The sequence below is a fragment of the Euleptes europaea genome, chromosome 4 (assembly GCF_029931775.1).
Source record: "Euleptes europaea isolate rEulEur1 chromosome 4, rEulEur1.hap1, whole genome shotgun sequence".
In the NCBI taxonomy this organism is placed as follows: Eukaryota; Metazoa; Chordata; class Lepidosauria; order Squamata; family Sphaerodactylidae; genus Euleptes; species Euleptes europaea.
In genome coordinates this window covers 76,317,021-76,461,199 of record NC_079315.1, presented here as the reverse complement: position 1 = coordinate 76,461,199, position 144,179 = coordinate 76,317,021, and the positions used below count along the sequence as shown (strand labels likewise).

The 144,179-nt window shown below is 42.5% G+C and overlaps 1 protein-coding gene across 1 annotated transcript; it reads right to left on the bottom strand.

Moving 5' to 3' along the window:
• Positions 1-62,334: 62,334 nt before the first annotated feature.
• Positions 62,335-109,339, bottom strand: SLCO4C1 (solute carrier organic anion transporter family member 4C1). Its single transcript, XM_056848816.1, has 13 exons — positions 109,102-109,339; positions 102,484-102,747; positions 89,721-89,915; positions 85,620-85,716; positions 83,975-84,096; positions 82,934-83,037; positions 76,589-76,733; positions 69,514-69,709; positions 67,059-67,203; positions 65,514-65,695; positions 64,823-64,887; positions 63,699-63,836; positions 62,335-62,456 (listed from the first exon to the last, which is right to left on the bottom strand). Exons 1-13 carry the CDS (start codon positions 109,337-109,339, stop codon positions 62,335-62,337), a joined length of 2,013 nt encoding a protein of 670 aa, XP_056704794.1.
• Between the last annotated feature and the right edge of the window lie 34,840 nt (positions 109,340-144,179).

Here is a 144,179-nt window from a genome sequence, read left to right as displayed (position 1 = left end):
AACATTCTAGCATTCATTCACAACTCTATGGTTAAGTATTGGGCGAATGCTGGAGCATCACCTCTATGCAATGACATCACTTCTGCATTACATCAGAAGTGACTTCATGACTTCATCAGAAAGTGCCCCCCACAAATACTGGAAAGTCCCCAGCTGGTTGCTAGCCTTGGGCTGGCAGCCCTAGGTAGGAATAATTTTGAATTTTCCATGCCTATTCTTTTGACCCAAAATTCTGTTTCCATTTCACTTCTCCTTTGTACAAATGAAATGATGATTCTTTATTTGTACACCATTTTCTCTTTGCTCCCATGGAATTTTACTGTGAAGTATACTTTAATGTTATTTGCATGTCAACAAATCATCATTATACATTGCACACACAGTTACTCCAATATAAATCCATTGATTTCAATGGAAGCACACAGGAGTAACTCTGCATTGAATTGCACAGCAAATAAAGCACATTATCTGTATAAATACTGCATAAGATGAATATAAAAACCTTACAGCATACAAAAAACAGTACGTACTAAACAACTAAAATCAAAGGATAAAATTATTAACAAAAATTATAAAATAATGTAGAAAGAAATTAAATGGGGGGACATATTTTTTTTCTCTACATGAGAAGTTAAACTGGCCTTGCCACAAAGCCTCACAAGAAAGGAAGACTTATAAAGGCTTAAATAACTCAGATTTTCCATACCGATCTTTAGAAGGCTTCCATATCTGTATCTTCCATATGCCATCACTACAAGGGCATGTAGAAAGATTTCCTGATGATTGCCCCATAAATGTCTAACTTTCCTCACAGCCCCAACCCAACCACTTTGTGCATATAGTAAATGGGCTTGTTTGCACTCAGTTTTTGGAGTGTGTTAGGTGCTGGCCTTTTTGAATTTTTTTTTGGGGGGGCTACATAGTAGTGGGCCTCATAACTATACAGCAAAAAAAAAAAAAAGAGACCCATGGCGCAGAGTGGTAAGCTGAAGTACTGCAGCCCAAGCTCTGCTCACAACCTGAGTTCAGTCCTGACGGAAGTTGGTTTCAGTTAGCCGGCTCAAGCCTTCCATCCTTCCGAGGTCGGTCAAATGAGTACCCAGCCTGCTGGGGGTAAAGGGAAGATGACTGGGGAAGGCACTGGCAAACCACCCCGTAAAACAAAGTCTGCCTAGTAAACGTCGGGATGGGACGTCACCCCATGGGTCAGGAATGACCCGGTGCTTGCACAGGGGACCTTTACCTTTACCTTTAGTGTGCCTCATAAGTGGATGTTTTATCACATTGGCTGATATCCTACCACTCCAACATACAAAGTCTGAAGCCTTCTTCCAGCCTAAGGAGCCTTCTTCCAGTTCTCCATAGGCTGCCACCCATTCTTGCTACCTATTGTGATTCGTTGCATCTGTTTGTCTTCTTTTGTGATAGCATCTATTTCTTTGAGATAGGGGTGCTAACCTCCAGGTACTAGCTGGAGATCTCCTGCTATTACAACTGATCTTCAGCCAATAGAGATCAGTTCACCTGGAGAGAATGACCGCTTTGGCAATTGGACTCTATGGCATTGAAGTCCTTCCCCTCCCCCAAACCCCGCCCTCCTCAGACTCCGCCCCAAAATCCTCCTGCCAGTGGCGAAGAGGGACCTGCTGGCAATTCTACTTTGAGACCTAGGAGTTAAGCAGGATAGCAGTCAAAGTTTATAAAAATAGACGAATAAATAAAATTGAAATAGCCATATATGTCTGCCTTTCTGTGTTCTGAGACTGTAAATAGGCATCCTAATCTGTAGGGATGAGATTGTGCTTGAAAGGGCAGGAGTTCCTTCCTGTAATGGAGCAACTAAGCATCTAACATAAGATGTTATTATTTGTGATAACAGTCGCATCCAATAGGAGACTAAAGAGCTCTTCGAAGACATGACTTCAGACACTGCTGTAAGAATTAACTGATGTACTATAACAGCCAAGACAGTTTTGGAGCCACGAAAAGAGATGGCATCTGTCCAAAAGAGGGTCAGCAAATGAAGCGGGCCCTGTTCCTCCAGGACTGAAGGAAAGCTTGCTCCATCTTGGCTTCCTCCCAAACAGTCATTTAGCCTGCAGGCGTCTTTCTGATAGCTTTTGCCAAAAAGTGGGCCTAATTTACAATACATTAAGTCGGAGGACCAGAGGCAGCCTGCAAAGGGAAGGCTGCCATTGTGCATGGTGTCAAAGTTGGAAGGGAGGTTTGGTTGTTTGTTTTCCTGATGTGACAGTTTCAGCAGCAAAGCGATCAACATGCTGCCTTAGAACCAGCAGGAGGCAACAGCCTCGTGCTTCTGATGCTGTGTGTTTGCCAATCAAGTGGTGAGTAGCCAAGACAATGCTACAGACACGATGGTCCCATGGTGCCACACAGTCAAACCATAAATTCTTCTTCTGTTTTGCAAAACACTGAGCTGTCAGACCATCCGAAAGACATATTACAGATGCTTCTGTTGCTCCTGCTATTGCCCTGTGTTAGCTTTTAGGTAGCGTTCCTCTGGAGTACAGCATTCTGTTCAGAGTACTACCATTCTAGAAGGAAGTTGACAAGCTGGAAAGGAAGTCAGAGGGGCTTAAGAGGGCAAAAAAAGGCCTGGAAGACAAATGAAGAAAAGCCAAAGGGAGTTACTGTGTTTACCCTGTAGAAAAGACAATTAAAAGGGAATGTTGGCTGTTTTCAGTGTTTTAAAGAAGGGAGACAATTTTTCATCATGTCTATGAAGTGGATTTAAAATGCAGATGTGATTATTAGAGTATAGGCTTGCCAACTAGGGTTGCCAACGTCAGGGTACTAGCTGGAGATCTCCTGCAATTACAACTGATCTTCAGCCAATAGAGATCAGTTCACCTAGAGAAAATGGCTGCTTTGGTAATTGGATTCTATGGCATTGAAGTTCCCCCCCAACCCCACCCTCCTCAGGCTCCACCCCAAAAACCTCCTGTCGGTAGTGAAGAGGGACCTGGCAACCCTATTGCCAACATCCAAGTGAGTCCTAGAGTTCTTCCAGAATTACAATTGAATTACAGACTACAAAAATCAGTTTCCCTGAAGGAAATGGCAGCTTTAGAATGTGGACTGCATGGTACCACATCCTAGCTGAGCTCCCTCCCATGCTCAAACTCTGTCTTTCCCAGGCACTGCCCCCAAATCTCCAGGTATCTCCCAATCCAGAGTTGGCAACCATAAGTAAATAGACTAGACCTTTCTAATCAAGCCATATTAAAAAAGGAATGGGTATAGATGTCGTATACATCCCCTAACCCAATCTTCACCAAACTTCAGGGTTCATGCAACGAGAGTTCCTTCAAGCTACCCTGAAAATTTGGGGACTCCACCTCCAAAAACGCCCCCACAGGAGGTTCGAAATTTTCCCCATAGACTATGGTCTTTTATGCATGGGTTGGATCTCCCTGCTTGGACCTGGGTTCATCGCACATTAAAGTTACCCTGGTTGGGGAAAACTATATGCATTGGCTTGAATGATCAGGGACGAAACAGTGTGCTAATCGAGCCATGAATACAGAAAAGCAGTCTCCCAAGCTCAAATCAAGTCCCACCCCTTTAAATGCTGCTCTGTAATTGGCTTACTTCGCAGTGCTCCCCATGAGAGAAGATTTCCTTCCCCCCAAAACCCAACTGCCGCATAAAAAAGCATTTTAAGAACAAAAACAAAAAACGGAGCTACCTGAAAGAAGGGGGGGAGAAACCCAAGCCCCATTTTTAAAAAGCCTTTCTTTTGCTCAGAAAGAGCTCTGAAGTAGCAGGAAGCATTTGAATCCCCACCTCTCGACACACAGCTTTGTGATTAGCTGTGAGAGAAGCCAATCTATTGTTTTCCCCTGTTTAACCATTGGCATGCTGCTTTGAAGAGGGGGTTGGAAAATGCTTACATCATAGGATTGCTCTGAAGATGTCTAGAAGTGGATTTGCATATCTGAAATGGTGTAGAAATTATAGCCTGATATAAAGACCCTAAGCCAAAGTAAGCCAGCTGAGTTCCTGGTGAGTCTAATTAACAGTACAGCTCAAAATATTTATGCTTTACAAAAAAAGGAAGAACTGAAACTTGATGAGTTCCCTAGCATATAACAACATGCAAAAATATCTAGTGAGATGGCCATTTTAGATTTTATGTGTATTCCCATTTCACCGAAGCACAATCATCAAAAATTGAAATGAAAATGTTGTGAAAAGACTCCCCCCCCCACCCTTTATGAACTCATTCTTGCCTATCGGGTCCCACTGCCAAGAACGAATTTACACACTTCTTCCCAGTATGTACTCATTACTCTTCTGTCTCTCTTCATGCTATGTAGGTCTCTAACTACCTTTTCTCCTCCTCTCCTCCTTTTCACCCATCTAATAATATTTGACTTCCCTGCCAAGGCTGTTAAATGAAACTAAAGTCAGCACCAGTGCACTGAGATTGCTTTGAAGTCACTGCTGAGCTCTGTAATATTCTGCTCAAAACCAGATGGAAAATTTCAGTAACAGAAGGTTGTTTTCTTTGTCACTATGCACAAATCAAGTTGAGGTTAGTAGCTTCGTATAAATGCGCCCCCCCCATTCCATTTACATACTTAAATTAAAAAGAAGGCTCATAAGGGCAAATTCAATTTTCACAGCTATACAAGACACCTGTAGAGATAAGGAAGAAATATGCAAGATGTCTTTGTGATGGCCAGGTGTGCCGTCCCAACATACATAGCTGTCAAGCTCATTGAAGCACATCTGTTGCCTGTGTTAAGTCCAATGCCTGTGACCATTTTGTTGCGATTATGCCTCCATTTTGGCTTGTGTTTCTTTTTTCCTCCATCTTGATGCAATGCCAGCTCCTTTCTGCAAGTCCTCCTTTTCAGCTAAACAGTTGACATACCTGAATATCCACCTCCCTTCCTCCCAGTCCTGGTTTTTAAACCATCCTCTTGCCCTATACCTGGCTCTTGCCCTACACCTTGTCTCCAAAGGGTGCGCTGTCTTGCCATATAACCTGAAGTGTGTACTCTGTGTGGCCTCTTTTGAAATGGGCAGCCTCATTTGGAATACTGTGTACAGTTCTGGTCACCTTATCTCAAAAACAACATCACAGAGCTGGAAAAAAAACAGGAGAGCACAACCAAGATGATTAGGGTGTTGGAGCATCTTCCCGATAAGGAAAGGCTGAAGAGACTGCAACTTTTCAATTTAGAAAAGAGACAACTAAGTGGGGGTGGGGAGAGAAGGCAGAGGTTTATAAAATTATGCACAGGGTAGAGAGAGTTGACAAAGAGAACTTTTTCTTTCTTTCCCAAAATATTAGAACTCAAGGGCATCCAATGACATTTTTGGGCACTAGATTCAAGATGGACAAAAGGAAATACTTTTTTAAACAGAGAGTGATTAAAGTGTGGAATTTGCTGCCAAAGGATGTAGTGATGGCCATAGGCACAGACCGCTTTAAAAGGGGATTAGACAGATTCAGGGAGGATAGGTGTATCAGTGGCTACTAGCCATGTTGACTAAAGGGAAATGCCACATTCAGAGGTAATCAACCTCTGAATCCCAGTGTCAGGAGGCAACATCGGGGAAGGATGCTCAGCTTCTATGCTCTGTTGTTGGACCTCCAGAGGTCCAAATCACCCATGTTTGTGTGACTGTAGAGTACCTGGACTGACGTACGTTGCATGTCTTCACTGCTCTTTCCCTACTTTTAGATTATTTACTGCCAGGATGCTCAGACACTGCCTTGCTAGATCTGCATGGCTACTTAGTCATAGCTCCCATTCTCACTGTACGCCTCTTGCCTCCCTCGCTTGCATTGCATTGCACAGTCTATGGATCCTTGGAATATTTGGCTCCTTTTAGTGGGCTTTCCAGTGTTAGGAGGAGGAGGAGGAGGAGGAAGAAGAAGAAGAATCAAACTGACTTACAGTCACCTTCCCTTCCCCTGCCCACAACAGACACCCTGTGAGGTAGGCGAGGCTGAGAGAGTGTGACTCACCCAAGGTCACCCAGCTGGCTTCATGTGTAGGAGTGGGGAAACAAATCCAGTTCACCAGATTAGCATCCGCCGCTCATGTGGAGGAGTGGGGAATCAAACCCGGTTCTCCAGATCAGACTCCACTGCTCCAAACCACCGTTCTTAACCACTAAACCACGCTGGCTTAATAGTATTTTGACTGCTCAAGTTTGCTAATTTTCCTGTCCAAACCGCTGTGTGATTCCCTTCAATACATGCTATTTGTGTTTTCTATCCAGATTTTAGTATTTCTTTCAAGCTTTTAAAGGTACCTTGTCACAGTGTCAAAGACCCCTTTGTGTAGGTCACTGACCAGACTGGGAATGTTCCTTGAAGCCCCTTGTAAAACCTAAGCCAGCACCTTCTAGGAGGGAAAGTTGGTGGCAAGGTTTCTTTCTTATGCTCAAGCTATTTTTAGTGCAGACATGGGCAAAACTGTAAAGTGGGCCGCTGTCAAACTGACATGTGTTTAGTATACATAACGCAGCTGTCCCTGTCAGTTTTGTCAGGGAAATAATTATGTCTCCCCTTGGTGAGGGTTGTTTAAATCCTGTATTTCAAACCCACCCCATCAGTAAAGGTTTGTGACAGTGAAGAAATAAAGAGCAGAACTCTATGATCTCACTGAAAGCCAACTCTGAATTGGAGTTAGGGAGCCCCTCTCCAGAATCAACAACATGTATGTGATGCGTATAAATGAAAGCAGATTGCTCATGTCATCTACAAAAGAGCTATCCTGTGTGATCCTGCTACTTGTTCTTAATTTGAAAAATTTTGAACATCAATTCAGATGTTCTATGGATTATGGCAGAAAAATGCATGAACCTAGAAAATGAATTTTGCCATTAGAATGCCCTTCTAACAGATGGCAGGATATATTTGACCCATAACCTTCTGTAGTGTTTGGGAGTGGCTGCTTCAGGGCATAGTCAGCTAAAGGATCAGCCACATGTCTGAGCGGAGATACACATGCACATGAAGCTGCCTTCTACTGAATCAGACCCTCGGTCCATCAAAGTCAGTATTGTCTACTCAGACCAGCAGCGGCTCTCCAGGATCTCAGGCTGAGGTCTTTCACATCACCTCCTTGCCTAGTCCATTGAACTGGAGATGCCTGGGACCTTCTGCATGCAAAGCAGATGCTCTACCACTGAGCCACGGCCCCTCCCCTAATCTCTACCTGTCCATTCCTTTCTAAGATCACTGTTTTAGAGCCATTGCCCCAGGCACAATCAAAATGGAATAAATGAAGAACTATAGAAGAATACAACACAATAATAACTACCCAAGATCCAGATCGATACTTGGCCATGACTTAATTATAAACACCTATAAAGGTTATTTTCTTTTTGACTGAGCCTGGAGCAATGCTTTCCTCAAGCAATGATTATTCAAACCTTCTTCACTCCATAGGCATGTGAACCTGTGATTCGCCAAAAGTCAACAGACTTGTAACCTGCAGTCCTGCACACACTTAGGTCCCTTCAACTCCTCTAACTTAAGTGGGATTTAAGCATCTTAGCTGTGGGCAGAATGCCTTCTTTTCCTTTTTTCTTTTTTTTTTGAAAATTTTATTGGTTTTTATATTATAAATTTTCCATGTTAACAAACAACAATATACGTAGTATTAAAAAATAAATCATAGATAATGTTGTTATAATTGTTTAAGTGCTAAATAAAAATAAAAAAATAAAGGAAAATTTATTGACTTCCCCATCACCTCCGTCCGCCTCTTAATAAAGTATTCTGTCCCATCGTGATATGGTCTGATCTTAATTATTCTTATATCTCAATTAGGTTTCAATCACATTATACTATCAATATAATTGATTACGTTTCTTTATGTTAACAATGTCATCTAGATCAGATTAAAAGGTATTCTTCCATTTTCCCCAGTCCTAGTTCATATTCACAATATTTCATCCACGCCTCCCTTTCCCCCATAAATTGAACATTGTCTTTTCGATTTAAAATAGCTGTAAGTTTTGCCATTTCCACCAGTTCAAACATTTTCATAGTCCAGTCTTTTTCCCCAGGAGTGTCTGCCCCTTTCCATTTTGCTGCATAAAGCAGTCTTGCAGCTGTGGTCGCGTAAATCAAAAAAGTCCTGTGTTTTAACAAATCATCAGGTATCATACTTAATAGCATCATTTCTGGTGTTTTGGGTATGTTTTTTTGTACTATTAGTCTTAATTCGTTATAAATCATATCCCAAAAATCCTTAGCTTTGTCATAAGTCCACCACATATGATAAAAAGAACCAACTTCTTTATTACATTTCCAACATTTAGGGGATGTCACTTTGTAGATCTTTGCAATCTTCTTAGGTGTTAAATGCCATCTATACATCATTTTATAGATATTTTCTCGAATTGACTGCGCATTTATTCCTTTCAGGTCTTTCACCCATAGTCTTTCCCATTTGTTTAGGGCAATATCGTGTCCCACAGTTTGAGCCCAATTAATCATTGTTGGTTTGATTATTTCCTGCTCACAATAAATTGTTAAAAGAAGATTATACATTTTAGAAATCAGTTGAGTATTATTATCTAATAGCATCCTGTGAAAAGATGATTTTAAAATCCATTCTTCATATCTTGTGTAAATACTGATTTAATTTGATGATATTGAAGCCATTGTAAATCGTCTTTAAGTAACTGAAAGTCTTTTAGTGAGCTTTTCTTTCCTTCCCAGTTGATTAACTCTTGGTAGGTGATAAATTTATCCAATCTAAGTGGGCGTAATGTCAGCATTTCTTGAGGTGATATCCACATCGATGTTACTGGTTCAAGAATATGTTTATATCTCATCCAAATATGAAATAAGGAGGGATTATATGGTTACGAAATGATGCTTGTATCTTAATTTTACCATACCATAAATAGCCATGCCATCCACTTATATTGTTAAAACCTTCAAGATCTAACAAACGCGAATTAGATAAGTTCATCCAGTCCTTTAGCCATACTAAAGCGGCCGCTTCAGCATAAAGTTGAAAGTTAGGTAGTGCTAAACCTCCTCTAACTTTAGAGTCCACCAGATGTTTATAAGCAATCCTCGGTTTTTTCCCTTGCCAGATGAAATTTAATACGTCTTTCCTCCAAGTATCAAAGTATTTAACATGTGATATTATAGGCAAATTTTGGAATAAGAAAAGCATCCTTGGTAAAATGTTCATTTGGATTGTTGATATACGTCCCAAAAGTGACAATTTTTTATTTGACCAAATGATCATATCAGTTTTTATTTTGTCCCATAGTTTAAGATAGTTATTGGTTATCAAGTCTTTATTCTTTGCAGAGATCCAGATTCCCAAATATTTGATCTTATTTGCCTTCTCCCAACCTGTGTATGATATAAATTCCTGTTGTTCTGTTTCTGATAAATTCTTGAATATTGTCTTTGTTTTTTCTTGGTTAACTTTAAATCCCGATACATTTCCAAAATCGTCCAAAGTTTCCAACAATATCTTCATTGATTGTGTTGGATTTTCCAAGATTAACAGAAGATCATCCCGAATGCTCTCAGTTTGAATTCATGTTTTTTAATTTTTAATCCGCGAATGTCCTCCATACTCCTTAGCTTACAGCATAGTGATTCCAACACCAACAAAAATAATAATGGAGACAGAGGACATCCTTGTCTGGTTCCTTTCTTGATTGCGCAGTTGTCAGACATCGATTCATTCACCAGAATTTTTGCCTGTTGGGATGTATATATGGCCGATATACCTCTCAAGAAACGGTCTCCAAAATTTAATTTTTCCAATATCTTTTTCATAAAGTTCCATGAGACCACATCAAAGGCTTTCTCTGCATCCAAAAATACAAAGGCCGCCGTTTGTTGAATATTCTGGTCATAATATTCCAATGAATCTAATAAAACTCTTATATTATCTTTAATTTGCCTTCCTGGAACGAAACCTGCTTGGTCTTCATGTACAAGGTCCTTAATAAAATGCTTTATCCTATTCGATAAGACCGAAGCATAAATCTTATAATCCACATTTAACAGTGAGATAGGTCTATAATTTGAAGTTTTTTCTGGATCTCTTCCTTCCTTAGGTATCAACGATATAAATGCATGTGACCAAGTCTCTGGGGATGCTCCCTTATCCAAAATTGTATTACAAAGTAATACAAAAAAGTTCACTAAATTGTCACTAAATGTTTTATAAAATAGTGCAGTAATTCCATCTGGTCCAGGTGTTTTGTCCGTTTTTTGTTTCATTATTGCTTCTTGTATTTCATCCTTTGTAATTGGTGCATCTATCCATTCTTGTTGGGGCTTTGAAAGGACATTCATCTGTATTGAATTTAAAAACTTGTCTATTTTCTTTTTTGAGATATTTTCTTTCTGATATAACTTAGTATAGAATGAAACAAATTCTTTTTGTATATCCGTAGTTGTATAAACTGGTCCTTTAGCGGATTGAATTTTTGTTATAATCTTCTTTTGAAATGAGTCTTTCAGTTGGGTCACCAAAACTTTTCCAGGTTTATTAGCATGTTCAAAGTATTTTTGTTTAGCGGATTTTAAATTTTTGTTCATTTCCTCCATTATTATCAAATTTAATTGGTGTTTAGATACAGAAATCTTCATTTGTATGTCATTTTTCTCTTCTTCATGTAAGGCCATAACCAGTTTTTGCTCCAAATTTTGTAGATCCCAAAGTATATTATTGGTAAATTGTAGTTGAGTTTTCTTCCAGGCCGTGTGTTTCTGTATCATAAATCCTCTTAGAACAGCTTTAAATGCATCCCAAACTGTATTCAGCGAGGTTTCCCCATTAAGGTTAATTTCAAAGAAATCTTTAATTAAGTCCTGTAGTTCTTTTTGAATCTTATTATCCTTTAAAAGTTTATCATTTAGTCGCCATCTAAATGCTTGTTTACTGTTCCATTCAAATGTAACTGGATTATGATCAGAAAAAGTTCTTGGTACAATTTGGATTTTACGTAGTTGCGTGAAAATAGATTTACTAGCCCATATCATGTCTATTCTGGAGTGTGATTCGTGTCTTGCTGAATAAAAAGTATATTCTTTAGCCGTTGTATTCATTGTTCTCCAGATGTCTTGTATTTCCAAGCAGAATGCCTTCTTTTTCAAGTGGTTTAAGCATGCTTATGTGTGTTCCGTGGCCTTTGGCTTTAAATAGCTTCAGGCTAGCTACAAAGCATTGTAATAATAACAATAAAGAGAAAATGTTGAAAAGATCATTTGGATGTTCATTGAATTTTAATGTAATTTTGAAGCTAATGAGTTGCTCTTTGTAGAGCCTCATTGCCATTCTTCTCATACATCTGCTATGAGAGAACTAGGAATAGTCCATTAGGAAGAGTAAAGTGTTTATGCTAAGAGAACAATTCAGCTTCTGTGCTATCACTCTTCTCAAACCCATCAGGTCCTCAGAACTTTGCGTCAAGCAGATCTCTTCCACCAAGGTCCAACATTTCACACATAATGCACATTTCACATATGAACAGAATGTTATCATCAAAACCTCAACAGTATCGCCATAGTTTCCGACTGAAGAATCACCCCCCCCCCCAAAAAAAAGGAATTTGAAACTGTATATCACAAAATTATGAATCTGGGATGTTCATGTAAATTCTATGTCAGGGGATTTTAGAATTTCAGATTTATTCCAGCTGTTCCTGAAATGAGAGATCACCCACGTCAATTCAGTTAATGGGCTCAGAAACTGAGTTCCCTGCCTTTGCCGATATCAATTAAATAAAGCGCAGAATCAAGTTGCATGTGGAGTGAAGTTCAGAAGCATTTACAAGCCAGGCGCAGGTAGAAGAACACCCAGGTAGTATGCTGATTTTTTTAAATGGATTCCTGAGTATTAAGTGGAGGTAAACAAAAAAGGGGGCAGAGAGCTGGCATGTTAGGAAAATCTTTGAATAAAGAGCAGAACAAAATCAAGGCAAAGCAAGAAATTGAATAGGAATAAAGGTGGGCTTTTTAAGTAATGCAGGAAAACGTTGGGTGTATACCCATGGCAATACACTCATGGGCAGCCCATTCCTGAGGGGGGGGTGTATCCACAGTGGCTGGGAGCAACGCAGCCATGCAGCCTCCTTAGAGGCTTTTCGGCTGCTGAGGAGGGGAAAAGGGAGTTTTTAAAATAGAAAAATGGAGGCAATGGGGGAAATCCCCCATTGCCTCCAGCAGGGCTCAAGGAAGCATTCCCGGGGTGAAAGGGCTGTAGAAGCTGCCTAAAAACAGCTCCACACCGGCGTGATTGCCCCTGCGCCAGAGTAGTTGCCACCTTATTCTGTGATAAGGTGGCACCTACACTGGCACGGGGTCACGCTGGTCCTTCAGGTGGCCCCTTCAGGAATGGGCACATAGGCTCCATGTATGCATTACAAAAATTTTTGTTTACTGGGGAACAACACAAGGACTTCATATCACACATGGAATGGGAGTTCTGTGCTTCTCATTCACACACTGGATGTTTTCTGTTTGTGGCCACAGCGAGCAAGGAGAAGCGGCTATAGCCTCCGCTCTCCCACCCACACTGTTTTCATGTCCTCAGCCCATTTAATGTTGTAAAAATCATGCTACTTATATGGCTATATGTAAGTTTCACTGTGGAGCCAATGGTATAGTTGCACTATGATGCGGTTTGAGGAATTGTAAAGAGCCACAGGAGATGGAGGCTATAGCCACTTCTCCCTGTGTTTTGTGTTCACAAACAGAAAAGAGACAGTATGCATCTGGAAGGCACAAGACTCCCATAGCAAGTGCAATACAAAGCCCATATGATGTTTCCCAACAAACATGGGAACCTTGTAATGTGCAGATGGACCCATAAGGATCAACATGGTCTATAAGTCACAAGGTCTTCTTCTGATGCAGATGGTAAGTTAACCTCATGGATAAAACTCAAGCTGAAGCCGCTGATAAGATACCATGGGACCAGTATGCTACAAATAATGGATTTCAATAGTATGAAGTGCTAGTAGCGAGCAAGGTTCAGAAACCATTTATTTAGCAGGCCAGAAACTCAGAGGTTTTAGCATGTAATCCTGTGGACAGGATCTGAATTTCATTTTATGCATCCGCAGCTCTAAGCACGATGTAGCCATCCTTGGTTAAGAGTGGTGGTTTGGAGAAGTGGAATGTGATCTGGAGAACCGGATTTGATTCCCCGCTCCTCCACATGAACTGCAGACTATAATCTGTGAACCTGGTGGGTTTCCCCCCTTTTCCACATGAAGCCTGCTGGGTGACCCTGGGCTAGTCACAGTTCTCTCCGAACTCTCTCAGCCCTCTCCACCTCACAAAGTGTCTGTCGTGGGAAAGGGAAGGTGATTGTGTAAACCACTTTGAGACTCATTAAAGGTAGAGAAAATCAAGGTATAAAAACCAACTCTTCTACTTCTGAGCCATGGCCCCTCCCTACTGGTAGAATACCTGCCTTGCACACAAAGGTCTAGGGCTCAATTCCTGGCATCTCTAGTTCAAAGGATGAGTTAGGGTATGATGTAAAAGACCTCTGTCTGAGACCCTGAAGTGCTGCTATAGAATACTGACCTTGATGGATATGGGTCTTTGTAAAGGCAGCTTCAGTCACTGGAAAAGACAGTCATGCTAGGAAAAGTTGAGGGCAGCAGGAAAAGAGGAAGACCCAACAAGAGATGGACTCAATAAAGAAGCCACAGCCCTCAATTTGCAAGATCTGAGCAAGGCTGTCAAAGATAGGACATTTGGAGGACTTTCATTCATAGGGTCGCCATGAGTCAGAAGCGGCTTGATGGCACTTAACACACACACATAAAGGCAGCTTCATGTTCTCAGTTTTTTGACTGAATTGTTTTCATCTGTGTTGTGCAAGGCAATGCAATGCAACTTGCAATGTTGAGCCTCCTGGCCTCACTTTTTCATAACACACACTTACCTGTTCTTCTGATTGTACCCATGGGTAACAACGTTTCTGCCTACCGAGAGTAACACTTCACACATTTGACAAAGTGGACTCTGGTTTCTGGAATCTGATGGCATAACTGATTTTTTAATGTCAAAAGACTCTTTGTAATTTGGGCTGCAGCAGACTAACATGTCTACCCCACTGGAATGTGTTAAACGTACAATGTAGTTAAACAGCTTTCTTTGAATGATCTTTCCCAAGTGCTCTGGAAAATAAAGAATAGAAATCTTTCTGTAAGATCATACTGTAATACTTGTCTCCAAAGTATGTCACTGCTGTACCGATTTTATTCTGAAAGGCCTTGTAGGGATTCAGATTGATGTCAGGAAACCTATTCTCCTATAAAAGCCTAAGAGTAGAGAGCAGTCACAAGATAAATATTAACAAATGCTTCAGAAGCCTGGATTTTAAAATGCACCAAAGCACTGCAGACAAAGTGGAGGACTGTGCACAATGTACAGACATATTTGATATTTCCCTGAAAATGTCTTCTTGCCTTAATATTGACTTTATAGCCCAGCTAAATCGTACCGTTTTAAATGGCAATATTTGAATTTAATTCAGCAAGGATGAGTTGTCATAGGATCTATAAAGATGAAATACATTGTGGCACTAAGAGTGCATAATGGGCTTCAAAATCAATAAAAAATATTATTTTCTCATGAGGTTCATTTGCTGCTACCTCTACTCCTAGTTGTTCTTGATCACTGTCCTGTCACTCGTAAAATGTACTAAATGAGCAGCAGCTTAGGAGTAAGCCAAACGGTTGGTCACACATGCAAATTTCAATAGCCAACAGTAAAAATATTGCATGAGCAAGTAGTGTCATGAATCTAAAAAACAAAAACAAAATTGATCAGAAAAATTAATGTGATTAAACAGTGAAATCTTTCCAGTTATTGATTTTCAAAGTCATAAGGGTCAACAATCTAGTCCCTGACATCTCGAACTGAAGGATCTCACATAGAAGGTATTTGGGGGACATTTCTGGTTGCCAGATGAGGGAGGAAGTCTTTCTCCCATGGACCAAGGTCCTTCTGTGCATGGATGTGTTTAATGAGATCCGAACTATTGCTCTGACATTTAGATGTAGAGACATTTTCCATTTATGCATGGGACATTTTGCCTTGGATTTGCCACTTTCTAGATGCACATTTTCCTCATCCTAATTCTCAAAACTCTGCATGGGGACTTGTTTTTGAGTTTTGAGAATTTGGATGGGGAAAGTGTGCATCTACAAAGGGGCAAATCCAAGGCAAAACCTCTCAAGCATAAACGGCCTTCATTGCCGCTCCCAACTGCAGTAGCCAAAACTTTACCAAAACAATCAAATGAACGCATAAATAATGCTAATGATGATCTCAATCTTTTGCAACAGACAAAAAAGACACTGTATTGAGGGAATAAGCAAGTCTACAAAAACACAAGAGAACTGGAATTCTGGATGACTGAATCTTGAGCACATTAATTTTGTATGCGGATTTTGGGATTGCATGCTATTTGTTATCCTGAATTTTCAGGACTCTCCTTACAGTTTAGGGTTTTTTTTAATGAGTTTTTTTTCAGGTTCTCAAAATCTGGGACCACTTTAGCAATTGTCCCCCATTCCCCCACACCCAGCGGCAGTGGCAGCAGGAGCAGGAAAGCAGGAAGAGAGACTGGGGGGAACCGGTCTCACCAAAGAGCTGCTTGGCTGTTTGAAATCAGAGGGCAGGTTTACCACATAGAAAACAGCGGTCCTTTTCGATTCAAAGGGACTGGAGATACTGGCTAACAGCTGGTTGGAGAGACCTGGCCTCAGAAGCTAGGTTTACCACCCCTAAGAAGTAATGGAGCTGTTTTTTTCTTATGAATGGTAGAGAGGCCAGATCTACCACCCACAGGAAAGAATGGGCCCATTGTCTCCTATGTGCAGTAGAGAGTCCAGGCCTACACATAGAAAAGAATGTCAGGGCCAGTTGAAAGTTTGTGGGGCATGGGCAAAAATGCATTCCAGAGGTCATCCACTAAGCATTTTATTCATTCATTCATTCATTGATTCACTCATTCATTAGATTTTTTACAATCCTGCCCTATCCCTGCCAAGGCAGGGCTCAGGGCGGCTCACAACATACAGACAATACCATCCAATAATATAAAGCACTCAATGCAATAATAAAATGTATATAAATATGTAAAAACCTTTGCTCTATAAAGTAAAATCCTATCTAATCCTATCTAATCTAAGGATTAGATTACTAATATAATTTCAGAAACAGCGGGGGAGCCATAAAACCGATCTAAGCAGTAGTAGTGGAGCAACTCATGTGTAGACCAGAAAGACAGTGTGAGAGAATAAGATGGTGGGTTCAAGATTTGGCCAACCATAGTACAGAAACCATCGCTGTCATCAACCACAGGCCTCTGTCTTACAAGCCCTGCAAAGCTGAGCCAAGTTTACTGATGATGGCCATCCAAATACCCCACCCAACAGCAAAAACAAACATGCCAAAGTCACCTGCCACCCCCTTCCCATCAAAAGCAAAGGAATCAAAGATTGTATTAAAGCAATCTGTGTTTAGTTCTCCAATTTGAAACTCCTACCCAGATTTTACTTTGCATTTTGAAACTTAAGTAGCAACTCCATTCAGACCTTCCAGCAGTACCCTTCATCCTAGGGTTGCCAACCTCCAATTACTAGCTGAAGATCTCCTGCTATTACAACTGATCTCCAGCCAATAGAGATCAGTTCACCTGGAGAAAATGGCTGCTTTGGCAATTGGAGTCTATGACATTGAAGTCCTTTTCCCCCAACCCCGCCCTCCTCAGTCTCCACCCCAAAAACCTCCTGCCGGTGGCAAAGAGGGACCTGGCAACCCTACTTCTTCCTTATTCAATATTTGAAGGTAACTTATATGAAGTCAGATCAGGTCCATCTACCTCAATGTTGTCTGTTCAACTGATAGAAGTTCTCCAGGGCCTTAGGTGGAGATCTTTCCCTATCCAGCTGTCCATTAACTTTTTAAAACTGGAGGTGCTAGACCTTCAGTCTTAGACCTTCAACATGCAAGCACAGATTATACTACTGAGCTATGGCCCCTCTTCCTCCAGCCTTGAGTTGCTAAGGAAGATTTACTATACTGTCGGAGATAATTTAAAGAAAAGGTCAGAACCATTCCTCACCTTCTACCTAATCTGAGACCGTTTGAGCCAATAATGTATATTCAGTAGAAACATGTGATTCAGTTATAATCAAATGGAGAAAGTGCTTCAGAGTTGTCTTCACAGATTCATGATGCCTAGCGGCAAAATCAGTAGGGATTCTTCATTCAGACTTATTAACTATATATATGAAGAGAATTCTGAAAATTATGCATCATAACATTATTCAAAAGCGGTTACATTAAGCATGCGTCAATATTACACCCTTTCTTCAGCATTCCTAATGAGATGAGAATATGCAGCTATTCACCATTAGTCCTACTTACAAATTTGTTGCCTAGGGGCCATGGTAGAGCAGAACACAGAATGAAGCATTAACGCAGATTTATAGTCACTCCTATAACCTTTAACTCAGTATTTTATTACTAAAAGCTCTGTGGGAAGTGCTTGTGGAATATGCAAAAAGCATTTTAGGTACTTTTTATAGCTGGAAAACCTTGCAAGTCGCTTTGACATAAACAATAGTCAAAACAACCCAAATTTACATGGAAGTGTGCCCATGCATAACAGAGAAAAGGAAATATATCATAAAACAAAATCTGTGGGACAATGAGAGTTATTATATTTTCTAATATTCCTGCACTTAATGCTCACGGTTTCCTTAGATCACAGCATTTTTAGCACAAAATGTGTCCATCAGTGTGTTTACTGCCTTGATAATCCTGCTTAGAAATTGTAAAATAAAAAAAAAGTGGGGGAAGGTTTCCTGGAAACTTTTAACTTTAAAAAGGCATTAAGCTTGCAAAGCTACAAAATAAGTGGATGCTATCGATGAAAAACACCTCTTTGTGTTTCATGGGGAAACATGCATCATTTCATGTACACAAACAGATGCAATTGTATTCTGTTTTGTGTAATTACTTAACCATATTGGTCACAATCATGTGGGCATGTTGGAACCCCAGAGAACAGCTCTGCTGCTGGAGTGAAACTTTCCCACCTCACCCATGCCACTGCATACCAAGGCACATCCAGAAATGCTACCCTCGGGGGTTCAAGGACTTCAAAAAAATGTGCTGAGTGCAATACGCGGTCTGGAAGAGGACAGATAATATGGAGGAAATTCTCTTTCCTCCTCCTACAATGGCAGCGCCTTCTGCTGGCTGAAAATGACCACTGGATCCAACCCATAATTCTTGTCGAATCCATATTACTTTCTCTTGCTCTGGGTTAAACAGTTGCAGCTAGGGTTGCCAGCCTCCAGATGAGTCCTGGAGTTCTCCTGGGATTACAATTGATCTCCAGACCCCATAGATCAGGGGTGCCAAATATAAGGACCAAGGGCCAGATACGGCCCCTTAAGAGCTCTTATATGGCCCAAACCCAGCCAAGCCCAATCCCCCTCCCCCAATCTGGGCTGGCGAGGCACAGCACAGCCTGACCAAGTGACGTTTATGTCATCTCCAGCCCTCGTAACAATTGAATTTCACACCCCTGCCGTAGATCATTTCCTCTGGAGAAAAGGGCAGTTGCAGAGGGTGGACTCCAAGACATCACATCCCCACTAAGCTTCCCCCTGTCCAGGCTCCTCCCTTCCTGGACTCCACCTAGGGTGGCCAACCTCCAGGTACTAGCTGGAGATCTCCTGCTATTATAACTGATCTCCAGCCAATAGAGGTCAGTTTACCTAGAGAAAATGGCCGCTTTGGCAATTGGACTCTATGGCATTGAAGTCCCTCCCCTCCCTAAACCCCACCTTCCTCAGGCTCCACCCAAAAAACCTCCTGCCGGTGGTGAAGAGGGACCTGGAAACCCTAACTCCACCCCCAAATCTCCAGCAATTTCCCAACTCAGAGTTGGAAATCCTAGTTGCAGCAAAAGCAAAAGTTGTTTTGTATCATTGTAAAGAATAATGACTGTATTATGGTAGAACCTTTCATGATCTACAGTCCACTTTGCCAGATGACAAAGACTAGAAATTCACAGCAACAGTAAAAGGGGATAACAAGTCTTCCTAGTCTTGCTTAACCAAACTAACTTTTGTTAAACCATTGCTTTTACTGAAGTCTAATGAGAAAGTCTTGTCAAGCTTCCCAAATGATTTCTAATTCTTAGTAATTTCCTTTGTTGATTCTAATCATTTCTTTTGTCGAAGAACAGTGACTTTTAGGTCAGGAATACAATGTCTTCATAGAACAAAATAAAACAGAAGCCCAGTGGCTCCTTAAAGACTAATAAGATTTACTCTAGCATGAGCTTTCTTTAGTCCGAACACTTCAAAAACCAGAGAAAAGCATATTTCAGCTTTTTACAGGGAAAACACATAACATTCTCCTACTGGTTACATAATAAATTCCAGAGGCATATATTGCAGTGCAAGCTGTGCAATTCTAAACAGAGGTATGCCCTTCTAGGCCCATAGGCTTCAATGAACTCCGAAGCATGTGCAGCTGCTTAGGACTGCACTGTTAGACAGTTGCAACAAAACCCACCAGTAACATTGTGGAACCTTAAAGACTAACACATTTATTTGGGTCATAAGCTTTTGTGATCCAGAGCCTGCTTCATTTGAGGTATGAAATTGGTAGCTCTCTCTCTCTCCCACCCCACACACACACATCTGCCAGCTAAGGGAAATACTTTATGCCTCAGATGATGAAGTGGAATCTGGCTCACAAAAGCTTATGCCACAATAAATGTGTTAGTTTCTAAGGTGCCACAGGACTCTTACTGCCCATTCTTGACCATTCGGCAGCCGAGGCACCGCCGCAGCACCTCCAAAGCCTTTTCCCGGCTGCTGAAAGTCTTCTAAAAACTTTCGGCGGCTTTTTCTTTTTTAAATGGGGAACAGCTGCACCTGCTGCACGTCCAGGGCCCAATGGGGTCAGGAAGCTGCCTATCGGGGAACATTAAATGGGGAACAGCTGCACGTGCCAGGCCCAAAGGGGACAGGAAGCTGCCTATCGGCAGCTCCACACACACCCCCGGCATGCACCAGGAACCCCTGGGACGCCGGCATGGGGCTTTGCGCCTGTGGGATGCCGGTGGAAGGCCCAGCTGGAGTCCCTGGCCAGCGAACGCCAGGAGACTGGCATCAAGGTCCCCCTGCCAGGGTCCAAAACCCACATGGATGGCATAAGTGGGACAGCTGCCGGCAGCCATCCCACTTACACCAGCACAGCCCCTTTTTAGCCTCCAAAGGACTTTCGTCCTTGAAGGTCAGGAATGAGCTGTTAGTTGCTGCCCTTTTATATCACATTTGTGGTAGTTATTCTTTTTCATATAAATTAATCTGTTTATCTTATATAGACAGCAGAGGGACTTGGCTGATATATGATGGCATGTATCATTAGGGTTGCCAGCCTCGAAAGGGTGGCTGGAGCTCTCCCACTATTACAATTGATCTCCAGCCGATAGAGATCAGTTCACCTGGAGAAAATGGACTCTATGGCATTGGAGTCCCTCCACTCTCCAAACCCCGCCCTCCTCAGGCTCCACCCCCAAAATCTCCAGGTATTTCCCAACTCAGAGCTGGCAACCCTATATATCATGTCAGAGGAAGACCTGGTAAAGGAGCCTCAAATGTATCATATAACACAATATGTAAAGTTTTCACTATAACACCAAAGCAATTTATGTAATCAGATAGATGAATTTATAAAGAAGTACAAGCAAACTACCCAAGAGGGTTTGAAAGAGTGTGACCTTTTAAGCTTATTCCAGGATCCGCTCATAAATGTTCATGATTTTTACACGTAATTTGCTAACTTTTGGGGGGTACAAGGAAAAGTATGCAGTATAAAAATATGTCCAATGTTCTGACCCAAGAGTTCCTCACCGAGATGACTGGCAAGCATAAAGGCTCTAGGCTCTTAATTTTTAAAAAAATATTAAAACTTTTATTTAGATAGATCATACCACTTGCATTTAGAATCTTGCCATTTCATATTATCTTAAAATACCCTGACACATCACCTCCCCTGACCAAAATTTCTGCCTACAAGCCCGAGGCAGAGCTTGCAAAAGAACCCTGAGATGATACCATATTAAGTAAATGCCCTTTACAGGGGATGGAATCATCAGACACCTCTGTTTTCTTTATTTCTCATTGTACTGTGGAAAGGAATAATTTGCTGTTTGATTAATTTCAAGTCACTAAACACAAGAGCTGAAACAATGACCTGCACCTCAAATTTTACACAACAAAACCCAGACTGCCTATCAAGACCTTAGGGGTTCTTTTCTCCAACCACTTCACCATTTTCTTACCTAGGAATGATTCCTTTGTTAACAGCGCTGCATTAAGCACAATTTGCATGTTGCATGTGTTATGTTGCATGTTGCATGCAAGCAACATGGTAATCATCCTTGTATATTTTTTTCTCTACCTTGTAAAAGGTAAAGGTCCCCTGTGCAAGCACCGGGTCATTCCTGACCCATGGGGTGATGTCACATCCCAACGTTTACTAGGCAGACTTTGGGCGAAAACGCATGGTCGCTTTATCCTCTTTTAATCCCTGTTTTAACCAGGATAGAACGCACATTAAGCGAAACGCATGCGTTCGATCCTGGATGAATCCTGGCTGAAACAGGGATTAAAGGATGATAAAGTGACCATGCGTTTTCACCCTTTGTTTATGGGGTGGTTTGCCAGTGCCTTCCCCAGTCATCTTCCCTTTACCCCCAGCAAGCTGGATACTCATTTTACCAACCTCGGAAGGATGGAAGGCTGAGTCAACCATGAGCCGGCTACCTGAACCCAGCTTCCATCAGGATTGAACTCAGGTCGTGAGCAGAGCTTGGACTGCAGTACTGCAGCTTACCACTCTGTGTCATGGGGCTCTTAACCTTGAGTGTGACATGAAAAGAGGCCATTGCTATACAGATGATTGTTAAGATGATATTGGAGCAGTTGTCATGTTGCTGGGGTTGTTGGCTGACCACTTCTTTGTGTGGGTAAAGGCCCCAAATGTTTCTCAATGATCTCTGATTGTTAGGAGCTGTTCCCCCAATGGCTCTTTTGAAGACCTCCTCTTGGAATTAGGAGGAGGTACCTCTAAGCAAGCCAATTTACTGTTTTCCATATTCTGCCAAAGGAGCATGGTGATTTCCTAACTTCCTCTTATAAACTGTTGTAAGAGAGGTGGGAGAGGCTGTTACGTAGATTCTTGGGAGGGGGGGTCCCAAGCCAGGAAGGGCTTTATAAAAAATAAACAACATCTTGATTTTCCTTGCTATATTTGGAAACAAAAAGCTGAGATCATGCGAGTATGGAAGCCAGTTTATGTGCACACATGGGGGGCTATGGGGGGCAACCTCCCACCATCAGGATCCAGGGTGCCGCTGCTACTCAGTGGAGCAATGAGAACAAAATTGGGGGGGGGGAGCATAATGCTGTGTCATGATGCATTTTCCTGTCTCATACCAAGAAGTAAAATCATGTAATTTAAATTCCTAGAGCGTTGTGTGATGCTGCAACATCACTTCCAGATCTGCAACCAGAATCAATGTCACAGCATCATGTTACACCATTTTTCTGGAGTCTCCAGCCCTCTCAAGTCCCTGGTGGTTCAACCTTAGCATGTATACTTTGTTGGATAGGATGCAGGGGCTATGAATATTATTCCTGGTCTGATCTAGCAGCTGGGGAACATGACTTCAATTACTGTTGGACTGGGTCCTTTATCTGATTCCAGCCTTTGCTACAAATAACTTTTGACTGAAACATTTGGTTCTGACAGTTTATTACTTATCATTCTTATTGCACTTCTAGTGAAATCTTTTTTCTCGTTCAAACTCACAAGAACCATGCTTAGCAGTTCATTATAAAAATTCTGATTCTCAAATAGAAAGATGTGGCCAAGAGATTTGCCCTAGGCCATTGACTGAGTTCAGGACAGAAGCGGAGTTTGAACTTATGCTTCCTAGCTCCAAGCCCAAGTTACTATTCAGTGGGCCTTCCAACCCTGCTTCATGGTATAATTTCAGAAAGGGATACGTACCCTTGAATAATACTTTTGACTCTATTGTATTGCAAGTTTTGCAGTTATTTAGAAATCACATGAATTAGAGTCTATTACATGATGGAGTCCAATGAGATTTGTTTTCATATATAAATGGTTTGATTGTGTGAAAGATGAAATATATCGGACAGTCTGTTGTGGCTACTGGTTACCCTGGATTAAGAAGAAGAGTTGGTTTTTATACCCCACTTTTCTCTGCCTTTAAAGAGTCTCAAAGTAGTTTACAATCACAATCCCTTCCCCTTCCTACAACAGACACCTTGTGAGGTAGGTGAGGCTGAGAGAGCTCAAAGAGAACTGTGACTAGCCCAAGGGCACCCAGCTGGCTTCATGTGTAGGAGTGGGAAAACCAACCCAGTTCACCAGATCACTGCGGGTGTTTGGTGCGGGGAGTAGTTGTGAGTTTCCTGCATTGTGCAGGGGGTTGGACTAGATGACCCTGGTGGTCCCATCCAATTTTATGATTCTATGATTAGAGTCCGCCGTTCATGTGGAGGAGTGGGGAATCAAACCCGGTTCTCCAGATTAGAGTCCATCTCTCTTAACTACTACACCACGCTGGCTCTCTAACTGCTGAATTCCAGTAACTGCTAATGGTGAGTGTGGTATCAAGTCTTGTGCTCATTGTGTTCCATAACATGTGAATCAGAAACTACTTATATATGAAAACAGTGTAGGAAACTTTCCCTTCAATTGTGATTGGCTAGTGCCACCGAGGTAGCATCCAAACAGCTGGTGACCTCCTCCTCTATGATGTAAAAGTTGGGCAAGCAAACTTTTGAATGGGCACCATCCTTTCAAGATGCCATAAGAATGATCAAATGCCTCCAGAAGGTCAGCTTAGCCAGTGGAAACAATTTCTAGAAGACTTAATAGGTACTTTGGCTTGCATTGTAGTTACCTATCTTAAGAAATTAGTTTCATTAGTCTACTAGTATGCAGTTGCACGTGAATGGTTAATTACTAGTCTTGGTAGGGTATGTCATATCCCTTGACAGCTCTCTTAAGGCTGTAAAATATAATGTATAATTGGAAGAAATGGTTCTCTGGATTCTCTCCATGAATGTCAGGGCTAGATGAAACAAAACAAAAATTATGGGAGAAATAAAATTCCTATTCCACATGACCATTTGAAGTGGCATCTCATGAAATATTTTTTCTCTTAGTAGCACCAAAGTGTGAGTTCAATTATTTTTAAACCCTGTAACTATTTTTTTACATTAAAAGAAACTAAAAAATATGTCTGAGTGCTAATAATTGGATTTTAATATCAATACAGGATTATCATTCTCCTGGCACATTTTCACCTTTAAACTTTAACAAGGTTGAACAAGTGCCTTTCTGAAGAAAATGTTCACTTGATATGGAAAGAGGAAACTTCACTTTCATAGACACAGCCAATATTTAGCAAGAGGGTTCAAAATATTTCTCCAGGGTAGTGAAAGATTCTGAACCACCAACTCTAGGAGCTAATTCACACCATTACGTATTAATGGAAGTTCAGCGAAGTTCAGTGACATTCGGTGGAAGATCCAGACTTTGTGTTAAGAGTTAAGAGACTAAAAAATATAAGGAGGAGTGAGGCTAGGGAGGGGGATGGGAGGGATGGGAGGGAATGAGAAAAGTACGTTATACAAACAATGTATGTAGAATAAGAAATATATATTTGAAATTTGTATAAAAAGAAACAATAAAAAAATAACGCAAGGTGCAAAAAAAAAGGAAGTTCAGCATTTAAATATACTATTTATTCACACAATGCCAATAAACACAATGTCCTGTCATTGAACTACATCTCCTCCCTTTCTAATAAACCAGTCCTGAGAAGGAAACCAAAAGTACGTATTACTGTCAGAAACAACATACAAAACGTAGCTAAATGGAACCTCAGTGTTCAGATGCATGATCGGGATGCAACAGTTGATGGGATGAAACAAAAGGGGTGGTGGTTTTGGCCTTCTAAGGTATAATAATAAGAAACACCCCCCCCCACACACACACACACACACATACACTGTATCAATCCAGCATCTTATTCCTGAGGTGCCATGAGGTTGGCCACTCTTGGAGAATGGATGCTGAGCTTGCTAAACGATTGGTCTGATCCAACAGTGTTCCTCTTATCTTACGTTCACGGTCACAAACCTAACACTTAAACTATTTCTAATATTTGCTGTCCTTTTTATTGAAGTTAGTTTGACCAACAGGATGGTTACCAACCTCCAGGTGGGACCTGGAGATCTTCCAGAATTACAGCTGATCTCCAGACTACAGAGATGGGTTCCCCTGGACAAAATGGTTGCTTTACAGAGTAGACTCTATGGCATTCTACCCCTCTGAGATCCTTCCCCACCCCAAACTCTGTCCCCCCAGGCTCCACCCCCAAATCTCCAAAAAAATTCCCAGCCCAGAATTAGCAATCCTATCTAAAACGATGGCTTAGTTTTATTTTATTTTTTTATTTGCATTTATTTACATTATTTGTAGTCCATCTTTTTCACAGGGACTCAAGGTGGAACAGGCTTCCTCGGGAGGTGGTAAGCTCTCCTTCCCTGGAGGTTTTTAAGCAGAGGTTAGATGGCCATCCGTCAGCAATGCTGATTCTGTGACCTTAGGCAGATGATGAGAGGGAAGACATCTTGGCCATCTTCTGGGCACTGGGGTGTGTGGGGAGGTAGTTGTGAATTTCCTGCATTGTGCAGGGGGTTGGACTAGATGACCCTGGTGGTCCCTTCCAACTGTATGATTCTATGAAAGGGGGATTACGCATAGTGGGTCAGTACAATAAAAAATGGGATATTCAATAACAATGCATTAGGATTTTAGAATCTAAAACCACCAGAAAAAACTGAAGCATAGCATAAATATTAACATGATACCTTAAGCAGTACAGAAATTACATAAAATGATCCAACTTACAATAAGCTATACACAGTGGTATAGACCACAGTCCCAGTCATTTATTCACGTAAGTTTGTGAACCATTTTGTACAACGCAACCCATTTACCTGAGCAGAAAAGCCCTCCTGAATAGTTCAGTTTTGCATAGTTTGTGGAAAGCCAGGAAAGTGGAAGCTTTCCTGACCTCCTCTGGCAGGCCATTCCACAAGGCAGGAGCCACAACGGAGAAAGTATGTGTACAGGCAGTTGTTGATCTTGTCCATTTGCAGGTTGGTACTTGCAGAAGTTACTGCGGACATGAGAGAAGTTGTCATGGTGGAACACAGGGAGAGAGGAGGTCTTGCAAATATGATGGGGCAAGGCCATGAAGGACTTTGTATGTGATGGCCAACACCTTAAACTGAGCCTGGTAACAAATGGGCAGCCAATGGAGCATTTGCAGAATGGGTGTAATATGCATGCTCCGTCGAGCTCCTGTTAATCACCAACCATGGCGTTCTGAACCAGTTGGAGTTTCCAAGTTAATTTTGAGGGGAGATCAGTGCATTACAGTAGTCTAGCCTCTATGTTACTGTAGTATGGACCCAGGTGGCCAGGTCAGCTATATCAAGGTAAGGGATTATTTTACAAGTTATACTGAGTTGGTAGAAAGCCTTTTTTGCAGCTGCATTAACTTGCTTCTCTAGTAATAGAGCTGGATCCAGTATGACCCCAAGGCTTTTAACTGAGTCAGCAAGGGTCAATTGAACTCCATCAGAAGTGGGGAGAACAATGTCCTTTAGGATCTCCTCCTTCCCAGCTAGCATTACTTCAGGGTTTAGTTTTAATTTGTTCACTTTTAGCCAGTTAACCACCATGGTCAGGCAGTGATTCAGGACCTCTACTGCATCACCAGGAGATTTGGATAAGGATATATAGAGCTGAGTATCGACAGCATATTGATGACAACCAACCCCCAAACTACCAATGATTTGTCCTAAGGGCTTTACACAGGGATTGAAAAACATGGGGGATAGAACTGAAGAAGACGAAGAAGAGTTGGTTTTTATATGCCGACTTTCTCTACCACTTAAGGAGGAATAAAACCAGCTTACAATCACCTTCTCTTCCCCTCCCCACAACAGACACCCTGTGAGGTAGGTGGGGCTGAGACTGTGTGACTAGCCCAAGGTCACCCAGTTGGCTTCATGTGTCAGAGCAGGGAAACAAATCCAGTTCACCAGATTAGCGTACACCACTCATGTGGAGAAGTGGGGAATCAAAACCGGCTCTCCAGATCTGAGTCCACCTCTCCAAACCACCACTCTTAACCACTACACCATGCTGAACCCCGTGGAGCACTGCAAGATAGGTTCCACACTGATGACAACTGGTTTCCAAAGCAACCCTTTCAGTCCAGTCCATGAGGAATGATTTGAACCAGTTAAACACGCATCCGCTGATACCTACTTCTGCCTCCAGGCGCCTCAATAAAATGGCATGTACTCCTGTATCAAGGGCTGCAGATAAATCCAATAAGAGCAGCAGAAAGCCTTTCTCTACACACAGATAGACGTCATCAACTAAAGCTAACCAAGCCGCCTCTGTCCCATAGCCTGCATTGGTACGCTTCCAGCTGGTTCACTAGTGCGCGGGGGAGAATTTCCATTTTAAAAATTAAAATCTGACATATATTGGAATGAAAAAAAACTGATTAATGAAGCAGCAGGATACCAAAACCTCTTGCTAGGATTAATAACGTTGAGGCTTCTGTAGCCAACCTTACCCAAAGAGACACACTGATCATACGTTGTCATCTTGCGAACACTTTAATATAAACTCTACATTCATTAAATTTTTATGGAAATGTTGAACAGCCCTGAGTGCGGACCTTCTTCCATAATAAAGCATGAAAATGCAAATGGCCTTTGATTATGACTAGATATTAGAGGCAGAGGCGAGGAGGAAAGGGACAGATTAGTAATAACAGGACTGAGTGTTAATGTTGGGTTCTTTTAGCAATGCAGCCCAGTGAGTTCTTAAAACACAAAGTAGTGATGGTCTGTTATAGAGGGGGGAGCAAGCAATTTACCAACTAATTAGAAACATTTATTTACATTTAATTTGCAATTCATTTCTTCTATGTTAGGTCTCCCGGGTTCCTTAAGAACGGGATTATGAAATTAATTTTGACTAGCTGCCAGTTGTCAATGTGTCTGTACCACTGTAAATAAGAAAGCTGCTCCTCTCAGCTATCTCTTGAAATCTGCAATGAACCTCAATCACTATTCAAGGATCTCTGAATTTATTACCATCTCATTAGGGCATCTCTGGTGAGGGCTGCATGGTGATAAACTATAAATCAGGAAAGCTCACGTGATTACCAAGAGACACTGCAGATAAAACAAATTTCACATAATGCATGAATGATGCAACCGCTCAGCAATACTATTGGCGCATTCCACAGGGACAGCCCAGGGGCCAAAATCAGCACTGGATACAAAAGACACCTAAGCACCCTGAGGAACGTTAAGGAAGTTACAATGGCAGATTAAAAGAAACCAACTTATTCCACATATTTAAGCCTTTGGAAAGCCTCCTGTGAAGGCACAACACATTATAAATTAATTGTTTAAGTTAAACTGTGGAACTCTCTGCCCCAGGATGTGGTGATGGCTGCCAACTTGGAAGGCTTTAAGAGGGGAGTGGACATGTTCATGGAGGAGAGGGCTATTCATGGCTACTAGTAAAAATGGATACTAGTCATGATGCATACCTATTCCCTCCAGGATCAGATGAGCATGCTTATTATATTAGGTGCTTAGGAACACAGGCAGGACAATGCTGCTGCAGTTGTCTTGTCTGTGGGCTTCTAAGAGGCACCTGGTTGGCCACTGTGTGAACAGACTGCTGGACTTGATGGACCTTGGTCTTATCCAGCAGGGCCTTTCCTAGGTTCTCATGTTATATTCAACAGTTATTTCATTCATATAATTAAGAAACTTGCATTTCTACAGACCTTCTCCTGGAGGATCTGTCTATGTCCTAGGGAGGTAGCGTAATATGTTTATTTATTTGCTTCATTTATACCCCACCTTTCTCCCTAATAGGGACCCAAAGTAGCTTACATCATGCTCCTCTCGTCCACTGTATCCTCACATCAACCCTATGATGGGTTGGGTGGAGAGTGTGTGAGTGGTTCAAGGTAGGGTTGCCATACAAGCTCTGTATGGGAAATATCTGGAGATTTTGGGGGTGGAGACTAGGGAGAGCAGGGTTTGGCCAGGGGAGGGACCTCAGCAGGGTATAATGCCATAGAGTCCAAAAGCAGCCATTTGCTCCAGGGAAACTGATCTTGATCATCTGGAGATCAATTCTAACAGCAGGAGATCTCCAGTTGCCACCTGGAGGTTGGCAACCCTAGTTCAAGGTGACCCAGCAAGTTTTTTTGGCAGAGTGGGGATTTGAACCTGCGTCTCCCAGGTCTGAGTCTGACACCCTAACCACCACATTGGCTTTGCATATACATCTTCCATTTGTATATTCATCTTATAAACATCATCCATAGGTGGATAATGTGTTCAATTTGGACAATTATATGGTGTTGCAAACAGATTTTACTCAGTCTTCTCTGTAGTATGCTCTGCTATTGAGCTACAGTCCCTCCCCTGCCTTTTATGTCCTTGATTTCAGCATGTAGCTCACAGCAGTTTTTGCCAGAATTTTAGCTCCTGGCAGTCTTTGGTCCTAACACCCCAACCCAAAATGTGGGATTTAATTTAAATTATTTTTTACATTCTCAATTTCTCTGCAGCATAACCAGATATAGAAGAAGACCGCAGGGCTCTTGAATCATTAATAGTTGCATACAAGAGAGCATTTCAGCTAGTCCAGCTTGCCTTATGGGGTGAGAAAAGTTGCTGCTCCTGAAATCACCTCTTTTACCCAACAATAACCCATGCTCTCCTTTCCACTTGCTAATGCTGTTTTTCTCTTTCTGTTTTTTTTAAAGCTACACAACAATAAAAAAGACATTGTTGGTGGTTCTTTTGCATTGCAGGAATCAATATGCTTAACTAAAAGGTAAAGGTCCCCTGTGCAAGCACCGGGTCATTCCTGACCCATGGGGTGACGTCACATCCCAACGTTTCCTAGGCAGACTTGTTTACGGGGTGGTTTGCCAGTGCCTTCCCCAGTCATCTTCCCTTTACCCCCAGCAAGCTGGGTCCTCATTTTACCGACCCTGGAAGGCTGGAAGGCTGAGTCAACCTTGAGCCGGCTACCTGAACCCAACTTCTGTCGGGATCGAACTCAGGTCGTGAGCAGAGCTTGGACTGCAGTACTGCAGTTTACCACTCTGCGCCACGGGGCTCCCAGAAGCTATTTATTTACAAGAACTATTGGGAATATCCAGGGTAAATCTTAGACTGATGCCATCAGTAACCTTTCTCTTTTGACCCCCAAATCCCAAAATAACCACTCCAGATACCATGGGGGTTTAACTAGGAGTGATATTTTGTTAAATAGTTTAGTTGCTACCAATTAACTTATCCCCATCCCTTTAGTGTGGATCCCTAACAGGCTGTCCAAAGCATTAAAAAAAATGGTGAGCATGAGCCCCACCTTGGTTCCAGGTTTGGAGCAGTATCTTGGTTGTTCAACATTTATCATCATCTGCACACCAAAATGTGCTGATCATCAGCACTACCCTCCAACTCTCATCATCATGTGGGTTTGGGAACTAACGGCCACAACCAAGAATTACCTCCCCACGCTATCAAAAGGATTATTGTTTATGACTAAGCTCAAGTTCAGGATGCAATTTGGTAACTTCTCACAATCCGTGATACGTCAAGATTCTTGCTGATATAATAAGCATCAGTCACCAAACCTACACTAATCCTGCTAACACCTAGCTAGGTCTGAACCAGTCTCACGTTAGATGAAGCCTCTTTAATAGGGTTGCCAACCTCCAGGTACTAGCTGGAGATCTCCTGCTATTACAACTAATCTCCAGCCGATAGAGATCAGTTCACCTGGAGAAAATGGCCACTTTGGCAATTGGACTCTATGGCACTGAAGTCCCTCCCCTCCCCAAACCCCGCCCTCCTCAGGCTCCGCCCCCCAAAAAAGTCCCGCCTGTGGTGAAGAGGGACCAGGCAACCCTATTCATAGTGCTGCAAACTGCTGTAAAATTGCCACAGAGCACACTGCTAAAAACCACCTTGTAGTGTGACCCTCTTAAGATCAGTGCATAACCCTCCACCCATCAGTTGAAAGCTAATGTACGATGGCACTGTTTGGGTTACAATCAGCCATTTACAGTTCCTCTTAGCTTTGTATGCAACAGAATACATCAATAATTTGTTTTTGTTTACTATTTATTTCCCAACCATTAGACTTAGCAGTTCACTGCCCATGTAATTGCTGTTTATAGGCAAGGAAAACAGGGAGTTACACAGTATGCTTGTTGCCGGTAATCACCACTGTACAAACAAAAACATGCTAACCAATAATATTCTACTTTTGTTTTCCAGGTAGCACCTACCAGTGTGTCTTGTATAGCTGTTACCAATGATCATCTAAGAAAAATAACATTGTGTTAATCCTGATGAGACAAATTATTTTGGTAGTAATTTGGCCAGTGCTCAGTATTGTGCTATAAGCAAATTGTTTCCATTTATTGTCTCTGTTTGGGGGGAGGGGGGAAGAAGAAGCATACATTGCTCTCCTAAGAGCAATTTCCTGGGAGTAATCCCCATTGAATAGACCTGATTAGGCTTCTGAGTAGACCATTTGAGGATTGTTCCCATACTCCACTACACATCAGCAATAAAATACAGGATTATTTTGATTTGATTCCAGCTTTTGTAATCACTTTCCATTGGTTTTCCTGCAAGGTCTGGATGCTGAGCAGATCCACTGCTTTTTCTCACTGTGGCGTCCACCCAATTAATAGTTAATCTAGTGAATAGTGATGCCAGTACGATCCTGAACTCGGCAGTAGTGTATGCAGAAACAAGCAGTAACCCTTTCCCTGGATGGTATCACTACATGCTGTATTTCAACCATTGGTTCTGGTCTGACCTTCAGGACAACAGAAAACAACTCCACACCATTCTCTAGATGCAACTCTCTTCCCTCATCTTGTGTTCTATTTTTGCCATGTTGAGCATTGTTTCCCTCGCAAGGAAAGACTGAGGGAAAGTAGGAATCGAGCAGATCTGCCCTCTCTTCATCACATGTTGCTGTTTGGATAAAGATCACAGTGCAGGAAGACTGCAGATTTGTACTGTTTTCACACACACTCTCATAATATTGTCTTACTTTTGTACTTAGTTCAACTTTAGGCAGCCCTTTCTCAAAGCCTGGAGCAGCCTAGATAATCCCCCATAGGCTGAGACCAACCAGAGTGACCGGCCAAAGGCCACCCGGTGAGCTTCATGGCAGGGAAGAGATTTTAACCCAGATTTCCCAGGTCCCACTTTGACATGACCCTTCTATGTATTTATTCAGCATGGGGGAGTAGTTATCAGTGTGCTTTCTTCCCTCCCCGACTTCTCTATGGTTGACTTCTTTTGAGCATGGAACCTACGTCTGGAGGACATTCATACATTTATGTTTCCTCCATGAGACCTAGGACACTGCTTTCCCAGTGTTCCTGATCACATGGAGGGACTACGTGGATATATTCTTCCTCCACACATAGGCACCATGCTCACGAACTGGCATGGAAGGGGGGAAGCACTGCACTCCTACCTTCTCCCTTTCTGGGCACTTTGCCTGAACACATGGAGTAGAGGGCTACTGTCATTACTACATCACCATACTTGTATCCAAACCTGGAAAGGGGAACAAAGGGCAAAGAGGTAACCTCAGTGCTTTAACAGAGAGAGCCAGCATAGTGTGGTGGTTAAGAGCGGACTCTAATCTGGAGACGGGTTTGATTCCCTACTCCTCCACATGAGTGGCAGACTCTAATCTGGTGAACCAGGTTGGTTTCCCCACTCCTACATATGAAGCCTGCTGGGTCACCTTGGGCCAGTCACAGTTCTCTCAGAACTCTCTCAGCCCCACCTACCTCATAAGGTGTCTGTTGTGGGGAGGGGAAGGGAAGGGGATTGTAAGCCAGTTTGAGGCTCCTTTTGGAGGAGAACATTGGGGTATAAAAAACTACTGTTCTTCTTCTAATGAATCTTTGTGATGACCGAGTTATGGGTCCCCCCATTGGAATAAAGCCATTTAAAGCACATTCGCGGCTTTCTGCGGCTCCGAGGGGGCATTTTTGGAGGTAGAAGTCCCAAACCTTCAGCATAGCTTGGAGGGACCCTACTTGCAAGAACCCCCAAGTTTTGTGAAGGTTGGGTCAGGGAGTTTCAAGTTATGGGTCCCCCCCCATTGGAATAAAGCCATTTAAAGCACATTTGCGGCTTTCCGTGGCTCCAGGGAGGCATTTTTGGAGGTAGAGGTCCCAAACCTTCAGCGTAGCTTGGAGGGACCCTACTTGCAAGAACCCCCAAGTTTTGTGACGATTGGGTCAGGGGGTCCAAGGCAAAACCTCTCATTGTTGCAGGCTGATAAAAGACGGCGTTGTTTACAATTCGCTCTGCTTTACCTTGGGAGCAAAGCCCCACCGTGGCTCTTACTTCTGAGTAAGCAGGCCGGAGGATCAGGACTGCCCACCCTTTCCTCTACATTTTGCTTCCTCCTGTCACCACTTCCTCAGCCCCGGGGGCACCCAAAAACAACGAAGACCGGGGTGGGGGAGTTGAGGGAGGAGCCAACATGGCTGAGCTGTCACTGTCAGGGGAAAGGAGAAATCCTGAGCAGGGACACCTGCGGGGGGGTGGGGAGGGGGGAATAAGCAGGATGCTGCATTGGCTATTTATGCATGGGAGGTTTTGCTTTGGATTTGCTGCTCTCTAGATGTACATTTCCCCCATCTGAATTCTCAAAACTCTGCAGGGGGGCTTATTGTTGAGATTTAGAAATTTGGATGGGGAAAATGTGCATCTAGAGAGTGGCAAATCCAAGGCAAAACCTCCCATTGTTTCTGGGGCAGCCAGAGAGAGACTCACCGACCCACACTGACCTCCAAACGAAGGTGGCAACCAGTGAAAACAGCAACAATCACACTTGCAAAGAGGAAATCAAGCCCCCCCACCAGGACAGGTCCCCCCCTTTGGCTTCCCCCACACACACCCAGTAGAAGCCAGTCCGTGGCTTCTAAGAGCCAATGTAACTACGCCGAAAGTGCATCCAACAACGCTCAAAGCATAAGTAAACAGCGTAACTAGCATGGGTAACGTACGTATCTTTTCATTTCAACACAGCCAAAGTGCATCTTATAACACTACCAGCGTAAGTGCGACCTGCGCAAATTGTGTATCTTCAGGATTGATAGATTTCACTTATAAAGAGGCAATCAGCCCCCCCAGGACAGGTAACCCCCCCAAATCACACTCCACAGAGGCAATCAAGCCCCCCCAGCAGAACAACCCCCCCTCAAACCAGTACGGCTCTCGGCTCAACCCCAAACAAACAAACCAAGGAGGAGGTGCAGGTGCAGAGCGGAGGGAGACTCACGTTGCACCGCCGCACTGACTCAACTCCAGGCGAGGGTGGCAACGGGCAAAAAAGGCAGAACGCACACTCCCGCAGAGGCAAGCGGGCACACCCCCCGGCAGAACAGGCAAAGACCCCCCCTCAAACCAGTACGGCTCTCGGCTCAACCCCAAACAAATGATCCAAGGAAGAGGAGGAGACGCGGGTGCCGAGCAGAGGGAGACTCACGCCGCACCGCCACACTGACTCAACTCCAAGCGAGGGTGGAAACAGGCAGAAAAAGGCAGAACTCACACTCCCACAGAGGCAAGTGGGCACACACACACCCGGCAAAACAAGCAACAGCCCCCCCTTTGGCTCCCCCGCCAACCACAGAAACTGCTTCCCCCCACACACAAGGAATCTGCTTTCCCACCCCCACCCCTCACACACAGGAGAAAAGGTATAGAGAAAAACCCCAAAAATCAAACTGTGTGGATGTCTTCCAGCAGGATCAGGGAGGAGAAGTAAATCCAATCCTATTCCAGTAAGCAGCTCAGCTCAGGATCTCTCAGGAGCAGCAGCACCAAAATGGAAGGAAATGAACTCGGGAGGGGACGGGACGGGACAGGAGGGACTCGGGAGTTTTTATACTCTTCTCCTGGCCAATTCAAAAGGGAGAATCCCAGCTCTGATTGGCCAGAAGAAGACCCAGCCTGGGCCACCATTGGCCACGGGAGAATGCTGATTTGGGGGCACTGAAGTTGTACGAATTTATCCGGCATCCGCCCAAACTCGCCAAGTTCGGCTCGTCGTTTTCCCCCCTTTTTTGACTTTGGCTCTATCCAAACTGGAAACCGCCGAATCAGGGAAAATTTGGCTGTTTTTCATGTCGGATGGAACCAAATCGACAATCCTACCACAGCCCCTATTCTACCTTCTCCTCCAGATATCAGATGCCATGCTAAAACCATTCATTTAAAATTAAGCCACCTTGATTTGAACTCCTTGTATGAAATTTGGATTTGTGAGCAGAAAAAAAATGCATCAATAGTTTGATCAATAAATTTGTCACTGAATGTGCTAACCATTTTTTTCATTAGATCCTGATTAATCTGGATCTGAAGTACATGTAATCCGCTGTGTTTTCCTTCTCTTGACAAAGATTAATTGCTCTCTGGCAAAACCTGATTTTCATTTCTCCCCCCCACCCTCCTTCCGGTTTTCTCTGTAGAAAAAGAGGGGTGGAAACAGCACTAAATGTAAAAAGTTTTTAAAAGTGAATGTGAATCCCAGAAATTTGATTCCAAACTTCTTGTTTTCCATCTGAGACAGCACTAGCCTTGTAACATGGTGCTGCTCTGAGCAGTAAGAGTGGCATCCAATGGTCAGGGGCATTATTGCCCAGTGTATAAATTGTAATGTTTTCTCCATCACTGCTTGATAAATCAGGTGCTTCTCTTAGCTGTAGACATACAACAGTGATCATTTACAAAAACTGAAGCATTTATTAGATCTCTGGGAATAGCTTGCGTGGCGCATGTGGACCATTTGTATTTCAGATGTACGAACCCTTAATGAAGATGTCAGAGGCAAGACTTTCGCAATTCATAGTTTGTAACACTGACCTGCTTTATGTGCACATTTATTCCTTAGTCGGTCTCCTGAGATTGTGAACAGAAAGTCACTCACAACAAGAAAAAGTATTCAGGTGTCTGCCTTGGACGATTAGAGAGAATATCGCTCCCCCCTGGATAGTAAGTATATCAAGCCAATACGAGAATAATATGAATATGGGATTGCTCTGGAGGAAGGTGTTTGGAAAGACTCTTCACTTAGAGAAGCAGAATGATAGGAACAAATCCTTCACGTGTATCAGAAGAGACTGATGAATTATTCTAGTTTACTTAAGGACAAAAAAAAAGTATAACTTTGGAGACACCGGGGTAGGATATAATTCTCCTTAAGATTCTTACTCATATTCTACTGCTGTCTTGCTATTTGTGTGATTATTTTGGAATATTGTGTTACCCATGTGTTAGTCACTTAGCTGAATACATATTTTAAATGCTAACTATGATAGGAGTACATCAAGTGGTTGGAAAAACAAGCTCTTTTCCAGTTTTGGTTGTCCATAACAGTGTAGCATACACAAATATTTCCTGATCCTATAGCTATTCAAGGTACAGGAATCTCCTCTTTGAGATCCACCATGCTACAGTATAAACAACGAGGTCAGCCCAAGGTTACTTCCAGGGCAGACTGGCACCATTTAAATTTATGGGAATAACTTCCTAGGATGAAGGGGGGGAAATAGAGCCAAAGAGAGGCAAGGACAGAGCAAGAAGGCAGCAACTGAATGCAAGTCAAAACGCTGGAGTAGAAACATGAGAGGTAAGCCACAAGGTGAGCCAAGCAATTAAAAAAGAACTTGCCTTAGTGTGACCTATAGCTATGGTTCCGATGACAACATGAAAGTCTGAAATGAGAAGTTTACTTTTTAAATCTAATGAGCTGTGTTACCCAAAGGTTAATGAGGGATTTCAAAGACTTTGAAGTGTGACACAATTTAATACAATATTTCAGCTGGTGGTATTGCTGATTTATGCACTAATATGATGTATTAGATAGTAGTGTGCAAAATGAGACAGAAAATTACAGGGCTTCATGGGACTGCAAAAATCACCACAACAGTTGCCATTGACTTCAGTGGGAAACACATTTCAAAACACACTCTTGAGCTCCAGCAAATGGAAGATGGTTATGGGATGTATTTCCATTATTTGCTTTGGTCATTTGAGCAAATGAATTCAGATGTAATTAAGTAACCAATTAATTGGTTCTTGTGGGTTATCCGGGCTGTGTAACCATGGTCTTGATATTTTCTTTCCTGACGTTTCGCCAGCAGCTGTGGCAGGCATCTTCAGAGGAGTAACACTGAAAGACAGTGTCTCACAGTGTCAAGTGTGTAGGAAGAGTAATATATATTCAGAAAGGGGTTGGGTTGAGCTGAATCATTGTCCCGCAAAAAGTATCAAAGGTAATGTGCTAATCATTGTCCTGTATCAAGATAATGTGCTAATGAGGGTGTGGTATGTTAATATGGAACCATTGTATCCTGAAGTGGTCTGTTAATGTGTGAAATCCAAAGCTAATCTGCATGGCTATTGTTGACTGTAGTCTTTGTTAGTCTGGAGGTTTTCAGGATAGGAAGCCAAGCCTTATTAATTCTTAAACTCTCTTCTTTTCTGTTAAAGTTGTGCTGATGTTTATGAATTTCAATGGCTTCTCTGTGCAATCTGACAAAATAGTTGGTAGACTTGTCCAGTCTTTCAGTGTCTTGGAATAAGACCCTGTGTCCTGTTTGTGTCAGTCCATGTTCAGCCACTGCTGATTTCTCAGGTTGGCCAAGTCTGCAGTATCTTTCATGTTCTTTTATCCTTGTTTGTATGCTGCGTTTTGTTGTCCCGATGTATATATTACTCTTCCTACACACTTGACACTGAGAGACACTGTCTTTCAGTGTTACTCCTCTGAAGATGCCTGTCACAGCTGCTGGCGAAACGTCAGGAAAGAAAATACCAAGACCACGGTTACACAGCCCGGATAACCCACAAGAACCAATGAACTCTGACCATGAAAGCCTTCAACAATATTTTTAACCAATTAATGTTTTAGAATAGAGACAGTTAATTAATTCAAATTATTTCATTCATTTCTTGGATAGTGGATTGGAACGCATCTTTACAATAAAAGCTGTAAAAATTTCAAGCCCTCACCTGGATAGCCGAAGATAGCCTGATCTTGCCAGATCTCCAAAATTGAGCAGTGGCAGCCCTGGTTTGTATTTGGATGGGAGACCACCAAGGAATACCTGAGTTGCTATGCAGTGCCAGGCAATGGCAAACCACCTTTGAGCGTCTCTTGCCTTGAAAACCCTGTTGGGTCACCATAAGTTGGCTGCGACTTGATGGCAAAAATAAATAAATATCAAATCCATAGTACATTCAATAAAGTCAGTAACATTAATCAAAATTACATAACAACAGTAATAAAATACAATCAGAAGACCTCAAAAATCAGAATAAAAACACAGCGGTAGGTAAAATATATTTAGAAAAGGTTCATCATATTTAGCACATATTATCTATATTTGTAAAAATTAAAAGGAACCAAGTTGGAAAAATAAAATAAAGACTATGTGAAAATGTATTTGAACATATTCAACCCTAGTTAACATTGCCTCTATCTTTTCTTTCCTCTCTCTGTAGCCTCCTCTCATCAATAAATAGATTGTAAGTTTGTAGGACAGGCAGGGTGATTAGGGTAATATGTTGTTCTGTATGAAGACATGCACATTGACTGAACTATATGTTCACAACTATTGTGAGTGGGTAAATGGATAATGCTCACTGGGTAGGGTTGCTAGTTCCAGGTTGGGAAACTCCTGGAGATTTGGGGCAGGAGCCTTGGGAGAACAGGGACCCCAGTGGGGTGCAATGCCATACGATCTAACCTCCAAAGCGTCCATTTTCTCCAGGAGGAACTGATCTCTGCAGTCTAGAGATGAGCTGCAATTCCAGGGGATTTACAGGTCCCACCTAGAGGCTGGCATCCCTATCACTGGGGGTCAATAAAAGCAACTCCTCAAGGAAGAATAATACACGGATTCAAGTAATCTCCTCCTCTATAAAGGAAAAAAAGGCTCAAAGGGTACATGTTGAAATCTGTCCTAACATGTTGAAATCCTGGAGATTTCAGCTTAGGGCTGTCGATTCTTGCAAGAAGGGTTTCCTCAAGCTACACTGAAAGTTTGGAACCTCTACCTCCAAAAATGCCCCCCCCCGGAGCCTCGGAAAGCCTCAAATGTGTTTTTAATGGCTTTAAAGGGCTGGTTTTATTTGCGAACTCCAAACTTAGTGCCGAATTCCACGGATCCGAATCAGGGGAGTTCAGACTTCAGCATTTCCCGAAGAAAAACGGGCTGAAGTTTGCCGAATACAAATTTTACCATTTTTTTTTTCATCAGCCCTATTTTGGCTTCTATTTCAGCTGAATTCCAAGACACCTTCCATGAAGTTTTAAGAACATTCTGACTGAACTAATGCCTACTTGGTCAGCAAGTGAAGTTTCATAACAGGCAGCTCTGATGTCACAGTCCATAAAAGATTTTGTCTTTATTTGTCAAACCTCCTTTTTAAAAGCACATAGCAAGTTCATGAGATTGCCTTCCACATAGCTTCAATTATGCCGTTTCAGTATCAAGGATGATCTTCTCAGTACCCTCTTCTAATAACTTATTCCATTTTTTCGTTATCTTGATTTTTATGTTAGGATGTGCAGTTAGAAATGTTATATTCAAGATCTGGGCCCCATTCATTTTCATTTATTTATTTTACAAAATTATTGTGCCTTTCTGCCCTCATGAGAATTAAACATAGAGCATACTGAAGATCTAAAAATAAGTAGCTGGAACTCTTCTGATCTGACAGTCAAAGGCAAGAGTCACAGTGAAGGTAGAAAGTGACTCAGTAGATATGTGCCTGACCAGTACACTTTGCTTGTACCTGCTGACAGTCAGGGAAGTTTGGGAGTAGGGCTGTCAATTCAGTTCGGCCCAAACCGAAAAACAGCTGAATTTCCCCTGATTCGGCGGTTTTTAGTTCGGGATTAACCGAACTCAAAAATGGCGGGAAAACGGGGGAGCCGAATTCAGCGAGTTTGGGAGTTCACGAATAAATTCAGCAAATTCGGGGCCAGCATAACCGTCAGTAAGCAACATTCTCCCCCGGCCAATCGGTGGCCAAGCTGTGTCTTCTTCTGGCCAATCAGTCAGGATTGAGTACGGGAGGAATCAGCTGCTGCGCGGCCTGGCCGGGGAGAGAAAGAGAGAGAAATCCTCATGGGGGGGGTGCTTGTGCACATTCGCTCCTTTCTGTGGCTGCAGGGGGCACATTTTTGGGGGTAGAGACCCCAATCTTTCAGCAGAGCTTCAGACGAGCCTTCTTAAGATACCCCCCAAGTTTAGTAAAGTTGGGTTCAGTGGGGGCAGAAATATGGGCTCCCCCTTTTCTCTTTCCATGGCTGCAGGGGGTGCATTTTTGGGGGTGCAGTCCTCAAACATTCAGCATAGCTTCAGATGAGCCTTCTTAAGAGACCCCCCAAGTTTTGTAAACATTGGGCCAGGGGGTTTCCCCTTTTCCCTATTGGGATGAATGGATCACCCGATCGTGTATGCATCTCCAGAGCAGCAAATCCAAGGCAAAACCTCCCGTGCTTAAATACAATCGTATTGGATTACCCAGTCCTCCTCCCAGCCCCTCCTGATGGAACAGAAGACAGCCACAGTAAGACCCCTTCGGGGGCTTTAATCTATAATTTTTCTCCTGTGTGTGTGTGGGGGGGAGCAGAGTCTGTGTGTGGGGGGGGAGGGAGCAGTTTCTGTGGGTGGGGGGAAGCCAAAGGGGGCTTTCACCCGTTCTGCCTGGGGGGGTGCCCCCTCGAGTCTCTCTCTCCCTGGTTTGAGGGGGGGCTTCAGTAAGAACGGTTAGGTCTATTTTGATGCTTGCTCAAAACTGGTTTTCAAATGGTGACTTAAAGAATGCATTTGCCTGGTCCCGAGTCCGATGCAAAAGGGGAAATTCCACCCCTCCTGCTCATTATGCATAGCTAGCTGCCTCTGTCCCTTTCCATGGTTTGCAAACTCCCAGGTGTCAGGTGTTGCTTTGCATGGTTGTGTTGCTTTGCAGTTGTGTTGCTTTGCAAACTTCTTCGCACCTGCCCCGCCCTTGCTCCCCACAGCTCAGCTGTTTGTCGGGGCTGGGAGCTTTGTGTGTGGGCGGCAAGCTCTGCTCAGAGATGCACATTAAGGGCGGGGGACCCCTTTCATGGCCCATATCTCAGCCCCCCCGACCCAATCTTTACAAAACTTGGGGGGTCTTGCAAGAAGGGTCCTTTGAAGTTCTGCTGAAAGTTTGGGACCTCTACCCCAAAAAATGCCCCCCCCCCGGAGCTGCAGAAAGGCTGTTTTTAATGGCTTTATTCGGCTGAATTTTTTCCCCGAACTTTGAATTCACGCCCAATTGCACAGACGCGAAGTGGGGGAGTTCGGACTTTGGCATATCCCGAATCCAGACAGGCCGAATTCGGCCAAATCCGAACTATACCGAATTTTTTTTTCAACAGCCCTATTTGGGAGCAGAGGAGCAGAGGGTATGGTTTCTCTTGTCCCCATGATAGGCAGCCAACCTGCCTGTCCAGCAAGAGACAGAGGCAGTGGCTTTGCTTGAATGTGCTGGCAGGCAGGAAGACAGAGATAGAAGGGAGAAACTGAGGCAGAGGCACAGGTTTACCTTCTCTCCTTACAGTGACCACATTGTGAGGAATTGAGGCAGAGGCGTGATACTTCCACGAAAGAGAATTTTAATTGTCTGTAGAAAGGGGATTATTTTTTTCTATTTGCCTGAAATTTGGAAGGAAGGATCCCTTGGCTAAGGGGTACAAATTCTGAGTATTTGTTCCTGTTTGGAATGGTGAGTTACATCAGGTGTGAGAAACCAAAAGTTTGTGAGCCAGTCATTTATTCCCTTTTTTCACTAGTTGAAGGACGGAACTGGATGCTAATACCAGAATCTTCCTGTGTCCTGAAAATCATTAAACCTGGAGAGTAAATCCAATACCACAGCAGTCTATAAAACTCCAAAAATCTACTGCACTCCCTTAGCATTGGACTGAAGTAAGAAGAAATTAGGGATTCCTTTTGTGTATCCAGACTACTTACCTGCTCTGTTTAGTATCTTGGATAGCTAGACAATCAAAGGTCATTTATGCATGGTAGCTTTAACCTCCTTTATTCCCTGTTTCAGCCAGGATCAAAGTAACCTGGGTTGGGGAAAACTGTATGCATTGGTTAGAATGATCAGGGACGAAACTGTGTTCTAATGGAGGCATGAATACAGAAAAGCAGTCTCCCAAGTTCAAATCAAGTCCCACCCCTTTAAATGCTGCTCTGTGATTGGCTGACTTTGCAGTACTCACCCTGAGAGATTTCCTTCCCCCCAAACCCAACTGCTGCATAAAAAACATTTTAAGAACAAAAACCAAAAAATGGAGAAATCTGAAAGGGGAGGGAATCAAAACCTCGTTTTTAAAAAGCCTTTCTTTTGCTCAGAAAGAACTCCAAGGTAGCAGGAAGCAGGAAGCACTTGAATCCCTGCCTCTTCACACACTGCTTCGTGATTGGCTGTGAGAGAAGATTCCTTTCTTTGATGCAATTAAGCCTTCCATGAATCTTGTATTTTATATTTAATGACTGAAGATTAATTTGCTTAATTGAGCATGGGCAATTTTTATCAATAAGGTGGAAAGTTAAGGACTACTTTTGGTTATCGGTTTATTACTGTAACAAGATATTAGAAAGAAAATATTAAAATGGGCTTTCTTTCTAATAATGACTAGCAGTTCTTGTTTGTTAAATTATAAATTTTCTCACATCTTCATACTTCAAAAAAGGGAGATATATAGAGACTTTGGTCATATGAACAAATGTATTAAGATGTAATGAAATATTCAATTAATGGGCTAAAAGACAGACAATTGATCAACTCATATTATTTCATCAGTTGAAAGCTTTAATGTAATAGTTTGAAGTAGTACATACCCATACAACCAGTTGAAGTTCTCATGGGGCTTACTTTTAGGCTCGAAAGATATTTATAGAGCAGTTTAATAAAGTACTAAATCATGACTGTATATCTGAAATAGGTATAAATGAACACTCTGAAGCAAGACCAGTCAGCAAAATATTTCTTACTGCTATCTCCTACTGTTAAATTCATTATGACATCCCTGTTTTATAGCAGCTGTGATGTGCTGACAAATTAAACCATTGTAGCTACAGTTTGACTAGCTTGGCATAAATAGCTGCCATTTTAAAAGACCCCAGTTCCATGTTATGAGCTTGCAAAACTTCTCCTAACTAGCAGGTGCATGTGTCTTCAGTTTTGTGGGCCCAAAATCTGTGTGCCATACACATTCAGTGTCTTGTCACACATACACACATGTACACACAGAGGCTTCTGTTTGCTTTCACAAAAGGCTCCAACTACAGCATAAATTGGTTTGTCATGAGACAAAATTTCTCCTGCTCTAGTGCATGGCATCATTCACCCCTTAGACTCCTTTGATTTGATTTTCACATACCTCTGCTGCTATTCCTCCAGCATGTCCCACATGGAAGCAGATACCCTTTTCCCCCAGCGCAGAAAGCTTTTCTTTCTGTGTGTGTGTTTTTAAAATCAGATTTCAGCATCAGTTTGGGTGTTTGGGGAGGGGGAGGAAAGTCTGTTGTGGTGTTGTGGACTTACTGAAAGCCAGTACTGGCCCTCAGACAAAGATGTTACCAGGGCCCCTCAAATCATCACCAAGATCCATCTAGAGTTGCCAGTAGGGTTGCTGGCCCCAGGTTGGGAAATACCTGGAGATTTTTGGGGTGGACCCTAAAGAGGGCTTGGTTTGGAGAGGGGAGGGACTTCAATGCCATAGAGTCCAATTGCAACAGCGGACATTTTCTCCAGGTGAACTGATCTCTATGGGCTGGAGATCAGTTGTAGTAGTGGGAGATCTCCAGCTACTACTTGGAGGTAGGCAACCTTAGTTGCCAAGTACCCCTGGCAACCAGTGAGGAGTGGGGGGACTTACCCTCAAATCATCACCAAGACCCATGCCAGATGCCCCTAGCAACCAGTGAGGGGACTTACCAGCAGCAAACTGAGGCCTAGGCTTGCCAGGTACCTTACCTCCTCCGGCGGGAGGCTCTTCTTGTTAAGTGTGTGTGCACGCGTGTACCGACACGCCAACGTGCATGTGTCACTTCTGGTTTAGAACCAGAAGTGCTGCATCACAAAGAGCCTTTACCTCTTAGTTTGAGTGGTAAAGCGGCCCTTTACCACGCAAACTAACAGGTAAAAGGCCCCTTACGAGGTGGAACTTCCAGTGGTATGTGGTATGCATGCATGTGTGCACGTCTGCCCGCCGACCCTCAGGTGGTCGTCAGGCAGAGGGGGAAATTGCCGGGGGGTTGCCCGCCACCAGCAGGCACCTGGCAACCCTACCTAGGCCCCCATTGGCAGTGATGCATCGATGTAATAATATCTCTGGAAATGTGGCAACGCTCTGTAATTTGAGCAAAAACTATATGGTAGAAGCCATTTTTACCGTAGAGTTGTTTCCCAAATACCAGAGCATCCCCATGTCACTGATAACATGATGATATCACTGGAATTGATGTTGGCGTGTCATCGGCAACAGAGGCCTAGGCTTTAGTTTGCTGCTTGTAAGTCATCCCCCCCCCCCGTCGGCTGGCTGATTTGCAAAGGGAGGAGAGGCCCCAAAGTGGGGGAACCCCTGGCCCTGGCAGGGATCTGGCAACCCTAGACCCAACCTATGCTTCATATGAAAACAAATTATATAAATTGACTGGTTCCATGGTGCTCAAGGTGGCCATGACCCCTGAAATTTTGTTCCCCTAATCCCCCCCTAACAGCAGCCATGTTGCTAATATGTGACTACTGGGTCTCATTAGGGTTGCCAGGTACCTCTTCGCCACCAGCGGGAGGTTTTGGAGGCAGAGCCTGAGGAGGGCGGGGTTTGGGGAGGGGAAGGACTTCAATTTCATAGAGTCCAATTGCCAAAGTGGCCATTTTCTTAAGGTGAACTGATTTCTATTGGCTGGAGATCAGTTGTAATAGCAGGAAATAACCAACTTCTACCTGGAGGTTGGCAACACTAGGTCTCATGGAGACTGCTTACTTTCCAGAACTCAGGATTCATCTTTGGATAACGTAACATGAACTCTCAGAAGCCAGTAACTATGCAAATATGTGCCTTATCACTTTATTCCATCCTAAGATAAAGAAAGCCAGATTCAGAAATAACATTTCCTTTATGCTTGAATGCCTACTTATTTTGCTTTACTGATGGAAGATATCTTTTCATCTTTTACATAAAGTGCCTATGAATTTAAACCCTTAGTGCTTACCCACAAGCTTAAACGTTGTGTTGTGCTAATCTTTACTGATAAATTATTATTTTGGATTTGTATAATGATAAGAATTTTGTTTTAAGGTAAATAAGAACTACTTAAGGGTGCACACAGAAGAATGTGAGGGAAACCCCTACTTGAGTCCCGCTTACAGTCCCAGTTCTGGATTCAGTGTAATTTACAGATTTATTTGTTCTTTCAATTGTCTGTGCTATCAAGCATAATTCATTTTAACGACATTCATAGTCGTTTATCACTAGCTACTATATATCACAGAGGACTGTAAATTTAGGCTCAGTAGATAGCTGTCAATCACGAGATTATGCCAAAGTTCAGCAGTCTTGCATACAAATTTGTCTTCCTTGCACCCTCTCATTTTAATTAAGTATTCTTTGTACTATTTCAGAAAGAGTGTAGCCATTCCATCACAGTGCTATTTAAGCTTCCTTGAGCTGTCTTATTTATAGAACAGATGATAATCAATCACAGAGGCCCTGTAATGACTGAAATTCAGTGTTGTTTTAAGTGATCCATACACGTGTAGTTCCCTTGTGAGGCACTGTGAAATTTGTTAAAGAAAGATAGTGCTCAAAGAAATATGGTTTATTTTTGCTTATAACGTCCTATCAATATATTAGAGGTCACTGTAACAAAACAGTGGGTAACAGATCAGTTTCTTTTCTTTTACATTTATTTTCCCTTTTGATGGCATTCAAAATATGACAGTAGACAGAGTAGCAGATGTTGGGGAGGTCAGATTCTTTGAACATGAAAGGAAATGTTTGTCAAAAGATTCTTGTGTGTTATTCCTCTAAACTTTCCCGCCTCTGTAACCCATGATCACAGGCAAATATTAAGTATTTTTCAGAACAAGATAGATCCTCTTATACACTCTGTGAACACACTAAATCCAGGAAGCCCTTGTTCAAAATATAAAATACCATGTAAAATAAATGTCATTCATGCGACATAGGTAGCTGGACAACTGATTTACAAACAAGTCATTCACATGTTCATTTCATTCCCACCCACCCACCCTGACATAATGCCTAGGGAGATTAAGAATTTTTTTTTAATTTATTCATTACAATAAAACTCTTTGCTAAATAATCTCTGCAAAAACGCAGGCATGGAAATTATGCCTAAGTCATTTTATCTTGTATTCCATACACAATGGTTTGATTGTGCACTAAGTCGTATCATACAGGTCTGTTCCCTCAAGGGTAACTCACAGAGGAAGGCTTCCAGTTTAAATAATTACAAATCTAAATCCGTGTTCTTTGCAGAGAGACAAGCTTTAGAATTCTTCACCCCAGCAAAACTCGTTGTGTTATACCTAAAGAAGGAAAACACAGAAGAAACTCAAATGCGAGAAATGTGATTTCCAAATAGAAAAAGCACAATCCAGCCTGGTGCACATCGGGCAAGAAGTGGAGGCCTACATGTACTCTAACGGCCCCAGGAGCTAAGTACACACTGTTGTCCAGAGTCACTAAGAGCCACCATGGCACCACCTAGCAAAGATTTTCCTGAGTCTCCCTCACACCCATAAAAATATCCTCCTGTCAGTGGCCCAGTATTATCAGCTCCCATTTCTAGTATTCAGGGGTATCATGTACCTAATACTTCTATCCTGAATTAGTCCAATGAAATCAGGGCTTTGAGTTTTGCCAATAACCAGAGCATACACCACACTGACAAGACCTTTCCCACCCAGGAAGGGCCACAGCTGGCTCTCCAGCCAGAGGCACAACTGGCCCCTGCTGCCACCTGTTAACCCAACAGAAGATCCAGGTCCAGCACTCCCAAGCTATGAACCTTCTCCAGGAGATATCCCCATTCCTGTTTCAAGCCTCGTCCCACCAGTAGAAACTCCGCTTTGTCAGGATTAAATTTGTCAGGCTTGTTAGCCCTCATTAGGGTTGTGCATATCGATAAACCCAAACTAAAAATAAACGCAAAATTAGCCATTTCAGCAATATTCGGGTTTCAGGTTTACTGAATGCCCAAACCTCGGGAACTCCCTGAAGCCAAATAGGCAATTCCCGAAAAAGCTGAATAATTATTCACTTTTGCTCAGATGCATGGCTCTGTGCTGTTTCCCATTTTTCTATCTTTTTCTGGCTGGTTTCGCTAGGGCCCCATAGTTGGAGCCCTTTTGAAATCAGGGTCACGTAATCGGAGCCAAATTGGTCTGACCAACCATTCAGTGGGTTGATATGGATCAAGCATAAGGGTTTTTTAAAAGATGGGGCTTACCAAGTCCTGTCTGGAGGGATATACCCTTCAACTAAAAAATGTCAGTTTCGACTGCTGCTACCACCAGGCTTCTGAAGGAGACTTCCTCACCTGTGTGGATAAGCAATCTCCTTCAGACAACCCCCGTGGTCGAGATTTCGACTCCCTTGGATATCACTCCCCAAAAAAACCTGCTCTGAAACTGAAGGTCACCGCGAGTACATGCTTTGTTTCCCCACACCATGACCATCTCTTGGAGTCAGATTTTTGATGACCATAATAAAGCACTGTGCACATGACATTTTCCACAAAATAAATATTTTCTGTGCCTTATTTTTCTTGCATTTAAGCCTTTTCCCTCAGTTTGGAAGCTAATTTGCATGGACAACATACTATGCGTCCCAGATAAGAAGGAAGCCCCCAGACTTTGAGGCACCAGCCTGTCAATCTGCTCTTTCCAAACATACAAAAAATAACCTATGCTGAAAGATAATGAAATCCAAATCAAACGACCAGCACAATGGCCAAAGCAAAATAATATATTAGAATCAATGTATTGTGCCAACAAGCCAAATCAGAACAATAACAGCCTCAAGCCAATGGGAATTCTTAAGCACTATCAAGTAACTATATAATAAATTGTGAAGTGCTACACAAAGCCCCAAGACATAGCACAATAATTGGGCATTTTATAAAAAACAAAACATCATGTAATAGGCAGCCTCATATATACATCCGTCAAAGCATCAATATAATGAGGTGAATAACAGATAAGTCCTTAATGATGAAAAACAAAGTCTTTTATAGTCAGTACAGAGCTTACAGCTAGTAGCTGATTTGCAGAGTTTATAGCCTGTAGTGAGTGAAGAAGATAACTTGCAGCTGGTAGTGGAGAGGAAGAATGCTTGCAGTATGAAGCTGGTACGAGAAGAGACAAGATTCCAGATTTGTCTCATGTTCAGTGTTTGGTCTACTAAGACCCCAAGATCCTTTTCACACACACTACTGCTCAAACAAGTCTCCCCCATCCTATAATTATGCATTTTATTTTTCCTACCTAAATGCTATTTTATCCCCCTATCTCTTCAATCTATATGCAGAACATATAATTAGGAAAGCTGGATTAGATTTAGATGAAGGTGGAGTGAAAATTGGAGGGAGGAACATTAATAATTTGAGATATGCTGATGACACTACATTATTGGCAGAAAATAGTGAAGATTTGAAACGACTACTGCTAAAAGTTAAAAGAGAAAGTGCCAAAGCAGGACTACAGCTGAACATCAAGAAAACAAAAGTAATGAGTACAGGAGAATTACACAACTTTAAGGTTGACAATGAGGACATTGAAATTGTTCAAGTCTTTCTATTCCTTGGCTCCACCATCAACCAAAAGGGAGACTGCAGCCAAGAAATGAGAAGGAGATTGAGACTGGGAAGGGCAGCCATGAAGGAGCTAGAAAATATTTTGAAGTGTAAGGATGTGTCACTGGCCACCAAGACTAGATTAATTCATGCCATCGTATTTCCTATTACTATGTATGGGTGTGAAAGCTGGACAATGAAGAAAGCTGATAGGAAGAAAATAGATTTCTTTGAAATGTGGTGTTGGAGGAGAGTGTTACGGATTCCGTGGACTGCCAAAAAAACAAATCAGTGGGTTATAGATCAAATCAAGCCTGAACTGACCCTAGAAGCTAAAATGACTAAACTGAGGCTGTCGTATTTTGGTCACGTCATGAGATGACAAGAGTCACTGGAAAAGACAGTCATGCTAGGAAAAGTTGAGGGCAGCAGGAAAAGAGGAAGACCCAACAAGAGATGGATTGACTCAATAAAGGAAGCCACGGCCTTCAATTTGCAGGATCTGAGCAGGGCTGTCAAAGATAGGACATTTTGGAGGACTTTCATTCATAAGGTCGCCATGAGTCGGAAGCGACTTGACAGCACTTAACACACACACACACCTAAATGCAGAACTTTACATTTGTCTTTGTTGAAGTGCATTTTATTAGTTCTAGCCCATTTCTCCAGCCTGTCAAGATCATCCTGCATCTTGGCTCTGTCTTCTACCATATTTGCTACCCCTCCCAATTTAGTATCATCTGCAAATTTAATAAGCATCCCCTCTATTCCGTCATCCAAATCATTTATAAAGATGTTGAACAACACAAGGCCCAGCACAGATCCCTAAGGAACTCCACTAGTCAGTTCTCTCCAAGTGGACGAGGAACCATTAACTAGCACTCTTTGGGTACGATCTGTCAACCAGTTGCAGATCCATCTAACAATAACAGGATCTAACCCATATTTTCCCAATTTGTCAACTAGAATACTATGTGGAACCTTATCAAAAGCCTTACTGAAATCTAGATAAACTATGTCTACAGCATTCCCCTGATCCAGCAAGGTAGTAACTTTCTCAAAAAAGGAGATAAGATTAGTCTGACATGACTTATTCTTGAGAAACCCGTGCTGGCTCTTAGTGATCAGATCCATCCTTTCTAAATGCTCAAGGACTGACTGTTTGATGATTTGTTCGAACACTTTTCCTGGTATAGAAGTCAACCTGATGGGTCGGTAGTTACCTGGATCCTCCTTTTTCCCCTTCTTGAAGATGGGGACAACATTTGCCCGCCTCCAATCTTCTGGCACCTCACCTGTTTGCCAAGACTTTTCAAAAATAATGGACAGAGGTTCCGAAATTACATCTGCAAGTTCTTTGAGTACCCTTGGGTGCAATTCGTCTGGCCCAGAAGATTTTGTTTCATTTAAAGAAACCAGGTGTTTGTGCACTACCCCAACGCCAGTTCTAGACTGCAAATCCCTTCCCTCATCACATGTTCTGTTTATGCCATGTTGAGCACCACTTCCCTCACGAGAAAAAATGGGAATACTATGAAGCCAGTGAGGGAGCCTTCTCTTGATATTCAATTATGATAAACTTAAAGGTCACAGTGCTTCAGCTGTAAAGTTTCAAAGGCAAACACTAGAAAGAAGCTGCTGAGCTGGAATTCATATGCAGATTTGTTATGCTCAGACTTGCTCAGTAGAGACTTGGGATAGTTAGGTAAAGGTAAAGGTGCAATCACCAGGTCATTACTGACCCATGGGGTGACATCACATCCCAATGTTTAATGGGCAGACTATGTTTACGGGGTGGTTAGTTCATTGCAAAAAAGGAATTGTTCTTTCCTATGTTATGCTATTTCATACATCTGATGAGTAGGGTTGCCAGGTCCCTCTTCATCACTGGCAGGAGGTTTTTGGGGCAGAGCCTGAGGAGGGCGGGATTTGGGAGGAGGGCGGGATTTGGGATGGGGAAAGACTTCAATGCCATAGAGTCCAATTGCCAAAGCAGCCATTTTCTCCAGGAGAACTGATTGGCTGGAGATCAGTTGTAATAGCAGGAGATCACCAGCTAGTACCTGGAGGTTGGCAACCCTACTGATGAGGTAGGATCTGGCTCACAAAAGCTTAGTCTTTTAAGGTGACACAAGACTCTCTGCTACTTTGGCTGCAGCAGACTAATATGTCTATTCCTCCTGGGTAGAGTGCATTAGAAAGTCTACAGATGAAAGACACAACCATCATGTATATAGTAGGCCTGACCTCAATGATCTATTGTGGCAGTGAGTTCCACAGTATTTCCTTATTAATATTATACATCTCGCTTTACAGTTTCATGGAATGTCACCTTGCTCTTTATTAAAAAGAGGTGAAGTGCTGGAATGACCTTCTCAACATTATTCATGGTTTTATATATCTATTTAATGGCCTGCCTTATTAGTCTCTATCCAGAGGTCTGGCCATTCCTCTTATTTCCTCTGTGCTTTCTCTGTATTCCTTCTATTTCAATTCCATCTTTTATGAGATAGACTGAGTAGAACTGGAAAATTAAGTACCCTATTGATCAGTTCTTGCAATATGTTCTGCATGATGCCATTCTTCATGCCAAAATGGAGCTTTCTTGATTCATTTTTCTTTCTAACTACCATTTTCCCTTGATCAGTTGTGTTAATTTTTCCAGTACAGTATATCGCTCATAGATTCTCTGTGCAGAAAATTCAAGGTAGGCAGATATAGGCCTTTTGTGCACGGGTTGTTTCCAAGGCGATCACCCCCATCTACTTTGGGGCTTCGTTTTCATTATGCGCATCTTTTCCGACCTTTAGAAGTCACGTCGCGCTCTCTCCCTGCATTTCCCCCGCGTTTTCTGGATGCCACCAGAAATAAATGTGGGGGAAATGTGGGGAGAGAGCGAAGTGACTTCTAAAGGCTGAAATAGATGTGCATAATGAAAACGAAGCCCCAAAGTAGTCGGGGGTGATCATCACAGAAACAATCCATGCATAAGAGGCCATAGACTTCTGCTACTATGGACATTATGCTGAGCTATATTGTCCTTTACAAAGCATTTATATTTTCATTTCATATATTTGTACCGATGCACTTTAATTACATATTTTATTTCTAATTAATTTGCATTTGATTGTCAAGACATTTATTTGTACAACTATTTCAGTGACATACAGTTCATTTGTGCATATTTTGTAATCTTTATGTTTAAGGTTTCACTTGTTTGGTTATTGTTGTTTTTCGCAGGAATAAAAATGAAGAAAACTTAAACGGTGACATGAAATATATCTGCAGTTTTTCATGGGATGCCTTCTCTTGTAAATAAAGGTGAACAGCAGTGTAAAGTGCACAGCAAGTTATCCTACCTGTCATATCATTTTGTATGGTGTCTGATCATCCTGTAAAATCCTGATCATACTGTATAATGGTTCCCCGTTAGCAGCAGCATGCTGGCAGAAAATAGGCAGAAAGGAGAACACTGCTCATTGTTCAAGTAATTGTATGTTGCTAAAAACATCAGTGGTAATGTGTGGCTTCACTTCTCTGCAGTTTAAAATGTATCCACTCTCTTTAGAAAATCTACATGGTTTCCACAGCAGAGTGAAATATTAGAAATATATTGGCTGTTGAAATTACAAGCTGGCTACAGTAACGTAGCAGATTCTCAAACCAATCAATTCTAAATCTGGTTCACAAATTCAACATTGGTTAGCAATTGAGTCCAACAGAAAAGGAGAACTTTGCACAGAAGGCAAGGAGACTGAAAGCCAGTGGCCTGGTGACTTAAAGGGCTAGTCCAGGGGCTTCCCTTAGCTTTAAATGGTCCTGACTGAGGGAGGGCAGCAGATCTGGCAGCTTTCAATCAGCCAGTGGCACCCGAACGATCCCCCCATAGGGTGCCAGCTCTGTGTTGGGAAACACCTAGAGATTTTGGGGGTGGAGCCTAGGGAAGATGGAATTCAGGGAGGAGAGGGACTTCATTAGGGTGTAATGCTATAGAGTCCACCTTCCAAAGCAGCCACTTTCTCCAGGGGAACTGATCTTGGTAACCTGGAGATCAGTTGTAATAGTGGTAGGTCTCCAGGTGCCACCTGAAAGTTGGCAACCCTATCCCCCGGTTAAGATTCTCCCGGTTGGTGTCACTGGATTTCCCAGGCCAATAGGATAGACTGTCCCAACTGGAAATGTACGTATTTTCCCCTTTTGAATACCATTGTGAACCATGATCTGGTTTGTGAGGCTCCTGCTAGTACCTGACAAATTTAAATCAAGACCTCAGTCATGCTACTGAAGTTCCTATTTTGGGATCATTTCTGTGTTACATACTTATTGCTCCAAAGTCAGATGCAGCAAGAAGTGGTGGGTTTGGAAAACTTGTAGAGAAGCAAAGCTCAAGAAGCTACATCACCAGCTGGAGACTACTGCCTAGGTTGTTGTCAATAAAATGTGAAGAAGTGAGGGGATAACATGCATATACATGCACATCATGTATATACATGCACAAACAGAGCCATGCTACAGGAAAGTGACGTCCCTGCTTCCCCTCCTTTCATTGCAGGCTTCTGTGTCCCCACAGTCAGTGGACCTAAAGGAACAATGGGAAGAGTCTGCAGCAGGATGGCGGGCTGGCAAAAATCTCCTTCTCTTCCTGTCCACATGGGAAAGCTGCTCCATTTGAGCAGTCGCTGATGCACCAACAGAACCATACCTTTGGATCCAAGCCCTTGGAGTCATTGGACTGGGAACTCTATTTGTGGCATTTCCATCTCTCCCTTGCTGCTACTCCACACACACACATGTTCCAACACCTTCTGGGGACTGACCAATGGGAACCTGCAGAGAAAGAGGGAACTGGCAGAGCGAGAGCGAGCAGAAGTGCCCTTCCTCTTTACTAAAAGCAGTAAGGATCCAAGCCTACATGACTAATATCATGTGTAGGTTGAGTTGGACAAGAGTACTACAGTCTTGAAGACCTTTGTGTCATGTTAGTGCCATTTGCATTCATCCTAATAAAAGATATTACATGGCTTTTGTCTTTGAATCTGGAAGATTGTGTGCTTTACCCATTTGGCAATCATCTTCTTCTTGGGAAGGTATATGTGAGAAGTCCCACAAAATATCCCAAAAATTCTCACAGGAAAAAACTACATTCAACAATTGTTGTGTATTTCAATGGTATACAATGCATACAATCCAACAATCCAATAAATGCTGTTAATGTACCTTTCTGAATGGATTCAAATAACACAGGCACTGATGACTTAGAAAGTCATTAATGGCTATATAAATACTTCCCCGTACCATCTGCTAATGTTTCTTCCTTTACTGTCAAATGCTAATGACAGAACCAAATCCCGGGAGTCTACATGCACTACTGGTGGTTTCAGATGCTTTGGTTTAGCAATCAGGACTCATACCCCAAACCAGAGGATATATAGCTCATCAAATGGAAGAAATGTTTCATTATATGGGTCTTGTCGATCTAGTTTTGGGTTGTCTAGTCTTTACAATGAAAAGAATCTTACCTATCCAAAGTACAATGCAGTGGTCATATAAAAAAAGAAATTGCTCAGTGACTGGTAGTAATTTCGTTATTGAGTGCAATCACGCCATACGGCGACAAATAAAACTCAACAGTCCCTCAAACGCTGCAGCAAAAAAGATGCAGCATAAATTTCATAATTGTGCCAGTTCTGCATGTAATCAGCCAGCTGTTACACAGCAAATCAACAACTAAGATCACTGTAGACAAAGTGAAAATGCATGGTCGCTTTATCCTCCTTTAATCCCTGTTTTAGCCAGGATCAAACGCACATTAAGCAAAACACATGTGTTCGATCCTGGCTGAATCCTGGCTGAAACAGGGATTAAAGGAGAATAAAGCGACCATGCGTTTTCACCATAAGATCCCACTGATTAGTTCCTGAAAAGCTTCTGTCTTCTTTTTACCAGAACTCAGGTCAAACTTCATGCAACACTAAAATAATATGATTTAAACCTAGACCTGTCATTTGGCCCTAAAAAGCATCCACTGGGATCTGGATCAGAGCCACGGCACTAGGAAGGGGGGTGTCAATTGATTCTTCCTTCCCACACTGTTTTCCTCAATCAGAACATAGGAAGTAGGAGCTTATGAAGTACACTCTCGGACAGCAGGTCTCTTCTTCTAGCCTGTTCTGTTATTTAACCAGCATGCAAGTTAACAGCCTTGCTCAGGTCTTGCAAGTCCAGAAATGAGCTCAGTTGGGGGGAAATGTATTTTGGGGGGAGTGTTTCTAGAGGGAAATCAGTGGGCACAGGAAGAAGTAAGTACTCTCTCCTCCCCCCCTGCTGATTCTCACCTACAAATCCTGCCCATCTCTACATTCTCTTTAGCAAATACGAGCATGGAAACAAGCACTCTCCAAAGTAATGAGTAGTTCCGTCCTCGGGACAAAATGAGTTCACAGCGATTTGTCTGGTGTAATAGGAAGCAGCTACATGGGGCAGGCGATACTTTGGCTGTCTGTCTTTAATCATAATATATCAGGCAACAGGAAGACTTTCATCTAAACTTCCTTTTACATCTCAGAAGACATGATAAGCAGCTGCTGTGATCACAGTTTGAAACATTTATGGCAATGCAACTGCTGGGCTGCAAATGGCGCATCAGATACACAGATGATTTGATGTGCACGCCGAAGCCCTTAGCAGTACAATGCAATGCTTTTTTTGTTGTTGATGGTATGTGGTAGGAATTGCAAATGGCTGGAAGAAGAGTCCTGAATTCTAAAGAGTAAATATGTATAAATCAGTCCGGGCACTAACATCCAATTTGGATTTTGGTTCTGCTCATTGTGTCTGTTAAAAATTCATTTTTTAAAAACCAAGTGAGGAAGGAGGGAGAGGAGGACCACAGTTCTACCATTATTCCCTACGGAGGACTTGGGGGGGGGAGTGGATATTTTTCAACTAGATGACAGCAAAATTGCATGGGAGCTAGTGCTGCCTGTCCATTAAAAGACCCCCCATACCAAACAAATTGGATCATGTGCTCCAGTTATGTGGGCCTCCAAACAAGGTGCCCCCAGCCATCTTACTTGCAGAGGAAAAAAGGTTTGATTTTACAGACCCCTTAAACAGGTGCATCTCCACTGATTCCTATCAGAGGAAAATGCCACCGGCATTTTTTAAACGATCCTGCCTGCATCCATTTTTTCCACATAATTTTACAATGACTGACTGACAAGAAATTTGTCACAACCATGAACACTCGGTTTACCATCTTTCTGGGTTCCCCCCCCCCTTTCACAAAGGCTTCCTTTGCAGAAAACGCCCTCCATGCTGCCCTGCCTCATCCTTGCAAGCTGTGAAAATAGTTCACATTTTCAAAAGCATTGTGTGTGCATGTAATTCCATGTGAAGAATCAATCATCCAATTGCTATGAGACACAGGTCTTCGTGCTGGATGTCCACTGTAGGGGTCCCTTAATTAGTAATTAGCACTATTGTCATTTAAGGAGTTCCTGGAGGAGGAGGAGATGGTGGCAGGAGGCTAGGGTGTTGGGGAGTCTAAGGGCTAAGCTACAAGATATGCTTTTCACAAGTTGTGTACCGGTTCACCGCTTTGATCAGTCACATGTTAGCTCCAAGGACATTGTTTAACAGCCATAGAAGCTGATTTTGCTGATGATGGCACAGGTGGAGGTGGGCTCTTGTGTCCCCTCCTAGCCCTTTTCCTAATGCTAAAGAACCCCCACTGAGAAGATAGTCACATAAATTTGCAGCTGTACTAGGAGTAATTTGAGAACTCACAGCTCAGCAGACTCATTCATAGAAATACCTTCTCTGGGGCTTGTCTCCAAAGGCGATTGGCTAAGAACACTCACCTCCTGATCTCTAGCATGGATCGGATTGGAAGGGAGCAGTGACACTGTCTGGGAAATCAGTAGAATCAAAGGAAAACTCAAGCACTGTATCTATAACTGTGCTGTTCTCACAACACAACCACCTCTTTCTTCTTGTAGAGACTTCCCTGAACTTAAACCTGCATGCCTCCAACTTTAGTATTTCCTACTACTTTTTGTGTATTAAGAGCCAACTCACACTTCCAAGGAAGGTCACCAGCTTTGGCTAGACTGAAACACAGTAGTAATGTCACTTCCTTAATCTTCTGAAAACCTTTCATACCATGCATTATAGTTTCATCCCTCATTTCTTCTCTCTCATTTTATGTTTTCTCTTATGGCTGCTTTATTATGCTTATTCACCAATATCTCACTCCAGCAGCTCCAATTCATTTGCTGTAGGTAATTAGCTTGGTGTTCCTGTTCTCTGCAATGCAGCCTGTTCTCCTCGCAAGAGGTTGTGTTTCCCTAAACTTCCCCCCCTTCCTTAGTTAGAAATGAAGAGAAACTCATGACACTATCATGGGGACACTGTGACAGCTTGTCTTTTCTTGCTGAAAACCTGGAGTCTGGTTCACACCACGCAAGAGAATGAGGTGGTGGTATGAAGGGGCAGACTCAGAAAGGTTGGCACTGTTCACACTGCAGGTTCCAGCTCTGAATATTCCTTGACATTAAAAAAGAAGGTTCTCTTTCGCCCTCTTCGTTAGCTGTGCTAGTTTTCTATTTGCAGTGCTTTTTATTTTTAACATAAAGGAGAATTCCACACTGCTCTTCCAGGATCCTCCATGTTGTTTGAAGCGGCGCTGCCTGTTCTACCCCCACCCCCCAGCAATCTACCCCCTCATTCTGTTGCATCGAGTTTAAACCAGCCTGTAGTCTGCATTTTGCTTTCCTGGTTTCGGTGTGTCCCTGTTGGTGGATATTTCAGTCCATGCTAACGATGGTGTGCACTGAAACAAGCAGCATTTTTTTCCCCCACAAGTTAATTTGGAGCACATGAAGCATGACCTCTTCAGACATCGACCATCGAACTGTCCTTTTCAAGCCCTCTGGGGCCTTCTTCACTGGCCTATTACTGGGGCCTACGGTTAACATTCTCCTGGCAGAATACAGTAAGTTAGAGCCACTCTCGTTCAGATACAGCTGTGGACCTTCTCGATTCTATACTTACCTCCTTGAATGTTAGCTGTGTGGATCCCTTATCTGTTACCTGGCTGCCTATTCTTTGTCTCCCTATGCAATCAGGCCCTTGTTTTGAGTAGTTCCTGAGAACTCTGAAATCAGTGAAAATCCAAACACAAACCCCTTTTATTTAATATGTTCAGAATTCACACACAGTCATTAATTTCCAGAAGTCTTAGGAAATGACTGCTGGACCTTTGGGACATTTGTGCTGTCTGCTTCTCATTGTACTCTGTTGTATCACCTCAGAATAGCATGCCATTGTTTCCATGAGAAAATTCTCCAAACTTTCAACAACCAACAAAAAGAAGTGGTGGCTACATTTCTCAAGCCAGAGCGGTTTAGTCTACTGCAGCTTGTTTGTGTGATCCTTTAAGGTTTGCGTAATTTTTTGAATTTCATTCCAGAACCGAGACTGTATTTCAAGAAACAACAGCACCATCTGTTGGCCAAATAAATGAGCATTTTGTAAAACTGTAATTTACTTTTGTCCTAGTGATCCACTTACATATGCAAAGGAAGTTCACTTGTCCCCACAAAAATTATGCAGAGGATGTTTCCAGGCACATGAATAGAAAAGTACACCAAAAAGCTGGATACTCACTGCCATGTGTAGTTGTAATGGCAACCACAACTTTGCCACCATGTAGTATGGGAACCAACCCTAAAACATAACTTAATGGAAAGCACCTTTCATTTTATGCAAGAAATGTTTTGGATCCATTAACTTCCAATGCTGGCCAATGAAATATATCTTTATCTTTTATACCTTTGAATCAAATTGCAACAACTTTTGATGCAAACTTTTAAATGAAGCTAAATCCTACAGTCGTATTCAATCATTCAAAATTACAAGAGACCACAATAAAAACATAGTAATGCTAGATTTTTTGGAGGTAAAGGCTTTAATTCAAGTATTTAAATAGATCCTTTCTGAATAAAATACAATTTATAAGTCATTTATAGATTGTGATGGCTGTCTAAAATAAATACTTGTTTTCATTTAAAAAATATTGTTCTCAAATTGATGTAGCCAGTGGGAATGCATCCTGTCTGGGATATGTGCATAAAGTTACATATTAGGATTTTAAAAATACATTTGTTCATGCAACAAATAGTGCAAAAAACTGGCATATCAGCAGCAGTTTCCGACATATTAGTAACTTGCAATGGACAAAAATATAATGGCGTTGCAGCGCCTAGGCACACACGGTGGGAGATTGTAGTTTACCCTGGAATCTCATAAAGATTATTGCTTTAAATCATGCACAGAAACTCTTATAAATTGTTGAGTCCATTGATTTCTAGGGGGAACTGGTCATAACCAGGCAGAGGAATCCCATCAGCTAGCTGTCATTTGGAAACTGTGTGTGCCGGATCCATGAAAGGAATGAGGCACAGCAAAATAAACCACTCTTCACAAGTTGTGGCAGCCAGAGGCATGCATGTGTGCGAGAGAGAGAGAGAGAGAGAGAGAGACAGAGAGAGAGAGAGAGAGAGAGAGAGAGAGAGAGAGAGAGAGAGAGAGAGAGAGAGAGAGAGAGAGAGAGAGAGAGAGAGAGAAACACTGCAAGAGGCTTTTCTTCAGAAGACAGCATCAGACCCCATGATGTGCATCCACGATGCCTTGGATACCCATAAATGGGCTTTCTGGATTGTGGTCAAAGTCTTTTGGGCTTAAGAGAATTGCAGATGTAATTATTTGTTCTAAAGAACAACCATTTATATTTATGAAGAAACAGCAAAAATGTTTTTGAAAGTTTCTAATTATATATAGATCATGTCCTGTGCTATTATAACAACTGGATATAAAAATTAAAAAATGAGAATATAAAGCTCAGTGGTTTCTTACCCTCTGGATGTCTTTGAACTACTAAGACACATACCACAATGTTTCTTAGTTTGTACTGAATATTACCAAAAAGATGATTTGCTGTTAAGTAATCAAAATGTTGACACAGAGCCTCAAAACTGAAGAAGTCTACATAGAAGCAGCAGAAAAGTATAGTGCTTATGTGGAAGAGAGCCCACTGATGAACTCCCAGAATGCAGAAGGCTTAAGGTGCTTTCCCTCAGCACTCTTCTGTGGCTAATGATCCCAGAGATCATTTTGTGACACCCTTGTGAAAGCAGGCAAGCAGATTTATGGAACATTGTAGCTGTACCATTCTCTCTGTTCCTCAACCCATAGCCCAAACAGTAAAGAAATGGTAGAATTGTAATAGAGAGGGGGAGAGAGAGTTGCAAACAGGGAAACTACCAATGGCAAAAATTGTTATGAGCACATTAATTTTAAGGCTACATGCCTGTTTAGTGGTGCTAATCATGGTTATGCTCCACATAATGTCTGGAATCGGGTGACAGCTGACACCAATTTGGATTGCACTGTAAAACTCCACTAACAGGAGGCATTTCCATTAGTGGAATGGGACTTCTTCACTTTCCTCTTCCCGTTGTAGCCCATAATGCTCTCTGAAATGCTGCTCCTGGGGGGACAGGGTACCTCAGGACCAGCATGAGGGGGAAAGGGAGGGTTTGCAGTAGAAGAAGAATCCGCCACCCCCTGTATTAGTTGAAATTTACCATTGGACACCAGCCACTGAAACAGGATGCCAACAATCCCAAATGAATGGACATTTGTAACAAATTATCTCAGTTATGGAACATACACCAATGAATGCTAACATAAAGACAGCGCTGGGTGTTCATAGGTATATTTCTGACACTTCAGACATTCACAAAGTTCATCTGGAATTCTTATTCACCTGTGAAAGGTGGCATTCACCAAATTTGGAGTCTCGCTGTAAGAAATGTAATAATAGGCAGGGACATTGATGTACCTCAAGTTTTCAGGTATAAACAATGAAAGAACTTCCTGAGCAATACAGGTCTGTTTCCAACTACTGCATGTAGTCACAGCTAAGGAACCAACAGATCTTTTCTCTGGGTCACTTGCAAAAAGGTTATTACTACAGTGGTTTCCATTATGACGCACTATTCTGGTGACCACGGTTTTTCAAAGCATACATCCTATAATACAACAGAGACATCTGCTAGAGGAGTTGAGCACATGTGAACCAAGCACAAATACAGGATTCAAAAATATTAATGACTCACTCAAGTGGTTTTCATATGAAAAGCCCAAGAAACACAATACAGCAGCCAAACTATAGTATAATTAAACCCCGTTTCTACCAGATCAAAATACTGAAATTTTGTGAAGCCTGAAGATAAGCAAAAGAGGTCAGCCAGTTCAAAAACAGGAAGGGTGTGAGAGTGTGGGTAGTCTAAGAAAATGTATAAAGTAAACCCGTAAAGGTATGAAAACATCAGTCCACATTCATACCTCAAAGAACAGGTATATGAATATATTTACAGTACTCTGGGCTTGTGCTTTATTAGCCAAAGCTATTGTTGCAAATCTGCATATTTTGCTGGTTTGTAGAAAATATTGTGAGAATATTAAACAACAAAATTAACGCGTGAGTCCACTGCACTCTCCCAGTTTAATGCCCAGTGCCCTCCAACCTATGAGATTATATACAGAGGAATTGTAGAGGGACACCTGTGATCCAGCTTATCCACATGCAGCTGCCATGATTTGTACATCAGTGCCAGTTGTCCAGACAGGTCCGCAGCGAGCTGTCGTTTCATGGAAGAAACACCACCATTTTATCCCAGTAATGACATGTCCACGGGTGGTCCATATGCTCCTACAGCAAATTCTACAGGAACTGAACAGCAAATTCTACAGTAACTAAAGGCAACCGATCAAACTGAGTAGCTGAGGGTGCTAGATCTTTTGATCAAAAAGATCTTTAAAGTGCTAATTTTTATTCTACAATATTCCATGTTATTTTGTCTGAATGAATTGCTGTTTCAAATCACTGAAATAAACCTTACGAGTCATATTTACTTTAAAAAAAAAAGAGACGATAATTCAAGATCTGCTCCAGTCCTGGTATTATTCAGGCTCTGCAGGTCCAGCTGCTATGGCAGGTTTTTACAAAGCAATCCCTTTAGTCTTCAGTTCTTCTGTGAGTTTCGTATGAGAGTTGTAGTCATTTAATATACTACAGTTGCACACTAGTCTCTATTTCAATGGTCTTCTGTGAAGAAGTTTGAACTGGTGGAGGCTTATATAAGAAAAAGGATGCCACAGTGAAGGCGATGGAAATCACTTTGCAAGTTGCACCTGAAAGGGGGGGGGAAGTATAATTGTATTTATTTAACACATATCCCTTTCATCTTCCAAGAAAAACTCAATGTGGTTCAAAGAGACATAACTTTAATCAAGGCATTACAATTAAGTATTCAATATACCCCATAAACAAGGCAGGTCCATTCTATATGTTCATTATACTCAAAAGTATAAATACTACACCTATACCAGAATAGCCACAGATCATAAAATAACTTTATCCCTGATTCTCATCAAAGAAAATTAGCCTACCTTTAGTTGCTTAATCTACAATTAAACTAATTTTTAAAAGTTTCAAAATAGTTCAGGCTAAATCCATCTAGACACCTTTTTTGAAAAGCTAGGTAGAAATAAAATAAATTAAAAATAAATTAAAATTCACAACAGTTTTATCAGTGGATACCTGAACCACAGCTTTGCAGTAAAATGTTGAGCAGGTCGAATCAAAATCCTATTAAATGGGTCTCACATCTGAGGAAGTTTTCTTAGGATTGCACTGTTTATAACTTAATCAGTTGTGGTCCATTTTAATTAGAGAGGTCCCATTTTAATTCATGGGGCTGAGAGATAAGTCTGCATTTCCAGTGCAATCCTAAGAAGAGTTACATCCTTCTAATTATAATACATCCTTCTAATTATAATACATCCTTCTAATTATAATCATTTTCCACTTTTTTGCAGCATTCTCCACTCTTAACCACTACACCATGCTGGCTCGACAATTAATCAGCGAGAAAAACAGAAATGTAAAAGAGTTTCTGTTCTAAAAGTATGTTAAGTGATGGCCACACCTGAAGAAGAAGTGCAGGTGTCAAAAGCATAAAAGACTACACACCAGGCACATCTCTAAGGGGAGGGCATTCTATAGCCATAGTGCAGTCACCGAAAAAGCCCAGCCTCTGACTTCCACCTGCCTGACTTCAAAAGGTGGCGGCATGAGGAACAGGGGCTTGAGCTCCTTAGTTGGTGGCCAGGTTAATCTATGACAGCTGCTTGTTGCATATGTCAGGTGTTGCCCCTTCAAAGCAAAGAACAGCAAAAGCGTATTTTCATCCTCTGAATTTCTGTTCGACCTGCTTAAAAAACCAGACAAGCAGGAGCCAAAGTAATATATTAGTAGCCACATCTTTTCCACATTTCCATCTATTTTTCCTTTGAAAAGCTTTTTCATAAAATTATTCGGATCAGACCTATTTAGAGCATTTCCATTATGTGATATTAATGAGAGCCACTTACTTATACCCATTAACGTATAGGCCATTAGATGGTTGTTGTAAACCCAACAGGCTCCTTTTTGTCCACATTTATCCTCAGACCACAAAGTACAGCTATTGTCTATCGCAACACCGAACAGGATTGGTCCAGGTATAGTGCCTGCAACAGAATGAGCAGTGCACAAATGAGTTAGCAATGCAAGCTCAGAAAGTTGACATTCTGTTGTCAAATGCAATAAGAGACCATTGTAAGGTATCGGACAAATGCATAATGTATTCTAAACAAGATGGGACTCCATGAAGGAATCTTTAGACAAGTCACGAAGCAATGCATAACCACAGACTTCCTCAAAATACTACATGGAATAATTAGCACTCACATACAAAACAAAACAACAAATAGCTAAAAATGTCATTTTTGAAGGTTAGGACTCTAATCCATTACACCTCTACCCGTGCCTTTCAACTGCCCTTTCCTCAAATTACTCTTTCCTTTTGCTGTCACTGCCTTTTATGGCAGGGACTGCCTCCCAGATCACTTGCATGATGCCCCTTCTCTCCCCTCCTTTAAATTCCACTTTCAAACCCACTTTAAGCCTAAGCGTCTATAACTGGAATGGACACATAGTATTTCCCGTCACAGAATTACTTATTTTTGGAATTGCTATCTTTAATCAAATACCTCCTTGAAATGTAATAGTAATAATTATCTGTGACCAAAGGCAGAAATAAGTCAAAGAGCTCTTAAGTGTCTTGCTCTTCTGGTCAGGTACTCGTATCTTTGATGGTAATTTAGTTAGGTACCTTTCTCTCCTGGTCACAGAGAATTATTAGCATTACATTTCATCTTGGTCTAGTTTTGAGATTATTTATGTGCTGTTTTAATGTCTGGTGCCTTTTTGTATGATTAATATTATTTAACCACTGAGGAAGGCCAACAGGCCAAAATGCGTCTGGTCAGGGTCAATAATGGTCCTTTTTATTTATGTTCACTTGTGAACATAATTTAGCAAAATTCTTCAGACTTCAAATGTACAGTGAAAATTAATAATGACAAAGATTAATCAAGATCCAAAAGATTTCCCATGTAGAATTCCACCTATGAAAGGGCACACCTTTACCCTTCACAAAATAAAAGAGACATACCTACAATTCGTAGAAACAACAAGTGAACACCCATAGCAAATGATCGATGCATATCTGGTACACACCTGTAAACCAAAATTGAGCTTTAAGAAAATGTGGCCAAAGCAACTTTCCAATCTAGCATTTTCTCAGTACATGTAATTTTTGAACTCATGCTTCTAACCTCTATAGATGTATGAATCTTTATTTTTAATGTAATATTGTAAATTCAGTAGTTCATTAATATAGGAAACTGCTGAGTGAGACCATCAAAGTCAGTATTGTCTATTCAGACAGGCAAAGGCTCTCCGGGGATTTCAAACAGAGATGTTGGGGATTGAAGCTGGAAACTACATACAAAGAAGATGTTCTACCATTGAGCCAATTTCTTCAGAAATACTTGAGACACTAACAGTGTAATCTGAAACAGTGTTCCACCTTTCTAAGCCCACTGACCTCATTGATTTAAAATACTGTATCCCATTATAATAATGTTTTCAAACAATTACAATTTAAATTAATGTAAAATGTTTGCCACCCCAAACAATCTCCCCCTCAGCCCACTAAAACTTGATCCTCTCTGAAATGCATTCAGAAAACTGAAAATGGAGAAGAACTAGTCTTAAAAGGAATAAAGAATAAAAAAACTGTAAACGAAATTTAGTACATTTTATAGGGCTCTAAGAGTAGGACAGAAGAAACATAAAACTACCTGAGAATGGCCACAGTCGTTGGTGTAACTGCCATAAAAGTAAAAACAACAGTAAGAAAGAAGAAGAAAAGAAATGCAGGCAGGACTGTGCACTTGGATGGGCACTTCCCAGTAATGGCCCCATTGGTAAAATTGTTAACTGTGGTTTTAGGATTCACAATGCAGGAACAATTGGTGTATACCTATAAAGACAGAAACAGGATCATACAAGTAACTACCTATATTGAAAGTAAAATATATATCCCTTGTTAGATGCTGGATGACATTCAAACCATTACAGCAATGAAAAAGTATTCGTAGGACTCTTCTTTTACCAATTCACAAGTCCTCTTTGGGTACATAGGTTCTCTTATAGATTTAAATGTAACTACCAGCACATTCAGCTAACCCCAGAAACACATCAGCAGCCAATTCAATAATTATAAGCTTCGGATAATATGTACTCCTTGGGCTGTGTGTGTGTTAAGTGCCGTCAAGTCGCTTCCGACTCATGGCGACCCTATGAATGAAAGTCCTCCAAAATGTCCTATCTTTGACAGCCTTGGGCTACTGCCATCAATATACAAACTGTAGCATGTTGCACTAATTACAGTTCATGAGTTGTCTTCAAGGACAATTCCATGTAGTGTCTGTTACAGTAGTTGAACCTCAAGGTTACTGCAGCATGTATAAGTGAGGCCAGATCAGCCAAATCTAAGAGGGAGGCTCATTAATAGGCCAGGAATAGATGAAAAACTCATAAATTGGCTACTGTGGAAGCAAAAGAGCTGGGTCCACTAATACTTCCAAACTCTTAACTGAACATGCCAGAGGTATATTCATCTAAAAATGAAAGGGCAGGATTAACTATCAGCTTGAAAGTTGCCAAGGACAGAGGCAATAGCATCTAGAGCAGGGTATCAAACATACAGCCCACGGGCCGGATCCAGCCCCCTGAGAGCTCTTATCCAGCCCACGAGGCAGCCGAGGCAGCCACTGTCCCCACTCTCGATCATGGCCCGGCCCGACCAAGTGACATTAGTGTCATATCCGGCCCTCGTAACAATTCGACAGCCCTGATCTAGAGGCTTATTCAATCAAATATACTGCTGGTTACCTTCATCATAGTAACTAACCCCAAAGCAGCAGATAATTTCATTTAAAGTTCTCACATTTACATTATATATACATTTATATATATAGAACATTTTAAAAATAGGAGACAGCATTGAACCCTGTGGAACTCCCCTCACTCGATTCCAAACTACTATAACTATGTTAATTGCAAGCTGAATAACAACATGCAGTATACAACCTCTGTCTCTTACGGTCACAGTCAAATCATCATTGAAAGATTCATGAATGTGTCTCATGTGGCTTTTTTAGACCTCATGTCATCAGCACCAGGAGAGGAGGAAGGTGGCCAGGGTAGGACACAGGAGTAGAAATCAGGTAGAAATCAGAGTTAATCTGTAGTTATAGTTATTGTCAGAACAGAACATTTATCAACACTTTTAAACCCCAGAGACCCATGGGAAATTTTACATTCTTAGTGCATGAAACTACCTTTGCATCATGAACAGAGCTGCATCCTGCATAACATGGAGAAAAATACTGGACTTGATCTGCGCCGCAAACTGGTAAATAAACTGAACGCAAGCAGTGGCAGTTCTCATTACATGGCGCAGTTAAGTTGTTTAATATGCCTGTCCTGAAACAGAAAAACAAGGATTAATTACCGGTACATGGGGTTTTTATATTCCATTAGAACCTATTCCGAATCATTAATGACTATAAATTACTATTAAATATTTATATATGACATAGAATAGAGATGCCAGAATTCAAATACCTTGTTTACAAAGACATATATTTGTAAAGAGAAGGCAAGAAAGTAAATGTAAAACAGTACAATCCTAAGCAGAGTTACACCCTTCTAAAGCCATAAATATAGGCTTAGACGGGTGAAAATCTGTTCAGGTTTACACTGTCAATTTGGTCCTTCAGTGTTAATATCAAAGTGTCAAAAATTCAGCCCCAATTTTAATTCGAATTGTTCAGATGCTACCAAGCTATTTGTGCTATCTCATATGAAAACTACTGGTCCTTCTTGCTTATTAATTTTGACAGTCTCTCCATAGTTTCAGAGGTCTTTCTCACCTCAGCAGTCAGATCTCGGAAGCTAAGTAGGGTCAGCTCTGATTAGTACTTGGATGGAAGACCACCAAGGGAGTCCAGGGTTGCTACGCAGAGGCAGGCAATAGCAAACCATCTCCAAACACCTCTTCCCTTGAAAACCCTATGGGGTCACCATAAGTCAGCTGCAACGGCACTTTCAACCACCACTTTAGCAGAAGGTTCTGACAAGAACTGGGACATCTTTACAGTGCTGGGAGACACATTATGAAGCACCTTTGTTGAAGCTGAGCAGGACTGAGACTGGTCAGTGCCTGTAAGTTGCCTTGAGCTCCATGATGGAAGAAAGTTGGAATATGCATGTGAGTAATAACAACAATACTGCTAATAAAATAATCCTATGCATAATTGCAGGAAACATGGAGAGTACATAAATTATGGTCACAGTGATGCCAAGGATAGCATATTCTATTTTACAACGGCATGAACATTTCTTGCTGCATTTTTTGCAAATTAAAGAGTACAGGTAAAGGTGGTCCGTTCTGTTGACCCAGTTATTTCTGTAGCTATAAAAGGAAGCAAGCATTTGAGTCACACAGGCCTCCGTCAGGCTGAAGTTTTAGTTGGATGGACAGAGCACAGTTAGTTCCAAAATCACTTCTGATTTTATCATTGGAATTCTGTTGTGGAAAAGAGGTCAAGAGAAGCAAAACGTTGTTTTTAAATGGCATGCATCTCATCTAAAAGGAATGGAGAGACAGGTGCTTTTAAATAACTACTGTCAAAGTAGCAAATATACTGCTTGTACTGCTTTCTAGGCAGTGTAAGAAAAAACTTCCTATGTCTTTTATCTCAGAGTCATCTTCAAAAGTAATTAAATAATGATCATTGTAGATGGGTTTTACGTGAGATTCTGTTGTTTTGGAGTGACAAATCATCATCCAAGAAGATTCAGCTTTCCAGACTCAATTTACAGAACTTCTCATTATCCCAAACAAAACAGTTCCACTGCTGGAAGATAGAGGCTTGGACATTGCCATTCATATCTTGGTGGCTTCTAGGTTAAATCACTGTAATTCATCTACATTGGAGATGGTCCACGTATTTCAACAAATTCATAATGCTGCCACCTGGTTGTAGACAGGAGTAAACTGCCATGATCTTATTATGCCAGTTAAAACAACTTCACTAGCTTCCAACTTGTTTTTGACTTTTAAAGCCCTAGAAATTTCAAATCCTGGATATCTCAGGGGACACCTTATGATCCCCTCCCCAACATTTAGGATTGGCCAGTGAAATGTTGTCCAGGTACTATCATTTCGGATGCTAGAATGGAATAGATAGGGTTGCCAACATCCAGGTGGTGGCTGGTGATCTCCTGGGATTACAACTACTATCCTGGCAACAGAGATCAGTTCATCTGGAGAAAAGGGCTGCTTTAGAAGGTGGACTTATGGCATTATACCCCACTGAAGTCCTTCACCTTTCCAAATCCTGCCCTCTTCAGCCTCCACCACCAAAATCTCCAGGTATTTCCCAACCTCGAGTTGGCAACCCTAGCAATATATCAGAAGCATGCCCTTGCTTCTATGGAACACCTTGCTTCTGAAGCTGTGCTTCTGTCAGTGACATCCTAAACAAAGTTACGCCCTTCTAAGTCAATTGACTTCAATGAACTGAGAAGGGTGTGACACTGCTTAGGATTTCATTGAATGTCTCATGGCTCATTCCAGAAACAGATACAAACTTTGATTTGGCTTTATTGTACTTTATACATTCGTGTATGTTTTTAGTTTTTATGATGTATTTGTTTTAGCATTTTTACACTTTGAGAAAACGGTACATTTTGGACATTTCTTAAAGCAGCTAACACTTGTCTACTTACCCATTATAGGTTTCAGATACACCTGCAAAAGGTTCATTTCCACATTTGGCAAACAAAAACACTGAATTTAATGCCAGCGCTATTGAACACGTCATGGCAATGAATTTGATTACATTTTTACAATCCATTTTCAGCTTGGAAACCAATGTACCACTTATGATTTGGCCAAGAGCTGCTCCTGGGATGAGGACAACTCCTGGAGGGAAACAAGGCAAACACTGTTGTTTTTTAAAAACAGTTGAAGAAAAACTGAACAGTGATGCATTTAAATTGTAAATTTCAAAAACTGCATCTCACTTACGAGCGTTGCCCAAAGCATCCTGAAAATTAAATCACCACCAAATAACAAACTGTAACAAAAGAGTGATCCGTTTGTTATGGCATAAGATTTTACAAGCCAGGTAAACAAAGCCTGGTGCCAACTGTGCCCCCAAACTGAATGAAATGACACTATCACAAATCCAGCAATAGCAAACATACACTCAAGGGTTCCTTTATCTTCTAATGTGATATATGTCATTTGAGCCAGCAATGCTCTTCTGCCGTTCAGGGTATGCAAACAGGTAAGTGGACACAAATCAGACCTTACCACAGAAAATACTCAGAAACCAGTGGGGAAATTATCTTAAATCTTCAGGACATTCAAGTAACAAAAGTTACTCCAGCTACTTAGCCAGTCTTAACATAAAAATCTGATTTTATCAGTCTCAAAAGAACCTGGGAGTGGCTAATGGTACAGAATAAAAGTGCACATTAGTGATTTAGTCCACTAATCAATAACCTTAGCCAGTTTATTACTAATCACTCAGATGATATAATTTAATCTTTGAATTTTCACATGAGCTCAGTGTAGCCTTTTGTGTTCATTTTGTGACAACCTGTGCGTGTTCAGTGCCATCCAAACGCTTTCGACTTATGGCGACCCTATGAATTATTGACCTCCAAATGTTCTATTGTTAAGAGCCTTGCTCAAGTCTTGCAAACTGAGGGCCATGGCTTCCTTGATTGAGCCAATCCATCTCATGTTGAGTCTTCCTCTTTTCCTGCTCCCTTCAATTTTTCCTAGCATTATTGTCTTTTCCAGTGACTCTTGTCTTCTCATAATGTGACCAGAGTACGATAGGCTCAGTTCAGTCATTTTAGCTTCTAGGGAGAGTTCAGTCTTGATTTGATCTAGAACTCACTCATTTGTTAGTTTCTGGCACAATGAATTAGTAAGTATATAAAATAGCACAAAATTCTCTCGTTTTTTGTTGCAACAGACAAACATGGCTATCAAGACCACGGTCACACGCCTGGATAACCTACAAGAACCAAACATGGCTATCCCTCTGGAATTCATCTCTAAATAATGGGTGGCATCAAACTTTGAAGCCTTTCTCCAGCCTAAGGACCCTTCCTCCAACTTAAGTGACTCTTCCTCCAATAAAAGAGCCACTTAAGTTGAAAGAAGACTCCTTAGACTGAAGGAAGGCTCCCTGAAAGGTTGGATCACTCCATTTATTAAACTCATTTTTTTACAGTTAACGTAGTTCTCTCAAATAATTGGTTTATATTTACAAAATATTGTCGAAGGCTTTCACGGTCAGAGTTCATTGGTTCTTGTAGGTTATCCGGGCTGTATGACCGTGGTCTTGGTATTTTCTTTCCTGACGTTTCGCCAGCAGCTGTGGCAGGCATCTTCAGAGGAGTAACACTGAAGGACAATGTCTCTCAGTATCAAGTGTGTAGGAAGAGTAATATATAGTCAGAAAGGGGTTGGGTTGAGCTGAATCATTGTCCTGCAAAAAGTATCAAAGGTAATGTGCTAATCATTGTCCTGTAAGTATCAAGATAATGTGCTAATGAGGGTGTGGTATGTTAATATGGAAACATTGTATCCTGAGGTGATCTGTTAATGTGTGAAATCCAAAGCTAATCTGCATGGCTATTGTGGACTGTAGTCTTTGTTAGTCTGGAGGTTTTCAGGACAGCCTTATATTTATATTTACAGTTTATATTTAAAGTTTGCTGAAGACAAGGCACCCATGTTTTGTGCAAGTCAACTACTTACTGCCCATCACAGGACTAGTTCACACAAATGCATTGTCCCCCACAATTGTGGGCAATATCTAATTCACATATACATAAAAAGCCAGAGGCCATTTCACAACTGCATTTTTTGGCTCTTGCTGGCATGATGTCTCACTCACCTCATCACTACATCTCTATTTCATGTGTCACAAGTGAGATAGCAGTGAAACCTAAGGAACCCCCAAAGCCCTTAACAACTTGTGTAACATTATTATTGTTGTTGTTGTTACTATTATTATTTGCTGTCAAGTCACATTGACCTATGGTGACTCCGGTGGGGTTTTCAAGGCAAGAGACATTCAGAGGTGGTTTGCCATTGCCTGCCTCTGCATCATGACCCTGGTATTCCTTGGAGGTCTCCCATCCCACCCAAATACTTGCCACGATCAACCCTGCTTAGCTTCTGAGATCTGACGAGATCAGGCTAGCCTGGGCTAACCAGGTCAGGGTGTGTAAAATTATACTCAGGAAGAATTTAACTGAATCACTAAGATTTAGAGGTTACAGCTGAGAATCAGGGAAGTTCCAGTTGTAAAGATGTGGGGGTATATTAGAAAAACAGAACATGAGAATAGGGGAATGAATGGTAGCAAAAGAAAAGTATTCTGGTTGAAAGCCAGAGAAAATCTCTGCGGAAAGGGGGGGAAAGAATATTAATAAAACTGCTTAAAAAGCTGCTATGCATATATTATGCTGGAGCTATGGTTGCCAGACAGCAGCTGGCAACTGGTTGGAGTTGGGGGGGGGGGCATGAGAGGTGCCATCAGGTGACAGCCTTATGTCAGTTCTGGGAAAGACCTGGAAATGATGTCACATCACTCTAGGAATTTTTGTTGGGACCCATATTGTGAAATGGTCTTAATGAATCTGTCAGGAAGGCCCATGCTTTGTTACAATACCAGAAAATATGTGACAGAACAATTTAGAAGGGTTTGTGGGTAGTAGTAATCTATTTGCTGAATATGTTCGATTAGTTTTAAATTAGTTTTACATTAATATTATTGATGTTTTTAGAATATGAATTTTTAAAATTATTATTAGCTGCCTCGGGTCAGAGAAAAACATTCTATGTTTTTAAATAAGCTTTCAGAAGGGAGCAAGCAGTCCACTCAAAATGGCATCCACTAAAAACAGTTCCTGGCCAAGGATCTAAGTGTGATCAGAGCAGTGGCTACTAAGGTGCTGCTTTAGCAACAAGTCCATTCACTATAAACTGCCCAGCATGGATTGAAGGCTGTGTGATTAACTTATGACCACAGCAAAGGAAGATCTTTCCTTGTCATGCATTTACACTCTGATCAGAAAAGAGTCACATAACCTCTTACTGGCAATGTAGGGCCAGGTCACGTTTTCTTATCAGGGTCAGATCATATTTTAAACATCAACTGGAGGTTCTTCTTACCAAGCTCATCACAGATACACTGTGAAATCCCTATATTTATTTATTTAGAAAACGTTAATGCAGCTTCTGAAGGATCCTGTCCAATGTGGCTTATAAAGCATGTGATTAAAAATGAAACATTAAAAGATATTAATTAACATCCAGCAATAAAAACCCACCCTAGCGTTAAAAACACAGAGCATAAAAAGAGACCCCTCTGAGTTTAAGATAACAGTTTCCAGACTAAAATTGTGTTAAAGTTTAATCCCTTCATCAAAACTGTGGGTGAACATAAATGTTTTGGCCTGGCCCCCAAAAGAAAACAATGTAGGTGTCAGGCAAGCCTCTGGGGGAAGGGCATTCCATAAACGAGGTGTCACTATTGAAAAAGCTCGGTCTCTGGTTGCCACCCAGCTCACCTCTGGCTCCATAATGACTTTGCATAGATTGGAAAACAAGCCCGGTTTGTGTTCAAGCAAACCTTGATATTTTTGTGGGGCCCATGGGATATATTTAGAAAATGATGGCTGGTAGTGCTGAGATGTAAGGAAGTGAGCTCACATCAAACTAAACGTGTCAAGAGAGGAGAATCAGAGTCAAAGCAAGCGCTAGGGCAGGTCCACAAGAGAGAGAAACCCAGAGGTAAAGTCAGTAGCAGGCCAGACTCTGAGCCAGGAAGTTTGACCAAAGACAATGCAGACTGGAAGAAGAATACTGGGAAGCAGCAGACAGACAACACAAAAAATGTCCAACTGGGAGAAGGGTAGGGAGGATAAAGAGGGCACAGGTAAGCTGGTAGGCAGAGATACCCGAACAACTAGGGAGCCACGCATTCAGGGGCCAGAATCAGGGACAGACTGTGAAGATAAAATGATCCTGGAGTAAGGTTGCTAGCTCTGGATTGGTAAATACCTGGAGATATTGGGAGTGGAGCCTGAGGAGGGTGAGGTTTGGGGAGGGCCAGGACTTCAATGGGGTATAATGCCATAGAGTTCACCTTCCAAAGTGGCCATTTTCTCCAGGGGAACTGATCTCTGTCGCCTGGAGATCAGATGTAATAGCAGGATATCTCCAGCCACAACCTGCAGGTTGGCAACACTATTCTGGAGCAAGCCAAGCTGTGTGGCCCTTGCGGCACTACCAGCCAAGGCTGCAGGGCTACTCAGCTCAAAAACCGCCAACAATGATCACTGGCCCACCCATTGCTTCCTCCCACACCGGAGGCAAATGGTGAATCAACATCTATCCTCATTACTTAGGCTTGCCAACTCCAGGTTGGGAAATACCGGGAGAATTTGGTGGTAAAGCCTGAGGAGGGCGGGATTTAGGGAGGGGAAGGACTTCAGTGGGGTATAATGCCATAGGGCTGTGTTGGCGAACCTATGGCACGGGTGCCACTTCCGGCACGCGTAGCCCTCTCTGCTGGCACACGTGGTTCCTCCAAGCCGCTGGCCTTTCCGGCTCTGCCCTGCCCCGGATGGGGGAGGCTGTAGCCCAGGGGTGGGGAATCTCCGACATCATTGGCGGTGGCCCCCGGACTCTCCCACAGAAGCCTCCGCCATTGCAGCCGCTGGCGGGCCGGGCTGGGTGGGGGCAGCTGTCAGGGGGGCAGGATTTTTTTTCTTTTTTCTTTTCCCCTTCTTGTCCCCCTTCCCTTCTTCCGCCTTCGCAGCTGGTGCCTGATTGGGGAAGGCTTCTGGGCCCTTGTCCATTCCCCCCTCTCCCCCCTTCTCCCCTTGCATGCCTTCCTGTGCGCCGCCCAGCTGGCTGGTGGGCCTGAGCCACACCACCGCATTGTTGGCCTTCCTTGGGCTGCTCTGCCTCTCCTGCCCCTTCACCCTTCCTCTCCCAGCTCCTTCTCCCTCACCCAGGACCTGCCCCAGCCCTCCATGGGTGTGTAGGTGCGGGGTAGGACACCGAGCCTTCGCGGGAAGGGTCTCCCGGCGCCCCGTGCGCTGCGGACTGTTCTGCGTGCATGCCCCCCACTTCTCTGCTGAGGGAGGAGGTGGGGGCCGTGTGTGTGTGTGTGTGTGTGTGTGTGTGTGTGTGAGAGAGAGAGAGAGAGAGAGAGAGAGAGAGAGAGAGAGAGAGAGAGAGAGAGAGAGAGAGAAAGCAAGCAGGAAGGCTTTTCTGTCTCTGGCCACTCAAGCATGGGAGGTTTTGCCTTGGATTTGCCGCTCTGTAGATGCACATTTCCCCCACCAAATTCTCAAAACTCATCAGTAAGTCCCCATGCAGAGTTTTGAGAATCCAGATGGGGGAAATGTGCATCTGGAGAGTGGCAAATCCAAGGCAAAACCTCCCATGCATAAATGGCCTCTTTCTTTCTCTGTCTCCCTCCGTCCTTTTCTTTCCCTACTTTTCTTTCTCTCCCTCGCTCCATTTCTTTCTCCCTTTCTCTCGATTTCTCTCTTTCTTTCTCTCTTTCTTTCTTTCTCTCTTTCTTTCTTTCTTTCTTTCTTTCTTTCTTTCTTCCTTTCTCTCTCTCCCTCCCTCCCTCCCCTTTCCCCCTCCCTTCCCTTTCTCCCTCCCTTTCCTTCCTTCCTTCCTTCCTTCCTTCCTTCCTTCCTTCCTTCTTTCCCTCCAGGGGCTTCTTCGGCGCCCTCTGGGTCTGTGCGGGCGGAGGGGCGTGCAGTCCTATTCCACCTTTGAAGTGCCCACAAGCTATCCTCCAAACACCTTTCCATTTGTCTTGATATGTAGAGAGAAAACACTAAGGAACTAGTTTCCAATCTCCAGGTACTAGCTGGAGATCTCCTATTACAAGTGATCTCCAACCAATAGAGATCAGTTCCCCTGGAAAAAATTGCCACTTTGGCAATTGGACTCTATGGCACTGAAGTCCTTCCCCAAACCCCACCCTCCTCAGGCGCCACCCCAAAAACCTCCCACTCATGGCAAAGAGGAACTTGGCAACCCTAGCCTCTCCCTCTGGGCCCCCTCTGGGGGTGGTATTCAGGTTAAATTGCCGCATTGGCACTCAGCGATAAATAAGTGGGTTTGGGGTTGCAGTTTGGGCACTCGGTCTCTAAAAGGTTCGCCATCACTGCCATAGGGTCTACCCTCTAAAGGAGCCATTTTCTCCAGGTGAACTGCTCTCTGTCTCCTGGAGATCAGTTGTAATAGTGGGAGATCTCCAGTCACCACCTGGAAGTTGATAACCGTATCACTGCTGTTGAAGGGGCTGGGCTAAGTGGCCTGAGGTGCTGGCAAGGTTACCAAGGGTTGACTCTGATTGCTTCTGGCTTCCAGTGGCAGCGGCACACCGGAGCATTTCCTTGCGTGATAAGTGGCCAGTCTGGCCAGAATGTAACTGTTACACAGACTCGACCAGGAAGTGTTTAAAGTCCCACCAGGTCAGCAGAAGCCCCATAGTTCCTCCACTGTTTATCCAAGTTTAGTGGCTCATCTCATGGGCCACAAGCATGCTGATCAGGAGTGGTGATTCAACACACAGCTGATCCTTATGCATACTCTATGAGCCTAAGCACGTTTATTCAAGAGTAAATTCCACTAAACTCAATTAGACGTATTCCCTAGGGTTGCAACCTTCTTGATCCCGTTATTTAATACATACATTCAACAAGAGCATTTTCAGTTACAAATAGATAAATACATTACCTCCTAAAGTAGCTGAATAACTAGATGAAAAACCAAACTGATTTTCAATAAATTTGGGTAAGAATGTTGCAAAGCCAGTGGCAACTAAAGCTTCTACCGAAGCAGCTATTACAAGACACATCAACACAGGGTTCTTCAGAAGACTCTGGGGGAGGGTAAAAAAAAGTGGTGAGTTCTCCATACGGTTCTTCGCTGTGCATTTGCATGAGTGATTTCATTAGGTCAGTGTACTAGCCTGGTTTTCTGAATGACTCTTCACCATAGGGTATTTTTTTAATTTAAAGCTGTTATTTCCCTCTAGAAACCTGCTATACCCCAGAAGCCCAAGATTAAATTAAAGGGTCATGAGAAGACACAATGCTACTCCATAAAAATTGCATCAAATACTTCTGCCCTTGTCAAAATATCGGATCTGCCCAGATATGTTTAATTCTTATTAAATTGCGCAAAACTAGATTTTTTCATTTAAATTCCTTGCACAAAATGCAAAAGCTGCATTCAGAGGTCATGATGAACGTGTTAGTTTAAAACTATGGTCTGTGTAACAAGCTCTGCTGAGTCTACCAGACATCTTTAATAAATCCTGGTTTGTGTGTAAACCTTGGTTAGTCCGCTTTTATCTCTCTCACATCTCCCAGCAGAAAGAATACTACTTGGCCAGGTAGGTACAAGAAGCAGCGTACTCAACAAACTGTGGTTTCCCCAATTCAGATAAAACAACAAACCATCATTTGCACAAACCAGCTACAACCCCAATTTGACTTCCTGATTTGGTGCCAATCAACAAATCCCAACTTATTGAAATACCTGTATTCAGATATTGCATCTAGCCAGGGTTTGATAAAATCATAGTTTGTCATGCTATCTGAATGCAGTTAAAATACACAATGCTTTGATATGCTGTCACAAAACAAGAAAAAAATCCCCTTGAGATTAGGGGCAAAAGCATTGCCAGTATACTACTTAAGAGTAGAAATTTTGCAGAAATCAAATAAGCACGGCTGGCCCAGAATTATTTCATCCAAATCCATGCATTTATCCTGTCTGCTGCTCCACAGCAACAGGGCAGCAATCAGGTGTAGTCAAGGCTTTCAAATACACAATCATCCCTGTTACTAGTTTTCTATTACAGAGAGCAATAATATGTCATTAATTTAAGGGTTAAACTGAGAGCCTATATGTGTGTGTGTGTGTGTGTGTGTGTGTGTGTGTGTGTGTGTGTGTCCCTGGAAATCAGATGAAATAGCAGATCTCTAGCCACAACCTGGAGGTTGGCAACCATACAGATTGTAGCTCATCCCATGGACTATTTTGACAATCCAGTGTGTGTGTGTGTGTGTGTGTGTTAAGTGCCGTCAAGTCACTTCTGACTCATGGCGACCCTATGAATGAAAGTCCTCCAAAATGTCCTATCTTTGACAGCCTTGCTCAGATCTTGCAAATTGAAGGCTGTGGCTTCCTTTATTGAGTCAATCCATCTCTTGTTGGGTCTTCCTCTTTTCTTGCTGCCCTCAACTTTTCCTAGCATGACTGTCTTTTCCAGTGACTCTTGTCGTCTCATGACGTGACCAAAATACGACAGCCTCAGTTTAGTCATTTTAGCTTCTAGGGTCAGTTCAGGCTTGATTTGATCTATAACCCACTGATTTGTTTTTTTGGCAGTCCACGGAATCTGTAACACTCTCCTCCAACACCACATTTCAAAGGAATCTATTTTCTTCCTATCAGCTTTCTTCATTGTTCAGCTTTCACACCCATACATAGTAATAGGGAATATGATGGCATGAATTAATCTAGTCTTGGTGGCCTGAGTCACATCCTTACACTTCAAAATCTTTTCTAGCTCCTTCATGGCTGCCCTTCCCAGTCTCAATCTCCTTCTAATTTCTTGGCTGCAGTCTCCCTTTTGGTTGATGGTGGAGCCAAGGAATAGAAAGTCTTGAACAATTTCAATTTCCTCATTGTCAACCTTAAAGTTGTGTAATTCTCCTGTAGTCATTACTTTTGTTTTCTTGATGTTCAGCTGCAGTCCTGCTTTGGCACTTTCTCTTTTAACTTTCAGCAGTAGTTGTTTCAAATCTTCACTATTTTCTGCCAATAATGTAGGGTCATCAGCATATCTCAAATTATTAATGTTCCTCCCTCCAATTTTCACTCCACCTTCATCTAAATCTAATCCAGCTTTCCTAATTATATGTTCTGCATATAGATTGAAGAGATAGGGACATAAAATACATCCTTGTCTGACACCTTTGCCAACTGGAAACCATTCCGTTTCTCCATATTCTGTTCTAACTGTGGCCTCTTGTCCAGAGTACAGGTTGCGCATCAAAATGATCAGATGTAGTGGCACACTATATATATATATATATATATATATATATATATATATATATATATATAGGCTCTCAGTATATATATATATATACACACACATACACAGTATATATGTGTGTGTATATACACAGTATATACAGTATATACACAGTATATATGCACACTGTGTGTGTGTATATATGTATATATATATATATGTGTGTGTGTGTGTATATATGTGTATATATATATATATATATGTGTGTGTGTGTGTGTGTGTGTGTATGTATATGTGTAGATATGTATGTATGTATATGCAAACACACTTTACAAGCTTCCCTGTTAATTCCACAGTCTACACCAGGGGGGAAAACCCAGTAGAAGGAACCATGCAAATTGGCCCAGATTGTCAGGGATGCCAGCTCCAGGTCAGGAAATAACAGGAGATTTTGTGGGTGCAGCCTGAGGAGGGCGGAGTTTGGGGATGGACTTCAGTGGGGTATAATGCCATATAGTCCACCTTCCAACGGAGCCATTTTCTCCAGGTGAACTGATCTCTGTCCCTGGAGATCAGATGAAATAGCAGATCTCCAGCCACAACCTGGAGGTTGGCAACCCTACAGATTGTAGCTCATCGCATGGACTATCTTGACAATCCAGTGCGGCATATCCAGGCAGGTGCACCTACCAGTGGCACTAGAGTGACATCTCTAGAATACAGGCATAGTACCTCCTGTTGCTATGTGCAGTGAACATCTTACAGCAGCAGCTACTCTTTCTAAGGCCTTATTTGGTCCTATGTCACATCTCAGAGACAGTATTTGCACCTCCCCCTCTTCCTGTTCTGATGCAGCAGGCAGCCTGAGAAAGAAGTCTAAGACAGCAGCTATTCAAAAACCAAGGTGATGTGGTTTGGGGCTGAGCCAGTGATGACATTTAACCTGCAGTCAAAAGGCCAAACCATGTGGGAAGCCTCTAATCTAGCTCCAGCTTGAAACAGCAGCAGCAAACATGGGTTTGCAGCCTGCCAAGTGGTGGAAATTCACAGCCATTTCACAAGGCCAATTTTCTTTTGGAGAAGAGCTCTCGCAATCCACAGCAATAAGACTAGTGTTGCCAACAGGCTTGGAGAACAAGGCTTATTGTGTGGAAACGAGCATGAACATTTTCATGGCATGGATGTAAATAATTTCACGTGGTAAATAACATCCCATTCAGCCTCTTTTAAAGGGACATGGCTTTTTTTTCCTCCAGGATGTTGGCAAGCCTAAATGAAACTGGTTAGTTATGGAGCAGGCATGACCAGGGCACGTTTTATTTACTTGTAAATCTTTGCCATCACATCTCCAATGGCCAGGAGTTGTCATATTCTTCAATCTCAATTCTGACTCAATTCAAAAATCACAGCCAAACCACGGCTGGACTCTGGGAATATGCTGCAGACGCCCTTGCTCCCTCCTCTTCTTACATGCACTGATTGGGGAGGGACTGTGGCTCATTGGTAGAGCTTCTGCTTGGCATACAGAAAGTCCCAAGTTCAATCCCTGGCATCTCCAGTTAAAGGGACTAGGCAAGCAGGTGATGTGAAAGACCCCTGCCTGAGACCCTGGAGAGCTGCTGCTGGTCTGAGTAGACAATACTGACTTTGATGGACCAAAGTTCTGATTCAGTATAAGGCAGCTTCAAGTGTGATACCTTTCCCTTCCTGATTTGCAGCAAATGTCTCAACCAAGCAAAGCTATGGCTGCCACTATATCACATATGAAGATGAACAGCACAGGGCCTTGGACTTTCTGAGACTGTTCCTTCCAGGGAAGGAGGCAGGGTTGCCAGATTCCTGCCAAGGGCGGGGGATCCCCCACTTTGGGCCCCCTCCCCCCGGAGCTATCCAGCTGGCCAACAGGGGTCTTACCAGGTGCAAAATGGAGCCTAGGCCTTGACATCATTGGTGCGATGATGTTACTTCCAGAAGTGATGTCATCGATGATGAGGGGAGACGCTCTGGTATTTGGGCAAAACTCTCGGGTAAAAACAGCTTCTACCATAGAGTTTTTGCCCAAATACCAAGGGTGTCTCCCTTATCAGCAGCAACGTGACTATGTCTCTTCTGGAATTGATGTCATTGTGTCCATGCTGCTGAGGGCTAGGTCTCATTTTGCACCTGGAAAGCCCCCCTCCCCCACTGGTTGCCAGGGGGTACCTGGCAACCTTAGAAGGAGGGCATTCCTCTTGTCAAGTTTTGGTGGCAGGGACTAACTTTTCTCCTGCACTGGGATGCACCAGAGCCTCCCACAGCTGTCTGCTGACTTCTATGATGCACTAGTACTCTTTCAATGTCGTCCTAAGCAGAGTTACTCCCTTCTAACTCCAATGAAGTTAACTTGCTTAAAAAGGAGTGATTCTGTTTATGATGGCCCTGTGTAACTAATAACAGAATGTAGCAAGCAATTTAGAATGTGAGAAAATAGAACAGTGAGAAAAAGCTGGTCATCACAAAAGAAAGAACCGTGCAGAATAAGTAGTAATCATAATGATTGTCCTTACTTGGTGGGCAGTTACAATTAAGATTTCACCACCACCACCCCTTAGACAGGATGTGACAAAAACAGCCACTGGTCCAGCAACTAACAGGATTTGGATTGCATCAAGAGCACTGCATGGGAGAAAATAAATTTTAGCATGTGTCAAGTGAAATTAATGAACTGAGGTAAGGATGATTTCTCTTTTTAATTTCTTCTTCAAAGAATTCTGGGAAGGAAAATATATGTTCAGACCCCTTATGTCTAGGGACCAACTGCAGTTCCCTCTTGAGGAACCTCTTTTAGGTTACCATGGAGGTCAAATGCTTTCATTGGCCTGATAACTGAGAGAAGAAAATCTTCCTGTGGGGAGGGGGGCTGGCTCTTGGACAGGCATCTAGTCGTCAGAGACTCCCCTTCCTCTCATTCTGGCAGATATTCAAAATTACCTGATTCACTTATGTATCCCTTCTTGAATCTTCTGAGAGAGGGAGAATGACCTATTATATTGGAAAGTATTTTTGCCTGGCCTGGTTGGTCAAGATAAGCTACAGGAGGGACAGCTTGCCTATATATGCTGTAAAGGTAATTCTGAATGTCATTTTCCCATGCCTGCTGCCTGTGTGAATTTCTGGGAGCGGAGAGAGAATGTAACTGAGGAGTCTTGTCTGAAGACCTCTTTTCCCCCCTCTGGTCTTGTCTGCTTCAGCACCCTGGCATGTTCCTGGGCCCACAATCTGTTGCAGACATTCCTTTACCACTTAGGGACCTATGATGAGTACTTTCCTTTCTTGGGAAGAGGGTTAGACTCTCCCCTGAAACTGGTACCTTTTCCCATTTATCTCTACTGAGTTGAGCCATCTATTCGCCCCCAATGGGATGGTTCAGATGTGCTGCTGTTTCAGGCCTTCCCTCTCCTTCCAGCTCAGAGGTAGGCCACTGATCTGCTGCTCTACTATAGTCAGCCACTTGTTCTTGCAGGACCATCCTGCATTTTGCCTCCAATATGGAGATCCTCTCTGGAGGAACCAATGATTCCCTCTTATAACTTTCCTGATGGATGGAGCTCTGACATCATGTTAGCTGAAGTGGCAAGAGATCTGGTGCCACACTGGGGAAAGGAGGTTTTTTGGCCCAGAAGGACAACAGGAGAGAAAAAGATGATGAGATGAAATTCTGAGGTTAAAAGTAGCTAGAGATAAAGAAGCTAGAAAGGAGAAAATGCAAATCCTAGGTGGAGTGAAAATAATAACAAATTCTATGAAATCTGTCTTTTCCTCACCGAGGCAAGAAATGAACTGTAAGAGACTGCTCCTAATGGTGGAGGAAGGAATATGACTTAGTCCCTGCCTCCATGACTTCATGGGAGGAAATTACTTATCCATGAGAGATGTCCTTTTCCTCTGAATGAGAGTGCTGTATTTGCATGTGTACTGCTTACACAAGGTATGAAATTTTTAAAAATTCAAAATAGCTATAAACACTGCTTTGAGTTCACTGATTATATTACCCAGAGAGTCTTTGGAAAGTTTGTTATATTATTCCCGATATCCTTGTGTCCTTTTCCACCACGATGTGCTTCTGAAACCTTTTCCGCTTTTATTCTTTCTGTACCTAGGAAAAAATTTGAAATCAGAAAAGCAAAAATGTTTTGCTTATAACAAAAGGACACGCTTAACAACTCGACTGCAAAGGGAAAAAGAGAAAATAACTTCAGAGCACTTATGCCCATAGCTAAGGTATACCATGCCACAGGGAATGTGTGATTTATTGCCACCATGCACAATAATGTAGCATTTGGTTTCTTCTGCCTATTGCGCTTTGTGCTTCCAATATTTATTTGCCAAATATGTTTGCTAGACACAAGGGCTAATTTATATATGTGTGTGTGTGTATGTGTGCATATACATACATACCTACATACAACAGGCTTCTTTTAATAGCCTGGGGATCATAAAATGGGGACCGGATCCCTTTCATACAAAAGCCTTAGGAGTTCCTATTGTACATCTTGAGCTCTAGCTGTTCCAGATTTATGGATTACATTTATATCCTGCTGTTCTTCCATCATGGAACCCAAGGCAGTTTTTATAGGAACCCCAGAAGGCTCCCCATTCAGGCACTAGCCAGATTCAGACCTGCTTCATTTCAGCAAAACTTCTGCTTTGTGTGCCCATCAACCATACCCTTTGCAGGTAGAGGTTGACGAAACACTAAAAATGCATTGCCAAAAACATTTACAGGCTGATATACACTGCAGAATGGATAGATTCTGCAGAATGATATACACTGCAGAATGCCATAAATTCAAAGCCATGTTAGGTTGCTAGAATGTAGTCTGTTAAATTAATTAACAAATTAGTTATTGGGTTTACGCTATAATTTTCTCTTTTATTATTCTGACCCACGGATGGATACATCCAATGTTTACCCCTTTCCCTATTCCTTTTTTCCCTTTGTATCCCTCAAATAAAATAAAAAAAGTTATTAAAAAAACCCATACCCTTTGCCCAGAATTTTACCACTCCCTTAATTTAGTTATCCTGTTTACCTGGCAAACGCCTTGGGAAATATGAAAACGGTGCTACCAAAAGCCATGTACCGAAACTGCATGCAACAAATGCTACCCACCAGGCTCCAACCCAACGTGGATCATCTGGAGTGATGTCTGTTCTAAAAAAAAAGATATTAATTCAATAAAGAGAGAATTAATACATAAGTGATTGACTCTGTCACTTGAGATCATTTTTAGACACAGTCTTCTGAATAATAAATTATGGCCTTTTATTTTATGTATTGTATAGTTAACTCTCCTCTCCAGACACACACACACACACTGACCCCATTACCTATAACAGTTATAAATCTCTTATTTTATATAGCTATTACAAGATTGAAAAGGAGGTAAAATTTGCCATACTTTAAAGTTCTGAAGGCATTCTGTAATACAGTCACTCAGGCTCTGTTTACTCGCTTAATTTCGCTGACCTAGATAGCCCAGTCAAGCCCAATCTCATCGGTGTTTTATGTATGGTCGCTTTAACCTCCTTTATTCCCTGTTTCAGCCAGGATCAAATTTTTCAGTATGCACGATGTCTCATTCCTTGGAAGCTCAACGCTGTTTCAACGCAAAACAAACCCGGCTTTTCCCATTCCTCTTCTGGCACGAATTAAACCGTTCATCCTGGCTCATTCCGGAATCACAGAGCGTGCACACTCTGTTCTCGGGTTGAGCTTCCCCTCGCCATCATGCCCCACCCATTTCCAACCCCTTCTTCAAAGCAGCATGAAGGGGAAAACAGAAGATTATCTTCTCTCACAGCCAATCACAAAGCAGTGTGTAAAGGAGGCGATTCAAGTGCTTCCTGCTACCTCAGAGCTCTTTCTGAGCAAAAGAAAGGCTTTTTAAAAACGAGGCTTTGATTTCTCCCCCCCCCCTTCTTTCAGGTTGCTCCGTTTTTTGTTTTTTATTCTTAAAATGCTTTTTTATGCGACAGTTGGGTTTGGGGGGAAGGCAATCTTCTCTCACTGGGAGCAATGTGAGTTAAGCCAATTACAAAACAGCATTTAAAGGGGTGGGACTTAATTTGAGCTTGGGAGACTGTTTTTCTGTATTCATGGTTCGATTAGCACACAGTTTTGTCCCTGATCATTCAAGCCAATGCATACAGTTTTCCCCAACCTGGGTTGGGGAAATGAATGTGCAATGAATCCAGGTCCAAGCAGGGAGATCCAGCCCATGCATAAAAGACCATAATCTCTCGGAAGCTAAGCAGGGTCAGCTTAGCTTCCAAGAGTTTGTACTTGGATGGGAGACCACCAAGGAAGTCCAGGGTTGCTACACAGAGGCAGACAATGGCAAACCACCTCCATTCATCTCTTGTCTTGCTAACCCAATGGGGGGGTTGCCATTAGTCAGCTGTGACTTGACACCATGTTCCACCACCACCACCCACTTTATTAGCAGAAAGAAAAGTCTTAGAAACAGTGATAGGATTCAAGACCACTCAAGTCCATGGCCGCTCTGAAATCCAAGCTCAGATTGGATGGAACCACAATCATTTCTCACCTCTTCACCAACTGACTACTTGTTAATTGTTCAACATTTCCCCATAGTAAGATGCTTAACACTTTTTAGAAAAAAAATGGGATTGTTAGCACTATGAGTGCAAAAGAGAGAGAAAAAACTGCCTTGCCTTACGTGATGATTGAAATCAACATAGATCTTAAGCAACTGTCCTCCTAATACATAGCCAATAGCAGGACCCAGCAAGGACATGGAATAGCCAATTCCTGCAGAGGAGGAAGAGAACAGTTTGCATTTCAAATCTCAAATGGACCTGTAGCTGAGAAGCCAAAATTCACATTAACCTCACTCAGACTTCACAAAGAAAAGCAACAGTACACAGTCAACATTAAGATTTATAAGAGATTTAAAATCAGCACAGATCTTCATCTCTTTGAAACAGCCAGGAGAAACTGCCTTCTGTGGACTCACAGTGATCTGCATTGAGAAATTGCCCAACAAAACCCACAGGTACCTCCCCTACCCACAGTGCCTCATCCCCCACTCAGTAACAGAAGCCAATGCACATTCAGATCTGCTCATCATCTGAAGAGGAGAGGAGGAATCCCAGAAAATGGATTGGCAGGGGGGTTTCCCAAGGAGATCTGCCCAGCAATTTGGGACACTAGGATTTTTCTTGCAGGTTCTGCTCATTCAGTTGGACAGTCACTTTCCTTGCCCTTGACAGAGACTGAGAAAAAAGGCAACGAGGGTTTCTGCCACTGATTTTGGTAGGCAGGGTGATGTGAGTTGTTAGTGCATGAAAGTATGGTTGTCGGGTCTTGACACCAAAGCTCCAACTTCCATTCTAAGAGCACTGAGAGGGCAAGAGAGTGTGCAAGAGAGCATATAGCAGTAGCCATTCCACTCCCTCAGGTGGCCACAATGCCTTTGACTGTCCTGCTTCCTGTGGGGTACCACTAGAGGCCAGCTTTCTATCGCAGAGGGAATCCTCTGTGATGGAGAACTATGAATGGTGGTCATGCCCGCTTTGATTCATGCTTGCCATGTGGTGCTGAAGAAGCCTCAAATGCTGAGTCATAGTTTGCCATTACAGGAAGGGCCTTGGGCTCATACTGCTCCCTCCTCAGCCTTCCTCTCCTGCATTGTGAGTCCTTTTTTTCTGATTCAGCTGCAAACTACAGTTCCATACAAACAGTCATGATTGGTGTTCACACTCCAAACCAGGAACTGCAAGCTGAGGGCAGGGGAGAACGAGCAAGGAGGAAGCACGTGAGCCGAACGCCTGGACATTATATCTGAACCAATTAGGGTTGCCAGGCTCCAGGTGGGGCCTGGAGATCTCCTGGAATTACAACTGTTCCTCAGGCTACAGAGATGAGTTCGTCTGGAGAAAATGGCTACTTTGGAGGCTGGTCTCTATAGCATTATACCCTGCTGAGGTCTTTCCCCTCCCCAAACTTTGCCTTCCACAGGCTCCATCTCCAAATCTCCAGGAATTTCCCAATCCAGAGTTGGCAACCCTAGAGCCAATCCACTAACTAACTTTCTCTAGTACAAGCAGCAGGGCAGAAATGAAGAAGAAGAAGAGTTGGTTTTTATATGCCGACTTTCTCTACCACTCTACCACTTAAGGAAGAATCAAACTGGCGTACAATCCCTTTACCTTCCCTATGACAGGCCCTGACATGGTATCTTGTGAACATGTGCAGAATTAATTCCATATAGAGCTTAAACACATCATACACATACAGAGGTTTGTGTAATGTATAATGAAAGTCTGTGTCATGCTGACAGGCTAGCTCTGTGTCAGGCTGACAGACTACTCTCAAGGTTAGCTCTATCAAAGCTAACTACTAAAGTTACTCTGGCTTTGTCCTTGAAGGGGCAGCGTAGTCATCTTTCTGACTCAGCTGCCAGATGTCAGAATCTCAAAGGCCTTTTCAAGGTCTTAAGTTATTTTAATGTACTAAGAGTGCATTAATAGCTGGAATTGTGCTTAATATAGCCTAAAGGCATTATAGTTCTCTCAAGATAAGAGTAATATGCTTCCTTGCTCTTCTGTAATCTGCCCAAGGCTGTCAGTTACTAAAAGATGTTACAAAATGACAAATGTAAACAATAATTGTGTTTCATGAGTTATATAGTTAAATGTTGTGCTACAGATTTCTAAGTAGTCTCATTTAATGCGTATAGTCCTAACAAAGAGGATGGTATAGAAATTAAATATGTAACGTGATCATGTAACTCAGAAATGAGTATTTATACTTTAGGCACAGAGGACTGAAAGAAAAGGAAATCCATATAAGGACATAAGACAGGAGCAGATGCCACTAAGCTCCTGGTATCTGATAAGAGAGAATAAAGGTACCCTTTTGAAGGATAAGGAAGAGGGGATAAAGGAACACTCTTAATGGGTCTAGAAATTGTATAAATACCAGCCACAGTACAGCTGGCACTTTAGAGTTCTATGGCTGGCAGACTGCAGCTGTCTGGTGTAGCACCTCCATCTCAAAAGGCTTGAGATGTAAAACATTGAAACTCTGTTCTTGCGTGGACAGTAGTTCTCAGATATCTTGAATTATCAAGATCTGGATATTTCAACATATCTTACTTACAGTCTTCTTGTGAGACTACTCTATTCCTAGAAGAGGATAGAGACCCTTAGAATTCCTATTCTTTGAATAGGAATCTAAGTGCAGTGATCTTTCCATGTATTGGAACACTGAGAGTCCATCAGATTTATGGATTCTTACAAACTAAGCCTATTTGGCTTACCAATGCTAAGAAGCATCCTGAATACAGGGCTAATAGCTAGATCTCTGAGATTGTGTCAGAACGTCCTCTACTCAACAGAGGGACTTCTGAACCTCCTCAGAGCAAGAGACCAGAGAAGGGAAAGGAGACTCTCTGTACTCTGTGAGATATGCACAATGCACATACACAGATTGGCACAGTCAAAGAGACTGTAAACAGCTTTAAGCTAACACATAGTATTTATATATTCAGCATTGCTGTCTAAAACTAGAAAGAGCATGCATAGCATGTACATAGACAATGCCTGATCTTAATGATGATCAGTTAAGAATATTAATAGAAGTCTTTAAAGGATTCAAGACTTAGCAAATACAGATACTCTGGGATAACTTCATATGTTCTCATAGAGCTTAGATTCTTAGAGGACTCCAGATGACACAGATGACACAGCAAGGTATAGTGTGTCTTCTGTACAGAAATGTTATGATGTTTTGAATGATTTAAGTTAGGATGTTTCTAACCAAATCTTTCTCCAAAGAATTAACCATATTCTGACAGGATTTCTGTAACCTTATATTCTGAATGAAGGTGCATTGCACTAAGGATACTTTATGAGTATATTCTGACTAAAATACTCCTTTATGGAGGCATAGAGAATGTGAATGATTACTTGCTACATAAACATGTTTAAGACTAATGATGTCTATCCTTATATGATATTTTAAGGCTTTGCAACCAAAAAGCATATATTGTATAATGTAAATAAATGTGTTTTTTATATATACTTCTACTCTTGTCCATTATTATAAATGTATTGGCGTGTTCAAGAGATGTCCTAGAAGCAATAACAAGTTTCTAGGAACCGTTGATTCCGGTCTAGTGGTGTCTCGCTGAATAAGATAACTCCATTTCTCAGTAAATGGTACATTCTAAGAGTGTAGGCACTTAACGGCCCGAACCGCGACATCCCCTCCCCACAACAGACACCTTGTGAGGTAGGTGGGGCTGAGAGTGTGTGACTAGCCCAAGATCACCCAGCTGGCTTCATGTGTAGGAGTGGGGAAACAAATCCAGTCCACCAGATTAGCCTCCACCGTTCATGTGGAGGAGTGGGGAATCAAACCCGGTTCTCCAGATCAGGGTCCACTGCTCCGAACCACTGCTCTTAACCACTACACTACACTGGCTCTCCAGCTTCAGGCTCCTATCGCCTGATCCGGACGTATGAATAGGAACATTTGAAATCTGACCATTAATCATTCTGAGCAGATGACACAGCCAATAATAGCAACCCTATTCCACATAGCAGGTAACCAATGCTTAAGTTTTCAAACAAGTGACAACAGTTCAAGATCCCTATTCCAAATCAGCCAGATCCAGACCCATTAAGCATCAGGAAGTTACCATTTAGTACACAAACAGAACCCACAAGAAATTCTGCACTCAAACTTTCCCAGACTGATGGATAACCAATATAAATGGCAATTCTAAGAAACAGCTTAGCTGAACTTACCTATGTAGACTGCAGCTTTGTGTTTGGGGACACTATCATCAATGAATGCTGTTCCCAGAGTGTAAAGAGGAGTTCCACCTGCTCCCAGTATCAGCTGTCCCAGGATGAAAACATAGAGGTAGTTGGGGAGCGAAGACTCTGAGCCACGAGTGCAGGTGGTATTATAAAACTGGCCATTAGTTACTGGGCAGGTATCTAGAAAGATAGATTCAACAAACAAAAGTGACCATCAAGTGTGATGCAAGATTCCAACAAGGTGTTGAATAAATACAGTATAAAACACAGTGTAATCCATGAGTAGCCACCATTGAAGCTTCAAGAGGCACAGGCTGAAGTTGTTTGTGCACACCATTCACAGGACTTGCTTTTGTATAATAGCAGATAATGTATGGTCAGTTTCTGTTTTATCTGGCATACTAGCTGCAAATAAATTTATTTATTTAATAGCAGATAAATTACAGTTCCTTCCCATGAGTACTCAAAAAAAGATGTAGGTCTGCAGAAACCACACCTAACCATCTTTTTAAGCAAAGACTAGATGGCCATCTGGCAGGAATCCTGATTCTGTGAACTTAGACAGTTCATGCGAGGGAGGGCTGGAAGGGTTGCATCAGTGCTTGGCTCTTGTGGCCCTTTCTTACATGCCCAGGGAAATGCCGATCACCACTTTGGGGTCAGGAAGGAATTTTGGCCAAGGATCCTGGAGGTTTTTTGTCATCTTCTGGGCATGGAGCAGGGGTCACTGGGGGTGTGCGGGTCAGGTAGTTGTGAATTTCCTGCATTGTGCAGGGGGTTGCATTAGATGGCCCTGGATGGCCCTTCCAAATCTATGATTCTAAGAGGAGAATTCAGGATTGTTAGACAGAGAAGTAGCAGGAGAGCATGCTGTCAATACAGTTCCCTAATCAAAGTCCCTAAATACTACATTAGGACTTGGCAAATGCTCCCATTAGGCTTTCCTGCAGCAGTAGCAAGATCCTCTCAGTGTAGAGAAAGCAGACACAGACAACAGATGCTACCGCTGGCTTGATTGTAAGCTGAGTGGAAAGGCCACACAGAGAAACTTCCAATGAGGCTCTTCTAGCCCCAATCACAGCTGCTTTTCTCAGCTCTTTCGCCTCAGGCCCAAGACCCTTGCAGAAATCATGAGCCAACCTCAGGGATCTCCTATGTATCAGCTAGTTTGCAGAGGGAGGCCTTGATGCTTCTCCCCACAAAGCTTTTTGTGTTAGGAGATCTGGAGGCTGAAGCACCCCAGCATCAGCTGCTACAGCTATTCACTATCAGCTCTTGCAAACAAATGATATTCATGGAGACGGCTTGTATGAAACAATAGGCAGGGATAAGCCTCTGTTTCAATCCCTCCTGCCACCACAAATCATATGACCCCAGTTCTTTAAACTCTAATAAAACTTAATATGGAAGGTGTTACTAAACAGCTTCTAAGCTAAGGTTCTTGCGATATATTATCCCAAAGAGGATGCTACTCAGCATGGATCAGGTTCCAAAAGAGGGAAACTGATCCATGCTAAGGAGCATTCTCTTTGGGATAATTCATCTCAAGAGCCTTATAAACACTGTCCTCGGAGCGTAGAACAAAAGGTGAACTGAAACTTACTGAGAGCCAATCAAAACAATGGAAGATTAAGGAAACATGACACCACCTTTCAAGCTTCTGTGCCTCGGTCCCCACACCCATCACCAGTATGGAGATAACACTGACCTATACTGACCTACATCGCAGAGTTTTTAGATGGATTACGAAGATCAGGTATGTGAAGTTTTCAGAATACTCAAAATGAGCTATATAAATTCTGTATTGTATCACTGTTACTGTTATTAGATGCAACAGTCCTAAGTTCATCAATTAAGTGGCATAAGTTTAATGCTGGGTTCCAAAGTATTAAGCTTTCATAATGTAAACATCATTGTACACAGAACATTTTATTTTCATGCTGGAATATTTTAACTTTCATCAGAATCTGAATTAATTTGAAGTAGATGAGTTAGACAAGGACTGAAGGTTATGTATGTGCCACTTAAACAATTTTAAAAACCGAACATACAAGACAATATTGTAATTAACCCAACTAATGTTTAAAATATTGAAGGCATTCTTTCAAGTTATATACTGTCCTTCAATTATTTTGCTAACCTGAAATTCTATGAACCCTTATGTGGGAGAAAGCCACATTGAACACTGTAGCACATCCTTCTGAGTCACTTTATAGACCTGGGAGAGTTATTAATAAAGTCATCATCATAACGACCAGTAGAGGGAGTGCTTATTAAATCTATCCATATCTGATAACAGACTCCTTTAGCAAAACATTATTATTTACCAGAGCAGATATAAAGTTCTTTATCGATCATAGTCACAAACTGTTGATATGTTTCATTATAGTATTTCTAATTGCATAAGTCAGTAATAAGAATTAGCCTAATAAAAGTAAAATGTATACCTGATGATGATATTGCCAGGATTTGGTGGGCAGAGATGCAAATGTTACAAGTTATTTTCTAGAACTCAAAGTACATGCAAGCCAAGGAGAACTGAACCTATTCCTACATACACCCGTATAGCCTCATTGATTCCATTTCTTGGTCACACTAGTATAGTTTGGAAAAGGTTCATACTTGTGCCTCAAACCAGATGCATAACTGTCTGTTTCTCCTATGTTTTAGTGAAATGGATACTTAAATCCACAGATTGGGGCCATGTACACAGAATGAAGATTTTCCTGCAAATCTGGAGGACTCCCCATATTTGCAGAAAAATCGGAACACTGAAGGGGGGATGAAGGGGGGCATAAGTCCCTCCCCAGCATTCAGACAAGACTTCTCTGTTGAAGCCACAGGTGGAGAGGTGAGGGAGAGCTAGCATGGGAAGAGGACTCCCTCTAGAGTCCGATGAAGTGGAGAGGCTGGGGTCAGTTGCAATGCGGGGGAGTCACCTCCATCTTCACTGCTGTTGCAGCGGCGAGGTTGTGATTGGGTGGGATGTGGGGAACTGCTGTCATTGTTGAGGTAGAAAAAGGGCTGGGCACTTGGGGGAGCTGCTCCCACCATTGTTGAGGGGGCAAAGTGGCTGGATGCTTAGGGGAGCCACCACTGTTGTTGAGGCAGCAAAGCAACTGGGTGAGTAGACAAACAAAGGAGGGTGAGCAGAGCGGTGGTGAGGAGGAGAGGGGGTGGTGAGCAGAGTGGCAGTGTAGAAGATGAGGGGTGGTGGGCAGAGATCAGACAGAGAAAAAAGGGTGAAGCCAGAGGGAAAGGGGGAAGCAGGGATCAGTGCTGGGGATAGAGGGGAATACAGTGTGGATGTGAAAAAATGGGAGTATGAGGACAAAGCAGGGACAAATGAGAGAATTTTCCTGAGAGTTTCTCATGGGGGTTAAAATCTTCCTTAAACAGAACCATCTTGCACTTCAGGACCTCTCGAGGCAGAAAGTTCCACAATGCAGGTGCCACCATTGAACAGGTCATTTTACATCCCCACCCTGCATATGCTTTCATAATTGTTAGAACTCTAAGCAGGGCCTCTTCTAATGATTATAGATAATGCATATTTTTACACGGGCGTTCCCTAAGATATTCAGAGTACAACGTTTATAGATAGCTTATAACCAGCATTAAAGTTTTATTGGCTATAATCAAATCAGCCAGTGGAGTTGTCCAAGGACAGATGAAATATGTTTTATCATCTGCCTGTTGCTGATAAAGAACAAGGCTAATTCATTCTATGCCAGTTAGTTTCAAAGAATCTTCAAAGGCAGCCCACATAGAGCTACTGGCAGTATTCTGTTCCTTAGGTAACAAAGGCATGAATAGCAGTTGCTCCATGAATACCTACATCCGATACATGTAACTGATAAACAGCATTTCTGATCACAGCCACTACATTAGATTCCCCGGAGCAATGCCAGAAATATTCTCCCCCAGCTGTGCTCTTTACGTTTTAGGTAAGACCACAGAAGTTCCTTTATCCTCAGATCCCAGAAATGCTGGGATCCCATGACCTCTGCAATATCTGGATCCAGTTTCAACTAATTGTCCACATGAATACCTATGAAGCAGAGAAAGTTTCCTGACATCACTTTCTGAAAGATGCTAGAAAGTCCATATATACTTTAAAGTTTTCTCCAGGGCCCACAGCAAATGATTCCACCATATTAAAAGCTGAGAAGAAGTCCTTTAAGACTAACAATGTCATCCTAAGCAGACTTACACTCTTCAAAACCCATTGAAATCAATGGATGGCACTACAGGAGATATATTCCCTGTGTCAAATTAAGATAATGTACTGGGGAACCACAGGAGTCTCAATTCTGGTCTGGTTTTGGAAGAAAGACTGCCATGGGTTGAAGAATAATGCACTATCCAAAAATAAAATCAAGCCACATTCATGTCAATACACAAGTTGTTAATGGTTTGATTAATGGTTTTAAGTCCATTGCTTTTTGGTTGGTGGCTCAGACATTCAAATGAAATAATGAAATCGACATTTTTAAGAACAGTTGATTCGCACCTTTCCCAATCTTACTCATATTCTCTCTTTCCCCACCTTTAGAAACAGGCATCCACTGTGGTTTGTGCCAAAAATATTCTAAACTGCAAAAGTGCCTACAAACACACTGTTTATATTCTGGGCATCCAGACAGCTGCTGGTCAAATGCTGATGATCACAGACAGCTTTTGCTTATATTATCTTTCTTTTATGGAAGGCACAATAAATCTGCATTAGAGTGGCACGCTGGATACAGGATGATACCATTCCCTCCACCAAGCAATGTCAGAAGCTAGATCAGGAGTGGGCTAACTTTTTGGTCCAAGTGAAGACGTGGGTGTGCCAGCAAACAAAAGAGAGGGGGAGTCAACAGTTGTGTTTAGCAGGACAGACTGGGAGCAAGCTGCCTAAAGTGGCGCTGCCAGCACCTCAAGGGCATGATGACTTGGACCTGGCTAGTGACTTCACAGGTCTGGGAGGTGACGACAGGTATAAGCCATGCCTGTTTCCTTCTCCCATGCTGCTAGCTGAAATGGCACTGGTAGCAACTCAGCAGCTTGGGCAGAGAACCAGCCCTGTGTGCAGGGGGGCAACTTTGTCTGATGGTGCTGCTGTTCAATATACACATCAGGAGTTGCCTAACCCAGGACTAGATGATAAACTTCTACCACTTTTGACATACATTGCTACTACTAAAAAACAGTCACGACTGTAGATCATACTTGCTTAGGACCTGAGGCAATTACTACACAGGAAAAGGTGGAGGCTAGCGTACATGATAAGCAAATCTCAAACAGAGAAGGGGAGAATGATGCTCTAACTAAACAGAGAGGATTAACAGAGAATAGCCACTACTCCCAGGCGATGTCTAAGCCTGCTCCTCACCCTTTCCCCAGCTGAAGAAAGGTTCCTAAAGTCTCGTTCTACCACTTATCATTTGCAGTGCTTTGAATGTTGAGTGACAGATGTTCCTCAACTACTGAAATGTAACTACCAGGTGCCTGCTTCACCATCTGCCCAAACTGGCTGAGAAGCCGGACTATCCATTCAGGATAGGGCTCCAAACTGAGCAGATTTCTGTTCTTGCGTTTTAACCATTTGATGTGGCTATCTGTTATAAAAAACCTAAAATGGCAGCTTTCCAAATTGCAGGTTAATGGAAGAGCTACTAAGAAATTCTGTCAGCAGGGTACCTATTCAAACAAGTTGGAACCTTCCACTATGTAATTGTTCCCAGGACTTGTTTACGCCACTTGCAATAAAGGATTACAGTTGCTTTTGCCAGAATCACTAAGAATAAGCAGCTTACACAATTTCTTGACAATCCACTTGTAATAAAAACCAACAATGGGGGGGGGGGGAAGAGAGGTAAAACCTTAGACTTCCTCTTTTACAAACAATATTCCATTATGGCTGAAACCAGATTATGTTTCATTTACACAGGCAGCTTCAGTTTTCTGGTAGTCATCCAGAATACATTTTAATGGTCTCCATGGCTGCAATTCTAATCCCATTTACTAGGGAGTATGTTCCACTGAACTCAAAGGGACTTGCTTCTGAATAAACATGCTTAGGATACCATTACATGCTATAGGAATCTAGATACCATCACAACAATGAACTGTTCTAATTCCATAGTCTCTCTTTCCTTTAGCACTGGGAAACTCATAGGTTTCACTCAAGTAATTTGGTACAGCACTGTCACGCTTGTAGAATAGTGCAAAAAACACCTTCCTGGGGGTAAGCCCCAATGAGTTGAAATGAGTCGGATTCTGAGTAGAACAGCTTATGCTGGCTCTCTTATTAGGGTTGCCAGGTGCCCGGTGGTGGCGGGCAAACTCCCGGTAATTCACCCCTCTGCCCGCCAGCCAGCTGAGGGTCGGTGGGCAAATGTGAACGCGCGCATACACATCGTGGCACATCACTTCCGGTTTATGAGGTGCCTTATACCACTCAAACTCCCAATTTGAGTGGTAAAAGGCCTCTTGCGATGTGGCACTTCCGGGTGTAAACGCATTGCAAGGGGCCTTTTTGCCACTCAAACTCCCAGCACGGCACACGTGCGCCGCGAGATCCCCTCAGCTCTGCCCCAAAAGTCTCCCGCCAGAGGAGAGGGGGGACCTGGCAGCCCTCTTATAGTGCAATCCTAACAGAATTACATCTTTCTAGGCCTACTAATTTCAGTGGACTTGGAAGGGTGTCTTTGCTTAGGATTGCACTGTAAATGTGTGTATTCCATGACATTACGACAATCTTTAAAATACAGGATTAAAATTAGGACGGTCTAAGCATAGGGTTCCCAAATGCCCAGCAATTGCCTGCAAACTCACCGGGCTGCCCACCACCCCTCAGCTGGTAGGTGGGCAGAAGTAGGCCAGTTGGGGGGGGGGAGCAGTGTTCCATGTGTGTGGCGTATGGTTTCCATAAAGATTTTGGAGGGAATTGCTAGAGCATCCCGTGAGCGCACTGCACTTCCAGGGTTGACCCGGAAGTGGTGTTATCACGAGGATTACCAACTCCCGGTTGAGAGATTTTGGGGTGGAGCCTGAGGACAGTGGGATTTGGGGAGGGGAGGAACTTCAATGGGGTATAATGCCATAGAGTCCAATTTCCAAAGCAGCCATTTTCTCCAGGTGAACTCATCTCTATCGCCTGGAGATCAGTTGTAATAGCGGGAGATCTCCAGCCACCACCTGGAGGTTGGCAACCCTAGTTATTGCACCACCCATGTGTGAATCGCTGTCCCTTGGCCCTGCAGAGAGTAAGCTCCTGACGGAGACCAGGTAGGACCTGGCAACCCTAGTGATACAAGCATAGGATGTTTTAGGGTTACTACTTTAAAAACATTAAACACACAAAACCACTTAAAATAATGCACTCCACAACACTAATAAAGTAAACATTGGCCAACTCCCCTCACCCAACCCTCACTCAAAACAAAGCAGATTCATACATGCACATACTTCGGAACATCAGTCATTCAGCATGCACAAGATCATAATAAATACTTCCAACGTCCAGAATCTAGCACAGTTTTGCTTATACTTTAATCACTAAATGGGACTAAATTCACACAAAGAAGACGAAAAATCATCAACTGAAACCAACCACATTATCAGTGCATTCCTGAGAGGAATGCTTGCGGGGGTCTTTGGAGACAACACAGCCGAAACCTCCTCCGTGCAACCCTCATACAAGGTGGAGTATCTTGGCAAAAATTAAAAGGGGTGTTCCTGGCCCAAAAGGGCTTTGGAGGCCGCCTAAAGGTGGCTCCTCCCCCAGGCTGGCGCCGGAACGCCTCCTGGGACTCCAGCACAGCCTTTGACAACGTTCAGACACTGCCGGAAGGTCCCGTTGGCGTCCCGGGGTAGCGCCACCACAGCAGTGCTCCGCGACCGGTGTCCGGGCCTTCACACCAGTGTTCGGGCCACTAACGCTGCCGTTAGTTGCTCAGATGCTGGCGCAGGGGCCCCGGATACCGTCGCAGCACTTTCCTGGCCTCCTAAGGGCTTTCGCCCCTAGATCTCAGGAATGAGCTGTAACTTTCTCCAGAGGTTTGCTTTTTCCAAGTCCAACCTTTCATTAAGTAGTACTGCTAAATGTCATTGTTAATCTTAAAAAATAAATAAAAGCAGCCTATGGGCTATTTATAAAGCGGATCAAGAGTGACATTTTAATAATACTTCCTCATAAAACAGAGGAGGAGGTATGTCATACTCTGTTGGCTTTGTTGTGAAAGTGCTGTTAAAAGAACAAGTTTTTTTCTCTCTTTTTTTAAGGTTCAGTAATTTTCCTGGAACAAAAAGAAACATGAAGTCATTGGGCATCAACTAATCAAACTGCCTTGCAAAGTTTCTGAAAGTTCTTCCTATACAAACATTCTTCTGAAATATTGTCGAAGGCTTTCACTGTCAGAGTTCATTGATTCTCGTAGGTTATCCGGGGGGTAACCGTGGTCTTGATATTTTCTTTCCTGACGTTTCGCCAGCAGCTGTGGCCAGCATCTTCAGAGGAGTAACACTGAAGGACACACTGTCCTTCAGTATTACTCCTCTGAAGATGCCGGCCACAGCTGCTGGCGAAACGTCAGGAAAGAAAATACCAAGACCACGGTTACACAGCCCGGATAACCTACGAGAACCAATTCTTCTGAAATATTTCCATTGCATTAAATGTGCTTTATTCCATTTAGGTGACTGCAAAGTAGATTTTAATTTATTTTTGTGCAGCAAGTTGTTGTGCATGAGTTTAGCTAAGGAATTATTTCCCTAGGCATGCTACTAGAACCTTATGAAGATGTGTGTATTCAAGGTAGAAGAGTAGGGCTGCTCTTGCCTGCACTGTACCTGGACAATCCTGATAAACATGTGTTGGATGCCATGTTAAAACAAGGGAGCCAAGCATGGAGGCCTGATGGATTCAATCCATATTCCAGAATGTTGAGGGGTCGCAAACAAATAGGCTTATTCATATATGGGAAAGAAGAAAGTCAACTTGAAATACTGGAGAAGAACAGGGTGAAAACATTAAAAATAAACATAGGGTCCTCAGTCCAGCTCTGGTTATGTACAATCTATTAGTGGTGCCAGATGAAGAGAGGAAGAACAAGGTGCAAGGTACAGTTTATTCCTGTGGCCATCAACACATTTTGTTGCAGTGAATTCCACAAATTAACTGTGCATGCCATGAAAACATACTTTTCAACTAAAAACAGTCAAGTAAATTTCAACCAGATTAACAAATATTTTAAAATCCAGTGATCACATAGACAACTGTTGGCCAGAGTGTAACAAGAGACAATTAGTTTATTGAATAGAAAAGTTATGATCTGCTAAGCAAACTCTTAAACCACTAATCCAGAACTCTCAATTTCTATGGTCTTGCTCTTGTGACTCAGTTCTTGACTCCTATTGAGTTACTTGCAAAGAAAAGTGTGGGCCCATGTGTTCCAGAGTATTAAATGACTGAGCAATGTGTGTACAATGTTGTTGTTTTCAAATACGATATCATCATTACTAAATCAATTTCTTTGTAAAAGGGACTACTGAACAGAGGCTAAACATTACAAATCTTCCAAGTGTCCTTAGAACATATAATGAAGTTAATTACCCCTGGACGGCCACATGACACATGAGCTAGGAGGTTAACAAAGCTTTACTCTAAGAAGCAAAGTATAGTCTAATCAAACTCATGGCACAGGACAGGATTCTGGGAGAAAAGAAACTAGTGGCTGCCCCCTTCAGAATGTCAAGATAAACTGTCCTGAGACTGTCAAAATGTAGTTGTCTAGCCAAAGGGGCCTAATGCAATTGGACCCATTGACCCACAATTACGGCAAGGTGAAAAGTAGTGCTAACAAAGTATACCCTCCTCCACCAAAGTGTCCACATTTGGTCTGCCTTCAAGTCAGAAGGAAATGGAGTAGTCTGCTCCATGCTGTGTGAGCCTTATTGTCAAGCCTTGCCTCACCCCCATCCTTACAATATATGCCTTTAGCCAGCTTTCCTATTGCATTCAGTCTCCCATTAGCACAGAGTTCTGCCAGCTAACAGTTGTTGTGGCCCTTAAAACATTTCTAATGGCTAATGAGTTTAGACTTACCACTTGGTCCCAGACCTAGGAGAGTGTGGAATAGAAGAGAAAAACTCTGACCGGTCAGTGGGGGATATACAATGTCTCTCTTAAAAGCAAAAAATTCCCACGAGGCCCTAAAGAACCAGCTCACATCCATGCCGCCCATCAAAGGAAGGATAGGAAAAGGAGTGTAAGCTGTTTCCAGCAGAGGACTTAGGAGAGTGTAAAGCTATCCCAGACTTAAATGTCCTTAGGCATCCCTTCTCTGACACAGGGTATGACAAAACATTCCATGTCCCTCACAAGGGGCCTGGCAAAATTATGCCACAGCAGAAGAAGAGGGAAAAAAGCTTCAACTGTCTGAGATGGTTTAAACTACCAGTAGTTGGACACTTTATGAAATATATCCATATGTTAGCATAATCATGGATGGAAGATGAGTTGAGGGACACCATGCTGAAATTACAATAACACACGAGTCTCTTGAACCCTTTGATAGTTGACCACTTCATGTGAAGTGTGTGTCATTAAATCCCATAGCCAGCCAAAAACACTACTATTGCTCAGCAACTACACTCACAAAAAGGAGAAGGGTTACTTCCTCTCTCTTACAAACCACAATTTCAAAAAACGTTTAGGGTAATATTGTCAAAGGCTTCATAAATTACTTAATGTATCTCTTTAGAATAGTTTGCCCACCACTATGAAAGTCAGTGTGGGTGGATCTTGCAGAGAACCGGTGTGTGCTTTCACACATATACAGGGAATAGGGATATGACTGCGGGATTTTGCAATACACTACACTCCTAATGGGCCCTTGGTGGAGCCCAGCAAACCAGAGACAGAGATAATGAGGAAGGCTTTGCCCCACCATAATACTGATATCTTAAGCAGCACTATACTTAATGCCTTAGGTGTCTATGGCAGCCATTTGCTTATAAATGACAACATAAAGGGATGTGTTGGGGACGTCACTGAGAAGGGTGCCAAATTGTGTCTTAGGAATCCTATTTGTCTTTAACCACTACCACTGTGTCCCAGATCACAGGTCTTTTACTTTATAGCATAGAGTTCAATGACAGTAACTACAAAGTAAGACATTGATTACCTAGGGAATCCCACCTCTTTATCTGTAGAGCTCTGACCTAAGTTCAATTTCTTCTTCATGCTCCAATGTGACATTACATGTGATGAAAGCCTCCAAGTGGTTTCTATGTTCCAGGAAAGAAGCTATTGCCATGTGTTGTAATGCAAAGCTGGCTGTAAATGAGGGCTTGCATCTCTACAAACACAGCAGGATCTTAAACTCATTCCTGTTCCTGTTTCCTGTTTCAAAATAAGAGCGCCTGCACGCCCCAAAGCACCTTGGAGACTTTTAACACGTGCCTGACTAATTCTGAGGGCACAAAATATCAACTTTATCGTAGACAAAGTAAAAGGCCTATCATTACCAGCCAAGATACATAACAGACGAAAATCATGTGAACAGCAAGGGAACCTGCTCAAGGCAATATATATTGAGCACTTACAGATGAATACAAATAACAGCTAAATACAAATGAGGTAAAGTTTCAATTACAGTTTTACCCTAAGGGCAGAGCCTCTGAGGGTGGCTAACACCTTTGCAGCGACCTAACAGTTCTGCAAGCAGTAAAGAATTTACTCTAGCCAAGAAAAAAAAATTACGAAAAACTGGGACTGTTAGCATCTAAATTGATAACCTCCTGATCTAATCTTCTCAGTGATTCCAAAGCCTTCTTGCTAACATTTGCTTTATCAATAGAAGGGCAAATTATACCCTAAACTCAACAGCTTATCCTCCATTAACTTATCCCAAGATGATCTATGGGAGTCAAGCATCCTTTGCCAAAATTTGATTTGCTCTTTCCCATCCAAAGGGCACTATATACTTTAAACAAACCATTTTCACAATGGAGTAATTTCTCTGATGCCTAGTTTCAAATAAATTAACTTGCTTTTTCATACAGAGGATTTTACATAAAAAGAAAATTATTCTATAGTTACATTTTAATCAAAATTTTAAAAAGAAATTTAAATATACTATTTAGGCCAGAAAGGGCCAACACCTGAAGCGGTTTACCTGACAAACACTGAAGTCGACAGTTCTTCCCGTACATAATCTTCCCGTACAATAATAAACAGCAATGGTTTCTTGATCTCTCTTTGGAATCTGACATCACTGGTCTTCCAAGGGTTAATGCTGTGCTTTGTCATTAGGTGTCACTATTTGCTATTTGATTCTGGTCTTATGGGAGGGAGAACAGCTTGGTCTGCAACGCTCTGTTTTATTACTAGATGCCGTTATTCACTATTATCCAAAAAGTGCTCTGTACTGCCATGTACAAACACCAACAACAAGTGCATATGTGTTTTTCCAATGTAAAGAGTGTTTACTCCAACAAAGAGTACATTCTCCAATGTAAAAAAGGCTGAGTCAACCTTGAGCCGGCTACATTTTTTCCAATGTAGAGAGTACATTGGAAAATGGAACACATAAACTCAGATCAAAATAAGGTAAGCATGAGTGTGTGTGAGAGAGAGACAGAGAGAGAAAACATATTGACTATAGAAATTCATTCTGTACATATTCTAGAACCACACCTTTAAAATGACTTTTGAAAACTATTTTATAATCAAATTTAAAACATTAGATGCACTTACCGTCCACTTTTTCTCCATATTTATACACTCCACTAGCAAAGTGCGGCAAAGAGAATACAAGTGATCCTAACCCTATCAGGAAAGATGCCAAGGCCAGCCATCTAGGTTTGTGTCCTCTTTCACCATAGAAGGATATAAAAAGGCACAACACGCAGAAAGCGATGTCATAGCTGGCAGAGATCAAGCCAGTGAGGGAACTGTTCAGTTCATATCGCTTTTCAATAGTGGAGATGCTAACATTGATTAGTCCATTTACTATAATGCCTAAAAGAAAAGAAACATACTATTAGAGAAACAAACGGAAAATCTATTGTTGTTTATATTTTTTGCAAATGATAGTTCCTTTCTCTATGCGGTAGGCAGTTTTGGGTTATTTTCATTACAATATTATTTATCCAAAGTCACCAGTCATTGTGAAATTAAACACTAACTAGACACAAAACACACATCCTGAAAGGAGAGAGGTAAGATGAAAGATGTTACTTTATACATACGTTTTGTATGCTTTGCACTAAAAGCACCCACTAACAAAAAGCTGATAAATTCAAAAATGCTCAACAGTCATTAGCATAGCTTGAGTTCAGCTCTCAGATCACTTTTTGGCTTGTGCAAAATCAAAGATGAGGTGATTTTGCCCAGCTGATATCATGTGAGCCCTTTATCTGAATGCAGCATCACAAAGAAACAGCCAGGAAACAGTTCCACAGGAAATACTAGCTCTCACCACAGAACACATTCAAACACATTAGCTGCCACTATAATTTGCCACTACTTTACAGTTATAACTCCGTTCAAGTACTACTCTCAGAGCTAGGGCCAGCCAGCCCTACCATGCAATAAAATGAGATAGAGTGTGTTTCAGACAGCAGATGGGAGGCACCATTGAAATGTGTGAGATTTCATTAAATATTATATGTTTACTTCGGGGAGGGAGAGAGCCATTTTGATTTTCTCCCTCCGGCATCTCAGTGACTTGTGCTAGATTTCAACATGTCTGATTTACTCTTAGGGAGGGAGCAAGTGTCTTCAAGCACCACCACCATGCCTATATTAGCCCCCCCCACCAAAAAAAAGTAGGCAATAAACACTTCTACTAAGCAGCTCAATCTGGAAGTAAGGGGAAAGCTTCTCAGTTGCTATCATCATGGGTCACTCAATCTCCATAGGTCCCGTGCTGTTTGACTTCCTGGCAGATGTTTTGTCCTGAGTAAGCAGGTGGACATGCCCACATTCCACGCCTTCTTGCAAGCAAGTAGCATTTGTTTTGCGAATACTATTATCTACGACATTTTAATATTCACACCTGTGTCTTTACAATTATGCATAACTAACTTTTGTAAAAAAATAAGGGCCCAGAAAAGGATCAGATTGAGCTGGATATGAACTATATATGTGCATTTGTATATTAACTAATCAAAACCAGAAGTAAGTGTAGCATCTTTAATATTGTAGTTATAACTAATCTGAAATGAAAAATCAATGGTTGCCAGTAATATTAAGAAAGAATAGATTCTTCTGCTGTCCTGGTGCCAGGATATCTGGTTTAGAATTCAAGATCAGGAGGAAGGATGTTTATCAGTCAGTAAAGCTGTACCAGATCTTATTAATGAAATCCTTTTCAATGACATGTCTATCTGAGCCTGGCTTTGGCCGGGAAGAGCGGGGTACAAATGGAAATAATAAATAAATATCATCCTTGGGAGAAGAAGGGCTTTGAATTGGTTTTATATAAGCAGTATAATAAATTGGTTTTATATAAGCAGTAGTTGCTTTGCTATTCTGTTTTCTATTCTGTTCTCTCCCTTGCTATACTTGCCAGGCACAAGACAGAATGTGTTACTTCCACACACTGGTGTAAAGGCAAGGAACACTGCAGAATGGAGAGGGCTGGAGGAAAATGTCACATTTCCCATCTCCCCAAACAACATAGGCAGTGCTGTCTTAATGTATGTGCACGCCAAATCAGTAACATAAGAGAGATGGGCAAACTAAAGCCAAATCAGACAATACATCGGTGATTAAGGTGGATCCTAGTGTTTTCACTGTTTCTTTAAAGCATCCCTGGAGGGACAATTGGGAGGGAGGGAAACATCGTTCCCATACCTTTCTCTAACAGAACTCATAAACCCCTTGCCCGGCTTGTATTAGCTTCTACAGACAAAAGAAATAGAGGTGATATGATATCCCATTTACAGGATATTTTTAAAAAGCTGGTAGCTGTGTGGGTCTTTTATCAAAGACTGTGTGTGGGGGTCTTTTCCCAAAGATCCTTGAACTGGAGAGGCCAGAGCCTGAACCTGGGACTTGCTCAGTGCTATGCATGTGATCTGCCAATGAGCCATGGCCCTTCCTTGGGTGGGACCATGGTTACATAAAAATGGAATGCACGTGCAAGGGCAGCTAAATCCTTCTCTGTGCCATGTCTTGCCTTGTTGCACTCTGTTTCTGCTTGCGTTTTTCTCCCAGCCAGCTCAATTCTGGTATTGAAGCCTGGCTGGGATAAAAACACTTCAAGCACTGGAGAGAACACATATGAAGCTGCCTTATACCGAATCAGTCCATTGATCCATCAAGGTCCAAGAGGACTTTCATATCATCTATCACCTGATCCTTTTAGCGGGAGATGCCGGGGACTGAACCTGGGACCTTCTCCATGCCAAGCAGATGTTCTACCACTGAGCCATAGCCTCTTCTAAGTGTAACAAGCTAAGGCAATGGGAGGCAACAAGGTGATCTCCCTTCATCCTCATGCTCTCTTTTTAAAAGGCCCCTGCCCCTCAACCTTTCACATGAATGGACAGACTCGTGTGCAAGGATTCCCGTGATTACATATTATTTGTACTTTTCTGGGCTACCAAAGATCTGCCTCTTCCCATTTCACAAGCCATAGGTTCAATTGCCTCTAAAACAGAGACGCTTTCCCAGCACTTGCCCCCCAGGAGTCAGGGATTCAACCTGGGTTTTTCACATGCCAAGAACGTGCTCTGCAGTTGAGTCACATACACTCCCAACTCAGCTATGCTGCTGCAGCCAGTTGTAGTGTTGTTATTTGTTTTAATCAGTATCGTTCCAATAATAATCATTGGGCAACAAACAGCATTGCATGCAAAATATTAGGAGTTGGCAGCTATTATGCAACTGACTAACTCCAAGTTGTTACTTTTGTAGTTGTGGACAGATTAGGATTGCAATTGCCTAGGCATGGCCAAATGCCAGCTCTGAAAGACACAGGCTAATTGCTGGAACTTGTCTTTCAGGCCCTCCACCCACAGATACCACACAACACATGTTGTGTGGTAGAGATGTTGGTCATGATGATCCTGTGTTTTTCTCTTAAGTGTGGAGAAAGAGAAACAATTTCAATAAAAGTGCTTTTGCATTATACATATTCTTATTCACATCCCGTCCCACTTCTCCTGTAATGCTGGGTCAGTAGGATCATGCAAGAGCATGTGCTTGTGCAGATGCTCCATTTTGTATGAAGAAGAAGAGTTAGTTTTTATATGCTGACTTTCTCTACCACTTAAAGGAGACTCAAAACGGCTTACAATCACCTTCCCTTCCCCTCCCCGCAACAGATATCCTGTAAGGTAGGTGGGGCTGAGAGAGCTCTAACAGAGCTGTAACTTGCCCAAGGTCACCCAGCTGGCTTTGTGTGTAGGAGCGTGGGGAAAATCCAGTTCACCAGATTAGCATCCACCGCTCATTTGGAGGAGAGGGGAATCAAACCTGGTTCTCCAGATCAGAGTCCACCACTCCAAACCACCACTCTTAAGCACTACACCATGCTGGCTCTGCATATTGTGTGTAAAGTGTGTATGCATAATGTGTGTAAAATGCCATCAAGTTGCAGCTGACTTATGGCAACCCAGTAGGATTTTCAAGGCAAGAAACTAACAGGGGTGGTTTGCCGTGGTGAGGGGATCACAGTTGCCAAAGCAGGGCCCACCACCTCTATGCACCTGACATGCACTCATTAATTGGGCATATACATGGCGAACTATGAGTGTGGAACTCTATGAATGTAGCTTCTGCACCAGAGATGAGTACAGAGTGAATGAATGGAGCTTACATACATAGGGATCTATGTCACTGTACACTCACACAGCCAACATGTACAGGTCAAGCGTGCAGAAGGGTCTGCGGCTGCAAACGCAGTTTCTCCCCACCACCACCACCAGTGACCCACACATAGGTCATCTCAAGCAAATGAAGGGCTACCTCCTTCCTTCACTCTTTGCAGAAGCACAAACCCTATGTATGCAATCCTACGGCATAAAGGTCTGCGCCCTGGGAAAAGAGGACGTTGCTTGTATTAGGGAAGGCATTGCGGTCAGCAGACATCACTATTGCATGATGACAAGCAGCTCCAAATAGGGAAGGTGATGACAAAATTCACTTTCAAACTTTAGCAAGCCAACCCATGTTTTAGCAGTAGGGGAAGACGCAGTGTCTGGCACCAAAAGCCATTCCAACCAGAAGAGAAATGAGGTCCAACATCTTTTCCTTCCTCAGAGGGAGACCAGGATCCAGCAACTCCGGAGAAGGATGAAAGATGAAGAGAAAATGAGAAGATCCTCCTCCAAGAATACAATTCTGAGTCTGTACTGGGGGAAGAATAAGAGATCATTCTTCCATCCTTACATTGCCCAGAGTAGCAAAGTTTCCACTTCTCAGTGGCTCAGTTTCACAACACATCTGTAGTATCTGCTGTTTACAGATCACATGGGAAGAGTCAATGACAGGGAGTGGGCAGGGCCACAAGTCACCATATCATTAGCCAATCTCTTCCATATGCTTGCCTGCACATAGAATTACTACCATGGCATAGGACAGAGTCATGGAGAAGAGCAAAAATGCTGTTCAGCTGGGCGCATGAACTCAGGATATCTTCACAGCCATCCTCCTGAAGGTGGCTTAATGGATGGTTGGAATTTGGCTTTGTCACGCCACCCTTTCTATCCGTCACAGCAGATCACAGATGACGCAGGGATTCTGCTCTTGTGGTTGCGAGTACAACTGTGTGGAGGTAGTTATTCTGATACAATTAACTTAGAGCAACCACGTGTAACCTTCCGTACTTTGAACGGTTGTAGAAAATTGGGAATGTAGGCAGTTGCAGCATGTCATGCTGGGTCTAAAAAAGTCATACCTTCCAAAATTCCCTTTTCTACACAATTAATAGAAGAACCCTGTTGCCTACCACATCTAGTTACCCTAAATACTAAAAAGTGCAGTGATGTTTTAAGTATATGCATGAGGTAAAGATATTGTGAAATCTACCCCCCCCCCCCACCATTGGATGGAGTCCTGTCTCATTCATAACCCTTCTCTAGCCAATATACTGGGATGTAAGAGTCTAACTATTAGAAACCCATGGGATATGGAATGGTACGGTATAGCCCAGTCTGTCAGCTCTCAGAAGCTAAGCAGGGTTGGCGTTTGGATGGGAGACCACCGAGGAAGACACTGCAGCCTGCAATGCAAGGCAAACTACCTTTGCTTCTTAGTTACCTTGAAAAGCCCTTGCTGGGGTCACTATAAGTCGGTTGCAACTTGACAGCATATGCGCACACATTAGAAACCCGTTGTCCATCTTTCCCCCATTGTGTCACAACATGGACCCAGCAGGCCAATAGAAGAAGGCTCCCTTATTCTTGGCATAGAAATTGTGGAACTCCCTGCCCCAGGATGTGGTGATGGCTGCGAACTTGGAAGGCTTTAAGAGGGGAGTGGACATGTTCATGGAGGAGAGGGGGTATTCATGGCTACTAGTCAAAATGGATACTAGTCATGATGCATACCTATTCTCTCCAGGATGAGAGGAGCAGGCCTGTTACCTCAGGTGCTTTGGAACACAGGCAGGATGGTGCTGCTGCACTCGTCTCGTTTGTGGGCTTCCTAGAGGCACCTGGTTGGCCACTGTGTGAACAGACTGCTGGACTTGATGGGCCTTGGTCTGATCCAGCAGGGCCTTCCTTATGTTCTTATGACATAGTGGGCAGGGGCAAGTGACACTCCTCATCTAAGACCTCCAGTTTGATCTTCTTCCACAACAAGCAAGGAGAAACTTTTTGCACTTTGCCGCTCCAGCCGCTTCCCCATCAGCTCACGGGGTGCCCTTTACCAGCCTTCGCTTCAGCCCGAGATCTCATCAGAGGTAGCGACGGATCTGGACAAGCCAAGTCACATGAACACGTAAAAGCTGCCTTATACTGAATCCCACCCTTGGTCCATTGAAGTCAGTATGGTCTTACTCAGACCGGCAGCGGCTCTCCAGGGCCTCAGGCGGAGGTCTTTCCAATCACCTACTTGCCTGGCCCCTTAACTGGAGATGCCAGGGATCGAACCTGGGACCTTCTGCATGTCTACTGCTGAGCCACACGGGGAGCGGCGGGGTCTCAGGCGGAGGTCTTTCCCATCACCTACTTTCCCTAGCCCCTTTAACTGGAGATCTTTATCCGGGGATGCGGGGGATCGAACCTGGGACCTTCTGCGTGCCAAGCAGGTGCTCTACCGCTGAGCCACAGCCCCTCCCGGCCGCCCTCGCCGCCGCCGCTCTTCTTAACAGACCATCCCGCCTCGGGCGAAGAGGGGGGGTCGCCGCCGCCGCCTTACCTTGGAAGACGGAGAGGAGGCTGTAGAAGACGAGGTAGCCCTCGGCGTTGTTGCAGAGCTGGAGGGGGCGAGGCGCGCACCTGCCCCAGCCGCACGCCTCCTCCTGCTCGGCCTCCTCGCTCGGGGAGGGGCCCGGCGCGGCGGGAGACCCCCGGCCGCCGCCCGGGCCGGGGGCCGCCCTCCGCTGCTCGGGGCTGGGCGGCTCGAAAGCCGGGTTGTCGACGCCATTTTTCTTCATGCCGCCAGCCGGGGTCCCTCTGCACCTGCCGGCGCTACGAAGCCGCCGCCGCCGCCCAGCCCGCGAGAGCCGCTTCGGGACACGCCGAGGAGCAGCGGGATGACAACAAAGAGGCGGGGGGGGGGGAGGAACCCTGGAGCGGCTGTTCGGCGCGGGCCGCTTATAAACGGGCGGACTGGAATGACCAGTTTTGGCGGGGCGAGGACGAGGACGAGTCCCGCGCGGGTCACCCACGCCCGGCCCGGGCGCTCGAGGGAGGCGGGTGCGTTGCCACCTAGGAGGCCGGTTTCTGCCTTGGGTCTCCCCCCCACACACACACACACACACACCTCCCTCGGATAACGTGGACCCAAGGAAGGATACACAACCCGGCCAGCAGATGTCGCCAGCGTCCGCGCTCCCTCTCCTCTTCGCTCTCCAGGGCCTGGCCTTGGCCTAGGCCTGCGCCCCGCAGCCTGCTTCCCTCCAAATCACAACAGTGTCCATGGGAACCAGTGTCCCCCTACTGACAGCGAAGCCTCGGTTTAAACATCTTGGGGACGTCCTCCCCGACACGGAAGGGCCGTGGCCGTGCCACGCCGAAACGGAATTTAAAAACGCCAGCCTCCGGGAGAGACGGCGCTGCGGTCAATGTCGCCGGCCCGATGTTGAGCTCTGGGTGACGGAACGTTGCCAGCAAGGGGTTCTGTGGCAGTTGGAGAATGGCAGGTGGCCACGGCAACCCGGTTTCCTCAAAACAAAGCCACGCTGCGGCGTCGCAGGCCGTTGTTTGGTCCCTTTCGCTGTGGAGACGTCTTCCAACCGTTGATAAGCCGTGGTATCCAAAAACCCTTTTAAAGCCAGCCAGTCTAGTTAGGCTAGTGGCCTAATAGTGAAGTCCGTTTCTTCGAACCTGATCCTGCGGGGTTGACGCTGTAGCTCAGCGGGTCCCCAAACTTTTTTGAGTCGTGGAGCGCTTCTCAGGAGAGAAATGCGTCCCGGAGCACTAATTTTCACCTCGCACCTATATACTGAACCGAATGACAGTCGTATTTTCCTATCCGGTCTCTTCACAGAGCGCTAGGAGATGTTTCGCAGCGCGCCAAGTGCTCCGTGGAGCACAGTTTGGGAACAGCTGGTGTAGCTGAACCTAAGCTTGTTTATTAAATACCTTTTCCTTTTATCCCTTAGAAGCTCCTTGATGAATTGATCTTGAGCAGCATATATCTAGTGTTGGAGGGATATAGTTTATTAAATACAGTCCTTGACCAGCATGCCAATAAAAAAGAAACAATCACGATAGTAGGCATTTAGCGAGTGGTTTCACATGACATCAGCGATCTCCCTATTCGGATAGCAATATGACAGAACTTCACCACTGTGTGTGAGATGGTGGTATTCTTATCTTCAAGTAAAAAGTTCACTATTAAGCCACTAGCATAACTAGACCGGCTAGTATATCCGGGGAGCCTAGACAACAGAGGCTAAATTGGACGATTTCTGACACCCCTATAGAATTCACAGTTCAGTAAAATATGAGCAATTGACTCAATTGCATGGGCACTGCAGGGGCATAACTGTGCCTCCATGGGCCAGCGGGGGTTACTGCACTTTGCATTCCCAGCGATGTATTAAGAGTTTGAAAATGTTATAAAAAACATTGCTTTAAAAGGGTTTTTGGATACCACAGCTTATTAATGGTTGGAAGACGTCTTCACAGCTAAAGGGACCAAACAACGTGCGAACAGTATTTTTTATAACGTTTTCAAACTCTTAATACGTCGGTGGGAATACATAGAAAGTGCGAACAGTATTTTTTATAACATTTTCAAACTCTTAATACATCACTGGGAATACAAGTGCGGTAACCCCCTTCCACTAATCAGGGCCAATGGAAAAGCCTTAAGCCGAGCTCTAGAAAAAGCCCATTGGTATTTAGAGAAGGTGATAGCTGTTAAATATGGTGCAGCAGAGATTCCCACCCATGACTTCAGTGCCTTATGTGAGTTAATACTGTAGCACCAATGTCTTCAGATGTTATTATGAGTGATCTTGAGTATGGTTCCTTAACATAGAGTGGTTACCCCTTAGCCCCCTCAATTACCTTGCTGTATATCCAGTGCAGTTGGTTGTCAAAGCTCCTACACAAATATTCCTGACCTTTTCCCTTTTAGGGCTGATGCAAGCATTCTGGAAGAAAAGAGGTTTTGATAGGCAACGCCACTCAGACATGGAAGCATTAAACCCTTTTTATGTCCTTGCAGCAAATACAATTCAGGATCCCGTGAAGCAACTACAGGTTGAGTATCCCTTAACTAGACATCTGAAATCTGGACTGATCCGAAAACCGGTCCTTTTGAGCCGGCATGCAGGCATTACTCACAGGCCCCTCAGCAGTGCCACTGATGGTTCAGTGTACACAAAATTATTTAAAATATTGTTTAAAATTACAGTCAGTCTTTGTGTATAAAGTATATATAAAACATAAATGAATGTTGTGTTTAGACTTGGGTCCCATCCCCAAGATATCTCATTATGTATATGCAAAAATTCTAAAGTATTTCAAAATATGGAAAGGTCTGAAATACAGACCACTTCTGGTCCCAAGCAGTCCGGATAAGGGATACTCAACCTGTATTAGCATTATGAAAACAAACAGGGAAAGGTGGAGGAGTAGAGTGTGGTGGCATTTAGTTTTTATTCTAGCATAAGCTTAATGGGGATGTGGAATGGTATAGTATAGTCCGAACTTGTTAGATCTCGGAAGCTAAGCAGGGTTGATACTTGGATGGGAGAAAACCAAGGAAGACTTTGCAGAGGAGGGAAACGGCAAATCACCCCTGCTGAATCACTTGCCTTGAAAACCGTAAGGGATCGCTATAAGTCGGCTGCGACTTGACAGCACTTTACACATAAGCTTCATGTACTATTTTATCAGACGTATATGAAGTCAGTGGGCTGAGAAGGATGCCAGTTTATTTAGGAGTCTAAGCAGTTTCTCTGTGTTGGAAACAGAAACTCATGTCCCTGTACCATCAGTCAAGAAACAGTAGAGGAGGGAGTGCAGAAGAAAAACTGCCCCAAATAATCACCCTTTTCTCCAGGGCAGCTGAAGTTCTCAAGGATTGTGGAGTGTCCCTAGGACAGTGTTTGTAGTGTAATCAGCTGAAAACTTCTGGGAAGCTTACAGACTGCCCATATGAAAGTTTATATGCAGGACACTGAGGTAACAGCCCTCCCCTGCTGTCTGTACCCAGCATCTGCTTTCAGAAATGCCATGTAGCTATCATAATTAATACTTGATGATAGGCAGCCCATTCCGGAAGGGGGGGGCAGTTAGGCAGCGGCCAGGAGTGGCACAGCCATGCCACCTCCACAGAGGCTTCCCGGACAGAAAAAAGGAAAATAAATGCTTTTGAAAAGAAAATGCCAGGGAAAAGCCCCATAGCAAGGCTATGCCAGCAAAATAGCTGGTGTAGCAACACTGCAGCATGAGGGGGCATTTTTAGGCCAAAAGGAGCTAGGAAGCTGCCTAAAGGCAGCTCTGTCCCTGGGAATGCCTCCCAGGGTGCCAGTATGGGGGATATGCTGGAGAAATGCTGGCAGGAGTCTGCGCCAGTGTCCAAGAACCTCACTTTCACCATGGTCCAGGGGAGCCAAGTTAAGTCACCCTGTGCTGGCGTCCATGCCAGTTTGCATGGCACAAGTGGCACGGACACCAGGGTAGGGTCACATTGGCTCCTATGGGCATTCACCCCCCTTTCAGGATTGCACTGTTAACCTCTGTGGACTTGTCTAATTCTTTTTAATAAACATTTCAGGAAGAAGTACACAATGTCTTTGGTCAGGGAAACAACGCCACATACTTATTCCTCCTGACACTCCTTTATGCAGGGCAAAATTAGGGCTGCCCCAATGTCCTGACCAGATTTTAGTCCTCTTGGCCATTGGCCAAAGCTGAAAGCTACAAAGCAAAGAACTAGTTCAGCTGAGCCATCTTTGCATTATGTGGTGTGTAAATAACTCTCTTAAGAACATAAGAAAAGCCATGCTGGATCAGACCAAGATCCATCAAATCCAGCAGTCTGTTCTTCACACAGTGGCCAACTTCTGGGTACAAAGTTGATAAGTATTAATAAAGCACCCAAGTACAGCCACTGCCTGCCCCAAATCATGTCTTTGGCATTTCAGCATCTGTACCCACAGAGTATGCCATACTTTTAAACTCCTTTTTAAATGTTTTAAATTTGTCACGTTTTGATTTCCATTTTAATCAATATTAATCTCCTTTATCATTACTTCCCATCCAAGTACTAACTAGGCCTGACCCTACATAGCTTCAGATATTGGGCACGTTCAGGATGGTATGGCCATAGTCAATTATCATTACTTTGTTATTTCTTCCTTTTGCTCCTGCATGACGTATGTTAGTTATGGTCCCTTGGCAGGAAGGATGAAATGCAGGACATCAGATTACAAAGCACAGCCTGACAGCTTCCAGCTAAGCAAGGAGTTGGCCATATTCCCTTCTTGAAAGAAAGGAACTCTGCATGTTCCAGAGTTCAAGAACAATCATAGTTTCTGATTGTTAACCTGGGGGCCAGAATTTTTGTAAACAATTGTTGCAGCCTACAGAAAACAATGCCTGTCATTGAGTGCCTGCCATCATTACTTCTAATAGCAAACTTGATAGTCCTGTAAGGTACAGTACAGTGGTACAACACTGCTACACTTTATGTGTAATTGGATAACTTTGCAGGTATGCGGAGAAATCTTACTACATTCATTTTAAAAAGGAGGGGAAACAGACAAGAATGGAGTGTGCTTGTTGTTCTTGGAGAGGCAGGGGATATTGATAGCAGTTGAGGGTGAATTCACATGACCCAAAGTCCTTGTTTATCTTGATTTCAGTAAGGCTTTTGATAAGGTTCCACACAATATTCTTGTTGACAAGTTGGTAAAATGTGGTTTAGTGGAGGGTTTTTGCTTTCCTCTGGGCATAAAACAGGGGTTATTGGGGGAGTGAATTTCTTGCATTGTGTGGGAGGCTGGACTTGGGGTGGCTTCCAGTAGTGTGTTTCTATGTTTCTTGATTTGGCCTCACCTGAGAGTTGGAATATTAGGAAGACAGGTATTTCCCTAATCAAGGAGGTAGAAGGGAAACATTTTCTCTACTTTAAAGAGAGGAAGAAAGGTAATTGACAATGTGCTTGGGGAAAGAGGTATTCACTTGCAATTGCTCACCCCCTCCCTCATTCTAAAAGTAATAGCAGTGTCTTGGTTAACTGATTTCTTCATTACACAAACATGTAAAAGGATCTACCTGAGATTTAGAGGCAACATGCCAACATATCCATCTCCTAGTTTGATATTTTTATTCCCTTTTGCCATGTTTTCCCTGGAATTCCAATGAGCCAAATGGTGACCATATAACTGATTTTGTTATTCTGTTTGGGGTATAAACTTCATCAAATAATACATCACATCCCCAACTCCTAACTTTGAACCCATGCCTGTTTATTTGTAAGAATCTGCACACCTTTATGAGGGGTTAGATCAAACCTTGGACCCTGGTAAACACTTGACAAAAGATCCCAATATTAATTGCCCTGAGCACATGTGTGTATAGGCTCCTGACATGTTAATGGGGGACACTCCTATAGTCGGGGTATATACACGTGTAAGACATTTGGGTAACAGGTCCCTTGGGCCATTTCAGGTCAAGACAATGAGATGGGGGGAGGTGGAAGCCCATTCTCCACGCATGCCACACTCCCAATCAGAATTGGGCCCCTATGCCCCCAGGAAGCATGGAACAGCCAGGTCAAGTGTGATCTAAAGATCTCATGGCAGCCCCAATTTCATGTGAATGGGTCCTGAAAAAGGGGAGGAAAGACAAAGAGAGTAGCGAAGGGAAATTGACCTGCTTGAACCTAATGCCTCATAGCATCCTGGAGGATTTTGCTAAGACTGAAGAATTGAGATTGGAGTGTGTTATGTATGTATGTGAATCAGTGTGGGTAAGCAGGGGAAACCCAGCTGAGCTTGGGATTCTCCAAGGCTCCTAAACCTGTGTGTACCCATTGGTTACTGGGGGTTGTTCCCCCCATCAAGGTCCCGGGGGAGTGGCTGCAGGCGGCCACTGGGGCATATAAGCAGGGTCTGCCCACTGTAGTTCCAGTTCTGTTCTTGTTCTCAATAAAGCTGGTGTTGTTGGAACTCCGTCTCTGACCTCTTGTGTCCTCCCCCACACGGACTTAACAGAGTGCACTGGTATGGGGGAGATTTCCTAATTGTTTATTCACATACACCCCCTGCTTTTGCATGGGCCTCCAACTTTTTGCCAACTAGAAGGCGGTATCTTACATTGCCAGTCAATGGAAAGAATCATGTTGCCCTCTTCTGCTGTAGAAGAAACTGTTGGCAGTGCATGTTCCAGAGGAGTTGGATTTCAGATATCACCTCTCAGTTGAAGCTAAGTACAAGAGAACAGGGTTAGTTGTTCAGATAAAAGAGCTGTAATTTGGGACGTGAACTTTCTCTGGCTCCTGCTTCACAACAGCAGAATGCTCTAAAGTCAGTTGAATTCAAGGATTACATTCACCTCTAACCCTTTTCTTAATGATTGTTTATGGGGGGAAATCAATTTCCTACAAGCAAGGCTTTGTGAATCCTACACTAAGAAAATTCAAAATCTCTAAGAACCTACATTTTAGCCTACAGAACCTGCAGAAAAATATATTGGTTTTGACATTTTTCCAATTCTACACTATTCTGGGTACAGAATTTGCCCTAGGTCATTGTGAATGTGGGTAGATGGGCTTGTATGTGAAGGAAGCAATGTGGCTTATAGAGACTGTTCTTGAGATGTGTTAGGAAATACTGGGATCAAGTCTGAGCATTACAGGAAAGAGAAGGAAGATACACACTCAGCTTTGACCATTGAGACTGTGTGATGCTTGGCTTCATTCTTTTGTAGAAAATGTAGCCACGGATGCTAGAAGGTTGCAGTGAAAGGCTGGTGTGCATGTATGTGTGTGAATGGGGAGGTGGGAACTCCTAGCACTTTCTCTCCAGCAGTTGTACCACCAGGTTGTTTTCCCATCCACAGCCAAAAAGGACACAGGCTCTCAAAGCTTTTCCCAGGGAAAAGCAGTTTGTACAATCAAATATTAATGGGGAAACTACCAGAGGAAGAGGGTTAAGAAGTCTCTTCCCCTCCCATTCATCTGGTGCAGTCTGCAGTCTCCACAGCTGTATTTTGAAAGAAAAAAACCACAATGGAATATCAAATGGAATCTGGTTCTCAGACTGCAGACAGTCCTTTCATTTTAGCATTGTCTGACTCCTTTCAGCAGGTGATACTGTTCGCTGTTCCTAGTTTTTCTCACTGCAGACAGTATCTGCTGAAATGCCATTTGGCTTCACTTTTAAGGTCACCAAAACTTTTGCAATTGTAGAAATGTATATTTCATATACTGATTGCTCCAGGATCTTTAGTTTCTTCAGCCTTGCCTTGTCAATTTTTGGAGTTCACCCCCACACAGAGGCACACCCTTTATGCTCATCACTATCTTCAGCAGATCTTGTCCCACAAGAGTTTTTGTGAGGATATAATGGGGCAGTGGGGACACTATTTGTATTGTTCAGAGCTCCTTGAGGGAAGAGCAGGATTTTTAAAAAATGTAATTTCCAAGTATTTCCAAGCCTTTATTAAATAGACTTTTGAAGATACCTCCCTAAATATTTTTCTCTAGTAAAAGCAATGTCGAAATGTTTTGTCAAATTCTTGGAATACAATTGTTTTTCCCCTAAATTTGTCTCTCATCTTGCATATATGTGAGCATAGCTTTTGGTACACGATAATGTTAACATGTGTTCTTTTAATATTTTACAACAAATATAAGATCCTGATATCAAACCTTATGAGCTGCACTGGGCCTTTGCGGGAAGGGTTGGTTTGGGGGCTGGAAGTTCAACCAGTGCTGTGGTCCAACCACTGTCTCTTTGTCACAGGCCCAGAGATATGAACGCCGTTTATTCTCTTCACCTGCTCTGTATTTCTTTTACCAGTTAAGCACAATGAGGTTTTTTCCTGCACATATTCAGCATTCTTAACAGCATTTTGGAAGGTTTGTCCTCATCTTTTAATGGCATGAGAAAACACTTCCTCATTTAAGTCTTGTTTGATACTCAGTACTAATGATTTAATAGAAGGTACCTCCTGAACTGGGCTTTCAGCCAATAAGTTACATCAGAGCATAACCACACAGTTCACAGTTCTTATCTCTAAGCCGGTTGGAGTCAACACCAGAATAAGACCAGTTTTATTTTCACAAATAAGAAAATAAAGGTGAAACGGTAAGCCTGAGATAAGGCTTGTCCTGTTTTTAGATGTTAGGTCCTAATTTTTATGATTTTATTAATTATATAACACACACACACACATAGGTATAGAAACCATAATAGGCATGCTTCTCTAATCTATTGTGTTAGATAAGAGAGTCTCGAAACCCACATATTGGTACGTATGGATATTTAAATATCTTATACTCTGTAACAGACATTTGAATAAGATCTGTCTAACTATCTTATTTGACATAGAGCTTGTTAGTATTTTGTTACATTATTCTGAAGTCGCATATATTCTCAGAGCTCATTTTATTTTTTTGTTTGTTTGTTTGTTCGATTTATAACTCGCCCTTCCCAGCCAAAGCCAGGCTCAGGGCGGGTAACATCATTTAAAACACATCAGCGTAATCAAAGATAAAATTAACCATAAGTCCTGAATTTAAAAACACTAAAAACCCCAGTTAAAACTAAAGCCTGCAGATGGTGCCTAAATTAACCTCATGTTGCCAGAGATAGGCAGCAGGTTACCCTTCAGCTAGTATGAAATATTATAAGAGGAAGGGGGAGGGGGGGAGGCCAGCAAGATGACATTCGTGGCTGTCCTCAACTGTAGGCCTGGTGGAATTGCTCTGTCTTGCAGGCCCTGCGGAACTCTTTAAGGTCCCACAGGGCCTTGATGTCACCAGACAGAGCATTCCACCAGGCCGCCGCCAGGGCCAAAAAAGCCCTGGCTCTCGTCAAGGTCAGCCGCACACTCTTAGGGCCAGGGACCACTAGTAGATTGTTATCAGAAGATCGTAGAGATCTTTGGGGGGTATACCAGGAGAGGCAGTCCCGAAGATACAATGGTCCCAGGCCGTGTAAGGCTTTTTTTTTTAATTAAATTTTTTTTATTGTTTTTCTGAAAATATTAAGCACAAAGTTCAACAATTAATATAAACAATATAAAATCCAATAAAAAACATTGTTGAAGATATTTATATATAATCAAAAATATGTTGACTTCCCCTACACCTCCCTCCATCTTGAGATAAATTAGTAATCTCTTTTGCATAAAATTCTAATCCTGATATTGTTAGTAATACTTATTAATCTCATTGGCATTTATATTTTTCAAAGAGAAGAAGATTAATAATTAATACTGTCATGAAGGGGGGAAAAAGAAAGAAAAGAAAGAAAGTTAGTAAATCTCACTAATAATAAATGGATTAACAATAGGAAACATTTAATTACTTCCATTAAAAATTAATTATTTTGTAAATCCTCCATTTCTCCCAAACACTCATTTAATACAAATTATATTTCTAATACAAATTATATTTCTAATTGATATCATATATAATTCTATTTCCATTAAAGCGAAGCCTCTTAACCAATTCCTTTTTAATCCCTTCCAAAAGAAAAACTAGACTCTTTTAAATCAATCCCTTTGTCCGGGATTTCCAGCATTTTCTTCTTTTCCTCATTAACATTAAACGTCGAAGAGCATCCTTGGAAGTTGATGGTAGAGTTTCTTCTGCAGGTGAATGATCTTCATAGTAAATCTGCGTTGCAATTTCTTCTATCCCAAAGTCAAAGAAAGAGATCCCAGTAGCTCCAGTTTTTCTACCCTTTAAGTGCTCCAAGCTGGTGTTAAAAAGTTCATCAGGCAGATTATAGAGACAGAAGTCAAAGTCACTCACATTCAGATCCGCTGTTGCCAGCTGGACTGTTGCAGTTTGTTTATTGTAGTTCTCCGTTTCCTTTGCAAGATTCTTCTGTTCTTCATCTCTCTTGTCAACTAGAGAGCCCTCTAGTGTCACCTCTGACCTCATTGTGATGATTGGGTTTTTATATCTTTAAGGTCGTCTAAGATGATATCCAGTTTTTGATTGATAAGTTGATATTGAGTGTTCACCAAAGCAGAAAGTTGATCCAGCTGTTTAGTCAGACGTTCCATGGTTGCTGCTTCTGAAAGTTCTGTTAAGACTTAGTTGGTAAAGTCCAGACAAATACAGCGATGTTGTAAATAACAAAGAGGTACTGCAGGAATCAGGGTCGTAAACCTTCCGTCTTCCTCTTGTTCAGGAACTTGGGAAATATTTGCCAGTTACACGATAATGCCACACTTCTGATTCCAAGTTCTCTGGTACTCTCACGATGATATATTGTTTCCGGGAAGGACGTGGCAGGAAGGCTTAATTTAGTTAGAAAGACGACACCTCAGGATGGGGGGGTTACTCCTCCTCCTCCCCTTTATAAGTCATAGTTTCTGATTGGTGGCTGAAGCGTATTTCAAAAATCCTAGTTGTTATGTCTTCCCACCAATCAGATTGATAAGATTCCTGCCGGTTTATCTGATCTTTTCTTATTTTCAAAGAGTCGTTTAAACAATGGGTGGGGAGATCAGGATTTGACAGATGTATTTAGCACTCCCTCGGAGTTTCCAAATCCAGGTAAAACAAAACAGTTCTTTTAACTTACTCAGATTTTAAGAGAGTAGGTATTCTTGCTTTGTATAGTTGTGTAGATGGTAATAAGTAGAGGAGATCTGAGCCTAATTCCAAAGAGACGTTCACGGTGTTGTAATTCCCCTTATGCTGGCGGGACCTCGCCCAATTCCCCGAGAGTCTACCTCTCTCAGAAAAAATGGGGGTCAGACCGCTCTTCAAGGCTGCAGGAGAGTTCCTGTTTCCCGGTCCACTATTTAGGAACCGGGTAGAAGTGCAGGGTGCACCCCAAATTAGAACATTTCTTGGGTCCCTCGGGAGCTCCCGAAGAATGGAGGACTCAGATCAGAGTCTCTAGCGGAAGTCCTGGGCTGTGTAAGTCTTTAAAGGTCAAAACCAGCACCTTGAACCTGATCCGATGTTAAACAACGTAGGGGAGAGGAACACTCCTCATATATTCTGTTTGAAGCTTTTACAATAAAAGAACTTTGTCTTTCAAATAAGTTGTGTCCTCCCTATAGTAGGTGTTTAAGCTAAGTAAAATAAAATGTCACTTCTTAGGAAGAGATTCATTCTAGAAGCTTATTCACTGAACAGCAGAGGCTGCTTTATCTTCAGTGTATGAGTAAATGTTGCACTCACAATCTGCTGGGAAGGGGGAGGGTTAATGGGATTCCAGTATGCCCTAGGGGATTTTAAGATCAGAAACAACAGTTCTGTGGAAACCACCATGGAAGTTTGGAATGAGAAGCTCCCGGACACTATTGACATAGTTGCTCCCCATCTTCCTCTCCTCCCCTCAAGGCAGAATCTGTCACCTTGGTTTACTGTTGAACTGGGTGACGTAAGGTGTCTAGAATGGCTTTGGTGGAAAACTCAAATTGAATCTGAGGGAATAAGCAATATATTATCTCTTACTACATAGTCCTCTACCTTCATAATCCAGTTTTTGCATTATGATATGTCATAATTTAAACAAGTTTTTAAACTCTATAATTCTGGTCCTATTTCATTGTTTATTGGATGTTTTATGCTGCCTGATCAGCTTTTTTTTCCATATTTTGCAATTTTCCTTGAGTCTCAGCCAGAAAGGTAGGGCTATAAATTAAGTAAATAAATGAATGAATAATCTTTGTTGTTTCCAAGGAAAGAAGACATTAATGAAGGGGAAACATAGGGTCAGTACAGATGGTATCATTTGTTCTAACGGGACCATATATAGACACAACCATCATATACATTTTAAATGTCAACGCTGTTGAATTCTACCTATATTTCTGCTTCTTTCATTCCTTTCCATAATTTATCAGTGAACAGGAAAACCATACACAAACTGTTTGGTAAATGACCCTTCCCTAATAGATGAGGATGAACAGTTTATCACCTGCCAGACATTTTAATCTACCAGCCTCTACAGTGAACATGCTTCCCCCCACCCTATTTTACAACATACTGCATACCCATGAGATGGCTCTGTTGTTAACCTACATCATTAACCTCTGCTTCAAATATGGTTCAAACAAAGCTGAAATTTAAAAGCATTTTGTTATGGTGTGACATGATCAATGTGTGGCATCCCTGGACAATATCTCTGCTAGGAAACATTATATTCAACCACAGTAAATATAGAAAGTTAGGAACCCAATGCAGAAAGGCTTCTCTGAATTTCAATGGCTTCATAAATATCAGCACAACTTTAACAGAAAAGAAGAGAGTTTAACAATGAAGAAGGCTTGGCTTCCTGTCCTGAAAACCTCCAGACTAACGAAGACTACAGTCCACAATAGCCATGCGGATTAGCTTTGGATTTCACACATTAATAGATCACTTCAGGATACAATGGTTCCATATTAACATACCACACCCTCATTAGCACATTATCTTGATACTTACAGGACAATGGTTAGCACATTACCTTTGATACTTTTTGCAGGACAATGACTCAGCTCAAACCCTACCCCTTTCTGACTATATATTACTCTTCCTACACACTTGACACTGAGAGACACTGTCCTTCATTGTTACTCCTCTGAAGATGCCTGCCACAGCTGCTGGCGAAACGTCAGGAAAGAAAATACCAAGACCACGGTCACACAGCCCGGATAACCTACAAGAACCAATGAACTCAGACCGTGAAAGCCTTCAACAATATTCTTTTAATGATTAATCTCTCTCCCCCCTCCAACCTAATATCAAGGCCATAGTAATATTTTCTATCTTCTTGAAGTATCCCTTTCAAAATGTTCTATTTTTATGCATGCATAGTGCAAATTAATTTCATGGTGAGCTAGCATAAAGACATTTTGAGCTTTGTTGTGAAAGGTTTTGTATGCAAATAAACATGAAGCTGGAAATACAGTCATTGTTTTTGAAATCTTGAAGTCTGGATGCAGGAGGATGACATTTCTTGTTTGGGTCCCATCTAGCTGTTTCGAGGGTATTCAGAGCAAACAACTTACAAACGCACTCTGATTCCAATCACAACTATTTACTGGAAGTGCCGCTGAACTTGATACTTGATGGAATTCAACAGTTAAGGATGGAGAAAGCATTCTAATGTGTAAATTGTAGAGAGGGAGTGATGTAATAATAATGCGGATTTTAGTTAAATAGAAAAATAGGGTATTATTTGATTAAGTGCTATGTGTATTTTAGTTATATTAGTGCTGTTTTAGTTTAGTTTTTGTTTTTTTAAATAATTTGTATCCCCAGTATTTTATTTTATTTTAAGTAATGTTATATCTAGGTTTTTTTTTCCTTTTCGTTTTATTGTAAGATTAAATGTTTCTAATAAATTAAAAAAAAATACTGGAAGTGAAACTGAACTTTTAAACCAAGCATGCCACATTTTCTTTGTATAAATTTGTCTTAGCTGAGAACTTGTGATTCTTTTTGCTTAGACCCTCAGACTTAAAAGTTGAGGGGCTCTGACCTAGGTTGAAATGTACTAGGATCTAGTACAAATTTAATTTGATGCAGAGGGGGGTACTGATGAGATTCTTTTCAAGTATCCAGTGAAGCAGAAAATGTTCAACTGAATGGAAAAATAGTCAGCAATCAAACATTTACAAAATCAGTTTCTCATCTGTACGAGAGAAGGGTTTTAGGCCTTGTTGGAAACATATTGAAAGAAAGCAATTTAATATTGAGAACAGAAGGAAACTACCAGCACACTCTCCCAAAGGCTAAACTGTTTTTGGATTTTATGGCAACTGACAAATTTTACCACTAATGTGAAATGACATTATGTTAAACAACATACATTATTGGAGTAGTATTGATGTAGACTTTAGGGCAGAGATACTTTCCACAATGTATTTGGCTAGCCTGTACCAGATAATATATATTGAAATTCAGCAAAACATTCAATACATGAGTATTTAGCAAGTTATATTCACATGAAGTAGAATAATACAAATGCTGGACAACATCAACAAACTTTCATCTTGTATGCTCTTGAAGCAATGACAACCCCACTGGTGCAACAGTCTTACAGCCCATTCTTGAGGGGAGGAGCTAAGCTGGTGGCTGGAGGTAGCGCGGGAGCACTGCCTCCAAACGAGGATTCAGCCCCCCCCCCACTGAAGCCAGGAGGCTGCCCTTACTTTCAAGCCCCGTGGAACGGGGACATTCCCGGCCTGAAGGGGGGTTAGGAAGCCACCTAAAGGTGGCTCCACCCCCAGAATGCCCCTGGAATGCCCCCTGGGACAATGGCACACCTGGGATGATGGAGGTGTGCCGGCGTGAGGCCGAGCCGGTTAGAATATCTTTTATTAATAAAAATGTGGGTAGAAATATCAGGGGTTTAGGCACAGTTTGCACTGCTGTTTCCACACTTAACATGCAAATATCTTCCACCTTACTAAAAAAATTAAACTTTTAAAAAGTGGTAGTGAAATTGCTTCATGGATGGATTGGAAGGGCAAGTCTGTTTCTTGGGTCAGGTGATGCCACTGGCTCTTGCTAAAAGGTCCTTGCAATGCCCATAAACACATCTATCGGATCAGGGTTTTTTTTTTTGGGGGGGGGTTGCCACCTTGAAGAAGGAGGCCAGATTTTTCTGGTAGAGTGTGAAGCATTCAAAAAATCTGCAAAGAGTCTGGCCAGAGACCACAGCCAGACAATGGGGGGGATGTAAATATGCAACTTGATTCAAAGTGTCAGTCCCTTGCCTCTGTAAAAATGTAACATTTGTATCCTGTCCAAGACAGGGTGGAACAGAAGATTAACAAAATGCAGGGTGGAGAACAGGCCCTAAAAATAATATATGAACTCATAAGTCATGGACATGATTACTTCTCGCAAATCAACTGTTGCACAATTTGTGTCATCATTGGAATATTAGCTAATTTTAGCTAGTTTAAAATAGTGCGTGTGTAGAAACTGACAAACTGCACATAAAAAACCTCAAAAACCGGATTTACTAAATGGCATTTTTTCCAGAATAACAAAAAAAAAAAAAAATACAAAGTTTCCAGATGGTTCTTATTGAACAAATTTATTTTTTCCATAGAAAAAAGTCCAATTTTTTAGGTCAGTGCCCTGAAATAGTTCTACCTTCCGAAATAACAATAATCCATTGAGCTACAGTACACCAATTTGCATATAAGGAAACTACCTTGTGTGATTTTGTGGTCATCTTCTGGGCATGTAGTGGGGGTCATTGGGGAAGTGGTGGGGAGGTAGTTGTGAATTTCCTGCATTAGGCTGGGGTTGGACTAGATGACCCTGGTGGTCCCTTCCAACTCTATGATTCTATGATTCTACTTGTATGTACAGAACAAATGCTCTGATTACCAACACATGTATGCCTGCTCAGTGCTTGTGCAGATCCTTTTGACTTCAGTTGAGTTTGTACAACTTTTCCAAGGAAATGTACTTAAACCCAAATATTTTATGCGTGATTAGCCAAATGTAGGATCTTCAAAATTGTAGGGGGTGATTTCACTTATTGGCAAGTGGGAAGCCTTCCCATCCAGCAGTATAAAAGAGAGAGGCTTACTAGTATCTCTGAAGTAAATCTAGAAAAGTTTGGGAAACAATACTGAGCTACATCTACTTGTCTGAACCTATTCAGATTGAGAGTCACATACCCAAGATTCATTGCTATATAAAACTACGAGGTTGCTCTATTTCAAAAGTAAAGCTCCTAGTACCATTAAAAGAGGAAGTGCTGGGATCAGGTTCTTCTGTGAAAGAACAAAACTAATTAACTTGTGGTACAGCTTCATATTCAACATATCTGAATCTCCACTGTCAAATTAAGTGTTTATGAGAACAATGGGCTGGCACTCTGCTTGACGTAAATCAAGGGCAGAGCACAGTGGAAATCATCCAGCTAATACAAATGTGTACAACGAGAAGGGAATTTTAAATCGTAGAGAACTACAGGTCATCTGCTATAATCCTCCTCATCTGCCAGTGATTTAGATCTATATCACTGTTCATGAAATTGTTGCTTTTCTAGAGCAGCCTAGAAAAAACACAAGAAGGCCTCATTTAGAATCATTGTGATGAAACAGTTGTTTCCCATATAAAAGAGCTCTATATTTATGTGAGTCACAGGTAAGTTTCTTGAGTATTCAGTGTCATGCATCTTCTCTTTCTGCCTTTAAAGCATCAAACAAAATTCAAGGGTTCATTTAAGAAGTTCACTTGTTTCACTTTATTAATTAGCTGCAGTACATTAAAATATTAAAATATATTAAAATAAAATATATCATAGCCTGCCTTTTTTTTAGGCTCAGTGTAGCTTACAAATCCAAATTTAGAACATACAAGGTATGATAAAATCCTCAATAACAACCCCACCGCTCAGAAAAGCCTGCAGCCTGTGCTCCATGAAAACCCTAGCAAATAAAATAGACTGGTAGGATCTACTAAAAATTTCCAGAGATGGTACCCTTCTAGGGTTGCCAACCTCCAGGTGGTGGCTGGAGATCTCCTGCTATTACAACTGATCGCCAGCCGATAGAGATGAGTTCACCTGGAGAAAATGGCCGCTTTGCCAATTGGACTCCATGGCATTGAAGTCCCTCCCCAAACCCCCCCTCCTCAGGCTCTGCCCCAAAAACCTCCCGCCAGTTGCGAAGAGGGACCTGGCAACCCTATACCCTTCAGGAGCATGGTCCAGAGGGTAGGGGCTATGATAGAAAATACACTAAAAGGAATCCAAGTGGATGAAAACCTTAGCTAGTCTTGGTATCATGATAGGAGAAAAGATATTAACATTGGATCCCACAAACATTTTTGCTCAAACTCTCCCAATACCCTTGCTTATTACAGCCCCTGTTACAATGGGCTTTTGCCTACGCAGGTCCCATTAACTTTGCCTTTTTGGTGGTCAAAGAGAATTCTCTCCTCCATCTGTAATCAGCAAAAAACTTGGCTGTATCTAACCCAATGGCCTACATTCGGATTGTAGTAGTAGTAGGATGCTACTTGCCTAATTATAGGGATGTTGATAATAAATACAAATGTATGTGATTTTCATTCTTGTGGTATGAAAATAAGACATTTATACATGCCATTCTGCAGTTTATGGGTCATCTTTGTTTTATTATTACTGTAAGGAAATTAACTTGAATATTTTTATTATTTTTTAAAAAATAGTACAAATAGCATGTTGATCATCTAAATAAACCCACCTTTGTTGTTTTTAAATATGAAATAAATCTCCAAACAAATAGATAGGGAATGAACTTTACAATCCACTCCACCGTAATCAAAGCATACGGATTTTATCTGTATGCCACTAGTGAAGTCAATTAGACTGAATCACTTTAACTCAAAGTAGATAATTTTAATGGATGGTTTAGGCCACCCCATTTAAAAGAAAGGCATGGAAATCATTCTCTACTGAATACAAGCTTACTGTCAGGACCTGTCCTGGCACAGTGTTACAGTAGGGTGGAACCTCCCGGAGGCTCAGACAAGTATCCCCTCGCATTATCATGCCATGCCTGATGCCTCAGAGAAATCAGGACAGCAGACAGAAGCCCCAAGGTCATCACTCCCTAAAAGACTTTATCTAGGGTAGCTAGTGGAGAGCCAGGTGGCCAATGGAGTTCTCTCTAGGGCCCCAAGATCACAACAGGCAGTAGTATGAGCAGAAGTCCAGAACAGAAGGAAAAGTGCATGCTTGGCATCCCAGGCCATTTGGAGAACAATCCTAACCAGGTCTACTGAGTGTGGCATGCTCCTGAAAAAGTGTTCTTAGGATTGCATTGCCAGTCAACCAATCCTATTTAAGAAGCGGGAGCAGAGCATTTAGCTCTGACTGCATCCCAGATTACTGAATCCCTTGGACATAGGGTTGCCAGGTCCCTCTTCTCCACCGGCGAGAGGTTTTGTGAGCAGAGCCTGCGGAGGGTGGGGTTTGGGGAGGGAAGGGACTTCAATGCTGTAGAGTCCAATTGCCCAAGCGGCCATTTTCTCCAGGTGAACTGATCTCTATCAGCTGGAGATCAGCTGTAATTGAAGGAGATCTCCAGCCAGTACCTGGAGGTTGGCAATACTACTTGGACAGCTGCTGCATGGTATGGTCCCCAGCCTTGCTCCTGTGGTCCGGTAGACTGAGAAGCAGCGCTGACCTGGCTAGGAAACCTAACACTTACTGTTAATATTGTGTTTCATACAAATAAAAAAGCCTCACTGTGGCTTACAACTTATCATGATTTATCGTTTTTCCTGCTAGTACAAAATATAAACTACAGCTATCTAAAACATTATACACTGAAAGATATTAAAAATAGAAGGTACAAAAAAACAGCAGGACAAACCAGAGCAGTTATATATTCATCACCAGAAGTACGTAGTCAAATTAACTGAATCATAGTAAAAGCTCTCTTAAATAGAGTAGTGAAAGAGAGAGAGCGAGAGAGAGAGAGAGAGAGAGAGAGAGAGAGAGAGATTGTCCCCAGGTTATCCACTGAGCTTCACGGCGATTTGAACTGGGCCCCCTAGATCTTAGTCTAGTAGTTGAACTACTACTACTACTACTTGAACTACTGCACCCCACTGGTTCTCTGCAAGTGATGTATGTCAACCTGTGCTTCTTGGATAAGGGGAGGTGGGGATATGAATGATCCGATAGCTACTGTTCACCCATACTGGTTGAACCTTGCACTTGTACAGCTTGAAGATGTGGATCAGACCCTTAAAGAAGTGAAGCCAAAACCAGCTTGCTTAACCTTTGTCTCTCTCAGCCTACCCTGCCTCGCAGGATTTTTGAAAGGACAGAATTAATTCACTCATTCAGAAAATGCCCATGCCACCTCTCCAGATGTGCTTGAGGGACCTCACAAATAAAACAACAAAACAAAAACAAAATGATACATCAATAAACAAATCAAGTCAATAAAACAAATAAACAGAACAAGTCAATTAAAGAAGAAGTGAGGCATAAAAGCACATCAAACGGTGGGGTGATTGTCATTGCATCAGTCCTTCTGGGCCAACACCCCCAGGGAAGCGAGGAGAGGGGCGGAGGCAGCAGTAATTGGATGCTTCCATGCTGCTTGCTGCTGCTTCTGCACTAGGGGCACTTTTCATCACCCCCATATGAAAGCAGCCTAAATTACACTGAGCAGAGGCTGCAGTGGCCCAGAAATAAAATTTCTCCAGCTTCACTGCCTCAGAGGCACTAAAGTATGCTCTAGGTTGTGACTGATGAGATTTGGACTAACTGTGCAATCCTGAAGTGGGGGCGAATGCTCTTAGGAGCTGGCGTGACCCCTATGCCAGCATCCGTGTCACTTGCACTGTGCAAACTGGCACAGACAGTGGCGCAGGGCCACTTACGCTGGTCCCCCTGGACCGTGGCAGCAGCGCAGGCCTCAGACGCCAGCACGGCCTCTCGCTGTCATTCTCCCAGTGCAAGTCCCTGTGCCAGTGTCCCGGGAGGCATTTTTGGTAGCGCAGTATCCCTGTTTGGGGCCTTTCCCCCATTTTAAGGTTTTTTATTTTTAAACCCCTTCCCCATGCACGGTGGCCGGGAAGCCTCTGTGGAGGTGCTGCAGCAGTGCCGTCCTGGCTGCTGCGGTTCCCAGGATTACTCTGTAAGTCTTATGATACTGTTGTTCAGTGTGCTAACCATGTCTTTTACTGCAAAAAAACCCCACCCCTATTCATGTGACACCTTAAACTTAAGATATAGTGAAGCTTATCTGTTTGTGGGCTATGACACAGAAGAGAGGGCTTCATCAGAAGCATGAAGTCAAATCTCAGGAAGAAGATAGCTGAAACTAAAAATTCACTTAATGCTTCTGATGGGCTGTAGCCTAGAAAAGGTTATAATTTCAGTGTATCTCTTTCATTTTTAAGGTCGCACAAGACTCCTTTCTGCTTTTGTCCCACAATACTGTTTCCCCTAGTGATGTCGTTTTATTGACCCCGGGTCTTTGGTACCCTTAGGAGTTGAATGGGCTCAAGCAAACGAGAGAAGACTTTAGGAATGATGATATCAGTAACCCAGATATTGTCCCCATTCCAAAGACTGAACTGAGTTTCAACAGGACTGGCCAACCAAATTCTGTTACACCAAAGATATTCCAGGTAGGTTATAGTGGCATTATGCTACAAAACTGGGTGGCAAGGGCTGTGGTAAAAGATGATGCTTATGAGGCAATCTAGGAATTGTTAGAGTCCTCAGGGAGCTACCTAAACTGGCACACCTAACATGTTGTCATAACCTTTGTCACAGATTTCAAACAGGCAAACTGCTATACCAGAACAGACTTGTCCTACTTGTCACTCATAGGAACAGGAATGCTGCAAAATTATGTACCGTATGTGAAATCCATTTTACATGCTATTACAACTATCCCTGTAGGATCGGGATCAGAGTCTGCATCTTTCCTCTCTTGCACTGGGTAATATGATTTTGCACCAAAGCATCTAATATCAAAAGGCAAGACAGAAATGTTAGTCGGTCCAATAAAATATTATTTTCATTATTGCGTCTTGCGCAAAGTTGGCCCATTTGACAGATAGATCCATTCGAGCAATTGCTAGGATAGAAGTGACGATTTTTAAAAAACCAGAGATAGTATTTGTTGTTAATCTCCAGAATTCCCCTCATGGTGTCCAGTTTTGTGTTTCTTTGTCTGTTAAATTGAATCTGGCTCAGTTAAAATTTTCTAGCTTCAAGAAAGACCTCTTTACAAATGCCAAATGAATCTGAAATGTAGCTATGGTTCCTGTTGGCTCTCCACGGCACAGAATATAACATACATCTGTTGCAACTACCAGCTTACTTCACAAGATTTACTTAACAACAACAAAAAGAGTTCATTAAAAAAATTAAAAGTGCTGAGCAGTATTTTAAAATAGTGAATCGTTTTAGCTGTTTAAAATCATTCTGAATATCTCCATAAGAGTTGGTGGGAACTCCTTCCAGTCACAGTATAGTAAGCTCCCATACATTTTAGAAAGTCTTCACATGATAAATTCACTCACACCTGTCCACCACCTCAGCAGTAAGCAGAAGCTACTACTATTCCAGCCAGGTCAGGCCAACACCCTAGTCAGGTGCCTCTATTTGGCCAGGATTAGGAGACGGCCTGAGTGAGTCTCTCCACGTTTAGGGTGTGTGCCCAGTGCAGAGATTTTCTTTAAAGTGATCTTCTTCTGCAGGCTTGAGCTTGCACGCTCCTTCCCTGCTTCAAGGCCTTAGAAGTGAATCCTAGAAGCCCACAATGAACCATAAACACAGTAGTGTATAAAAGAATCCCAAACATGTTTCTGTATCTGGATCTCAGACCCACCTGGAAGCCATCAAAGTTGCCACCAGAAGCTTGAGGAACACAGAAAGTCATGGCTAGAATGCTACTGGGCTCCACACAAAGGGAGGTCACAGAGCCAGCAAGAAAGCCACACCAAAAAGCTGCTAGGTAGACTACCCAACCAATGGACAAGGTCCAAGGCTGGGGCGCTTGTAATGTTTTTGTTGAGTTGTTTTTATAACTATACCCACTGTGAACTGCGGTTTTCTGTTTTTCAGGTTGACCAAGTGGGGAAAACTACAATTACATGGAAATCACAAGAAGAACATAAAGCTGATTTAGGCATTATGTGTCAAACCAACAAAAATTACTACAACCTCAAGTGAAAGAAAACAAATCTTAAAACAGCAGAGATTAGGAACTGTGTTGTCAAAAAAAAAGTCAGTTAAGCATTCATAAAGGAAGTAAAATATTTCGTGACGCTTACGTTTGGTTGGAACGACTCAGGGTATCATGGGTTTCAGTAAATACTGAAATATTTAGTAAATACTAGCATATTTAAGTGGTCTCAGTCCAACATTGAGATAGTTCAGAAACATATGTGGCTTATATCAATAGATATGAGGAGTAAGTTAATTGAAAGTTAAGTCTAAATGGAAGGAATGTCAGGAAAATAATAGCACGACCAAGGACTGGGAAAAGGTATACTTCAAAAATATGCTGAATGGTTAATGACCAAGACTTGTCTTAAATATTCATACTGCATTGACTATTGATATTTGCCTATTCTTTTATGTTAGTGTTAAAGGTATTATATCTTGTGCTTTAATAAATAGGTATTAGGAAGGTAAACAGAAGTCCATAACTTCTTAAGTGCAAATCTTAATTCTGATTAACCTGACAAAAGGCTGGTGGCAATGGCAGATCTCCTTGAAAGCCTTGAGATGCTCCATATTAAACGGGTTTTGGCCTACCAATCCCTGAAACTGCAGGTCAGTATGCCTTAAACCAATTGGAACTAATTCTGTAGTTCTATATGCAGGTTAGTATTTGGATGGGAGACCACCAAGAAGTCCAGGGTTGCTGTGCAGAGGAAGGCCCTGGCAAACCACCTCTGTTAGTCTCTTGCCATGAAAACCCCAAAAGGGGTCGCCATAAGTCGGCTGCGACACTTTACACACACACACATATGCAGGTACTCCCTGCAGAGCCAGATGTACATTTTTTTGCAGGGGGGCAAAAGTACAAAATGACAACCCCCATATTTTGCACGCTCGCACGCGCGCGCATACGTAATTAATGTGTAATCAATGTATATAATATACATATATAATCAACAACTCTTTTAAATGATTGAATAAATTATGTTGGACTATGAATTGTTAATGAATAATTACACTTTTACATTATCTTATCAGTCTATTATCTTTGAATAATTACACTTTTGACAATTCCGTACCAGAGTGAGAATTTGAACCTGGGTCTCCCAGATCCTAGTCTTTCACTCTAACCTGTACACCACTCTGGCTCCATGGACTCAAGGGATTCAAGGCAATGTAATAGTGTATCTGATTTCATTAAAATTTGATTTGGCCAGTTAATTGGATATGACCTCAGAAATACAACGTAAATAAAAATGTCTAGGAATGCACAAATAAAAAATGTAACCAAACCATTCAAGGATTTCCAAGCAACATGTGATAGCAACATGATGTAAAATTAACATTGCCAACTTCCTCCCTCCTACAGAAGAAGTCATACTTTTTAAATGCTTCAAGCAAAGCAGAAATTTAATGGGTACAGCAATTCCTGGCACACATGCAGGTGCCGTGGCAGTGCCCCTTCTCTCCCCGCACCGACAGCAGCACCCCTCCTCTTCCCGTGCCCCGGGCAGCTGCTCATCTCACTCCCCTCCCCCAAGATCTGGCCCTAATGCCCTGACCTGGATAGCCAGGTTCGGCCCCGGCTAGTATTTGGATTGGGGGCCTCCAAGGAACACCAGGGTCATGTCGTGGAGGCAGACAATGGCAAACCACTTCTGAACATCTCTTGCCTTGAAAACCCCTTACACGGTTGCCATAAGTCAGCTGTGACTTGACGGCAAAAAAAAAATATGCAGGCATAAACTGGATCATAGTGTCACCTTTAAATCAGATAAGTTAAAAAGTTAAGAACCTCTATGCTGACATATGACAAAACTGGAATTTCCAACTAATAGCAATTTGAATAAATGGAAGTGAAAAGTCTGACAAACTGAAAGTGAAATTAACAGGAAATTGTAACACTTTCTTGTATTTCCAAACACAACTCATTCTGGCCAACTGCTGTTTTTAAAAAGAGAGCAGACATTCGTCTCACATCTTTGGAAATGGCTTAATCATTTTGATGTAGCAGCTGAACCAATGAAGGGAATTCCCTTGGAGATTTGGGGGGGCGGGTAGAAAGGGGAAGCAAGATGTCATTGTCAAAGACATGTCATTGACAGATGGCAAGACAGAGCTTACAACATCCAGGAACGCTTATTAAATATGGGATGAAACAAGCTACACTACATAATAATCAAATATCCATTTATCTCAGATACACCTTCAAGGGCTCTTTGGACTAGCTTCGTCATATCAGTTATCACATCAAATGATCACCTAAAATTGACCATCCTCTGTTTTAGGCAAAACTTCTGTTTCTCATACAAATCATTACTTAAATTAGAAATACTTTTCATGTTTACTGTAAATAGTTTTGCACAAGTTAGGCCCATTCGTTTTCAGGGAAGCTACTTTCACTAGTGAGCTTAGATTTACAGCTTTAGGATCAAAGCTGTCATAATTGCTACCATTCTCATGTTTACAAGTTCTTGCCGTTTTATGTATTATGTTGCAACTTGGTTTTAGCCTCTCTCTTTTTTTGTTAGCGTCCTTGAATCTCTGTTGAGAGAAATGAGGGATACGAATTTGGAAGTACAAAAACGAACATACTTAAACCTTAGACTCCTGAAGGATTTGGCCAATGTAATCATTTTCTCTTATCCATTGAACCATGTGGCTCCCAAGCCATCTCATTTTCAGTAAAAATTCTTTCCTTTTGACCTCAGCAAGTTTTACATCCTCACATTCTTCTGGTGTCCTCTTTTATTTGCCTGTACCGAATCAGCCCCATTAACCTTTCTGCCAAAAACACGGGCCTCTTATCCACATACATCTCAATGTTTTAAAACAATTCCTTGCATTCAATAAAGTGGTGGGTCTTAATCTTTCTACTAGGGTTGCCAACCACTGACAGGGAACTTCCATGGAGCTTAGGGGGTAGAACCAGGGAAAGGCAGGGTTTGGGGAGGTGAAAGAGCTCAGCAGGGTATAATGCCATAGCATTCACCCTGCAAAGAAGCCATTTTTTTCAAGGGGAACTGATCTCTCATCTGGAGAGCAGTTATAATTCCAGCATATTTCCAGGCCCCACATGGAGGTTGGCAAACCTACTTTCTACTGTGGCTTTGAAGTGCATATTTAGTTGGAAGATATGTAGAAATGAGTACTGTGTTCCTAAATATAGCCCTAGATGGCCTAGGCTAGTCAGACTATGGAAGCTAAGCTGGGTCGGCCCTGGTTAGTAGTTAGTTGGAAACCACCAAAGATGTCCAGGGTCACTATGCAAAGTAGAGTTACCAGCTTTTGGTTGGGAAATACCTGAAGATTTTGGGGGTGGAGTCTGAGGAGGGCAGGGTTTGGAGAGTGTATGGATTTCAATGCCATAGAGTCCAATTGCCAAAGTGGCCATTTTCTCCAGGGAACTGATTTCTATCACCTGGAGAGCAGGAGATCTCCAGCCACCACCTGGAGGTTGGCAATCCTAATGCAGAGGCAGACAATAGCAAACCACCCCTGAATGTCTCTTGCCTCGAAAATCCTACAGGGTCGCCAGAAGTCAGCTGCAACTTGAGGGCGCTTTCCACCACCACCATTCCTAAATAGAAACTTTATAAAGTTTTAGGATACAACGAGAGCAATCCTAATCACGTCTACTCAGAAATAAGTCCCATGTTATTTAATGGGGATTAATCGCAGGAAAACATACTTAAGACCACAGCCAATATGCTGTATTCTTGGCATGTCTGATTTCAACCACTGCTGTGGGTTTGCAAGTGTAAGAGCAAAATAAAGTTATTGTGTAAAAAGTAGGTGGATAAATTGTCTATGATAAATAAAATTCTTTTGACGAGTACTAAAGTATCACAGCTGGTAGAAGCTCCATTTGTCACAAACATCCATTTTTAAAATACAAGCATGCAGCTTGACACGACAACCCAACTGGCAATGACGTATCAGACTTTGCCTATACAATTCCTCTGGGATCAAGGCTGCTAGGATACAAACAGAATGCAATTGCTAACATCAGTCCCTCCAGCCATCTGGGATAATCATTCTAAAATGATATTTGAAACAATCCATGATAACACCATGCACTGAATTTGAAGCCAAATTTTCAGCACACCTATTTAAGATATTTTATCTCTCAGCTCTCATCACACAGGCTCCCAATGAAATTAATTTTTTTAAAAATTTACAAAAATCAATAAAAACAGAAAAATAATAATCACAGCAATAACAACCATAAAACCAGAAAAAAAACTCATAAAAACTCCTTGAAAGCCAATGGCAACAAATAAAGGCAGCAATAAAACAATTAAAGTAACAGTGTGTGTAATGACTGTAAAACCTGAGCAGCCTTAAAAACTTTTTTGAAAAGCCAATAATAAACACACAAAAATAAATCAAAAGCTTATGAAAAAAAGTTTTCACCTGGTGCCTAAAACTAAGCAGATTTGCAACCAAACAATCAGCCGCGGGAAGGGGTATCTAGAACTGAAGCACCATTACAGAAAAAGTCCTGCCTCTATCTAAAGACCATTCACCTCGCTTTTGAAGGTGGAATGCCAAGTAGGGCTTATAAAAAAGATTGTAGCTGACAAGACGATTCATATAGAAGCAAACAATCCTTTAGATATTTCTGATTTCAGAGTATTTAAGACTTTAATGATAACAAGCAACACTCTGAAAAGGAAGCAAGGCTGCCAACTTTTGAAGTGGTTCCTCCACCAGACCCGACAATATCAATTTCATCTACAGCAATGATCAGGTGGTGCTTTTTAGTACTGGTGAGCACCAGTTTTTTCCCTGGTATTTTTCAGGTTCGGGTTTATTAAACCTGAAAACTTTCAAAAAATTTGAAAATCTAGATTTTTTGAACATTTTCGGATTTAATATACCCGAACCCGAAAAATGCTGAAAAAAATTGGCAATGGGGGGGGGGTGTTCCCAGTCCTGCTGCCTGCAGGCTCTGCCTCCATGGAGTTCACAGGCAGCAGAGCTAGTAGGAACACTCCCACCTTCCTCTCCATGCTGCATGCCGGATTGGGTCTCCATGCGAAGGCCCGATCTGTAGGGTTGCCAGGTCCCTCTTTGCAACCGGTCGGAGATTTTGGGGGCAAAGCCTTGGTAGGGTGGGGTTTGGGGAGGGGAGAGACTTCAATGCCATAGAGTTCAATTGCCAAAGCGGCCATTTTTCTCCAGGTGAACTGATTTCTATCAGCTGAAGATCAGTTGAATTAGCAGGAGATCTCCTGCTACTACCTGGCAGTTGGCAACCCTACCAATCTGGCAAGCAGCTTGGAGAGGGAGGCAGGACATTCCTATCCACGCTGGAGTCCAGAGAAGGCCAGCGGTGTGGATCTGGGTCAGGAAACAGGTAAGTAAGGGGGAAGGGAAAAAGAGGAGGGAAATGGCAGGGAAGGGGAAGGGGAGGGAGAGGGAATGGTGATGGGGCAGAAACAGCCCGAAAAATACTGAATAAATTTGGCATTATTCGGGTCTGCTTTTTCAGCCCTCATTTTTTTGCCGTCATTTTTGCCAGTTAAATCCTCCCACACTAAAAAAATACCAAAGAGGTATTTTGGTGGGTTTTTTTTTAAATTTGGCATGTTGATACGCATACCGCTATTTTTCAGCCCCATATCCTGAAACGCTTCAACTGCTAATTTCTACACATAAGGCTTCTATTAAAGAGACAGGACATTTTTCTCCTGGCTAGTTGGCAATCTTAATTAGAAGCCAGTGTACCTCATTCAAGACCTGCAAGATATGTTCCATTGTACTCAGTTTCAGGTAGCCAGCTCAAGGTTGACTCAGCCTTCTATCCTTCCAAGGTCAGTAAAATGAGTACCCAGCTTTCTGACGGTAAAGTATGAACGACTGGGGAAGGCAATGGCAAACCACCCCATAAATATAGTTGCCAGCACTGAGTTGGGAAATACCTGGAGATTTTGTTGCTATATGCGCCACCTCCAGCCCTGGTCATGGCAACTACCCCAGAGACTCACTGAACTGTCAAAGCAGCAATAGCCCGCCACTCTGGGCTAGCTCTCCCCCGCTTCGTGCAAGCCAGGCTGTCCAGGACAAGAGACCGGATCACCCCTGCAGAACCGGCCAAAGGGATCCTGATTGTCTCCTGAGCCAAAGAGCAGCCATTACACCGAAGCGAGAGCATCACGTCGCCATCCTCTGCATCCCCCCTCCCGTATCCTGTCGTATCCTGTGGGAAAATACATCCGCTGCAATCTGCATTCCGCATCCCTGGAGGGTAAACATTCACACCATGAGAAGATCCGAGTCGAGCCATTCCCAGGATGTGTAAATCATTGGTGCCAGCTTAGATTGCAAATTGTCACTTTACCCAAGCTCTGATCCTGAAGTCTTTGATCCCTTTTGTTTTTGCAAGGAGCCATCTGGGATATCTCACTCCTCCCCCCACCCCCAGAGAAGGGTATATTTTGCCCTCCCCAACAGGGTAGCCCAGTTCAGTTCTTCCCTTTAACTCTGTCTTGCCTCCCTGGTGTGTTGAGTTTTCGCGGAGCTCCACACCCCCTTCCCCCCCCCTCTTCTGGTGACTTGGCTGGTTCAAGGCTCCGGAAAATCCCTCTCCCAGACCACGTTGTACTTTGTTTTATATCTATAAGCCACAGATTTTGGACATCTCCACTTCTAGAGATTGGTAAAGTATCACCTAATTAATAACTTCCTCGAATGTCTCTAGTCCTTTTATTCTTAGTTCCTTGTATGTATGTATTTGCAACACTGAACGAATGAATACATAAACATCTTTTAATCTGGAAATCTTTGGTCTGTCTTTATTTGGGAGTCACTGAACACAACCCTGGTAGACACTGGGAGATTTCCGCTATATAAATAAATATTGCTACCGCTGCTCGTGCTAATTTCCCCAATCAAAGAGCAGTTTTGGTAACAATTTGTGGGGTGGAACCTGGGTAGGGTAAGATTTGGTGAGGGGAGGGGCCTCAGCAGGGTATAATGCCATAGAGTCCCACTTCCAAAGCAGCCATTTTCTCCAGGTTACTTGATCAGTTGTAATAGTGGAAGATCTCCAGCAACCACTTGGAGGTTGGCAACCCTATCCATAAACGAAGTCTGCTTAATGAAGAAGAAGAAGAAGAGTTGGTTTTTATATGCCTACTTTCTCTACCACTTAAGGGAGAATCAAGCCGGCTTACAATCGCCTTCCCTTCCCCTCCCCACAACAGACACCCTGTGAGGTAGGTGGGGCTGAGAGTGTGTGACTGACCCAAGGTCACCCAGCTGTAGGAGTGGGGAAACAAATCCAGTTCACCAGATTAGCCTCCACCGCTCATGTGGAGGAGTGGGGAATCAAACCCGGTTCTCCAGATCAGACTCCACCACTCCAAACCACCACTCTTAACCACTACACCACATGTTTACTCTCAATAAGTGGCTCCCCCTAAAATTAACTGTTTTTACACAGTTTAATTTACTTTAGCTGCAGAGGGGTTTGTTCAGAATTTTTTTAAGGGTTATCATGGGCAGAATAAATACATAGCTCTTACCTGGTGTACCCTTTTAAAAATACATCAGGGAAATATTGGGTAGACTGAGAGCTATGCAATCATAAAGTTTCAGGAAACATTTTCTTGTTGTAAAGGTCATAGATTATCATTTCCAAGAGAATGAAGAGCCTAGTTTTCTACCATCACATTGTCAGCAGTAGTGGAAGAAATGTTTGGTTTTTTTGCATCACAGGGAATACAATAATGCTATCCAAGTACTATCCATTGAATTATACCAATGATTCAATGCATTTTTCCATGATGGGTGTATGAAGTGCTAGTGCACTTAAATGACAAATAAAGGAGCCATTTGCTAATCACTGATAGAGAGAAAATTCCAAAAGGTCTTGAGTTTCTTAAGTGTGCTCCATTATCATGGACAACTTGTTTGAATAGCTACTGGATCTCATCCCCCATCAATCCGTTAAGCAAAGCAGGAGAGGCAGCAGCTCTACCTTTGGGCTGTGCCTCACAAAATGGCAATCACCCCACCTGGAGTCAGAGGCAACCCTGTGTTGTGTGTAGGGTTGCCAGGTCCCTCTTTGCCACCAGTGGGAGGTTTTTGGGACAGAGCCTGAGGAGAGTGGGGCTTGGGGAGGGGAGGGACTTCAATGCCAAAGCGGCCATTTTCTCCAGGTGAACTGATCTCTATCGCCTGGAGATCACTTGTAATATCAGGAGATCTCCAGCTAGTACCTGGAGGTTGGCAACCCTAGTTGTGTACTAGGTTGTGTCCACAGCAAGACAGAGGCTGCAGTGCTGCAGTGGAAATTGCTGGACTCCAAAAACATCACTTCATTTCCATTTTAATGGGAGGGGAGCTAGGACCCAAGACATGCTTTCTGAGCTGTTTCCTGATCATTTTGTGGGTAGCCAGGTGATGGCACCACATGCAAGAGTTGCCATTTGAGCGAGCCCGAGAGAGAGAGAGAGAGAGAGAGAGAGAGAGAGAGAGAGAGAGAGAGAGAGAGAGAGAGAGAGAGAGAGAGAGAATTTAGAAGCAGACAGCTGGGTATACTTTCTAGATAGCATTTTGTGCTCTCTTTCAGAAAACAGTATTGGTGGAGCACAGGGATAACACTTCCAGGCAAAAGAGATGCCTAGTAAAGAGCAACACCTAATGATTAACTGTAACATTGCAGGCTGCTGACAATTAGAGGTCCAACATTCTGGGGCCCCTGACAGCCCTCAAAACGATACATCTGTTCTCACCAAGCATCTCGTGTGAATTCTTCTGAACAGGGGGGTTAAGTATTCTTGGGGGCTTATGGGGGTTCTCTGCAGCCATGACTACAAGTATTGACAGCTTGCGACCAAATGCTGGAGACATAAAGATGGACAGAGGTTTCAGATGGCAGAGGAGGACAAGCAACAAGAAGGATCCCCTTGAAGTGCACCTAACAGAAATATACCCTACGAGTCTCTGGTTTTTTAAAAAACAAACCCTTATTTTTCCAAAGGGGCAACATAATTGTTTCAATAAAGCAGGAAATAACATTTACAATAAGGAAATAAGATGAGATGAAAAGGTAATCTAGTGACAGCTTCGTGTTATAGGTTGAGGCAGAAAAAAAAATTTTTTTGATTAATGAATCAATGCTGATAGCATTCTACAATGAAACATTGTGCAAAATGAGCCTCAGGCAGAATCGTCTGCAAATCTCAACAACAGCATCATCAGGCATTGACCTGTCCACCCTATAAATAGGCTGGGGGAGGTGGCAACCTCCAATTGGCTACCACAAACCCAGTCACTGCTGGTCAAACAGCCTGCCCTTCTGCCTTTCCCTCTCCCAGTTTCGACTGTTTGTGTGTGTGTTTTTAAGCCAGCACACCCCACTCAACTGGGTATTACAGTTCAGGTACCCATTCCCATTGTGTTATTTTAAATGGATTTTTTTTTTAACAAAAAGGCAGAATTGATGCAATCTGGAACAGTTTGTTTTTTCAATACACCATGCTGTTTCTCCAGGTTATGTACACCCAATGAATAATTCATAAGTCTTCTGATAAGGGATAGCTCTGATTAATTTATCTTGTCCTTTGAAGATCGCCACTGCAAATGCATGTCAGCCTTAATAACAAAAATGAAGAAGTGGGTGCAAACTAAGCTGGAGGGTGATGAATCATCGAGCTATAATATGTAGGTAGGCGTAAGCGTGGGAGGCTAATTCTGAGGAGAGGATAGCAGAGCGTAGAATGTCTTTATGCAGCAGCAGAGCACCATTCATTCTGCAGTTGCTAAGTAAACACGTACACTTTCACAACCTTTACTGCTTGAATTCCCAAATATCTTAGTTGCTGTGGAGAAGACTGGAAACAGCTCCCTGGTAATAAAATCATGCCAAAACAAATTAAAGAAATTCCCCATTTCCAGCTAAGGAGATGCAATCAGCATGTCTAGATCACTGAAAATATAAAGCAAGAAAAACTAATGCATCACAACACTGAGACACATCCAGCTTCCCATCTACAAAGCATCTATCCGGCCACAGCAGCAAGGCTGTTCGAACAAATAACAAGCAGACAAAGGGGAATGAGACTGTTTGATTTCAAAGCACTTCACTTAATTAAAACAGCAACAATGAAGCCTAACCTCATCTGTGGTTTACAATGAGGAAGTAGATGGTGATATCCAATCTGAGAAGTTTCTGTACGTGTCACAAGTTCATGCTGGAAATGAAAATCTTTTCACTTGTGAGTCCTAGCTGATAGGCATCTAAAGTGTAATCATTGGTGGGTTGTGAGCCATGACACACATTGTGTAAATGGCCATTAATCATATGATCTGGCCATTAGGCAATAAGGTGCACCATTTCTCAACCACTCCATGTGTCATCTTTTCAGCCCTAGAAAAGAGGTGTCTTCAGTCACTCATGTTGCCAATCCACCAGAATGCCAAAGTGATATTGTTCACATGGCAGTACAACCTACACTGAGGGACTATTTCCCCCCTGTTGATTTGTAGGGTTGCCAACCTCCAGGTACTAGCTGGAAATCTCCTGATATTACAACTGATCTCCAGCCGATAGAGATGAATTCACCTGGAGAAAATGGCCTTTGGCAATCTATGGCATTGAAGTCCCTCCCTCCCCAAACCCCACCCTCCTCAGCTCCACCCCAGAAACCTCCCACCAGTGGTGAAGAGGGACCTGGCAACCCTATTGATTAGTCCAAACTAAGAAGGGCACAAAAAAACCCAACCAGAAAGCCTTCAATTAAAGCAGCAGCAACAACGCCTGACTTCATTGTGGCTTATAATGAGGTGACATTAAAGCGAATTCATATCACCAAGCTGATGACGGTCAAATTAAACAAGACACTGGGAGCTCTGTGCTCAAAGCTCTGGAAAATTTTTTTTCTGTAAATACTAGCTGGGGGGAGGAAGAGGCAATTAGGATATGTACCACATTATGGGGAACAGGGAGTTTATCCCTTTCCTCTGCAATGTTTTACTGACCTGAAACAGCAGCATAAGAACGTAAGAGAAGCCCTGCTGGATCAGACCAAGGCCCACCAGGTCCAGCAGTCTGTTCACACAGTGGCCAACCAGGTGCCTCTAGGAAGCCCCCAAACAAGACGACGGCAGCAGCACCATCCTGCCTGTGTTCCACTGCACCCAAAATAATAGGCATGCTCCACTGATACTGGAGAGAATAGCCATGCATCATGACTAGCATTCATTTTGACTAATAGCCATGGATAGCCCTCTCCTCCATGAACATGGCAACTCCCCTCTTAAAGCCTTCCAAGTTGGCAGCCATCACCACATCCTGGGGCAGGGAGTTCCACAATATAAGAGCATCCCTCTCCCAGAGCTGCTGTTTGTTTTTTTTTTCTCACCGGGCTGTATATGCAAGAGAACAAATAGAGCAAATAGCAGCTTTGTGGGACCACTTAAATCAAACAAAAAGGAGGGGGGATATAATTAATCCCTATCACCACACCATGGCCCAAATCAGGGTTTTTCACAGCTGCTACTTACAAAAGAAAAAAATGTGGATCCTGAAATACAGAACTCCCGGTGTCTCATCTGGTTTGACCCTCAGACCATTTGGACTGCTGGAAGACTTATCTATTTACTCTCTGATTAGAACCCAAAAACTAGAGAAGAAATTACAAATTAGTGTTCTACTAAATCTGCTGTTTGATCATGTATTCAGGTGTGCTAATCTGTATTTCTATGCATTGTTTGTGAGTGGGGGGGAAACAAATCTTGAAGAAAATTGTGTGTGTGTGTGTGTGCGGGGGGGGGGGCGGTTTATGTCAACCTGCTATAACAATTTATCCTTTGTCCTAAATTTTGAGAAACCAGCTGGCTCCCTTAGGAGATTTTTATACTTTGAGATAAATTAGGAGTGAACTCTTTCTGCATGTATCTCGAGAGTTATATTTCTTGGGGCTGAACTCTTTGTCTGTGCCCAGATGGTATGCATAGATATAAAGTACTACTTCAAGGGTCAGACCGTTAGTCTGCATAGCCTGATACCATCTATTTTCCAGTGTCTCTGGCATGTATACATCCTGTCCTCCTACCGGTTTTTAAAAATTAGATTCATACATAGACCTCTATGATTTGATTCTTTATTACATTTATCTTTCTCCGAGTTGTTCAGAAAAGCATACTATGGTTGTTCCATTTTACCGTCCACAACCTTTTGAGATAGGTCAGGCTTAGATAGATGCACTGTGGTGGCCCTCCATTTCCCACTTTCTTTCAGTATCTTAAACTGTTACAAATAAAATATGTTATTTAAAATCTGTCCTCATCTGTGTACATGGCTTCAGAACCAGTAAGGAGGCTATTAATTTTCTACATACAGTGAACTCCTAATCTTGTTTATACAAAAGTACATCCTACTGAGTTCAGTGAGGTTCACTCTCTAGTATCTATTATAAATCAGTCACTAATTCAGGACACGTTCCCTAGGCCGCTCAAAGAGGTGGTTATCCATCCACTACTCAAAAAAACATCCCCTGCAGAAAAGTAAATGGCCCTGACCTGAATAGGCCAATTTAGAAGAAGTTCATTTTTATACACTGCTTTTGTCTACCAAAAGGAGTCTCAAAGTGGCTTAAAAATTCCTTCCCTTCCCTGCCCCATACAACAGGCACCTTGTGAGGTAGATGGAACTGACAGAGTTCTGAGACAACTGTGTCTAGCCCAAGCAGGCTGCCTGTGGAGGAGTGGCAAATCCAATCTGGTTCTCCAGATTAGAGTCCATCGCTCATGTGGTGAAGTGGGGAATCATGATAAGGTGGCACCTACGTTGCTTCAGGGTCACACCGGCTCCAAAAGAGCTTCCCCCCCCCCCGCAAGGAATTGGCTGCCCATGTTGTTAAAACAGTAAAATCAGTTTAGGTTTGATAGGAGAGCATATATTTCAGTTATCCCAAACTTTCCATTTTTTCCACACACACAAAAAAGGGGGTGGGGAACCTTT

Coding starts and splice junctions, on each gene's coding strand:
- SLCO4C1 (XM_056848816.1), bottom strand. CDS start 109,339: ATGAAGAAAAATGGCGTCGACAACCCGGCTTTCGAGCCGCCCAGCCCC. Junction 102,748..109,101: donor CCTCCTCTCCGTCTTCCAAG/GTAAGGCGGCGG, acceptor CTTTTCTTTTAG/GCATTATAGTAAATGGACTA. Junction 64,888..65,513: donor ACGACTGTGGCCATTCTCAG/GTAGTTTTATGT, acceptor TTTGGTTTACAG/GTGTGTACCAGATATGCATC.